Raw genomic sequence first — 144,179 nt, forward strand, 5'->3', positions numbered from 1 at the left:
TTCAAACATTCAGGGTCTCTTGAATTTTTCAAAGATGAGTGTTTTCCTGCAGAGATAAGAACAGAACCCTACCCCATTCTATATGCTTTTCTTACCACCTGTATGATTATCATCATTGTGGATGAGCTGTCATTTCTCCTTTCCAAGAGGTTTCTCCTCTTCAAATTGAACCTTTATTAATTTTGATGGTATCCACAATTTTTCTTCTCCTGTGGAAACAAGAGCAAAACCCCTTCCCCAACGTGGCACATCTCCTGGCTTCCATTGAAAGGTCAGAACAGCTTTGAAATAAACCGGTTGATTTAGTTCAGCAGACTTTTCCATTATCCAATGTCTTTCTGCTGCTGTTGTTTTCTTCTCATTAGTGTTAAGAAAATTCAAGGTTAATAAAGTGATATGCGATCTATTTCTGGGGGTATTTTCAGTCCCTCTCTGTTTGTTCAGCATATCCTTTATAGTATGATTTGATCTTTCTATAACTACCTGACCTGTAGGATTATTTGGCATACCTGTAATGTGTTTTATATTATAATAATCATAAAAGCATTTCATTTTCTTAGATATGTATGCTGGACCATTGTCTGTCTTTATTTGTGCAGGTATACCCATGGTGGCCATAACTTCCAATATATGTGTGATTACCGAATCAGCCTTTTCTGAACTCAGGGCAGTTTCTGATTGAAAACCTGAATACGTGTCTATGGTGTAGTGTACATATTTTAATTTACCAAATTCCATAAAGTGGAACACATCCATCTGCCAGATTTCATTACTTTGAGTACCCTTTGGGTTACTCCCTGCAGGCAACGGTGTTTGATTATAGAAAGAACAGGTAGGACATCTCTTTATAATGTCCTTAGCTTGTTGCCATGTAATGGAAAACTCTTTCTTTAAGCCTTTACTATTGACATGATTTTTTTTATGAAATTCTGAGACCTGCAACATGCTTCTAATCAATAATTGATCAATTTCAGTGTTACCTTGTACTAGAGGACCTGGCAGACCTGTATGGGACTGGATGTGTGTTATGTACATTGGACAAAGCCTATTCCTGATTGTGTCTTGTACCTGGATAAACAATTAAGACAACTCTGTGTCATCTTGTATAAATTCAGCAGTTTCAAAATGCAAGATAACTCTTTCTGCATATTGTGAATCTGTAACTATATTAAGAGGGTCCTTAAAATCCCTCAGCACCATAAGAATGGCATATAATTCTGCCTTTTGGACAGAATTATAAGGGCTTTGTTCCACCTTACTCAATTCATCTGATTTGTAACCTGCCTTCCCTGATTTATTAGCATCAGTATAAAATGTACGGTGTCCAGTTATAGTTGCATCACATACAATTTGAGGAAGAATCCAAGAAGTTCTCTTTATGAGGTTCAGTCTATCACTTTTGGGATAGTTGCTATTATTTTCTCCAAAAAAGATAGCACAGTGCTTTGCCATGGTTCATTGTCTTTCCATAATTTTTTTTATTTCCTCAGTAGTAAAAGGCACTACAATTTCTGCTGGGTCTATACCTGCTAGTTGATGAAGTCTCAGTTTACCTTTTATAATTAATTCAGAGACCTTTTCCACATAAATTTTTAATCTTTTACTTGGTCTATGAGGTAAAAATATCCACTCTAAAATAATATCTTCCCTCTGAATTAAAATCCCTGTAGGAGAAATTCTGGAACACAATATAACTAGGATGCAACTGAGATTTGGGTTTACCCTGTCCACATGTGCCTCCTGTAATTTTTCCTCAACCATTGTCAGTTCATTTTCTGCTTCAGCTGTTAGTTTTCTGGGGCTATTCAAATCTTTATCACCATCTAAGATTTTGTTTAAATGAATTATTAGATCAAGTGTTATTCCAACAGCTGGTCGTAGACTGGAAATGTCTCCTAACAATCTTTGCAAGTCATTAAGAGTCTGTAATTGGTCTCTCCTAATTTGTGCTTTTTGTTTCCTAATTTTCTATAAATCTATTCTGTATCCTAGATAATTAACATAATCTCCTCATTGAATCTTTTCAGAAGCAATTTGTAATCCCCATTTAGGCAAGACTTTCTTTACTTATTCAAACATCCTTTCTAAAGTATCTTTATTTGAATCAGATAACAAAATGTCATCGATGTAATGATAAATTATGGACTTGGGAAATTGCTTACAAATTATTTCCAATGGCTGACTTACACAATATTGGCACAATGTGAGACTATTGAGCATCCCCTGTGGAAGGAGAGTCCATTGATATCACCTAGTAGGCTGAGAATTATTATAAGTAGGCACTGTGAAGGCAAATTTTTCTCTATCCTTTTCTTGTAAAGGTATAGTGAAAAAACAATCTTTCAAGTCAATAACTATAAGAAGCCATCCTTTTGCTAATAGAGAAGGCAAAGGAATTTCAGATTGTAGCAGACCCATAGGTTGAATTACATTGTTGACAGCTCTTAGATCTATCACCATTCTCCATTTACCAGATTTCTTTTTTTTACAACAAACACAGAATAATTCCAAGGGCTGGTTGATTCTTCAATATGGTGAGCATCTAGTTGCTCTTGTACCAACTGTTTCAAAGCCTGTAATTTATCTTTAGCTAGAGGCTATTGCTTGATCCATATTGGCTTCTCAGTTAAGCATTTTAAAAGTAGGGCTGTTGGTACCTCTAAAGGTTTGCTAGTTGCTGTATGTTATTGTACAGCCTGAATGGCTGGTGACATTTTTCCATAATACCTCATTTTATCCTTCCCAGAATTATGAGTTCCTGGGACTACAGGAATATTAATCTGGGTATTCCATTCCTGTAGCAGGCCATGATCCCATCAATTTATTGCAATATTGGCTATATATAGCCTTAGTCTTCCTATTTGTCCTTCAGACCCTATGCATTCAACCCATCTTGTGTTTTGTTTTACACGAGATAGGGTTCCAATTCCCAGGAACTGAACATCTACCTCTTGAAGAAGCCAATTTGGATGCCACGATTCTGGAGCAATGATACTTACATCCGCACCTTTGTCTAATAAGCTTTCAATAAAAATTCCATTGATACAGACTCTAAGCTTTGGTCTTTGATCATTAATAGAAGTCTGCCAAAAAATACATTTACTCTGTCCTACTGGATTTTTTGACTTGTCCTCCACATGTAACTCATTATTTAGACCAGTATTACTTTTTACAGCAGACACTGGAGTTTCTAATTTTCTTGGAGAGACACATTCTCCACTGTAACTGGGAATGACTGGGCCACTTTTGGCTTGGAGGCCTGCGAGAGGCCCCTCAAGGGGTATCCCGATGGTATCAGGTTGTCTTGTCTGTCTGTTGTTGACCTACATTCGTTGGCCCAATGTCGGCCTTTACCACACATCCTACATATACCTGAAGGTCGAGGTCTCCTATTTTTCTCATTCCCAGAGGAGATATTATTCCTATAAATTTCTTTGCCTGCAATCCCTTTTCAGATGTCCTAATTTACCACAATTAAAACATCTGGCAGTTTGATATCTCCTCATTGCTTTGGAAATTGCTTCTCCTACCCAAGATTCATCATTACAGCTAAACCTTTCAACATTCATTGAATGCTGAATCCATTCATCCATAGGTGCTGATCTAGACATTAAAGGCCCAATTATCCTTTTGCATTCTAAATTTGCATTTTCTAAAGCCAGAGATTCAAGAATTATTCATCTAACTTCTGGGTCTGTTGCCCCTATATCCAGAGCCTTAATTAATCTTTCCAAAAAGTCAGTAAAAGGTTCTCTTTGTCTCTGCCTAACCCTGGTATATGATTCAACCCTTTTTCCTGGATTTTGTAATCCATTCCAAGCATTCAAGGCTGCTTTGTGACTTTGGGACAATACTTCTTTGTCATAAAAAGCTTGGATCTGTGGATCAGCTTATGCTCCTACACCAAGAATTTGATCTTGGGAAACCTCCACACCTTTCGCTCTTTCTTGCTGTTCCATATGTTTGGATTCTTCTCTGAAATAAATCCCAATCATCAAGGAAGGTCCATGATGTAAAACTGCAAACACTAAGTTAGAGAAATCATGGGAGTAGCTCTGACATTAGAAGCCCAAGTCCTTATCATTTCCTTAACAAATGCAGAGGGCAAGCCATAATTAATGGCAGCTTGCTTAATTTCTTTTAGATCATTCATTCCTATTAGTGTCCATCTAGCTTCTTTGACTCCCTTTGAGCCCTTAGAAGTGGATGCTTTGTCAGAATAAAGTACAGGGTATGTTGTAAAAACCCTGGGTAAGCCATTCTAACATCTGATGGTGGTATTGTATCCTGTCCTTGTGCCTTCTTACTTTGTTCACCAGCTCCAATAATTTCTTCAATCATTTCAAATCTTTTTAGCATTGTCTCTCTTAAATCCTGAATCTCTAGACCAGAACATGTTTCTAGTGATTTCACTAAGGTATCAATTTTTTGGTTCCCATTTTGCATCTGTGATTCCAAAGCTCTAAAATTTTCCTTCAAAGATAACATGTCCTCCTTAAACTTTTCATGGATATCATATAGATTCCCATTCTGGAGGTACATTCTGTCTGTTACCTTATCAAAACTTTGTGATAATGTCTGAAAGTCAAATTCAACAGCCTGAAACTTTTCAGGTAACTTCCTAGTACCCTTGTATATGAAGTCAATTTTGTCTCTCACAGTATCTACTTCTTCAGATAACCTCTGATTTTCAATAATTTTAATCCTTTCAGCTAGCCATTCATTATTAGTCTGTAAAGATTGTATCATTCTTAGGAGTGTCATATTCTTACTTAATGATCGATTATGAAAAAGAAAACCAAAACCTAGTAGCCAGTAAAGTAAGGTATCCTCATAGTCATATAAACCTCACATGATATAATCCATTGTATTAGAACAGAAAGCCGTAAAAGTTGCATTGGAAATAAAAACTACCATATTACCTATTATCTAGCAGGTGACACTGTTGCCGAGTCACAACTAGAACCACTAGTTTCCATCCAACAGGTGACGGAAACAGGTTCGTTTCAGTGTCCACCTTAGTATTTGTTAAAAACTGGGAAATATGAGTTGCTCAACAAAGTAAATGTAATTAAATCAATTCCATAAACGGAACCAGAAACCCAGAATCCAGGGGTAGAGAAGAGCATCCCAGAAGCTGCATATGCATCCATGTGACAGAGTCGACCTTAGGGGTTGCAGCTTTTGGCAACTGCTTGAGCTCTGATTCACGCCACTTAAGCACTACATTTGCAAGGGAGATCTAAAAAATGACTCAGAAAAGAGCAATCCAGACAGGCAGAGACTGTCTAAGCCTGTGGAGCCTGGGAGGCATGGAGTTTAAATCCACATGAGGAGGCAAACGATAGGGTGTGTGGGGACTTGAAGCCAATCAGAGGCATGTAAAGAGAAAAAATAAAGAATTGCAGCAAGAAAAGCCACTGCATGATAATTTATATTGAACTGTTGGCTCCAGGCACAGGGCACAGGCCATGGCTGAGGGAGGGCTCATGCGAAGCCAAGCTGGCACCAGACAGCCAAGCAGGGGGAAGGGGGAATTCTACAACCAAACGTTTGGGAGCCAGATGAATGTGCAAGTCATAAACAATCCCACACCAGTTTGGAATTATGATTAATAGAATGGTTATTTATTTAAAGGGGAAATACTTATTAAAGATCACCGTCCCAGACAACTGCCCTCTGCATAATCAGGAAAGGAATCTAGGAGCCGGAAGGGGAGCTGGAAGTCAGAGAGAGAATGGAGGACAGCCTCTGCTTTATTTAAAGAAAGAGAGACCACGCCCCCAATGAGCTGGTATCTCAGTGACTATTGGCTAAAGGAGCGGAAGGAGCTCCAGCAGCACTGCCTGACTACTGGTCAATCAGCACTGTATTAAACAAGTATAAGAGACAAATCTTCATAGGGTTTAAGATTATTGTTCCACAGAATTTTACCCTTTTTTTCAGAACAAGAACTCTGAATCTAATCTCCTTTCTTCAGCTTTCTTCTTGACCATTATCCATTGTAACCAACACTCTAAACAAAGAAAAGCATGCATAATCCATTTCTTGGGGAGTGTGGGGATAGTTTTCCAGGCTACTTTCTTCTGATTAGGTCTACTGATAATCTTATATGGACCTTCCTTGATTAAACCTGATTTTTCTTAGCCAGAATGAATCTACAGCTTCATGTTTCCTGTGAAAACAAAAGCAAAACCTCTTGTCCAAAGTAATATAACTTTTGACTTAAATTTTGAAGTCAATGAATTTTCAAAATATGTATGTTGGAATAATCCATCAGCATTTATAATCAAATGTCTTTTAGCAGCTGTTACTTCTTCCTTAGCAGTCATACAATTCAAAGATAATGAAATAATATACAGAATCCAGACTCTCTGTGTATTTTCCATCTTTTAAGTATAATTAGAGAGATTTTTAGTTAACTCATAGGTATGTGCACCACTGTTTACCCTTTTGGTTATCATGACATGCTGGACATTATTGTGGATTATAGCTTAAGAGGACTATTGGTTGTTCCTCTCCTTTGAAAGTTTGTATGGCTCCTTCTTGTTCTGTAAAACTTGTTCTCAGGGAGGAGGCATTCAATTCAGTTCCAACTCAGGGGCCACTGAACTCTGTATCTGAATTGCATTATGTCCTCATCAATAGGGCCTTACCTTGTGCCTCTGGGAGGGAAACCAAGAGAAATACCCTATACGTTTTAGAAAGTCTCTTAGATAATCATGCTGGTCTTCATATTTAATGTACCACAAGTGTAGTGATAAGGAGCGGTGGGCTAATTTCCCACCTGGATCCCAGCTAGCTTACCCCTGAAATAATTACGTGGAAACTGTATTCTTTTAAACACTGCCTGGCCCATTAGTTCTAGCCTCTTATTGGCTAACTTTCACATCTTGACTCAACCCATTTCTAATAATCTGTGTAGCACCATGAGGTCGTGGCTTACTGGGAAAGATTCAGTATGTCTGACTTGATGGCTGGTTCCATGGCGTCTGCCTCATTGCCTTCTCCCCAGCATTCTGTTCTGTCTACTCCACCCACCTATGTTCTGACGTATAGGGCTAAGCAGTTTCTTTATTAATTAACCAATGAAAGCAACACATAGAAAGAAGACCCACCTATATCACACAAGTCTCTGTATTTAGTTTCCATTTTAGACAATGCATATTTACATAGGTAGATTATTATTGAAAACTACACAGTTCTTATATGTTTGGGACATTTCCCTCATTTATGTTCATATTTATGGATATTGACCACAATTGTCATGAATAATGAGCTACATTCTCATCCTTACTCAGTATTTTGATCTTTTGCATTCCAATCTTTTTTGCCCTTCTTTGGCTCAATTGAATATTATTAGCACAACATTTTTTACCCTAACTTGGTATTCTTCACAATATTTATTTATAGGCTGGCTCAGAAAATCTTGCATCCAGACTGACAACCAGAGCTTTACCTCTGGATTTCACAAGGTATAACTGAAGAATTAACTCCTGAGGGTATTCTTCTGACCACTAAACTTTATTCAGTGTATTTATGTAGTCACATTAATAAAAATACACAAGCATACAAAAAAAGACAAATTTAAAAACTTTAAATATTCATTCATCAAACTAGGTTTTACAGTGTGTATTTGAAGTTAAGAAAAATGAGAAGTAAAGCCATATTTTGGTTCAGTATGATTATGAATGATTATTTCTTCATAACCACATGAAGTTACACAGTTATTAACAAAATCTAAGGAAATGGGTAAAAAAAAACCCCAAAGTTTCCCATTGTAGTATAATTAAATTACAGAGCACTCTGAACGTGGCAGGCAATGAAGGCTGACTGAGAAGCCAAGGACAATGGCATTGGGGTTTAATTCTGCTGCATGGTCTAACTTTGTGGGAGCCTGGTTTGTTTGGCTGTTCACCTTAAAGACCTGTATGAATGGGGGAGGACCTTGGTCTTCCCACGGGGCAGGGAACCCTGACTGCTCTTAAGACTAGAGAGGAAGGGGGCAGTAGGGAGTGGAAGGTGGGGAGGGAGAGGTGGAGAGGGGGAGGGAAAAGGGAGGCAGGGAAGAGGTGGGAATTTTTAATAAATAAATAAAAAATAATATTAAAAAAAAACAAAGGGGTTGCTTGCAATGCTTTTCCTAATTCTGACCACCATCATGTGTATGGAGATACTACAAGCTTGGGAAATCTGACAGAAAATGAAGTCCAATCTTTGATTCAAAGGCCACTACCAGATTTTCTTTGTGAAGTTCAGTGTTGGATAAAGACCCTGCTTGACTACCTCCAAATCTATGTTTACAGTTGAGCCATTAGAGCAGCATTAGAAAATAGAAAACATTTTTCTTTAATACCCACCCTCCAATAGTGTGTGTTAGACTGAGGGAGGAGTAAGAATTTACCTGCTGCACAGAAGACAAGAAGAGCAGAGGGTTTTTTTCAGAGTCAGTGCCAAGGCTTTCAGAAAATGATCTAGTACTAATAGAAAAATAAGCTCCAAAGATAGACCAGGATTAGAGCTATAGCTGCCTGTAGAAACATCTAATTGAGACCTATGCACTCATTGGACAACCTTGACTATCTGCCACATCACTGCCAATCATATTGTAGACTCATGGTACCTTGAAAAGAATGTGTATATTGTTGTGGTTATGAGACTCGACTACACATAAGCTTATCTTATTGGCCAAGGGAGTATCTCTATCACATACCCTCCATCCTTGAGTAACACAATGATGATCCAGCTATTAGTCTTATACAAAACCCTAAAAGTTGGACCAGGATTCCCCACTGCATTCTGTGAATATGACTTATTAGCATTGCTTAATAAAGGAGCTGCTTTTGGTCTATGGCAGTGAAGAACAGATCAGAGTTGGAATTCTAAGCAGATAGAGGAGAAAAAGAAGGTAGAGTCAGGGAGACACCAAGCAACTGCTGAAAGAGACAGACATTAGACAGAACTTTACCCAGTAAGCCAAAACCATGTGGCTAACAGAATATGGCATTTAAAATGTTTTAAGAACACAGGATTTTTCATGATAATGAGACTCATCTGCTCATGACAGTACCAATCTACTTGAAGAGGATGATGGGCTTTGAATAGGCTCCTTATGGATTTTGTTAGCTATTTGGGCAAGAAATTGCTCTTACCTGAACTGATTGACGATATGGTGCATAAAGTGGACATGCAGGACCCACAGAAAATCACCTGTCAAAGTTGCCTAATGAAGGTAAAATAGTCCTTCAGGGCTCCTGCTTCATGAAAGAGCCAAACAGACATTCTTCAGGATACAGAAGAAAGTGCCTGACAATAGAGGCTGAACTGTCTTTGAAGTTTCCTGCATCATGGAAAAGTCTGCCAGAATCTATGGCCCCATAGGTTAAAAATGAATGCCCCTATGTTACGAAGAACTTTGGGTGGGTGAAGGACCAGGCAGGAAAATGTCTCTGTCAATTCTAGAGTTTTATGTTGCTTAAAATGCACTTTTTGTTTACTTAGGTAATATTATATCTTTCTGTGGTCTTTGATGGAGTTGAAGAATAGATATTTATAGTTATAGTTAGTAAGAATTCTAACCTAATAGGCCAAGCAGTGTTTTTATTGATATAGTTTCTGTGTGAATATTTCATGTATAGGAAGCTGGGAAATGAATGAACAGCTTCTGCCTATATACCCTTATGCTTTGATCAATCCCAAGGTTCTGAAAATTCTTAAAGCTTTGGAACTCAGTACCTCCTAACATGTAATCAATCTAGGTGTCCAAAGAAACTGCTTTTACTAAAAGTATTAAAATCTTTGGCAATGTAGTGTGTAGTAAGCCCTAATTTACTGGAGTTAAGAATAAGCAGAACTCATGAAACTTTGAACTGAGTAGATAAAAGTCTATACTGGGAAGATCTATAATGTAGCCTAAAGGATTACATAAGTATATGGTTCCAATAGTAACTATTTGAACCAGTACTCAATTAAATCTGCTGGACTCACAAGTCTTTCTCAACACTTTAATCTCACATAGTGTGGGTTTCCATTCTATTTAAGGACAATGCTTATTGTGAGGGACTGTGAGTTCTTTGCGAAACTTTAGAATATATGAATCCCTACTTGACATTGTAAAAGACATACTATATAATGAATTTCTGATACTTACCTAAATAAAAAATCAATACTATTTTTTTAAAAAAATAAAAGAAGCTAGCAAGGGGGCAGTGGAAATAACAGGAGTTTGAGAATGGAGTGGAGTTTGGTAAAATTTTATCTACTGTCCATTAGGTGGCTATTAAAACTCAAAGCTGCAGCAACTATAAATACCTTCATAAGATCAAGCCAGGTAAAAGTTCTGGTCAGTGCCCAGTCACAGTTAATAGCATTGCAAACTGTTGCAGTCACTAGGGAAATCAATATGGAGAATTCTCAAAATCCTGAAAGAAAGAAAATGTATGGCTCAGTGAAAGTACTTCTTGGCACATTCCCATAGGACTTAACATCCTACTCCACAGATTTTCCCAGTCATGTGCATTGACACTCAATTCATAAGAGCTAGGAAACTGTAACAACCTAAATGTTCTTCAACTGAAGAATAGATAAGGCACAAGTGCAGAGTGTTTAACTAGTAAGAAATTGAAATCATGAAATTTGCAAGTAAATAAGTGAAAATAGACAGTAGAACATTATAAAATAGTACAGATCAGGAAAGTTAAATACTACATGTTATTTCTTATTTGTAGATCCTAACTCCAAATCTTTATTTCTGAGTTTATAACCTGAAAGAACCACAGAGGCAACATGTCCTAGTTTTCTTTTTATTGCTGTGATAAAATCCCTGCCCAAAAGTAGCAAGGGAGGGAAAGTTAGTATTTGGCTTACATATCCTATTCTAGTCTATTGAAGGAAGCCAAGGATTTGTAAGGGGGAGGCTGCTTGTTCTTCCCAGCTGTCCTGCTAGCTTAGACCTGAAATAATCACACAGAAACTGTATTCATTATATCACTGCTTGGTCCATTACCTCTAGCTTCTTATTGGCTAACTCTTACATCTTCATTTAATCCATCTCCATTAATCTGTGCGTCACCATGAGGTCATGGCTTGCCAGCAAAGTTTCAGCACATCTATCTCCAGCAGTGGATCTATGGTATCTCTCTGACTCTGCATTCTTTCTCTCGGCATTCTGTTTAGTTTTCCCCACTTACCTATGTTCTGTCCTATCAACATGCCAAGGCAGTTTCTTTATTCATTAACCAATAAAAGCAACACATAGACATAAGGACCTCCAACACTACAAAGGCAGGTACTTGTTGGCAGAGGCCTCATATTAGTTCCTAGCTGTCCACACCAGAAACAATCACTCAGAAACTATATTATTTATAACACTGCTTGGTCAATGACTGTAGTGTATTCCTAGCAAGCTCTTCACCCTAAACTACCCCATCTCCATTAATCTGTGAATCACCACAAGGTCATGGCCTATTGGCAAAGTTTCAGTGGGTTCCATCAGAGGCATCTGTCTCTGGGGGCAGCTGTATATCTTCTCACTGACTCTCCTTTCCTCTCCTCCTCTATATGATTTGAACTCCTGACATGTTCTAATCTGCTAAGTTACTGGGAAAAACAACTTTCTCCATTAACCAATAAAATCAAAATATAGACAGGACTTCCCACACCAGGGACTCAGGACAGGAAGCTCCAGTACAGACCTGGAAAATAAGGCATGAAGTTCTGCTTACTGGATAGCTCTCAATGGCTAGATCAGTTTATATTACCCAAGATCATCTGAGTGAAGGTGGCATGTCCATAGCAGTTTGGCCCTCCTAAATTAGTGATTAATCAAGAAACTTTCCCTCAGAGATGACTGTAGGCCAATTGACGGAATTAGTTCCTCATTTGGGAGAACTTTTTTCAACATATGTCTAGGTTTGTGTTGACCAATACTGATCCACAAACCAGAGTAGTATAAAGAAATCATATGATTATGGCAGAGAAAGGGGTCAAGACGTGTAGTGTAGAACACAAGTCCGATGAAGAGGAAGTGAAAAAATAGAAGAAGACTTAAGTGTGAATGGGGAAATTGTAGTACAAAGGGAAAGAGATAGAAAGACGATTTAAAAAACACTATGGAAATTTGAAAAGATCAAAGGGGTAAATATCACTTTATCATCATTCCTCAAAAGTATGTTTTAAATGATGTTCCACTATAAAGGATGTTATTGTTCCCATCACACAACCCAGACTATCTACCAAAAATCCCAGTTCTAGACATGTGATACCTCCCTTTGAAAAATTGGTCCTGGTGGTCTACAAGATTACCAAAATAATACTGGCTATTGATATTACACTTAGTTGCTCCCTGAAATATGAAGGTAAGACCCTATTGTAAAACTTCATATATTCCAGACATAGTACATGAAGGAATCAAGCTGGAGAAAAGTTATGAGAATTCAGAATGTCTGTAGGTACTCTGTGATTACAGGAGAAGAAAACTGAAAAGATGGTGCTGCTTTTCTTAGGTGGGATATCTATGGCACTGCCAATTCACAGCTTAAAACACACACACACATGTATGCACACACACACAGTGGATAGAGAGTCAGAGACAGACAGACAGAAACATACAGGCAGAAACAGAGATAGATGAAGACACAAATGGACAGAGACAGACAGATAGAGATTAAATATGATTGAGACAAAAGAGATATGATTAAAAGTAAAGCAAGAAATCAATAAACACAATAACAAATTGCCCTCTTCCTGACTACTGTCAATGTGTGCCTGTACATAGGTAAAATGAGAATTCAATCTGTCTGAGAAGCCATAGGCATGGTACAGTGATGACGTTTGTCAGGAGGCAGAAGAATATGAGAGAATATACAGGATAGTAATGGAAAATGAAAGTGTTTTATGTCTTTCTATAGTCTGCACACTGTTTGCATTTCCAAGAATTTTTGCTATCTCAGTGACAAACTAACTTTTCCTGCTATATTCAACCACTATGAATACGTCTTCTTATGTAGTGTCACTTTTGTGGAATGATTTTAATGCCACCATAGCTAACTTAATAATAGAAGGAAGCAAATTAAATGGGAGTACATATGTATTTGTGTTTTAAATTAACTGTATGATGGGGGTATGTTTCTATACATATGAAGAGGGATGTACAGGAGATCAGAAGTTTGGTAGGCCTTGACACAGCTGGAGAGAACTTCTCTCATCTCCCTTGTCCGATCTGACTAAAATGCATCAACATTCTGGTTGATGAAGAGGAATCTGTGATCTGTACACAGTGACCAGGACCCAGGAAATATTTGCAAAAACCTCTATACACCTCTATTTCTCAGCATCAAATCAAATGTTGTCATTCATTTTAAAGAGAAATTGAGAATTCAGATCATTTCTCAGAACTTAAATTTTAAGAATCACTATGTTGCAGGAGCAGAAGGCAAATGTCAGGGGATATAGGGAGTGTGTATAAGTCTCTGACTGATAGTCACATTCTACGTGCATATTAAGGATTTTTTTCAGGACACAACAAAACAAATGTTTCTCATAACTGTGTAATTGGTAAATTTAGAACATAGATCATGGAGAATGAAGGTTTTATTGAACCTGCGGTAAACATTGTGATCTCAGCAACATCATTGTATACTGAGCCTCACACTCTCTAATGCATATGTGCTCGAGGCTGTGGCTACAACCACAAACACCAAGCAAGCACTGAATTTATAGGGCATTGAATATAATAAAAGGGACATGAACAAAACCACATCCATGAATAGAAAGGCAAAGTGTGTTCACTGCAGTGACTAAAAAGACAAGGGGGTCCTGAGATAGGATAAGAGACCTTGAGGTTTTCTTTCAAGTCTTTAACCAGTCACAGTGTAGGACTAGAGGAACATGTGACTGATGCTTCAGACTGATGTTGTTCTCACTTCTAGTTAAGTATTCAACTTCTTTCCCCTTAGATTCACCTTCCAGGCAATTCCTCAGCCATGTGGATGAATTAGAAATTACCTTTTCTGAGGCAAGAAAAAGCTTGCACATGAAGTTGCCTACATGATTTGACTCTATTTGCGTTTCCTCCCCTCCTTTGATTGCAACCTCTTCCTTGATTTCAGAAATTTGCTGAAAAACCCCCATTTGAATTTGACTCACTTATTTCTTATTGATGTATACCCCTCCATGTGTAGTTGGCCAAGACACCTGGGTATTGGATCTTCAGGGCTAACAAAGTGACAGAGCCCCATGGATACCAGTTTATGGAACACACCCTTAACCCTTTCTCCGAAGCAGTAAAATGAATATATGAGCAGTTGTCTCCTACTAGATTCTGAGAAACATGCATTTAGTTTCCAATCCATTCATTTAAATGACTAACATTTAAAAGTTCACTAACCAGACTGAAACTCTGTGTCTTTTGAATACTGATCTTCTCACTAACAATCTTACTCAGCATATCAATAGGCTCATATTACATTTCCACTAATTTCCTTAATCAATTTTCATCTCCAATGTTTAAATTGGGAGTTCACCTTGGGAAAGCAAGAGGTTGGCCTATAATAAGACCTTAAACAAAAATCACTTAATAATTACCCCTGACATTTCCCTGCCTCACCTTCATAGAGCAGCTGCATTAATTCCTCACATTTGCTTTAAATACCTCGATAGTGGCAGATATACAGTTCATTACTGAGCACATTCATAAACTACGACCAGTTCTCAGTATCACCTTCTCCTGCAACTTCTTGCTTGGTAGACATCTAATGACCCAAACTAGCCACATCCCCAAACATGTAAACATGCTTTTCACATGGAACAAGAACTTTGCATTATGTAAACATGCTCTTCACATGTAACAAGAACCTTGCACTGAAGGAATCATGAGGAGTAATTTTTCTTGAGAAGTTATGAACTCTATGGAATATAGTCCCAAACCTTCAGGCAAGATCTGCCTTTTGGTGAAATAGTGGTATAACTGTTATGTGAGTAAAAAACTGCTCCCCGGTTGGATCTGAGGCCATTCCAAAACAGAGATCCATGCACAGTCTTATAAATGAGGGCAACAATACATGATGGAGGAGATCTTGTTCCCTAGGTGGAAACCTATTACTGTTTGTTAGCTCCTTTGACATAGTACCAAAACACCATCAAATACTGATGCTTTCCAACTCAGACAAATGCTATATGTTAATTATTTTCACACTTGACACTTTTGTAGGCAGTTCGTGTACCATTTCTAGTGGGAGACTACTTCTCCCACTTTCAACATTCCTTAATTGTCTGTGGTTTGTTGTGTAAGATCATGGCTTATTCCCATCTTATCTCCATCTAGTTTTGTATATTTATTTTTGCTGTCTTTGTTCAGTTTATGTTTTAACAATCAGGTTGGTGAGACTGTATGGGTGTAGATTTTGATATTATGCAGAGACACAATATCACACACTTCTAATAACTCTTGCTCTCAATAACTTTTTGCTACCCACCTCACCTGTTCTTCATTGATACCAAAGACTTAGGTGCATGGGTTGCCTTGCAGATGTATCTACTAGGACTGTCCTCCACAGCTGTATTTTGATTGCTTGTGGTTGTCTGTATTGGTTTCTATTTGTTGTAAAAACAAGTTTCTTTGATGAAGGGGAAGGAATGTGATTATCAGTAGTTACAAGAACAAAAATATAGATTGTATTTAATAGTTTTTTTGGTTTAGCAAAATGGTGGTTGTAGTTTCTCCTCCAATATTAACTACTTAAGTAGCCCTGGGTGGATGGCTAGATTTTCTATGCCAGTTATGATTTCCTTAATGAAATGACTTCATTTCAAGTATAATTAGAGAGTTATTAGTTATTACCATGGTGTGTGTACCACTATTTGCCCTTATGGTTATTATGGAATGCTGCATATGGTTGTGGTTTATATCTGAATATGACTATTGATTGTTCCTCTCCTTTGAAAGTTTGTATGGTTTCTTCTTTCTCTGTAGAACTTGTTCTCATGGAGGAGGTATTGAAGTTAGTTTCAACTCAGGGGCCTCTGGACTTTGTGTCTAAATTGTATTATGTCCTCAGAAATTATGTGGTCTTAACTTCCACATCTGGGAGGGAAACCAAGAGAAATAACCTATTTGTTTTAGGAGTCTCTTTGATAGTCCTGTTGGTATTTTTATCTAATGTACCACAGATTTCTAAATTAAGTTTCTATATTAAACAGTGAATATTTATATAGGTAGATTACAATTGAACAATACATAGCTCTTATGTGTTTGGGACATTTCACTCATTTATGTTTATATTTGTGGGTATTGTGCACAGATTCTCATGAAAAATAAACTATGTTCTCAAGCTTATTTAGTATTTCGATCTTTTGCACTCAAATCATTTTTGTTCTTCTTTTGCTCAAATGACTATGATTAGCACAATGTTTTTGCACTGGCATGATATTCTTAACAATATTTATTTATGGACTGGCTCAGGGCAGAAAATCTTGCATCCAGCCTGATGACCAGGTTTAACTGTGGATTTCACAAGGTATCACAAGGTATCATTAAGTCCTGAGGGTAATCTTTTGACCTCCAAGCTTTATCCATAGTATCTACATGGTTGAATTTTAAAAACACAAAAGCTTACACAAAATTTTTAAATTTAAGTATTCATTTATTTATCAACCTAGAGTTTTTTATGAATATTTGAGTTCATAAAAACGAGAAGTTAGGCAATCTTTTTGCTTTGCTCAGTATAATTCTGAGTGACCATTTTTTTATTGTCACATGAAGATGCACAGATATTAACAACATCTAAGGAAATGGTTAAGAAGCGAAGTTTCTCATTGTAATAGGATTAAAACGTAGATAACATTAATGTAGATGGAAAGGAAAGGGTCAGTTGTAATATTTCTTCTAACTCTGAACACCATGATTTGTACAGGAATACAAGCTTGGAGAAGTGACAGAAAATTAAGTCTAGTCTTTGATTCAAAGGCCACTGCTTTGTGAAGTTCAGCTTTGGATGGAATCACTGCTTGACTACCTCCAAATCTATGTTCACAGGAGTCACTAGAGCAGGACTAGCAAAAAAAAAACCCTTTCTTTAATACTCATCCTCCAATGGTTTGTGTCAGACTGAGGAAGGAGTAAGACTTTATCTGCTGTCCAGATGGCAAGAAGAACAGCAGAGAGTTTTGCTTAGAGCACAATGTCAAGCCTTTCAGAAAGTGAACTCACACTAGCAGAAGAGAAACTGTGAAGACAGATCGGGACTTGGGGGAGAGCAGCATAAAGAAGCATATAACTGTAAACTATGCACTTATTGGACAGAATTGAGTATCTTCCAATCATACTGTAGGCACATGATCCCTTGTAAAGAATTTGCATATTGCTGTGATTATGATGCTCAGTTACACATAAGCTTGTTAGTAGTCTTGGTGTCCAAGGAAGCATCTCCATCACTTACCCTCCATCTTTGAGTAACACAACAATGACCAGGCCAATGGTCATATACAAAACTATAAAAGTGTTTTCAACCAGCCTGAAAACTCTGATCCAGTGATACAGATCAATGTTTTGATGCTCATCATCAGCATGTTTCCTTCAAGCTTTGGAACAATCCCAATGTTCTGAAAATTCTTAAAGCTTTGGGACTCAGGGCCACTTTGCCTAGAATCTGTCTAGGAATCCAAGGGCACTGCCTTTCTTAATAGTACAGAAATCGTTGGCTACATAGTGTGTGGTAAGGCCTAATTATTGGTTTTAAGAAGCAGAGCTCTTTGTCCTGGAACATTGTGCTGAGTAGATAAATTTTTATACTGGGAAGATCTATACTATAGCCTAAAGGATTACATAAGGAGACAATTCGGGTAATAATAACTATTTTAACCAGTGCTTAGTGAAATTTGCTAAGGTCACAAGTCTGTATGTACAGTGTAACCTCACAAAGTATGTATTTCTATTCTATTTCAGGACTATGCATATTGTGATAGGCTGTGAGTTCACGTTCGGACAAGCTTGGTTTCACTCTAGGAAAGTCTATGCTCAGAAATTACTCTCATATCCATGACTATTGCCAAACTCTATGACTATAGAGCTGTTCAGGGCCACCTGTGTGAGACTACACTGGTACTACAAAGATGCTTGTTCTTCTGTGGGAAGCTGTAAAGCATACCAACACTTGCTTGACACTGTAAAAGACATGCTGAATATTGAATTTTTGACACATATCTAAATCAAAAAAGTCAAGACTATTTTTCATAAAAAATAAAAGTTACCTATTGGGGGCAGTGGAAAAAAATAAAAGAATTTGAGAGTGGAATGGAGTTTAGTAAAATGCTGACCATTGTCCATGGTGTGACCATTAAACAGTCACTATGAAAATCAATATGGAGAATTCTCAAAATCCTTAAAGTAAGAAATTGTATGGCTCAGCGAAACTACTCATTGGCACATTTGCACAGGACTTGACATCCTAGTCCACAGATATTTTCCCAGTCATTTGCATTGGCTCTCAAATCACAAGAGCTAGGAAATGGAAAAACCCTAAATATTCTTCAACTAAAAATAGATAAGGCACAGGAGGACAGTGTTCAATTAGTAAGAAATTGAAGTCACAAAATTTGCAAGTAAATGAGTGAAACTAGACAGTAGAACAGTATAAAATAGTACAAATCAGGAAAGTTAAACACCACGTGTTATTTTGTATTTATGGATCCTAATTCCAAATCTTTAGATTTGAGTATGTAACCTGAAAGAACCAAAGAAGCAACATGTCCTGTTTTGCTTTATTTGCTGTGATAAAGCCCATGTGCAAAAGTAACATGGGAAGGAAAGTGAGTATTTGGCTTACATATCCTGTGCCTAGTCTATTGTTGGAAGTCAAGGCAGGGACTCTGGGCAGCAAGCTTTAGTTCAGAACTGGAAAGGAAGGCATGAAAGAGTGCTACTTGCTGGCTAACTCTCTATGGTTTTCTCAGTTGGCTTTGTTATATAACCCAGGGCCATCTGTGTGGAGGTGGCAATGTCCATAGTAGTGGGGTCATCCTAAATTTGTGACTAATCAAGAAAATTATCTTACCCAAGAGATGTTACAAGCCAGATTGATAAAATTAATTATTCAATTGGGAGAACTTCTTTCAAGATATGTCTTGGTTTGTATTGACCAATACTGATTCACAAACCAGAGTAGTATAAAAAAAAACCACACCATTATGACAGAGAAGGGCGTTAAGATAGGTGGAGTGTAGAACACAGGTCCCATAAAGAGGAAGTGAAATAAATAGAAGACTTAAGTGTGGATAAAAAAGCAATTGTAGGGACAGTGGAGAGTGATAGAAAGAGGATAAAAAAAACCACTATGGATATTTGAAAAGGCCAAAAATATCACTTTATCATCATTCTTCTAAAGTATATTTAAATGGAGTTCTACTATATAACATGATATTGCTCCTGTCAAGAGCACCAGACTAGCTATCAAAAATCCTAGTTCCAGGCATGTGATACCTCTCTTTAAAAAACTGGCCCTGGTGGTCCTAGAGACTACCAAAATAATACAGGCTATTAACATTGCCATTAGTTGCTCCCAAAATCAGGATGTTAAGACCCTATTGGAAAACCTCATATATTTCAGACATAGGACATCAAGGAATCAACCTGGAACTGACTTTGAAGGCTTCTCCCTAATGACTAGATCTTATAGCAGTAGAAAGGGATGTGCAAATTTATAAAAGAGAAATTCAGCTAATACTCCAACCCAATTATGAAGCCTACAAGGCAGAATAAGATACAGCCATAGAAATGGTACAGTAATGGAATTATTATCTAATAGCTGTCTAACTGATTATAAATCTTCCTGACAGGAGGAACTCATGCATGCATTCTCAATTCCTGCTCTTGTATTTAGAGAAAATGTTCTTCACTTCTCATCGAAGATATGTCTCCTTTTGGAGGAGACTGAGCCTCCTATGAACATCTGCAACAAGTTAAAGTGCAATAAGTAACCATGAAGGTGATGTTGGACAAGCCCATGAATTTCATCTACAACACACCTTCAGGGAATATTATGTAAAATGTGCAGAAAGATTGGAAGATCTAGAGAAACAGGATAACTGCTACTAGATAGTGTCTTCCTGGCATGAAATGGAGGCTCCACCCATACAATGTCTACAATATGGTTGATTAATAAGAATTGTATAGCAACAACACCAGTAGACATGCCAATTTGGATTGGTGAAATGTCACAACGACTCACTCCTAGATGAAGAGCTCCAAGAAATCAATGGCTGCTGAAAGAGGGGGAATCATTCTTCTTCAGAGATGAGACCCCTGACACCTTATTCAGCCCAAAGTGGTCAGCCTTAAAGACATGTACTTTGGAACAGCACTAAATAAACTCAAAAGTATTTTAATTTGAAGGGGATTAAAGGGCACACAAGGAATTGTGGCAGATAATGAATGGAAATAAATAAATACAGTACTCATGTATGACATATTCAAATTTTTTTTAATTCCATCATGGAGCTAGAAGGGTTTCTCAATGAAGCAACTCTACCTGAGGCACTCTTCACAGTAGATGGTTGCTAGTGAGGGAGTCTGATTTGTCTTTGAGAGTATAGCCACTGACTGGTGGGTTTTCTGTAGCCAAGAATGACCCAAAAGCCATGAACATTTCATCAGAATTAACAGGACTCAGTGGGAGTCTCTTGCTACTGAGCCTGAACACTTGAGTTCAATTTCTGAGAATCACACAGTGTAAGGAGAAGAGTGACCTCCAAAATTTGTCTCTGATCTGTACAGGTATACTTTGGACATGTGCAGCATTCCCTCACCTATGCAAGAATGAAAATTATGAAAGAAACATCTGGACATCTGAAAGATGTAGAAAAGAAGGCAGAAAATCAAAATTGGTAGAAGGGAATATAAAATAAAATAAGTAATAAATATTAGAAAAAGTGAAGTAAAGATTCAAAAACAACAATTAACAAAACAAAGAAATGCTTCTTACAAAAAGAAACTAAATTGTAAACCTTCCTATTATATTAATTTAGAAGAATAGATATATGATTTGAATAAACGATATCATTGGTGAAAACCTTTAGCACTGATGTCAAGGCAATACAAAAGTTCTTTAGAAAATGTTGTGAGAGTATAGATACATAAAGGTTGGCAGGTCAATAGACATGAACGTACATAGAGATATAAACATTACCCCTCACCATGACACATTTGTGAAGACACAAAAACCGTGAGGATGAAGCTGTGACTTGGCAGCTAACAGCACACACTGTTCTTACGGGGGGGGGCGGTGACTTTTGTTCCAATATCCAAACCAGACTACCCACAACTATCTGTAAATACAGCTAGATGGATCAAATACTTCTGGTCTGTATTAGCACATGCTCTACCATCATCACCACCACCACTACACACACACAGGAAGATAGATAGATAGATAGAGAGAGAAAGAGAGAGAGAGAGAGAGAGAGAGAGAGAGAGAGAGAGAGAGAGAGAGAGAGACTTTAGGCTACATTGTTTGATGATGTTGTTAGGGAGTGTTGACCATGGGTAGAATTCACATGTTTGGGGTTGGGTGGCAGAATGTATCTTGATAACACAGTGTCCAGTGGGTGGCAGGGGTGTGGGCACATCCTGGAATCAGGTATCTCAGTTGTTTGCAGGCTGGTTAGAAATTTCTATCCCATTCTTTAATTGGATTATTTGATATTTTGTTGTTTGGCTTTCTGAATTCTTTATATATATTTAGAGATCTGCCCTCTGTGAGATGTGTGGTTAGTGAGAATATTTTTCCACTCTGTAGGATGCTGATTTGTCTTATTCACAGTGTAATTTGCTTTACAAAAGGTTTTCAGCTTCAGGAGGTCCCATTTATTAATTTTTGATCTCTATGTCTGTGCTACTGTTATTATATTCAGGAAATAGTCTCCTCCAACAATGCATTCAAGGCTACTTCTCTCTTTCTTTTATATCAGATTCACTGTAATTGAGTTTATGTTGAGGTCTTTGATCCACTTGGACTTGTGTCTTGTGCATGGTGACAGACATAGATCTCTTTGCATTCTTCTAAATATTGACATATAGTAATGCCTGCACCATTTGTTGAAGATGCTTTCTTTTCTCCACTGTACAGTTTTAGCTTCTTTAAAAAATTTTGGTGTTCTTCAGTTTGTGGATTAATGTCCAAGTCTTTGAATTCATTCCATGTATCTGTTTTTATGGCAATACCAAGCTGTTTTTATTACTACTGCTCTAAATTAAAGTTTGAAGTAAGGAATGGTGTTACATCTAGATATTCCTTTATTGTACAGGATTTCATTTGCTATCCTGGAGTTTTTTTCCATTCAAAGGTGAGTATCCTCTTTTGAGGTCTGTGCAGAATTGTGATGGGATATTGATGGGATTATATTGAATCTGTTGGTTTCTTTTGGTAAGATTGTTATTTTTACTATGTTGATACTACTCATGCAGGAGCATGGGAGATCTTTTCATTTTCTTATATCATCATCACTTTCTTTCTTCAGAGACTTAAAGAGCTTGTCATATAGGTCTTTTATTTGTTTAGTTAGTTACCCCAAGATATTTTATGTTATTTGTGGCTATTGTAAAAAGGGTGATGTTTCCCTGATTTTTTTAGCCCATTTATGATTTGTGTATAAGAGGGCTACTGGTTTGATTTTGAGTCAATATTGTATCCCTCAACGTTGAGGAAGGTTTTATTGACTGTAGGAATTCCCTGGGAGAATTTTGGGGTCACTTGCGTATACTGTCATATCATCCACAGGTAGCAAAAGTTTGACTTCTTTTCCAATTTGTCTCATAAGTTTGTACTAGAGAAATCTTTAATTTCTTTTTTATTTTTTACTTGACACAGTGATTATTCACTTGTGTGTTTCCATGAGATTGTAGTCTCTCTGCACATTGTGTTATTGTTGAATTCTATCTTTAAGCAATGGTGATCCAATAAAATACAGTGGATTATTCCAATTTTTGTATCCATTGAGATTTTCTTTGTGATTAAGTATGTGGTCAGTTTTAGAGAAGGTTTCACAACATGCTGCAAAGAAGGTGTATTGTTTTGTGTTTGGGTGAAATGTTCTATATTTGTCTATCAAGTCCATTTGAGTTATAAAGCTGTTATTTCCCTTATTTGTTTGCTAAGAATCTTTCTAACAGACCTATCTGATGGGAAGAATGGGGTATTGAAGCATTTCACTATCCTTGCATTTGGTTTGTTGTGTGCTTTAAACGTTAAGAATATTTCCTTTACAAATGTGGGTGCCCTTGTAGTTGGAAAATAAATTTTTAGAATTGATACCTCGTATTGATGGATTTTTCTGTGACAATTATGAATATAAATATGTAATGTCCTTCCCAATCTCTTTTGACTAATTTTAGTTTAATGTCCATTTTATTACATGTAATATGAGGGGGCCTGCTTGTTGGGGTATCTGTCCTGCCCGGTATCCCACAACTGACAAACCCCAAAGAAAATCACACAGAGGACTCCAGAAGATTATAAACTGATTGGCCCATTAGCTGATTAGCTCTAATAACTTATGTTAGCCCATTATTTCTATCTATGTTAGCCACATGACTCAGTAGCTCATGGCAAAGAGCTTGTTTTAATTTTTTGGGAGAAATTAATGGTAACTATTTCAAAAGTGATAGACTTAAGCTCATAAAGAGAACTTCTTGGATTCTTCCTCGAATTGTACATGATGCACCTATAACTGGAACTCATACATTTTATACTGATGTTAATAAATCAGAGAAGGCTGGATACAAATCAGATGAATTGAGTAAGATGGAACAAAGTCATTATAATTTTGTCCAGAAGGCTGAATTATATGCCATTCTTATGGTGCTGAGGGATTTTTAAAAACCTCTTAATATAGTTACAGAAAAAGTTATCCTGCATATTGAAACTGGTGAATTTATACAAGATGGCACAGAGCTGACCACATTGTTTATCCAGGTGCAAGACATACTCAGGAATAGAATTTGTCCAATGTCCATAACACACATCTGGTCCCATATGGGTCTGCCTGGTCCTCTAGCACAAGGTAGAACTGAAATTGATCAATTATTGATTGGAAGTGTGTTGTAGGACTCTGAATTTCATAAAAACATAACATCAGTAGTAAAGTCTTAAAGAAAGAGTTTTCCATTTCATGGCAACAAGCTTAGGACTTTATAAAGAGATGTCCTACTTGTTTTTTCTATAATCAAACACCATTGACTGCAGGGAGTAACCCAAAGGGTACTCAAAGAAATTAAATCTGGCATATGGAAGTGTTCCACTTTATGGAATTTGGTAAATAAAATATGTCCATTACACCATAGACATGTATTCAGGTTTTCAATGGGCAGTTGCCCGGAGCTCTGAAAAGGCTGATTTGGTAATCACAAATTTATTGGAAGTTAAAGCCATCATGAGTATACCTGCACAAATAAAGACAGACAATGGTCAAGCTTATGTATCTAAGAAAATGAAATGCTTTTTGATTATTATAATATAAAACACATTACAGGTATACCAAATAATCCTACAGGTCAGGTAGTTATAGAAAGATCAAATAGTACTATAAAGGATATGCTAAACAAACAGAGAGGGACTGAAAATACCCCCAGAAATAGATTGCATAATGCTTTATTAACCTTGAATTTTCTTAACGCTAATGAGAAAGGAACAACAACAGCAGAAAGACACTGGATAATGGAAAAGTCTGCTGAACTAAATCAACCGGTTTATTTCAAAGATGTGTTGACCTCTCAATGGAAGCCAGGAGATGTGCTACATTGGGGAAGGGGTTTTGCTCTTGTTTCCACAGGAGAAGAAAAATTGTGGATACCATCAAAATTAATAAAGGTTCAATTTGAAGAGGAGAAACCTCTTGGAAAGGAGAAATGACAGCTCATCCACAATGATGATAATCATACAGGTGGTAAGAAAAACATATGGGGGCAGGGTTCTGTTCTTATCTCCGCAGAAAAACACTCATCTTTAAAAAATTCAAGGGACCCTGGATGTTTGAATACTGACAGATGGAAAAATAACTACCCAATAGGTACTAACAAGAAAACTGAATAAGTTCTGTAAGTAAGATATACTAAATCATATTTCTAAATTTATAGAGCTGGTTTTGGAGTTGGACTCTGGCTCAGTCCCTTTCTAATTCCAAGTCTGTTGTTAAGAGAGTTTCTGGAGTTTCTGTCTCATTTCAAGAGCCATGATATGGGACAGAAAGAAATATGAGTTTAGAAAACATCTTTGTTTTTCTTCATATCTATCATATCTTTCATTGAATATGCCTATCATGCCTTTAATTGAATATATTTATGTCTGTATATGTCTATATGATTAATGTTTAAATTTTCTACAATGAACAATGAGTTTTTCCTGTAGTGATATTTTATGTTTCCAGGAAGAAGATGGGGGCCCCATAACAACGACTCTACTTGGTTGATATGATGTCATGATACTGACAGTGCTACTACAAGACCTGTTTTGAGTACCAGCTGCACAAGACGGTTCCAACTTGGTTAGCTGAAATGGGACACTTCTTTCCCAACATTCTGGCCAGACCTCCAAAAAATACTCAGAGCCGATTTGTAATTTTAAAAGACATTGATCATGAAATTTAACCATTATTTTACTTTCACATGACAGCTGGAAGTAATTCTAAGAGGACGATGTCTCCTCTCCCAGTAAAGTTTGTCCATGGGTTTAGTGACATCATTTATGGGTTCATTATAATTAGTATAGGGTTGAGGGTTGGGGGAGGAATTTTATAAGCTCAGGGATTTTTTTTCAAAAAAAAGAGGAATAATTGGATGATGGAATAATAGATTGGTACTTGTGAGTTATTATTTTTAGACAAATATATTGGTATTGATTCTTGTATATTGATACTAAGTTAAATTATATTGACTCTTGTATGCATGCATGCTTCTACCTCTGTTTAAAGCATTTTAATGTATTGATATATGCATAAATATATATTGTGTTGATATGTGTATATTTATCATATTTCATTGTATATTTCTACCTCTGAATAAGATACTTATATATTATTTATGTATTTATATATGTATTTACCATATTTCAATGTATATTTGTACATTATTTACATTTGGAGGTCATATTGTCCTCATTTATTGCACAGTTGTTTATTGTCTTAGTCTTTAAGTTAGATAGGTATTGAGAATTATATAGATCAATGGTCATCTATGTTTATAGTTTATAATTAGACTAATCAGGTTCTCTAAATACATAGAGATTATATTCAGTATAGATAGATAATCTTCAACCTCTTCAAAGAGCTGTAGAAAATGGCATTTAATCTAACTCAGAGTTCCATGGTAATGAGACACAATCGCTTTGGGTAACACTGATCTATTCATGAGAGAATGTTGAGCACCAAAGATGCTCCACCTGGAGCCTTTCTTCTTGGCAGAACTGACCTTTGGGTAAAGCAATGCCCATACCTCAACTACTGACAGAGATACAGGGTATCCGTAAATTGATAAAACAGGACTGTCATATCCTGCCAAGGCAGGGTAAGATACTTTTGAAAAGTTTCTTGCCTTTGAAAATGGTATGTCAGTTATGTTAGGCCATAGTCAAAGTTGGTTGTTTCAACCCTATTAACATGATTTTGGGTGGTTGCCCAGGTAGCCAGTTGTCTGTGATTTGTTGCATGTTTTGGAAGTTGTTTGATTGCACTTCCTAATTACTCAGGTAATATTATTTCCCTTCTCAGATCTTTGATGGGGTTGAAGTCTATATAAATGTAGTGACTTTCCTCTCATGACTTGGCCAAGTAATTTATTATACAAGACTTAAGCTAGTTGGAATAAGATATTAGTACTTATTGTATATAATTTCTAAAGAAAGAAAGGGGAAATGCTTTGGGATATTGCTCACATATACTAAAGGTTTGTCACTCATACTGGTTTAATAAAGCATTGAATGGCCAGTAGTCAGGCAGGAAGTATAGGCTGCACAAGACTAGGAGAATTCTGAGAAGATGAAAGACAGAGAGTCACTCACTAACAAGATGTAAAGGAAGCAAACTGAAAATGCCTTACTGAGATGATCATATGAAAAACAAAAAACCAAGGATAGCCAAAACAATCTTATATAATAAAGGAACTTCTGGAGGTATAACCATCCCTGATGTCAAACGCTATTACACAGCTACAGTATTGAAAACAGATTGGTACTGGCATAAGAACAGAGAAGTCGACCTATGGAATCGAATAGAAGACCCAGATATTAACCCACAAACCTATGAACACTTGATTTTCAACAAGGGGGCTAAAGGTGTGCAATGGAAGAAGGAAAGCATCTTTAACAAATGGTGCTGCCATAACTGGATGTCAACCTGTAGAAGAATGAAAGTAGATCCATATCTATCACCATGCACAAAAATCAACTCCTAATGGATTAAAGACCTCAACATTAATCTGACCACTTTGAACCAGATAGAAGAGAAAGTGGGAAGTAGTCTACAAGACATAGGCACAGGAGACCACGTCCTAGGTACAACCCCAGTAACACAGAGAATCAATGAATAAATGGGACCACCTGACACTGAGAAGCTTCTGTAAATCAAAGGATACCGTCAGTAAGACAAAAAGGCTACCTTCTGACTGGGAGAAGATCTTCACCAACCCCTCATCAGATAAAGGCCTGATCTCCAAAATATATAAAGAACTCAAGAAACTAGACACTAAAACTCTAATTAACCCAATTAAAAAATGGGGTGCTGATCTGAACAGAGAATTCTCAACAGAAGAACTTCAAATGGCCAAAAGACACTTAAGGTCATGCTCAGCATACTTAGCGATCAGGGAAATGCAAATCAAAACAACTATGAGATACCATTTTACACCAGTCAGATTAGCTAAAGTCAAAAACACCCTATGCTGGAGAGTATGTGGAGAGAGGGGAACTCTCATCCATTGTTGGTGGGAATGCAAACTTGTGCAGCCACTGTGGAAATCAGTGTGGCGGTTTCTCAGGAAACTGGGAGTCAACCTCCCTCAAGATCCAGCAATTGCACTCTTGGGAATATACACAAGAGATGCCCTATCATACCACAAAAGCATTTGTTCAACTATGTTCATAGCAGCACTATTTGTAATAGCCAGAACCTGGAAACAACCTATTTGCCCCTCAATAGAAGAATGGTTAAAGAAGGTGTGGAACATATATACATTAGAATTTTACTCAGCGGTAAAAAAACAATGACATCTTGAATTTTGCATGCAAATGGATGGACATAGAAAACGCTTTACTGAGTAAGGTAAGCCAGACCCTAAAAGAGGAACATGGTATGTATTCACTCATAAGTGGATTCCAACCATAATTAAAGGTCTTTGAGCCTATTTTTCGTGATCCTAGAGAAGCTAAATAAGAAGGTGAACCTGAAGAAAATCATGTAGTTATCCTCCTGGAGATTGGAAATAGACAAGAGTCCCAGGTAACCTCGGGTGCATGGGGGGGGGGTGGGAGGGTTGTTGGAAGGGGAGAGGGTTAGAGAGAAGGGAGTAGGGGAGGAATGGGGAAAGCTCGGGGAACTGGGATTGGGGGGAGGGAGGAAGAATGGATATGGGATCAAGGAAGAATATATCTCAACTAAGGGAGTCATTTTTGGGTTTACAAGAGACTTGATTATAAATGGGATCCCAGGTCCAAGGAGAGATCCCCAGATTGTTCTATGGACAGAGGAGAGGGTGCCTGAACCGCCTTGGCCCATAACCATACTGATGAATATTTTGCTTATCACCATAGATCCTTCATCTGGCGATGGATGGAGATAGAGAGAGAGACCCTCATTGTAACACTGGACTTAACTCCCTAGGTCAAAACGAGAAGCAGAAGGCAAGAGAATGTGAGCAAAGAAGGCAAGACCAGAGGGAACCTTCATCCGATGATGGATGGTGATACAGACAGAGACCCACATTGGAGCACCGGACTGAGCCTCCCAAGGTCCAAATGAGGAGCAGATGGAGGAAGAACATGAAAAAGGAAATCAGGACCGCGAGGGGTGCGATCACCCACTGATACAAGGGGACTGATCTAATGAGAGTTCACCAAGGCCAGTTCGACTGAGACTGAACGAGCACGTGATCCAACCAGATTCTCTGAATGTGGCCTGATTATCTGAATGTGGCTGGCCTGGAGTCTTTCTGAAAAGCCATTGACAATGACAGTGGGACTTGTTTCCTATGCATATACTGGATTTTTTGGGATCCAGTCTGTTTGGATACTCACCTTCCTGGACTTGGCGGGAAGAGGGAAGAACTTGAACTACCCACAGGGCAGGAAACCCTGACTGCTCTTAGGAATGGAGAGGGAGGAGGAGAGGGTGTGGGGGGAGTGGGAGGGTGTTGGGAGGGTGGCAGAAATGGAAACTTTTATAATTTAATAAACTGAAAAAAAGAAAAGAAAATGCCTTACTGAGAAAAGGTACTAAGCTATGTGGCTAAATATAAATATGAATTATGGGTTAATTTTAGTTGTAAGAGCTAAATAATAATAAGCCTGATCTTATAGACCAAACGGCTTATAAATAATATAAAACTCTGTGGTTCTTTGGAACCACAGAATCAGGCAAAACAGAAAGTTGCAAATCTACGTTTGTGGTCTCTTGGTGTATGAAAAACATCTCTACAGGACTTCTTGGATTTCAGAGACTCCATTGAGAAGCCAGGCATAATTCTGAAAGGTCTGCCTTTATGTGTTACCTGACCTTCTTCTTTTTCAGCTCTTAATATTCTTGCTTTATTCTTTTTTTCTTTATTTCATATGTTTAGTGTTTCAGTTAATATGTGTTGAGTGTTTTTGTTTTGGTTCAGAGTATTTGGTGTTATGCAAGTACTATGTTCCTTCATAGATATGCCTTTTTAGATTGGGAATATTTTCCTCTATGGTTTTGTTAAATATATTTTCTGTGACTTTGAGCTAGATAGAGGTCTGATTTTCCTGTTGCTCTTATTCTTAGGTTTGGTCTTTTCATGGTCTTCTAGATATTCTGGGTGTTTTGTATTAAGAATTTGTAAGATTTGGTGTTTTCTTACTGATAAATCTATCTCTTGTATTCTGTTGGTTAAACTTGCACCTGTGGTTATTGACCCTTTACCTCAATTTTCCATTTCCAGAATTTATTCAATTTGTGTTTACTTTATTGCTCCTATTTCAATTATGGAGTTTTGAACTGTTTCTTTCACCTGTTGGATTGTTATTTCTTGGCTTTCTTGACTTTCCTTAAGGGATTATTAATTTCTTCCATTTTTGTTTGTTATTTCCTCCATTTCTATAAGGGACTATTTCATTGTCTTTTAAAGTATCTCTATCATCTTTACAAAATATCCAGATTGGTAATTATAGGTACCTATGTTGATTCTTCCTACAATTGGTGTAGTTGAAGGCTGTGCCTCTGATGTCACTGGGGCTGATGGTGAGGTACACTGTCTATAGTAGTCTTGCCTGCTGTCAGACTGTTGGGGCTCTTTCTCCAATTGGTGTAGGTGGGGACTGTTCCTTCAGTGTCCTCTGTTGTGACTGAGGATAGGGGTGGAATAACCTCATCCTCTAATTGGTGCAGGTTATGTTTGTGATTCTCCATGGTGCTCTGATTATTCTACTTTTCCTCCAGTCAGTGTTGGTAGGGGGCTCTGGTTCCAGGGCCCTGTGATGCATCTTGAGATGATGGTAGAGTGACTTGGGCACAGGAGACTTTTCTGTTGATGAACTACTATTTTAAGTTGGGTGAGGGAGGGGCAGAGGAAGTGCCACCTGACCTAGGCACTCGACAGCTGAACTGTCCAGCCAGGAAGTGTGTCTGTCCAGACAGAAGAACAGCCACTTCGCTCTTCCTCCAGTCAGTGCAGATGGAGGCAAATGCTTCTGGGGCTCACTGATACAGCTGTATGTGGTGTGGGGGAGTGGCCTGGACTCAGGAGAATTGCCTGCTGACTCACTAATTATGATTGTGTATCAGAAGTCAATCATTTTACCCTGTGCAATATGCAAAGCTGAAAATAAAGAGAATCAAAATATTCTCTAAGTTGTATCATTCTGCTCCCTGTTTATCAAGAAACCAACCAAACAATCAGTGTAACTCAGTAACTCAAAAACCCAGTGAATAATTCCATCACTTAAAAAGTTATTCATATTAAAATAGATTTGGAAGATAAAGTGGGATTTTTGTAATTATAAAAATGTTTGTAGATAGTCCTGGAAAGATGGCTTAGTGGATAAAATATCCACTAAGTTTTAAGGGCCTGATTTAACATCCCCATTACAAACATTGATGCTGTTTTGTGATCTGCCTGCAATTTCAGCACGTGGGAGTACCTGGAAAAAGAGGAATAGCTAAACTAGTTTAAAATCTAGGTCTTGTTTCAACTGAAACTAACAGGGTGGGGAAATTTAAGTAATACACATGACCAGAGGATAGAGATAGGAGCCAGATCAACTGTCAAGAACAGTCTCGTGAAGAGCATGACTCAAAGGGGTAATGCTCACATGACACTTCAGATGCAAGATCCAAGTACAGGAAACCACAGGTCACTCTGTTCTATTTATCAGCCTTCCTCAAGCACCAATCTTATTGCGTTCTCCAGGCTACAGAAGTCTTTCGTGTAGATGGCTGACTAAGTGGACGCTTCACTTCAACACAGACCAGCTTGCCACCTCCCACATGAAAAATGGAAAATAGGTAAGAGGTTTTTTGAAACCTTTCTCCCAAAGATTTTTATCTCTTTTTCTTAGTCTGTGACCATATAACTACATCTTGAGGTGGAGAATCCAAAAAGCCTAGGTGTTTCTTAGGAATCAAGACTTACAAATGCTACTCTTTAGCATTGTGGGTTAGCAGACATGACTTCAGGAGATTGGAATCCTATGAGGTAAGGCAGTGCCCACTTCTTCTCTCATCTCAGCTATTCAAATATTCTGTTATTGTGGTAATTATGTCACATTCCTCTACTTGGCAAGCCATACACTTACAAGCACCTTCTATGTAAGCATAGTTCTCCCAGTAACTCGGCCACCTGTGTTTGCGGAAATGGGAAATTCCCTTTATTTTTTGTGGAAATGCAGCTCTGTAGAAAACAGATGGGCTAAAACTGAGTGACTAAAAATAACATAATTAAGTATAGTTTATCAACAATATACACATGTATGGAAAATTAAACATGATGTTAAACCCAACTCTAACGCAAGGATAATGCATGGAGTATGTAGATGTACCAACAGTAATAATCATCTGAACCAAGTGTTGGGTTCTACTGTGGATACAGGTGTAGTTATGCTAATTCAGATATATAACCAATTTACTACTTTTTTATCTGAAAATTTTATTTCTTTGCACAGTGCACTCTTACTACCCTCCCCTTCCCTCTCTTAACTCTATCTGATCCATTTTAACTTCCTTCTCCATCTCTACTAGACTCTTTCCCAGACTGACCAATTTGGTCATGTCCATAATATAGCAAAAGACAAGAGAAAAGACAAGAGAGGTATTAATGTTTAATACCTGGAAGAGAGAGCAGTTTGATTGGAAATTGATTGCTCTCAGGACATTAAATACAATTTTCCATGGCCTCCAAGTTTTAGATATTTTCACAGAAGTGTACCATTTTTATGACAGGTTTAATTTCTCAAGTAAAATAGCAGATGCCCATTCAGCTCTGCCCATCAACATTCTTCATGCGCCATCTGCCCTTGACACTTGTCACTACAGTTTGTTGTGTTTGGGTTCACTTCCTGTTGTGTTCATTTGGAACTCTTCCTCTATTTGAATGTCTGTAACCTTCCAGAGGTCAAGTAAAACCAGCATTCTAGTTCACAGAATTAGTTTTCTGTGTTTTCATCTGTTCTCAGACCTAGGCTTTGCATGAAGAATTCGTATGTTTGGTCAATAAAGTGAGTCTCACATTCCTTATAGTTTTCTTTTTTGTGCTTGTTTATCCTTTCCCACATTCTGGGAATTTCTGGACTCACTGTGTATTTCAGACTGTCCTAAAACTCATGGAATTCTTAATTTTTGTTCCTTGAATACTGATAATCCACAAATAAGGTAACATGGTTGGTAGAAGGCTTTCTATTACTCTCCACCTAGAGACCATCTTTGTCTCCAAACCCTGTAGAAGAACCTGTGTGTCACAATATCCTCTACTTAGCACAGTTTCCACTTCTTTCTTTCTCTCCCTTTCCCACATATTAAAATTTTAACTCATGAAGAATGGTAGAAATTTAGTTCATTTCATAATGCTCTGGTAATTCTTCAAGGTCAGAAGTTCTCCGCCTTCCTAATGATGCTGTAATTTAATACAGTTCCTCATGTTGGAGTGACCCTCCAAACATGAAATATTTTGTGTTGCTGCTTTATAATTGTAAACTTTTTCTACTATTATGAGCTGTAATGTAAACATATGACTTGGGGAATATATTTTCCAATTTATTTTTTGAAAAGCTATCTTTTCTCATTTTACATGCCAAACCCATTTCCCACTTCCACTCCTCCTCCTACCCTCTCCACCTTCTCCCATCCCCGTCACTCCTTAGAGAGAGTAAGGTTTACCCTTGGGGAGCAAACAATATCTAGGACATTTTTCTTGAGGCAAGAGCAAAGCCCACCCCATTAGTTATATCTAGGCTGAGCAAGGTATCCCTCTAGAGAGAATCAGTTACAAAAAGTCAGAACAAGAATCAGGAACAAACCCTGGTCTTACTTCCAGTGGTCCAACAGTGAGCCACATCCATACCAGTGTCAGGCACATTCAGAAGGCCTAGTTTGGTCCTATGCTGCTTCCCTTATTGTGTGACCAGAACTGGAAGGCTTCCATTCGCTCAGATGAGCTGTTTCAGTGGGTATTTCTGTCAGGATCTTGACCTCTTTGCTCATATTCTCACTTGAACCATTTTTTTGGACTGGACTATAGGAGCTCAACCCAATGATCAACTGTGTTTCTCTGCATCTGCTTCCATCACTTGCTAGATGTAGGTTCTATGATGACATTAAGATAGTCATCAATCTGACTACAGGGTACAGCTAGTTCAGGTACATTCTCTATTATCATTTAATATCTTAGTTGGGGTCATCCTTGTGGATTTATGGGAATTTCTCTAGTGCTAGGTTTTTTCCTAACCTCATAGTGGTTCCCTCAATCAAGATGGTTCTTTTCGTGTTTTCAGTCACTTGTCCTTCCTCCATCTTGACACTCCTCTTTCCTCTAGTTCTCTAGTTTCTCATCTCTTCTTACCCGTCTATCTTCCCTTCTCTCCCACCCCACCCTCTCAATTTTCTCAGGAAATATCATTTTTTACCCCTTCTAAGTGTGGATGCACTTTTGTTTCTCATAGGGTTATCCTTATTTCTTAGGTTTCTGGAGTGGTGACCTGCAGGCTACTTCTCCTTTGCTTTACAGTCAATATTTGTCTGAGAGTGGGTACATACCATACTCATCTTTCTGGGTCTGACTTACCTCACTTAGGATGGTTTCATCTAGTTGCTTTCATTTGCAATGCAAATTTCAAGATGCCATTTTTTTTATTGCTGAGTAGGACTCCATAATGATAATGTACCACATTTTCTTTGTTCATTCTTTGGTTGAGGGATACCTATGTTGTTTCCAGGTCTAGCTATTACAAATAATGCTATAGACATTGTTGAACAAATGTCCTTGTAATATTATTGATCATCCTTTAGGCATATGCTCAAGAGTAGTATTTCTCAGTCTTGCAGTATGTTGATTTACAATTTTTTAAAGAAAACTCTATATTGATTTTCATAGTGGTTGTACAAGTTTGGAATCTTATCAACAATGGAAAAGAGTTCCACTTACTCCACATTCTTTGCAGCATAAGAAATTATTCATGTTTTTGAGCATAGCCATACTATCAGGGGCAAGATTGTATCTCAGAGTTGTTTTGCTTTGCATTTACCGGATGGCTAAGATGTTGAACATATTCTTAAGGGTCTTTTAGCCATTTGAATTTCTTCTGTTGAGAAAATCTCTTCTCTGTGGCCCAGAAGGGCTGTTGCCAATATTAATAAATCCCTTCATCAGCAGATGGTTCAAAGAAATGTAGTAACAATCTGCATTTCATTGGTCACTGAACATGATAGTGATCATATGAAATCCATATTATATTTTACAAAATTTCATTTTTTAAAAAATTTTTCTCTCAGTGTCTGAAGGGTTAAATAGATACATTTTATAATCCATGTTCTTATTAATTTCAGTTTTAGATAATTTATGGAGCAATAGTCTTTCTTAGAAGAATTGCTTAATAAACAATTATACCTTCCCAAGATAAGTATTTTTGCATCTCTCTTCAACCAATGGAGTCTTAGTTCACTGAGTCTTTTTCCACAATCACTATTGGAAGATTGTTGTCAGGTTTTATAATGAGACCCATTAACATCTATGTACATCTGAAAGTGGACGAAGATTGGCCTCCAGTGGTTCTTTCGACAATCCTTGCTTACCATTCCTAGTCAAGTCTCTGTCTCTTCCCTCTCTTGGCTTCACAATGAGTCCCCTTCCTCAACTGCTTAATTCCACATGACAAATTTCCAATGTAGTCCTCTAGACTAAGCTCTCTTGACATCAAACTTGCCTCAATTTATGCCATTTCCAGGAGCCTGCAGCATTTATTATTTTAATTATATTTATTATGATCTAATTTTTACAAAATATTATTTCAATTCTAAATTTGAAGAATGTGATAATTTCCATCAAAGTAAAATTAAGAGAGCACAAAATGAACAGATTAAAGAAAACAAATCCACAGATTTTCTTACATTTGTGTGGCTACTTGATTCAGAATCCAGTCAAGAAAGGAAACACTCTCTTAGCACTCCTAATTTGCATATCCCCCACAGTTCAAACTTTTTGCTCCACAGGTCAGTGCAGTCAACATATCTGCACCAAGCAGAAACATTTAGAATGCAGGTTGAATTGTGTAATGTAATGCTAGATATGTATGTTCTTAAATAGTTCTTATAGTTGAACAAACTAACCTATACATGGTATCATGTCAGTTTTTATTGTTTTCTTCTTATGGCAAAATCTTCAACTAGAAAAACTCTTGCTTTCAATGTAGCAAAGTAATGTTATCATAATAAGATCCCACACTGTTTATTAGTGTTGTATTTTGAAAGGGAATGGCTACCATGACCTCATATATTTGATTCATTACCTGTAATTGCGGATCTGTTGGGCAGGAATAGGAGGAGAGGCCTTGTTAAAGGAGGTATGACACTAGGGCTTGTCTTTGAGGTGTCAAATGCACAGGTCATTCCCAGGGTAGTATTCCCAAGCCTGTGAATAAGATGTAAGATCTCTACTGCTGCACCAGTACCATGTCTGCTAGCTTGTTGCCATGTGCTCTACCATGGTGGCCATGCACTCTAACCCACTGTACTGTGATCTCCAAACTTGAATACTATGTTTTATGTTTTGTTTTGATCATGGTTTTTCATCATAGCAATAGAAATGTAACTAAAGCAGAAGATAGTTCCAGGATGTGTGCTATTACTGTAGCAGACCTAACCATGCTGCCCTTGTGAAGACTGCAGAAGACTATTGTAGTCTGACCTAAGGAAGTAGTTAAATGTTGTAAGTGGGACTTAGCAGTCAATCCTACTAGGAATTTGAACATCAATAATGCTGAGAATATTGTAGAATATTGGAAACACAGAACAAGAGTTTTCAGAGGGGAATAATGTTAACAAATGGGCTAGAAAAAAATCCTGTAATATTTTGCAAAGAATGTGGCCACTTTTTGTTCTTGTCCTAAGAATCTGCTTGAGGGTAAATTGAAGAGTTTGGGAATAATGTTGTTGGAAAAAATATTGACACTGCAATAAAAAATAATAGGCAGTGAAAAAAGAAAGAAAGAAAAAAGGAAGGAAGGAAGAAAGAAAGAAAACTGTAAAATTAAAGAGAATATGATAGTAAGAAATTTAATGTTTGAGTTAAGTCTTTTACTCAGAAAGATAGCAGTGTAAAGAGAGGCCTGGTATAAAATTAAAAAAAAATAATTCTGCTCTTAGGGGAAGAACTTTTCTATTTACTCTATCAATTCAAGAAAAAGAAATGCCTAAAAACTCTCCTAAATCAAAGGAAAACTTGTTTAACATATCAAAGCTTATAAAAATGCAGTTGAAAGAAGGGTGTACGTTTCTTACAAAGTAGGTAGCAAATCTTGGTAACATCAGTCGTGTTGTTCTGGACTTTGAAATAAGAAGGATGCAGGAATAAAGCAATTGTGGAATCCTCCACCTTGGTTAAAGAAAGTCATAGAGACCATCCATGTGGCAAGTGTGTCAATGAATATAGGCCTGGAGAGGTCACTGTGTAAAGCTGTGAAAGTGAAGCCTAGAAATCATGGAGATCCCGGGATGTTGGAGATGTCAGAACTGTGGTATACCCAGCATCAAGAGCTACTGAGCAGGAAAGGAACCTGTCAAAGGGAAAGAAGTATGTTGCATTCAGTAAAGCACAACAGCAAAGCTATGTCAGCATTTTGACTTCAAAACATGGAGCTGAAGAATTTGAATGTATCCCTGCTAAATTTTGCTTTTGCTTTGACTAAGTTTTTTTTTCCATTATTCCCCACATTTCTGTGTAGGCAGAATTTTTCTGTCCCGATCTTCTGCTCCAAAATAACTGATAGAAACATAATATTGTTTATAAATGTTGGACAATAGCTCAGGGACATTACCAGTTAACTCTTACATTTAAAATAATCCATATTTCACTCTGCACTATGCCAAAAGGCTCATGGTTTGTTAACTCATTTACTATTTGTTCTCCTTCATCAGCACTGGTTTGCATCTCCCTTGACTGCAACTTCTGCCATGTGTGTTCTGTTTCTGGCTATCCCATCTATTCATCCTGCAAGGCAACCAATGAGAGCAATACATATTCACAGTCTAGAGAAGGAATATTCCACAGCATATCCCTCTTTTTGTCTATTTTACAAAATAAAGGTTTAACTTTAGCATAGTAAAATTATATACAACAAAAACAGTTATCAATAAGAATTACAGTGACAATATCCAAAGACTATTTATATTGTCAAAATTTGAGAAAATATTCTGTTACCTATCTCATTTTGGTGAGTTTAAAGTTTTATATCGAATTTACTTTTTATCATAGCTAAAGATTAGTCCCTTAATTCAGAGACCGTGGATTCTGTGTGTTCACGACACGGTTTCTTTTTATATCCTGCCTTCTTCCAGTCTTCACATCTGTTTTTTCTCACCTTTTGTGAAGACTGTAACTGTTCTTAACCTCCAGCTAGGAAGCTTAAATGAATAAGTCCATTTCCTCCAGTCACACATGTGAGAACTGTCCACAGTTAAACTGATCATTCTTGATTTTGTGGTCCATTTTCACCTTTTATTTCTGCTTTGTGTTGTTATAAAATAGATTTTTGAATCACACACTATATTTTCATAGTTGTCTTTTATTAAAAATAGATTTTTCATAAAACAATTCTGATCATGGTTTCCCCAGTTCCTCTCAAATTCTTTCCACCTCCTCAACCAATTGAATCAATTCCTTTTCTCTCCCTTTTCAAAAAACAATGAGGAAACAGAAAAGACAAAGGAGACTAGGAAAAAAAACCTAAAGAAACAGAAAAAGGAGCCAAAGAAAGAGCACAAGAAATACCAACAAATACTGAGATTCATACACATTATCATACACACACACAAGCACACACACACTCACACAAGAACCTTTCTCTTCTATTAGAGTCACAGTGTTTGGTGCTATGGTGAGGTCTTTGATCCACTAGGTGTTAACTTTTATGCAGTAATGATCTTGAGATTGGGCATTGTGATACACCTACCTTCTTGAAGATATTTTATTATTTATTTATTCTGCATTTTTTAAATCTTTCTGGTTTTTTGATTGTGTTTGTCTTGAATGCATGCATTTGAACTTTAAAACTGTCCTTTCTTTTTCTGTAAAAACTGGTATTAAAAATTTGATGTAAATTTTATTAAATCAGAAGATTTCCTTTTGTAGGATGGGCATTTTTATAATGTTGGTCCATGAGAAAGGAAGATCATTCCATCTTTTGATATATTCTTCAATTGCTGTTTTTAATATCTTGAAGTTTTTTTACACAACCATTTTATTAGCTTGGTAAATGTCTTAGGGTTTCTATTTGTGTGAAGAGACACTATAACCATGGCAATTCTTATAAAGGTAAGCATATAATTGAATGGCATATAGTTCATAGGTTCAGTCCATTATCATAATGATGGAACTGGACAACTTGCAGGCAGACCAAATGGTAGAGAATGATCTGAGTGTTCTACATCTTGATATGTGGGAAAGAAGAATTGATCTGAGTCATTGTATGTGTCTTGAGCATACCTCAGACTTCAAAACCACTTTCAAACTGACTTGCTTCTTCCAACAAGATCATATCCATTCCAACAAAGACATGCCTCTCACTAGTGCAGCTCACCCTGGGGGACATTTTCTTTCAGATCTCTGCTGCAGGGGGCATGGGGAGCTTTTTTTCCTCCTAACCACCTGTTGAGTTTACATGTGAAATAATCACACAGAAACTGTAGTCATAAAGCCCATTAGCTCTAACATTTTATTGGCTAATTTTTACATCCTAATTTAACCCATTTTTATTAATCTGTGTATTGCCACATAACTGTGGCTTACCAGCAAGATCTTAACCAGTGTCTGTCCCAGCATTCAGTTCTGTCTACTCCGTCTACCTAAGTTTTACCCTATCAAAAGGCCAAGGCCGTTTCTTTATTCAACCACCGAAAGGAACACATAGATAGAAGGACCTCGCACACCATTTCCCCTTTACTGTTAAAACAAAGAAGAAAGGCTTTCATTTTAACATAGTAAAATTACATATAACAAAACAGTTATCAAGCAAAAATTAGTTACACTATTTAGATCTATTTTATCTTTTTATTATAACAATGAAAAACTACAACTATCTGTCTATTTTTAATTTCATCAAAGACTCCAGAAGTATATAATATTATCTAAGTAAACAGCAAGTACATTGAAAGCAACTTTCAAAACTCTAGAAATGACAGAGACAACTCATTGCTTAGACAGTCATCCAAAGTTCTTTTGTACCTTGGGCATCCATCTTGAGCCTACAGATCCATAGTGTCCAGCAGACATTTCCATGAAGCTGGAAATTTTAAAGACAATTCAGTCACTTTATTCTGTGTCCTGCAGAATGTCTCACAGACTCTTTCATGAAGAAGGAACCCTGACGAATCATCTCACATTTAGGCAAGTACAGTAGTCATCTCTATGCTTCATATCTAGTTTATGTATCAGTCTAAGCAAGAGCAGTTTTCCTCAAATGACTATCCAAATCCTTAAGGAGCATCTTCGATGCCCATCTTAATCTTGAAGTAGATTGGTGCTACCAGGAGTAGATGCATCTCAATGTCATGAAAAGCTCTAAGTTATTAAAACATTATAAATGCCATATTCTGTAGTCTTTGAAAGATCTGAAGAATGTCTATCTGAAATATATCTATATATCTAGAAAATCTAACAAGCATGACTATAGGTTTGACTATTATCGATGATTATCCATTAACAACCTATAGTTCCTAATTATACAATACATTTTTAAATGAACTAAACAATCACAATACCTTAATCAAGAGCAGAAATATACATACAACATGACTGACCTAAAATTTATATGAAAAAAGCAAATTCCATACCAATACCAATCTCAGAACGCCATTTAAATGTAAAAGAACATTTATAAACAATATTTGAGAATATGGGTGTAGTTTTTTTTTCTCTTTAAACTTCTTCCTGCTATATGGGGGCATTATTAATCAGGTCCTTTATGGTATATCCTGTGTGCTAGGTTTATCTCAGTAAGCATTGAGTGAAGTAATTTTTTGAGGGTGTTTACAGCAACTTTTCAGGAGGGCATGGTCTATCATACCATATTGATCAAGAAAAAAATCCACAAGGTCTCATCTTCAGTGAAAACAAAAGAAGAACCTCTTTTTCAAAGCAGCATATCCTTAGACCCAAATTCTGTAGTCATAATACTTTATTAAGTAATTTTATTAAATTATAAAAGTTTCCATTTACGCCCCTCTTCCCAACACCCTCCCACTCCCCCCTCCTCCTCCGTCTTTGTCCCTAAGGTCAGTCAGGGTTTCAAGCCCTGTGGGAATTTCAAGATCGTCCCCCCTCCCTCCAGGTCCAGGAAGGTGAGTATCCAAACAGACTGGATCCCAAAAATCCAGTAAATGCAGAGGAAACTAGTCCCAGTGACATTGTCAATGGCTTCTCAGAAAGACTCCGGGCCAGCCACATTCAGAAAATCCGGCGACATTCAGAGAATCTGGTTGGATCACGTGCTCGTTCAGTCACAGTCCAACTGCCCTTGGTAAACTCTCATTAGATCCGACCCCTTGTATCAGTGGGTGATAGCATCCCTCGCAGTCCTTCGTCATTTTCTTCGTCCTTCTGATCCTCATTTGGACCGTGGGGGGGGGGGGGTCAGTCCGGTGCTCCAATGTGGGTCTCCGTATGTATCGCCATCCACCGCCAGATGAAGGATCTATGGTGATAAGCAAAATATTCATCAGTATGGTTATGGGCCAAGGCAGGTTCAGGCACCCTCTCCTCTGTCCAGAGAACAATCTGGGGAATCTCTCCTTGGACCTGGGATCCCATATATAATCAAGTTTCCTATAAACCCTAAAATGACTCCCTTAGTTGAAATATATTCTTCCCTGATCCCATATTCATCCTTCCTCCGTTCCCCCCATCCCGGTCAACCGAGCTTTCTCCATTCCTCCCCTACTCCCTTCTCTCTAACCCTCTCCCCTTCCAACAACCCTCCAACCCCCTCCATGCACCCAAGGTTACCTGGGACTCTTGACTATTTCCTACCTCCTGGCGGATAGCTAAATAATCTTCATCAGGTTCGTCTTCTTATTTAGCTTCTCTAGGATCACGAATAATAGGCTCAAAGACCTTTAAATTATGGTTAGAATCCACTTATGAGTGAATACATACCATGTTACTCTTTTTGGGTCTGGCTTACCTCACTCAGTAAAGCGTTTTCTATGTCCATCCATTTGCATGCAAAATTCAAGATGTCATTATTTTTTACCGCTGAGTAAAACTCTAATGTGTATATGTTCCACACCTTTTTTAACCATTCTTCTATTGAGGGGCACCTAAGCTGTTTCCAGGTTCTGGCTATTACAAATAGTGCTGCTATGAACATAGTTGAACAAATGCTTTTGTAGTATGCTAGGGAATCTCTAGGGTATATTCCCAAGAGTGGAATTGCTGGGTCCTGAGGGAGATTGACTCCCAGTTTCCTGAGAAACCGCCACACTGATTTCCACAGTGGCTGCACAAGTTTGCATTCCCACTTACAATGAATGAGTATTCCCCTCATTCCACATCCTCTCTAGCATAGGCTATCATTGGTGTTTTTGACTTTAGCCACCCTGACAGGTATAAGATGGTATCTCAATATGGTTTTGATTTGCATTTCCCTGATCGCTAAGGAAGTTGAGCATGACCTTAACTATCTTCTGGCCATTCGAAGTTCATCTGTTGTGAATTCTCTGTTCAGATCAGTACCCCCATTTTTTAATTGGGTTAATTAGAGTTTTAGTGTCTAGTTTCTTGAGTTCTTTGTATATTTTGGAGATCAGACCTTTGTCTGATGAGGGGTTGGTGAAGATCTTCTCCCAGTAAGAAGGCAGAATTTTTGTCTTACTGACAGTGTCCTTTGCTTTACAGAAGCTTCTCAGTTTCAGCAGGTCCCATTTATTCATTGTTTCTCTTATTGTCTGTGCTACTGGGGTCCTTCTTAGGAAGTGGCCTCCTGTGCCTATATCTTGTAGACTACTTTCCACTTTCTCTTCTATCAGGTTCAAAGTGGACAGATTGATGTTGATATCTTTAATCCATTTGGACTTGAGTTTTGTGCATGGTGATAGATATGGATCTATTTTCATTCTTCTACAGGTTGACATCCAGTTATGCCAGTACCATTTGTTAAAGACGCTTTCCTTCTTCCATTGTGTACCTTTAGCTCCCTTGTCGAAAATTAGGTGTTCTTAGGTTTGAGGGTTAGTATCCGGGTCTTCTATTCAATTCCATATGTCGACTTCTCTGTTCTTATGCCAATACCAAGCTAATTTCATTACTGTAGCTCTGTAATAGAGTTTGAAGTCAGGGATAGTAATGCCTCCAGAAGTTCCTTTAATGTAAAAGATTGTTTTGGCTATCCTGGGTTTTTTTATTTTGCCATAAAAACTTGATTATTGTTCTCTCAAGGTCTGTGAAGAAGTTTGATGGGATTTTGATGGGGATTGCATTGAATCTATAGATTGCTTTTGGTAGAATTGCCATTTTTACTATGTTGATTCTCCCAATAAAAGAGCAGGGGAGGTCTTTCCATTTTCTAGTATCCTCTTTAATTTCTCTTTTCAAAGGCTTAACGTTCTTGTCAAATAGGTCTTTTACTTCCTTGGTTAGAGTAACCCCAAGATATTTTATGCTATTTGTAGCTATCGTGAAAGGTGATGTTTCTCTGATTTCCCTCTCTACTTCATTATCCTTTGTGTATAGGAGGGCCACTGATTTTTTGGAGTTGATCTTGTATCCTGCCACGTTACTAAAGGTGTTTATCAACTGTAGGAGTTCTTCGGTAGAGATTTTGGGGTCTCTTATGTACACTATCATATCGTCAGCAAATAACGAAAGTTTAACTTCATCCTTTCCAATTCGAATCCCCTTGATCTCCTTATGTTGTCTTATTGCTATTGCTAGAACTTCAAGAACTATATTGAAGAAGTATGGAGAGAGTGGACAACCTTGTCGTGTTCCTGATTTTAGTGGAAAGGCTTTGAGTTTCTCTACATTCAATTTGATGTTAGCTGTCGGCTTGCTGTATATTGCTTTTATTATATTTAGGTATGATACTTGTATGTATGATACTTGTATCCCCAGTCTCTCCAACACCTTTATCATAAATGGGTGTTGAATTTTGTCAAATGCTTTTTCACCATCCAATGAAATGATCATTTGGCTTTTTCTTTCAGTTTATTTATATGATGGATTGCCTTGATAGATTTGCGTATGTTGGACCAGCCCTGCATCTCTGGGATGAAGCCTACTTGATCATAATGAATAATTTTTCTAATGTGTTGTTGGATTCGGTTTGCCAGTATTTTATTGAGAATTTTCGCATCGATGCTCATGAGTGAGATTGGCCTGTAATTCTCTTTCTTGGTTGTGTCTTTGTGTGGTTTTGGTATTAGGGTGACTGTAGCTTCATAAAAGGAGTTTGGCAGTGACTCTTCTGTTTATATATTGTGGAATACATTAAGGAGTATAGGTATTAGCTCTTCCTGGAAGTTCTGGTAGAATTCTGCATTGAAACCATCTGGGCTTTTTTTGGTAGGGAGATTTTTGATAACAGCTTCTAATTCTTCATGACTAACAGGTCCATTTAGATTGTTCACCTGGTCTTGGTTCAACTTTGGTATATGGTACTTATCTAAAAAAATGTCCATTTCTATTACATTTTCCAACTTTGTGGCATATAAACTTTCGTAGTAAGATCTAATGATTCTCTGAATTTCCTCTGTGTCTGTGGTTATGTCGCCCTTTTCATTTCTGATCTTATTAATTTGCAAGTTCTCTCTCTGCCGTTTGATTAGTTTGGATAGGGGTTTGTCAATCTTGTTGATTTTCTCCAAGAACCAGCTTTTTGCTTCATTGATTCTTTGGATTGTTGTCTGTGTTTCTATTTTGTTGATTTCAGCCCTCAGTTTGATTATTTCCAGTCTTCTAGACCTCCTGGGTGAATCAGCTTCTTTTTTTCTAGATCTTTCAAGTGTGCTGTTAAGTCTCCAATGTGTGCTTTCTCCATTTTTTTTAATTGGGCACTTAGTGCTATGAACTTTCCTCTTAGCACTGCTTTCATAGTGTCCCATAGGTTTGAATACATTGTTTCTTTGTTTTCATTAAATTCAAGGAAGAGTTTAATTTCTTTCTTTATTTCTTCCTTGACCCAGGGGTGATTTAGTAGTTGACTGTTCAACTTCCATGAGTTTGTTGTCTTCCTGGGGGTAGCATTGTTGTTGAATTCTAATTTTAGTCCATGGTGATCTGACAAGACACAGGTAGTTACTAATATTTTTTTGTATCTGTGGAAGTTTTCTTTGTTACCAAGTATGTGGTCAATTTTCGAGAAGGTTCCATGAGCTACAGAGAAGGAGGTATATTCTTTATTATTTGGGTGGAGTGTTCTACAGATGTCTGTTAAGTCCATTTGATTCAGTACCTCCAATAACTCTCTTATTTCTCTGTTAGGTTTCTGTCTGATTTTTCTGTCCATTGGTGAGAGAGGAGTGTTGAAGTCTCCTACTATTAGTGTGTGTGGTTTGATGACTGCCTTGAGTTCTAGAAGAGTTTCTTTTACATATGTGGGTACCTTTATATTAGGGGCATAGATATTCAAGATTGAGACTTCTTCCTGATGAATTGTTCCTGTTATGAGTATGAAATGTCCATCTCCATCTCTTCTGATTGATTTTAGTTTGAAGTCGATTTTGTTAGATATTAGAATAGCCACACCCGCTTGTTTCTTAGGTCCATTAGTTTGGAAAACCTTTTCCCAACCCTTTACTCTGAGTAGGTGTCTGTCTTTGTGGTTGAGATATGTTTCTTGTAAAAAGCAGAATGTTGGATCCTGTTTTCGTTTCCAATCTCTAAGTCTGTGCCTCTTTATAGGTGAGTTGAGTCCATTGATATTAAGTGATATTAATGACCAGTGATTGATGACTTTGGTCATTTTTTTGGGTAGTAGAGTGTATGTGTTTTCCTTCTTTGAGTTGTGCTTGTGAAGGGTTGCTAGATGTCTGAGTTAATGTAGGCAGTGTTGGGAATGTTGTATTCCTTGGGTTGTGATTTTCCTTCTAATATTCTCTGTTAGGCTGGATTAGTAGCTACGTATTGTTTAAATTTGTTTTTATCCTGGAATATTTTGTTTTCTCCATTGAAAGTGAACAATAGCTTGGCTGGGTAAAGTAATCTGGGCTTGCATCCATGGTCTCTTAGTTTCTGCAGTACCTTTATCCAGGACCTTCTGGCTTTCATGGTTTCCATAGAGAAGTCTGGTGTAAGTCTGATAGGTTTACCTTTATAAGTTACTTGACCTTTTTCCTTTGCAGCTCTCAATATCTTTTCTTTAGTCTGAATGCTTTGTGTTTTGATTAGTATATGGTGAGGGGATGTTTTTTTCTGATCCAGTCTATTCGGTGTTCTGTATGCTTCTTGAACCTTCATAGGAATATCGTTCTTTAGGATGGGAAAGTTTTCTTCTATAATTTTGTTGAGTATATTTTCTGGACCTTTGAAATGCAATTCTTCTCCTTTTTCTACTCCTATTATTCTTAGATTTGGTTTTTTTTATTGTGTCCCACAGTTCCTGAATGTTTTGTGTGAGAATTTGTTGGATTTGCTGTTTTCTTTGGTCAGAGTGTTTAATTTCTCTATGGTGTCCTCAGAGTCTGAGATTCTTTCTTCTATCTCTTGTTTTCTGTTGGTTATGCTTGTTTCTGAAGTCTCTGTTCGTTTTCCTAGATTTTCCATAGCCAGCCGGCCTTTGGTTTGTGATTTCTTCATTGACCCCATTTCAGTTTTCAAATCTTGAACTGTTTCTATTACCTGTTTGATTGTTTTTTCTTTGTTTCCCAGAATTTCATTTACGGATTTATTCATTTCTTCAAACTTTTTGATACATTTCTCTTCCATTTCTTTACTCATTTCCTCAATCTTTTTGTTATACTTATCTTTCATTTCTTTACGGCAGATTTTCACCTCCTGTTTAAGTTCCTCTATTATTTTCATAAAGATCCGCTTAGAGTCGATTTCTTCTATTTCTTCTGGAGTAGGTTGTTCAATTCTTCTAGTTTCGAGCTCCCTGGATTCTGGAGATGTCATGTTGCCTTTCAGGTTATTGGAGGAATTCTTGCATTGGCGCCTGCCCATCTCCTCCACTCTGGATGAAACTCCTCAGCACTTTCTGGATAGAACTCCTCAACACTCTCTGGGTAGGACTTCTCATAACTTTCTGGATAGAGCTCCTCAGCACTCTCTGGGAAGAGCTCCTCAGCAGTGCAACAGGGCTAGCTAGTCTTCCCAGGACCCAGGAGACAAAGGGCCCGCAGCAGTGGGGGGAGGGAGGGGTCCCGTGGAACACCGAAGACCCTGCCACAGAAGCTGAGGGGGGAGGGGCTGTGCTCTCTTCCCAGACAGACAGGCTGTCCAGGCGAGCACCCACTCACCTCTCTGGGAAGAGCTCCTTAGTAGTGCAACAGGGCTAGCTGGTCTTCCCAGGATCCGGGAGCTAGGATTTTGTAGAAGATATTTAATATTCCATTGACCTAATTGTTTTTCTTCCTAATTTCTATTATTCTTAGTTTTGATGTTTTCATATTGTCCAAGGTTTTCTGCCTGAATTTTTCTTAGACTTAAATTTTTCTTTGACTTTTGTCTCCATGTGTTCTATTGTATCTTTGATGTCTGGGATTCTCTCTTCCTTGTCTTATAATCTGTTAGTGAGACTTACCTCAGAGGGTTTTCTTTGATTCCCTAAATTTTTCATTTACAGATTTTCTTCAGTTTGGGTTGTCTTTAGTGATTCTATTTCTACTTTTATATCTTCAATTATTTTTATAATGACATTTTGTTTGTGGTTTTAGACTTCATTAAGGTACTTATTCTTATCTCCTTTCACATCCTTGAATATATGCATGATGGCTATTTTGAAGGTTTTTTAAATACTTCTACTATATTGAATTTCTTAAACTCACTGTCATAGGATTGAAAGGTTTTGGTGAAGACATATTATCTTGGCTCTTAATGTTTGTGTGTTTGTGCTAATGACTCAGTGTCTATGTTTGGAATGGGAATAATTCATTGTGTAGATACTCTATTATGTCTTTGTTGAATGAGTATTCCATTCTTTAATTTCTTTTGCACTCTATGGATCTTAACAATGTGGTGACTGTGGGCTGCCTCTGAGTTCCAGGAACGTCTGGTAATTGGTGTCCTGGATAAAATTTATGTCTAGGCACTGAGAATAACATTGATGAATAAATATGGACACGTGTGGCATGAGAGGGTCCTAGAAAAGGAGAAAACTGGGTATATTCAGAGGTTCATCAGAGTCCCTAGAAAGTATTCTTTCTGCATTCAAATGTATTCAAAGATATTTTCAACAAAATCTTTTGTATATATAATCACTACCCTCAGAAGATAGAAGACATGAAAGAAAAATGGTAACTGACATCTTCCATACAGACTCTTTAGAACTATGTAGGGATGTCTAAGACAAACACAGATGTATGTATTACCTGAGAAAGTATAGTTACAAGGATTGATTGGATGAAGAGAAGTTAAAAAAATTCAAAATTGGCTCTAGTAACCATGTTTGTGGATACAGGTCACAAGAAAGGTAGTGTTTCATTCATAGGCACTACTCCAGGAATTTATCTCAGTGTGATTCATTGGTTTCTATAAACTTCAACCAGATATTTAATTCTCCTTATGTGGTGTCACTTCTGTGGAATGATTTCCTGCCTGGAAAATTTATAAATCCTAGAGAATTTATTGAAGTGAAGAAATGGGGTATGTAAGGATTTTGTTTAAAGGTTTATGCAGTGTGTTTTAAACAGAGAAATAAAGACTTAAACAGAAGGAAAGCTTGTTAGTAGTTAACACATGTAGGGAGATGTTTACATGTGACTCAGGAATGCATCAACTTTCTTGTTTTAGGTGAAAAGTATCTGTGTTCCAGGTACTGACTACAGGATTCAGTGGATAATTGCAAAACCCTTATCCACATGCTGCAAATATTGTACTGTATTCTAGTATCAAGAGAAGCTGAGTGAAGCACAATTAATAAAAACTCAGGGTCAGAAACTGGTGTTAAACCTTAAGATCTGAAAAAAAAGCCAGTTCCTGGCTTTAACTTCAACCTCAATCTGAAAATGGGAATCTTGCCTTCATGAATCTCAGAATGAGACTGTGTATTGAGAGTTGTTTTCTCCAATTTTATAATCCTCTCTGGGGCTTGGATTAAAGGTGTGCACAACCATCATTAAAGGCATGCACCACCCAGTTTCTATGGCATCTAGTGTGCCTACTTTGATCAAAGTTGTATTATATGGCTACTGAGATTAAAGGTATGTGTTCCCATAATCTGATCTGTGAGGCTGACCAGTGGGACTGTTTTACTCTCAGATATTCAGGCAGGCTTTATTTATTAAAATACAATTGAAATGCCACTACAGTTGAGCATTGAGATTATTTTACTGACATTAAATTCTAAAAGTTATGATGCTGCAGAAGTCACATATTGATGGCGAACTGCAAGTATCTACAAGCCTCTTGTTGACGGTCACTGTCTACATGCATAACAAGAATTTCCTAGAAATAACACTCAGCCATGTGGATAACCGACAGTTGTCTGTTCTGAATAAAGAAAGACATCATGCATCTAGTTGTCTGTATTACTTGCCTTTATTAATTTTTCCTTTTCTTGATTCCTTTCTGCTACTTGAATTTAGAATTTTGCTGCAACAAACCATTGATTAAGAGTTCATTTTGGATTTGACTTGGTCACTTTTACTGAGATTGCTACCTCCAAGTTTAGTTGGTCATGGACCATAGAAATTGATGGAGAGGACTATTGTAGGACAAAGACCCTAATACAGAGCCAAGAAAAAATGTTTGTGTCCTTGGAACACGTCTTAAACCCTTCTGTGCTTCCTTCTCAATCCAAGTTCCCACTCCATTCCCTTCTCTCATTCCATCCACACACCCTTTCATCCACCCCCATCTGATCCTCAGAGAAGGTAAGGCATGTTGCTTTGCCGAAGGCCCAGGGCCCTCCTTACTATATCTAGGCTGAGCATGGTGTACATCCAAAGGGAATAGGATCCCAAAAAGTCAGTACACACAGTAGGGATAAATCATGGTGCCACTAAAAGTGGTCCCCCAGTCTGCCCCAACCATGAAACTATCAACCACATTCAGAGGGACTAGTTTGTTACTATGCTTGTTCCTTCCCAGTCCGGCTGGAGTTGCTAAGCTCCTATTAGCTCAGGTAAACTGTTTCAGTGGGTAAACCCATCATGGTCCTGACCTCTGTGCTCATATTCTCATTCCTCCCACTCTTCAGCTGGACTTGGGAGCTCAGTCCAGTGCAATGATGTGGGTCTCAGCCTCTGTTTCCATCAGTTGCTGGGTTAAGGTTCTATGATGATATTTAAGATAATCATCAGTTCGATTACAGGGCAAGTCAAGATCAGACCCCCCATCCTCTATTACTTAGGGTCTTAGGCGGGGCCATCCTTGTGGATTCCTCGAAAATTCTCTAGAGCCAGGTTTCTGCTAACCCTTTAATGGGTCCCTCAATCAAGATAGCTCTCTCCTTACTCTCATCTCTGTCCTTCCTCCATCTCGACTATCCCATTCCCTCAGGTTCTCCTCAACCATCCCCTCTTTTCTCCTCTTTCCCTCCTACCTTCACTTCTTCCTCCCCTACACACATACATGCTTCCAATTTTGTCACGTGATCTTGTCTGTTTCCAATTTCCAGGTGGACCTTTATATGATTTTCTTTGGGTTTACCTTATTACTTAGCTTCTCTATGATCATGAACTATAGGCTCAATGTCATTTGTCTATAGCCTGTATCCATTTATGAGTGAGTACCTATAATATTTATCTTTTGAGGTCTAAGTTACCTCACTCAGGATAGTGTTTTCTAATTCCATCCATTTGCATGCAAAATTCAAGATGCCATTGTTTTTTTACTGCTGAGTAGTATTCTAATATGTAAATGTACCACATTTTCTTTATCCATTCTTGGGTTGAGGGACATCTAGGATGTTTCGATGTTTTGGCTATTACAAATAATGCTAGTAACATAGGTGAACAAATGTTTTTGCAGTATGATTGAGCAACTTTTGGGTATATGCCCAAGAGTGGCATTCCTGGATCCTGAGGTAACTTAGATTGTGCTTGAACTCATAGAACTCTCCATAGCCCTCCTCTATTGTCTGATATTTCTTGTTTTCCTTGTTCTACAAATTTCTTCTTTTCCTTAAGGGTCTAGGAAGATCAGTTAACCTCAAATCAATGCCTAAATTTGGACTGAAACACCTTACGGCCATAAATATCATTTTTTGCAAATTTCTGGGTTTGAGATCACAAATCTCATCATTAGTCATCTTGCAGCATAAGTCATTATTTCAAACACGCTAGAATTTTCCAATGACAGAAAGCTCAGGAATAAAATTTTCTTCCTTTTCTATATGTTTTTTAGTATTAACTTGCTCTAAAATTTATGTAAAACATTTACTCTCAATCTGAATCTACTCTTGATTCTATGATTAATTTATTCATTTGTTCAGTGTAAAGTCTCGATTCCCCACTGTGTCAATAGAGAGATGTATAATTGTGATATAGCAACCAACAACAGAAATATGCTTAATATCTTCAATGCCTTCCATGATTTCTAGTTTCTAATCTGAAATGGAGACTTATTAGCCTTTGTTTATAGGTTTGCTTCTTTTCATACTGGTCTTAGCAAGATTTGTCATTTCTTTCATGACTCTCTCTCATGATTTCCATATTTTTCCATTTGGCAGTCTTCCCGGCCTGGACTGAGACTAGCTGATGGTCATGCTTCTGGCTTCCAAGTTCCTGTACCAGAGAAGGACCAGTTTTAGAACAGAAAGAATCTGGGCTTCATGGTTCTGTTTCTTTCTCACATGGCCAGTTACCCCGAATGTCTCTACTGTATCACCATCTTCTCTTACATGAGTACAGGGCATAGGTTGTAGATAGCCCAAAAATACAAATTGGATTCAAATTAATGCTTCATAAATATTTCATTTGATAAGTTATTTAATCTACTCAATCCTGTTTCTTCTCCTCATGAACCAGCTCAGTCATTACCACAGAGCAGGGTAGTCCTGGGAATCAGAGAGTACACAGCATGTGCTCATGTCCTTTTATTTTCTGTTGCAGGAGCACCAGTGGAGATTTCCTAAGCATGGATGCCAACTTCTCAACCTGGGAGACTACCATCACAGCACCAAATGGAAGCATCTACTCTTATTATTCACATTGTGACATCATGGAGATTGTCATGCATTATCTTTCCCTCCTCTTTGCCCTGGTTGGGATAGCAGGAAATGCCATAGCGATGTGGATTCTGGGCTTCCAAATGCACAGGAATGCCTTCTCTGTGTATATCCTCAACCTGGCTGTGGCTGACTTTCTCTTCCTGAGTTTTCTATTTGTACATTGCCTTTTTGATGTCATTCCCATCTTCTCCTCCATTCCCTTCAGCATCTATTTATTTGATCTTTTTTTGCAAAAATTTGCTTATCTTTCTGGCCTGAGCATTCTCAGTGCCATTAGTGTTGAGCGCTGCCTGTCTGTTTTGTGGCCCATTTGGTATCGCTGCCGTCGCCCAAGGCTCACATCAGCTGTCACATGTGTCTTGCTTTGGGCTCTGTCCCTGCTCTTGAGTCTCCTATATGGGGAGGCATGTGGCTTCCTTTTTAACAGCATTTCATTTTTGACATGTAAGACATTAAATTATATCTCAGATTATTGGACAATTGTTTTATTTGTGGTTCTCTGTGGGTCCAGCCTCACCTTGCTGGTGAGGATATTTTGTGGCACACAGAGGATCCCTGTGACCAGGCTGTGTGTGATCATTGTACTCACAGTGCTATTCTTTCTGATCTTTGGTCTCCCCTTGGGCATCATCTTTCTTTTCTACCAATCGTTTAAACAAACGGATTATGTTAGCATGTGTGTTTTTCGTCTGATAGTACTTCTATCCTGTGTTAACAGCTGTGCCAACCCCATCATTTACTTCTGCATTGGCTCCATCAGGCACCGCAGGTCCCAGCGGAAGTCTCTGAAGCTGTTTCTTCAGAGAGCCTTCCAGGACACTCCTGAGGAGGAAGGTGGAGAGAGGGCCTGTTCAAGAGTTACTGAAGAACATGAAACACTGTAGTGCATCGGCTGAGAGATGCTCTGATGAGACAGAAGCAGTTTTGAGAGAGAAATATTTTCCCGTATGTGTGGTTATTTTCACAACCATGTTCAGTTTGTCACCTGACTTCAATCAGTTTTTAAAATGAACAACCTTTTGTGTGGAAGTTGAGTGACCCAAAACTTGTTGTGCAAGCACTGACTGCAGCATTTCTGAAGCTTTCTTACACAAGGCCTCAACAAGTTCATTTAAGGGGGCTCCCTATAAGTGCTCTGGGTGTATGGATTGCCTCCGCTGATGAAAAATCCCTGCTTCATCATAAGGCATAAAAAGTGCAGACATGGTTTACATTTCTTATGCAATGAAATTTATATCAGTTAAATAATTGCTATAGTTTATTAAACTTTTTTCACAGCATTTTTCATTGTTTCAGCAGTTAAACAGATATACCTTACAATGCCATTTCTTATTAATAGCTTCAGGTTTTGAAGAATCTATGTACCTGTAATCTTTCTTACACAAATTTTTAGTAAACAAGTATACATTTTCAAGAAAAGTCTGTCTTAAATCTCTTCTCAGCAAGTGTTTTCCTTGCCTTCAAATTCACTGTATCTGTCTTTTTCTCCATTGAAAGAGTCTTGAAAATGAATTCTAGACACAAAATACAGAGTTTAACACAACTTCTTGCTGTTTGTTGACTGCATGATTCAGCTCCTTTAAGAAAGGCTTTTAAAATTGGTGGTTCTGAAATGCTGGCTTTCTGGGTCTTGCTGCCACTGCAAACTCTGGCTCTTTCAGGTGACAGAGCATTTGAATGGAGTTTGTGAGCAATGTGGAGCAACTTGGTTGATAAAAATGTTGGCCAGCTTTGTGCCTGGAAGTGGGGCAGTGGACGCAGTTCAGAGTCACAAGTGGCTGTACCATACTGGACTGTGCAGAGTATAGGAAGTACCATATATATCATAGTAAGAGCATTCTTAAGTTTTAGATTGAGCTGTCAAAAAGTCAGTACCGGATATGCTATACTAAAGGCGCTGCTTAAGTTTTAAAATGTGCTTAGTTTTTAAAAAGTGTTCCTGGATATTAAAGAATTATGTAATAAGGACAAATACAGATAAGTCATAGTGGTGGATAAGTGTACATAAGCATGGAAGAGTATAGAGAGTCATAAAATAAGTTTATGTTTTAAAAACGGGTAAAGTCTTTAAAGAAACAGAGTACAGACAGTCATAGATTAAAATGAGTAAAGAAAAATAAGTCACATAAACATGGGAAATTCATAGAGTCTGAATTATGTATATGGTTGTGTTATCTTTGAATTTTTGCCCTTGAAGGAGCTAAGCACAGAGAGACATTTCACTCTATGAATTGCTTAGTTAAACCAATGTAAAGGTATCTTGATTCCAAAATTTGAGTCTAAGGATATGTTCCTTTGAAAAAGGGTTCTTCTTTTGGTTCCATAGGAGATGAGAACCTTTGGATTGCTTCGAGACCAATATGGTTTGTTGGAACAAGACCCCCTGAAAGGTTGCTGTAAACACCCCCATAAAGAAAATATTTTACCTAATAAACAGCAGGAAGCAGTTTGGAGAAACTATACCCATAATCCCAAATATTATCTATAAATGTTTGTTTACATTTAAAAGGGATATGTTATAGAGATTTGCATTGGTATGCATCTTGGTTTATTGATACAAATTTAAGGTCAATTTTGCTATATGTATATTTTTGTTCTTGATTAAAGTATAGTGTTTGTGAAGTTCTTTTAAAAATGTAAAGTATAGTTAAGAAATATAGGATAACAGATAATCATCTATAATAGTCAAAGTTGTAGTCATGTTAGTTAGATTTTCTAGATGTATAGAGATATATTTCAGTTAAATAGGTATTTTTTAAATCTTTCAGAGATCTTCAGAATATGGCATTTAAAATGTTTAAGAACTTAAGACTTTCCATGACAGTGAGGTACATCTTCTCCTGGCAGCACCAAGCTAATTCAAAAGGATGATGGGCATCAAAGAGTCTCCTTATGTAGTTTGCCAGCCATTTGGCAAGAAACTACTCTTGCCTGTACTGCTTAACTGGACATGCAGGACCCATAGAGAAATGACTGCTGAATTTGCTTAGAGGTGAGATGGTTCTCTGGGATTCCTGCTTCATGAAAGACTCTGTGAGACATTCTGCAGGATACAGAAAAAAAGTGACCAGCAAACTGCCAATATACACAGAACTGTCTTTCACATTTTCTGCTTTGTGGAAAAGTCTACTAGACACTTTGGGCCTGTAGACTGAAGATTGATGCCTCAACAGTACAGAAGAACTTTGGGTTACTGTCCAGACAGGAGATGTCTCTGACAATTCGAGAGTTTTTGAAGTTGCTTACAATGCACTTCCTGTTTACTTCAATATTACATCATTTTGGAGTATTTGCTGGAGTTGAAGAACAGATAGTTATAGTTTTCCTTAGCTATTTTAAAAGATAAAGTAGATATAAATATTGTAACTATAATTTATGCCTGATAACTGTTTTGTTATCTGTAATTTTACTATATTAAAGTTAAAGCCTTCCTTTTTATTTAAATGGCAAAAAGAGGTGATGTGAGAGTCCCTTCTGTGTGTTTTGGTTTTCATTAATGAATAAAGAAACTGCCTTGGCCTGTTAATAGGGCAGAACTTAGGTAGGCATGGAAGACAGAACTGAACGCTGGGAGGAAGAAGGCAGAGTCAGAGAGATGCCATGGAGCCGCCAGAGTCAGAATTGCCAAATATTTACCAGTAAGCCACAGTCATCTGACAATATACAGAGTAATAGAAATAGAAGAGTTAGCCAATAAGAAGCTAGCACTAATGGGCCAAGTAGTGTTTTAATTAATATAGTTTCTGTGTGGTTATTTTGTTTCTGGATGACTGGGACAAACAAGTGGTCTGCTGCTACAAATACAGTTTCCATGATTTTGTAGACTTTTGTAATTTGTAAACTTTAACTTTACACGGTGGTCTGATAAAATTCATGGGGTTATTTTTGTGTCTGTTGAGATTTGCTTTATGACTTAGTATGTTGTAAATATTAGAGAAGGTTCCATGAAGAGTTGAGAAGAAGGTATTTTTTATGTTTGTGTGAAATGATGTGTAGATATGTGCTAAGTCCATTTGAGTCGAAACATCTGTTATTTCCCTTTTTTCATTACTAAGTTTCTGTCTGGCAGACCTGTCCATTGGTGAGAATAGGGTGTTAAAGCTGGCAACTGTTAGTGTATGTTGTTTGATGTTTGATTTAAGCTATAGTAAAGTTATTTTTACAAATATCAGTGCCCTTATACCTCGGGAATAGTTGTTCAGAATTCAGACATCATCTTTATAGAATTTTACTGTGATGAATATAAAATGTCCGTCTCTATCTCTTCTGATTAATTTTTAGTTTGAATTCTATTTTGTTAGATATTTAGGATAACTACACCACTTTGCTCCTTAGGTGATTTTTTTTTCGAAAATCTTTTCATAACACAGTACTCTGATATAATATCTGTCTTTGAATCTGAGGTTTGTTTATTGTATGCAGCAGGAGGGAGGATCCTGCTTTCATATCCATTCTGCAAAGACAAGGACAGAACCCTGCCCTACCCCTATATGCTCTCCTTACCACCTATATAATTTTTACCATTGTGAATGAACTTGTTATTTCTCTTCAAGAGGTTTCTCCTTTTCAAGAGGTTTCTCCTTTTCAGACAAAATTTTTTATTAATTTTGATGGTATCCATAGTTTTTCTTCTCCTGTGGAAGCAGAGCAAAACTACTTCCCCAAAGTAGCACATCTCCTGGATTCCATTGTGAAGTCAACACATCCTTGACATAAACTGACTGATTTAATTCAGAAGACTTTTCTATTATCCAATGTCTCTCTGTTGCTTTCTCATTCACGCTAAGAAAATTTAAGGTTAATAAAGCATTATGTAATCAATTTATGAGGGTATTTTTCATTCCTTTCTGTTTGTTTACCATATCCTTCATAGTTTGATTTGATCTTTCTATAATTGCCTGACATGTAGGATTGTATGGTATCATACATATGCTTTTTATTATAATAAGCAAAAAAGTGTTTCATTTTCTTAGACCCATATGTTGGAGCACTATCTGTCTTTATTTGTGCATGTATACCCATGATGGCCATAACTTCTAATAAATGTGTGATTATTGAATCAGTCTGTTCTGAGCTTAAAGCAGTTGACCACTGAAAATCTGAATAAGTGTCAAAGGTGTGGTGTACATATCTTAATTTTCCAAATTCTGCCAGATTTTATTTCTTTGAGTACCCTTTGGGTTAGTCCCTGCAGGTAGCATTGTTGGGTTATAGAAAGAGCAAGTAAAACATTACTTTATAATCTCTGTAGCTTGTTGTCATGTAATAGAAAATTCTTTCATTAAACCTTTGCTATTGACGTGATATTTTTTTATGAAATTCTGAAGCCTACAACATACCTCCAATCAATAATTGATCAATTTCTGCATTACCTTGTGTTAGAGGACCTGGTAGACCCATATGGGATCAGATGTGTGTTTTGTATCTAGGACAAAGCCTATTCCTAATTATCTCTTGCACATGAATAAATAATGATTTCAATTCTGTATCATTTGGTATAAATTCAGTGGATTTAATATGCAAGACAACTCTTTCTGCATATTGTGAATCAGTAACTATATAATGAGGTTCTTGAAAATCCCATAGCACCATGAGAATAGCATTTAATTCTGCCTTCTGGACAGAATTATAAGGCTTTGTTCCACATTACTTAATTCTTTGATTTGTAACCTGCCTTCCCTGATATTTGCATCAGAATAAAATGTATGGGCTCCAGTTATTGTAGCATGACATACAATTCAGAGAAGAATTCAAAAAGCTCTTTTCATAAAGTTAAGTCTTTCTTTTTTGGGATAATTTCAATTTGTGCCTCAAAAGAAATTGCACAAACTCTTTGCCATGGTTCATTGTCTTAGCATAACTTTTTTATTTCATCAGTAGTAAAAGGTACTAACTGAATCCAGTCATGTGATATTACTTTGATGCTAACAGCCCAGGTCTTTATCATTTCCCTAACAAATGCAGAATGCAAGCCATAAACAACAGCTTGCTTAATTTCTTTTAGATCGTTCATTACTGTAAGTTTCCATCTACCTTCTTTGGATCCTTTTGGGCCTTTAGAAGTTGATGCTTTGTCAGGGTAGATTATAGGGTAGGAAGCTAAAACCCTGGGTAAATCATCTCTGATAGCTATTGGTGATGCTGAATCCTGTCCTCTGGTCTTCTTTCCCTGTTAATCAGCTTCAATAATTTCCTCAATTATTTAAAATCTTTTTAGTATTGTCTTTTGTAAAGCCTGAATTTTCTGGCCTGTATATATTACTAGTGATTTCACTGAGGCACCTAGCCTTTGGTCCTCATTCTGAAAATGTGAGTCCAAGGTCTGAAGTTTCTCCTTTAAAAATAACACCACATCCTTTAATATTACTTGGATAGCATACAGATTTCCATCCTGGAGAGATACTCTATCTGATAACTTATCATAACTTTTTAACAAATTTTGATTGTCAAATTCAACAGTATGGATTTTTTAAATAATTTCTTAGTACATTTAGATATGGATTCAATTTTGTCTGTCAAATTAATGTTACCTTTTTAAAAGTATTAAATTTTTCAGGAAGTTTTTGATTTTCAACTTGTAGTTCCTTATTAATCTGTAAAGACTCTATCATTACTAAAATGTCACATTCTTTCTTAATGCTATAATATGAAGAAAGCAACTGAGTACTGATACCCAATAAATTGAAGGATCACCATAAACATATAAACCTCACATAATACAATCCATAGTATTAACAAAGAAGTTACTAAAAGATTCAATATTAATGTAGTCTGCCATATCGATCTATTAATTACCTGTTATGTGATCCTATAAACTGTATTCTTTATGGTCCAGCAAATGTGGTGTTTGCAGAGTCACAGTGGGGACATGAATAGTCCTGAACAGCTTTAGTTTTCTACCTTAGTACTTGTTAAATACTGAGAAATATGATTTGCGTGACAAATTATAAACAATTAAATCAATTCCATATATGAAGCAAGAAACCCAGAACTCATGGGCAGGGAGCAGAAATCAGAAACTTCACAAGTTGCCATGCGGCAAGGAACCATACCAAAAGACACAGCAGTCATGCATGCACTTGGGAAATTTTAAAGTTGCCACACACGGCAATGTTGGGGAAAGGGTTCTACAAAAAACACGTAGGTAAAAACAAGCCAAGCAGGCAGGGCAGGGAGAATTTCTGGGTTGTTGACCACCTAGTAGGTGTGGAGTCCGAATCCACATGGGTGCCAGATGAAGATCGACACTTAAAAGAAAGCCCATACTAGGTCAGAATTGAGAATAATACAAGGTTATTTATTTAGGGGTAGACTCAATATCAGAACAGAAAACAGAAACCAAATCCCACAGTTGAAAAAGAGGCCAGATGCATGCTTTACATCAGCATAAGTAGTATAAGAGGGCACAACCCAGTGGGAGGGTAACTACTGACTATAGGATTTCCTACAGCATGGAGAAATTTGGGGAAGTTTCCAGGTGATGATATACTCTATTCTATTTTCACAATAAAGTTTAAGATGTGACTACATCTGAAGTGCTTTTATAGAATATGTGACATCTTTCATATAGATGAGTTTTGTAGATTTACTGCCAAAAAAATCAAGCTCATGATAAGGTTGTAGTGGACTACCTGGTATGGTCTCTGATCCAAAGACAGGACAAAAGTCACCAGGCTACTAACCACATCCTATCCCGACCTTCAGTGTGGATAACTCATTATTCTTTTCTCACTTTAAAAAGAAAATCCTGTGTATTTAATATTCCTGGATTTTCTGGTGCTGAGCTGTGAGTAAAAGAACCTTTGCATCTCCACAAAAGGTATGGGGGAGCATTCATTCACTACAATAATTGTAGTTCATCATAGTACAAGCATACACTGAGCAGAAAATTTGGTGCATTATTTTTTGCTTCACTGTGATCAAATATTTTAATGAATAACTAAAGAGTAATGGTTTATTTCTATTTATTTTCATGAGGATTTGTTCCATGCATCTGAGCTGGAAATGAGAGCGCAAATCAGAAGATGGAGGATTACACTGTGGAAAATAGGATGTGATGAGAAAATTTGTCATCCCTCCCAGTGACTTACTTCTTTAGTATATTCTGGCTTCCAAAATTCTTGCAATCTCCCCAGGTAGACCCAGGATCTGGAGAGGAGCATATAAAGCATTCATACATATAGAATATTTTCCACACTCAAACCTTTACATTCTGCTCTTGAGGGTAGAAGTTTATGTACATTTCAGAATGCCAAATGCACTTAGTAACATAATGATCAAAGCAGGGCCCAGACATCCTCCTCTCAAACCCTGATTTGATTCCTTTGGCAATGTTTAGACCCAAGTGGCTGTGTGACTTCTCGGGGGATATATAAATATTTTCTTACCCAGGAGACCCATGAAGAACAAAGTTCAGCGTGGTGTACTAATAAGGTTATTGGAATATCTTACAGGCCTCTGAGTGAGGGATTAGAAATAGTGGAGTGTGGATGAGGGTTTACTTACAGGAGCATGGATGACACAGGGATAGTCACACACACGCAGAGGGTTTAGATTGGTCCCATGCACTCCCAAGAACTCAATTCAGTTGTCTTGGGGGGGTTCCCCTGATCATGACCTTGATATTCTGCTTCTACAATCTCTCCCCTCCATTTATTCAGGATGACTAAGTTATTTCTGTCTTGGTTTTTAACTCTATGTCATCACCTCAACTGTGGCAGACCTTCTAGTTGATTCTCTATCGGCCTTTTTAGGACACTCCTAAGGAGGGTGAATGTGAAACTGGGAACTGTGTTCCCAGAAAAGTGGAGAAGTATTGGAGCAGTGATAACATTTCAGCTTTGGGTAAACAGATATTATTTGAGAGACAATGCCCTTAGCAAATGGAGAATTTTCTTAATCTCTCTCCTCCTTGGTTCCTGATCTCATTATAGTTAAGATAACAAACATTATGTTATGTTTGTTAACATAAACAAGACATTAAACAAGACAAAGCCTATCAAACCAATGTGACTCTAGTGTCCCTTGAGTGACCATATGAAGATTTCACCGTATCTCTGTATGAGCTTCACTGACTCTTGGATTTAAAACACCAATCTCTTCTGCAGAATCCTGAAAGCAGCATACAGAGGACTCCATTTCCTTAGATCACAGCTCTTAATAGACACAGAATGATCATCCCAGTTGTAACAAGTTTCCTTTAATTTACTACAAATTTTGTCTCATTAAAGTGAAAGAATTTATTTCCATTGGTTCCCTCTAAGAGGAGTCTTCTGGAGGATCAGTAGACCTTATACTACATTGCAGTTAATACATATTAATTGGATGAGTGAATTAAATGATTTAAAAAACACTGCTAAATTTCTTGTAACTTAAATTTGACTTATGTGTGTACAAAGCTATCAATTCCCTCAGCATCAAAAATCTAAAAGATCATTTCCTATGATTCTTATCAAGTTACTCTAGGAGCTTTTCATCTTTACACTTGGGGGCAGATATCTCCTTAAGTGCCATTGCTTTCAAGTACCTATAAGATTTTACATAAGTCTTACCCATTCAAAGTTTTATATGTTATAGAACATACACTCACATTTTCTTTCAGGTTCCAATAATAAAAATCAGGATAATGTAACAGCACAACCAAAGTCATTATGGTGTTCACATAGTTCTGAGAGGGAGAGATCACACAGCAGCTGTACATATAAAATTCTACTAAAGTGTCACATGGGTATAGAAGACATTTAAAATATTTAGATATAGTATATGTAGTACTTGAACTTAAATTTTCTCTTAGTATTGATTCTTGAACTGTATTTTCTGTTAACATTTTATTTATTTCTATATTAATTATTCATTTTTCTTCAAAAGTGTTTTTCATTTTACAGAACAACCAAAGTTCTCTGTCCCTCCCCTACTCTTATTATCCCCCCATCTTACCCCACCCCACTGCCCCATCCCCTCTTCAGAATGGGTGAGATTTACAATGGGGAGTAACCAAAGTCTGGCATATGAAGTTGAGGCAGGACCAAGACCCACCCCCTTTATTGATGCTGAACAAGTTATCCCTCCATAGAGAATGGGCTCCAAAAAGCAAGTTATTGCACTAGGAATTAAATTCTGGTGCCATTTCCAGTGGCCCCAAAGAGTGCCCAAGCCACAGAACTGTCACCCACATTAGAGAGCCTAGTCTTGTCCTATGCAGCTTCCACAGCTGTCAGTCCAGGGTCAGTGAGCTCCAACCAGCCTGGATCAGCTCTCTCTCTGGGTTTCCCCATCATGATCTTAACCCCTTTGCTCCTGTAATACCTCCTCTTTCTCTTTGACTGGATCTGGGAGCTTGACACAGTGTTTATCTGAGGGTCTCTGCATCTGCTTCCATCAGTTACTGGAAGAAGGTTCTATGATTACAATCAGGGTGGTCTTCAATCTCATTACTGGGAAAGGCCAGTCCAGGCACCCTCTCTACTATTATTGGAATCTTAGCTGAGTTCATTTTTGTGGATTCCTGAGTATTTCACTAGCACCAGGTGTCCTCCTAAGCCCATAACAGCTCCCTCTATCAAGGTAATCCTTTCCTTCCTCTTCCTTTCTGTTACTCCCTCAACTATCCCATTACCACTCCCTAATGTTCTCTTCTTCCAGATCACCCATCCTGCCCCTAAGTACTCCCAATTTACTCAAAAGATATTATCTATTTCTCCTTCCCAAGGGCATCCAAGCAAGTCTCTCAAGTCTCTTTTTACCTTACTTCTCAGGTTTGTAGATGGTAGTTATCTTTGCATGTGTAATATCCGTTTATGAGTGAGTACACACCATGTTTGTCTTTCTGGATCTGGTTACCATAGTCAACACAGTATTTTCTACTACTATCCATTTGCCTGCAAATTTTATAATTTGTCAATTTTTTTTACTGCTGAATAATACTATAATACTCCATTTTGAAAATGTATCACATTTTCTTTATCCATTTAGGGTTATCTAGGTGGTTTCCAGGTTCTGACGTTTAAGAATGATGCTTCTATGAACTTATTTGAGCAAATGTTTTGTGAAATGAATGTGCATTATTTGGGTATATGCCCAAAAGTGGTAATCTGCGTCTTGAGGTAGATTGACTCCCAATTTTCTGGGAAGCCACTATACTGATTTCGAAAATTTGCACTCTGACAACAATGGATGAGTGTTCCTCTTACTCCAAATTCTCTCCAACATAAGCTATTATCAATATTTTGCTTTTAGTAATTCTAACAGGTGTAAAAAGCTATCTCAGAGTCATTTTGATTTGCGTTTCCCTGATGACTAAGAATGCTGAACAATTGCTTAAGTGTATTTTAGCCATTTGAGATCCTTCTGTTGAGAGTTCTCTGTTTAGGTGTGTACACCATTTTTTAAATTGGATTGTTTGGTGTTTTTTGTTTGTTTGTTTGTTTGTTTGCTAGGAATGACTAGTTTATATTGAGTGCCAAGGTCTGTCTTTCTTTCTTTCTTTCTTTCTTTCTTTCTTTCTTTCTTTCTTTCTTTCTTTCTTTCTTTCTTTCTCCCTCCCTTCCTTTCTTTCTTTTATTATTTTTCCATTCAAAAAGATTTGCACCTCCTCCCCTCTTCCCATTCTTCTCCTGCTCCCTAACTCACCTTCCTCCCTCCCCCTCTCTCCTTAAGAGAGGGCAGGATACCCTGCCCTGTGGTAAGTCCAAGGCCCTCCCCCCTCCATCTAGGCCTAGGAATGTGTGCATCCAAATAGACTAGGGTCCCAAACAGCCAGTACATGCAGTAGAAACAGGTCCCAGTGCCATTATCAATGGCTTCTCAATCTGCCCCTATTGGTAGCCACATTCAGAGAGTCCGGTTTAATCACATGTGGGTTCAATCTCTGTCCAGCTGATTTTGGTGAGCTCCCATTAGATCAGGCACACCGTCTCAGTGGGTGGACCAAACCCCTTACGGTCCTGACTTCCTTACTCATCTTCTCCGTCCTTCTGCTCTTCAATTGGACCTTAGGGGCTCAGCCCTTTGCTCTAATAAGGGTCTCTGTCTCTATCTCCTTCTGTCACCGGGCGAAGATTTTGAGGTGATATTGGAGATAATCATCACTGTGACAGTGGGGCAAGGCCAGTTCAGGCACCCTCTCCTCTGCTGTCCAGGCCCTAGCTGGGGACATCTACATGGACGCCTGAGATCCCCTCTGAAGCCAAGTCTCTTGCCAACCCCAAAATGGCTCCCTTAATATCTTCTTCCCTGCTCCTATATTGGTCCTTCTTCCATCTCCACCTTCCCATTCCCCCAAGCTCTCCCCAGTCTTTCCCTTCTCCATTCTCTCTCACCCTCTCCTCTACTCCCATTCTTACCTTCACCCCTACCAAAACACCCATACTCACAACTTTTTCCTGAAGATCTTGTTTGCTTCCAGTTTCCAGGAAGATCTATATATGTTTTTCTTTGGGTTCACCTTGTTATTTGGCTTCTCTAGGATTCTGAACAATAGGCTCACTGTCCTTTGTTTATGACTAGAGTCAACTAATGAGTGAGTACATGCCACATCATCTTTTTGGGTCTGGGTTAGATGCTGAAAAAGCATTTGACAAAATTCAACACCCCTTTATGTTAAAGATCTTGGAGAGGTTAGGGATAAGAAGATCATATCTAAAAATATTAAAAGCAATATACAGCAAACCAATAACTAGTATCAAATTAAATGGAGAGAAACTCAAAGCCATTCTACTAAAATCAGGAACAATACAAGACTGTCCACTCTCACCATATCTCTTCAACATAGTGCTTGAAGTTCTAGCAATAGCAATAACACAGCATAAGGAGATCAAGGGGATTCGAATTGGAAAGGAAGAAGTGAAACTTTCGTTATTTGCAGATGATATGATAGTGTACATCAATGACCCCAAAAACTCTACCAAAGAACTCCTACAGCTTATAAACACTTTCAGTGATGTGGCAGGATGCAAGATCAACTAAAAAAATCAGTAGCCTTCCTATACACAAAGGATAGAAAAGCAGAGAGCGAAATCGGAGAAACATCACCTTTCATGATAGCCACAAAAGCATAAAGTATCTTGGGGTAACACTAACCAAGAAAGTGAAAGATCTATTTGTTTGGTGTTTTGATTGTCTAGTTTCTTGAGTTCTTTATATATTTTGAAAATCAGTCATCTGTCAGATGTGGGATTGGTGAAGATATTTTCCCATTCTGTAGTCTACCATTTTATCTTATTTACCATGTCCTTTGTCTAACAAAAGCTTCTCAGTTTCAGGAGGCCCCATTTATTAATCTTTGTACTCAGTGTCTGTGATACTAGTGTGGTACTTAGGAGGTAGACTTTTGTACTATTACTGTCAAGGCTACTTCCAACTCTTTCTTCTACCAGGATCATTGTACCTGGATTGATGTTGAGGTCTTTGATCCACTTGGACTTGTGTTTTGTGCATGGTGACAGGCATGGAGCTCTTTGCATTCTTCTACATGTTGACATACAATAATGCCAGCACCATTTGTTGAAGATGTTTTCTTTTCTTCATTAAACAGTTTTAGCTTCTTTGAAAAATTTCTGCTGTTCATCAGTTTGTGGATTAATGTCCAGGTCTTTGAATTGATTCCATGCATCTGCTTTTATGCCAATACCAAGCTGCTTTTATTACTACTGCTCTAAATTGAAGCTTGAAGTAAGGAATGGTGTTGCATCTAGATATTTCTTTATTGTACAGGATTCCTTTTTCCATCCTGGAGGTTTTTTTTCCATTCAAAGTTGAGTATCCTTGTTTTGAGGTCTGTGAAGAATTGTGATGAGATATTGATGTGATTTTATTGAATCTGTTGATTACTTTTGGTAAGATTGTCATTTTTACTATGTTGATCTTACTCATGTAGGAGCATGGATATCTTTTCATTTTCTTATATCTTCATCACTTTCTTCAGAAACTTAAAGATCTTGTCATATAGGTCTTTCAGTTGTTTAGTTAGTTGCCCCAAGACATTTTATGTTATTTGTGGCTATTGTAAGAAGGGTGATGTTTTCCTGATTTTATATAGCCCATTTAAGAATTGTTTATAGGAGGGCTACTGGTTATGAGTCAATATTGTATCCCTCAATATCGATTAAGGTTTTTATTGGCTGTAGGAGTTCCCTGAAAGAATTTTGGGGTAACTTGTATATACTATCATATTATCCACAGACAACAAAAGTTCAACATCTTTTCCAATTTTTCTCCCCTTGACCTTCTTTTGTTTTGTTATTGTTTTAGTTATACCTTCAAGTACTATATTCAATAGATATGGAGACAGTGGACAGTCTTGGCTTTTTTTTTCTGATTTTAGTGTAACTGCTTTGACTTTCTCTCCTATTATATAGCTTGATGTTGGATTTCAGTTTGGTGTATATTACCTTTATTATGTGTATGTTCCTGTTTCTTTTAGCTCTCCAAGACCTTTATCCTGTAAAAGTAGTGGATTTTTTAAAGTTTTTTTAGCATGTTTTTAGATGATCATGTGGATTTTTCTTTTGGTTTCCTTATTTTGTGGATTACGTTGACAGATTTTCATATGTTGAACCGTCTCTGTTTCTGTGGAATGAAGCACATTTGATCATGTTGGTTGATTTTTTGATGTGTTCTTTGATTTGCATTGACAATATTGTATTGACTATCTTGCATCAATGTTCATGAGGCAAATTGTTTTTTAATTCTCTTTCTATGTTAATTTTTGTATGGTTTGCTTATCAGGAAACTGGGAGTCAACCTCCCTCAGGACCCAGCAATTCCACTCTTGGGAATATACCCAAGAGATGCCCTAACATACTACAAAAGCATTTGTTTAATTATGTTCATAGCAGTACTATTTGTAATAGCCAGATCCTGGAAACAACCTAGGTGCCCCTCAATAGAAAAATGGTTAAAGAAGGTGTGGAACATATATACATTAGAGTTTTACTGAGCGGTAAAAAACAATGACATCTTGAATTTTGCTTGCAAATAAACGGAAATAGAAAACGTTTTACTGAGTGAGGTAACCCAGACCCAAAAAGGTGAATATGGTATGTACTCACCCATAAGTGGATCCTAGCCATAGTTAAAGGTCTTTGAGCCTGTAATTCGTGATCCTAGAGAAGCTAAATAAGAAGGTGAACCTGAAGAAAATCATTTAGTTATCCTTTTGGATATTGGAAGTTGACAAGATTGCCAGGCAGACTTGGGTGCACGGGAGGGTGGGGGGTGGAAGTAAGGGGAGAGGGTTAGAGAGAAGGGAGGAGGGGAGGATGGGGGATAGCTTGGAGAAATGGGATGGGGAGAGGGAGAAAGGATGGATATGGGAGCAGGGAAGTTTATATCTCAACTAAGGGAGCCATTTTAGGGTTTGCAAGAGACTTGATTCTAGAGGGATTCCCAGGTCCAAAAAGGTCCCAGATTGTTTCCTGGGCAGCAGAGGAGAGGGTGCCTGAAATGGCCTTGGCCCATAACCATACTGATGAATAATTTGCATATCACCATAGAACCTTCATCTGGCGATGGCTGGGAACAGAGACAGAGACCCAAATTAGAACACAGGACTTAACTATCTAGGTCCAAATGAGAAGCAGAAGGAGGGAGAACGTGAGCAAGGAAGTCAGGATCAGAGGGAACCTTCATAAAACGAGAGATGGAGATTGAGACAGAGACCCACATTGAAGCACTGGACTGAGCCCTCAAGGTACAAATGAGGAGCAGAAGGAAGGAGAACATGAACAAGGAGGCCAGGATCCCGAGGAGGGCAATCACCCACTGATACAAGGGGACTGATCTTATGAGAGCTCACCAAGGCCAGCTGTACTGGGACTGAACGAGCATGTGATCAAACCGGATTCTCTGAATGTGGCTGACATGGTGACTGTCTGAGAAGCCATTGATAATGGCACTGGGATGCTTTTGTCTGCACGTACTGACTTTTTAGGATCCTAGTCTGATTGAATGCTCACCTTCCTAGACCTGGAGGGAGGGCGGAGGAACTTGAACTTCCCACAGGGCATTAAAACCTGACTGCTTTTAGGACTGGAGAGGGAGGAGGAGAGGGAGTGGGGGGAGTGGGAGAATATTGGGAGGAGGGGAGGAAGTGGAAATTTTTATAAATTATTAATAAAAAAAAGAATTTTGGGGTTTGACATTTTCTTTGACTGCCAAATATATTTCATCTATCATATCTTCAATATTTGATATTCTATCTTCTATATTTTGTATTCTGTTGGTTGTGCTTGCATATGTGGTTCCTGTTCTTTTATTGCTCTTAAATACTGTAAAGATTTGTCACTCATAGTGGTTTATTCAAGTGCTGATTGGTCAGTAGCCAGGCATCAAGTATAGGCTAGGTGACTATACTAGGATAATTCTGAAAAAAGAAAGGCAGAGAGTTAGTCACCAGCCAGATGAAAAGGAAGCAAGATGAGAATGCCTTACCTAGAAAAGGTACCAAGGCATGTGACTAGACATAGATAAGTTAATTTAAGTTGTATGATCTAGTTAGTAATAAGCCAGAGCTAATAGACCAAATAGTTTATAATTAATATAAGCCTCTGTTTATTTCTTTGGAACTATACTGTTGCAAGACTGAGAAGGTCAAAATTTTCCACCTACAAATGGTTCACAATGTTCATCAGTTGCATTCACATAAAATCTGAGAGAGCTTTAAAAGGCATATTAGACACAAAAAGCTCAGTTTAGCACACTTTATTCTCAGGTGGGTTTAGTTTGATAGAGTCATGCAAAAGTGTGGCTCCTTTAAGAGAGGGTTCCTGACACAGGGTTAGCAGAAAAAACCCTTTGGTTCTTTTAAGAGGCCCTGTTACTAAGCAATTAAATGGTGTTTATGAGCTTCTGGCGGAATGCTTCTTGGTGGTATCATGGATCTAGAAAACCTCAGAGTTGTGACAATAAAGGTGGCTCCTGCCAGTACATTGCCGTGAAGACAGACTTTCAGGATGTTGAAGAACAGAGCGTATCCAGCAGGCAAAGCTGCCGCTTTGATTTTAGTCTTACTGTTTAGCAGATTAAAGACTAGTGGTCAAAAAATAGAGTTACAATAAAGACAGATCGAGAAAAAACCTCTAAACAGTTAACATTGTGTTTAAAAATATGCGTAGCCTTGGGAGATTAAAAAAAAAGGATACAGAAAGGCCTTAAAAAGAAATAGATTAAGGAAGAAAGTCACATAAAGATCAAAGATATACAGAGTCTGGATACTGCATGTTATTGCATTTTATTTGAACTGTTTGATGGCTGAAGAAGGAGCAACAGCTGATAAAAGATGTTTGATTATAAATACTGCTGGATTAAACCAATTTATATATTTTAAAAATACCTTGAATTCAAAATTTAAGTCAAAACCTATGTTACTTTGGAAAACAGGTTCTGCATTTTTATTTGCAGGAAATAAGATGCTCTGTATTCATTCTGGATTAAGAAACATCAGGTTTGATCTAGGAAGACCTGCTGAATAATCTCCAGTAGGTGCAGATGGCCAAGATGACTCAGCATCTATATTTCCTTCAAGTTCTACATCCAGAACAGCTTCAAGGTTCCTAGTTGAGTTGATCCTCAGAGAATACTCCAGTCAGAATTTGACCACAATCTTAAATTTTCCCAGGGTTCTCCAACGATTTCTAGCATCTTTAATAAGCAGGAAGAAGTCAAGAAAACTATGCACACATTCCAAAATAGATTATGTATGTTTGTTTTTGTTCAGCTAATTGGTTATATGTTGCTATGGATAATGGTCAGAAGAAAAGTTAAACAAATGAGATTAGATTCAGATTTCTTGTTTTCTAAAGAAAGAAAGGGGAAATGCTGTGGGATATTGCTCACATATACTAAAGATTTGTCACTCATACTGGTTTAATAAAGCACTAAAAGACCAGTAGTCAGGCAGGAAGTATAGGTAGCACAAGAAGACTAGGAGAATTCTGAGAAGATGAAAGACAGAAAGTCTGTCACTAACAAGATGTAAAGGAAGCAAATTGAAAATACCTACTGAGAAAATGTACCAAGCCATGTGACTAAATATAGATATGAATTATGGGTGAATTTAAGTTGTAAGAGCTAAATAATAAGTCTGATCTTATAGGCCTAAAAGTTTATAAATAATGTAAAACTCTGTGGTTCTTTGGAACCACAGAATCAGGCAAAACAGAAAGTTGCATCTACATTTGTGGTCTCAGTGTATGAAAAACATCTCTATAGGACTTCTTGGACTTCAGAGTCTCCATTTAGAAACCAGGCATAATTCTGATAGGTCTGCCTTTATATGTTACCTGACCTTCTTCTTTTTCGGCTCTTAATATTCTTGCTTTATTTATTTTTTATTTCATATGTTTAGTGTTTCAGTTAATATATGTTGAGGGTATTTGTTTTGGTTCAGAGTATTTGGTGTTATGCAAGTACTATATTCCTTCATAGATATGCCTTTTTAGGTTGGGAATGAATGTCATCCTCGATGGTTTTGTTGAATATATTTTCTGTAACTTTGAGCTAGATAGAGGTCTGATTTTCCTGTTCCTTTTATTCTTAGTTTTGGTCTTTTCATGGTCTTCTAGATATTCTTGGTGTTTTATATTATGAATTTGTAAGGTTTGATATTTTCTTATTGATAAATCTATCTCTTGTATTCTGTTGGTTAAGCTTGCACCTGTGGTTCCTGACCCTTTAGCTCAATTTTCCATTTTCAGAATTCCCTCAGCTTGCGTTTCCTTTATTGCTCCTATTTCAATTATAGAGTATTTAACTGTTTCTTTAACTTGTTGAATTGTTTTTTCTTAGCTTTCCTGACTTTCTTTAATGGATTATTAATTTCTTCCATTATTGTTTGTTATTTCTTCCATTTCTATAAGGAAATTTTTCATTTTCTTTTCTTTCTTTATTTATTTATTTAAAAAAATTTCTACTTCCTCCCCTCCTCCCAATACCCTCCCACGCCCCCACTCTGTCTCCTCCTCCCTCTTCAGTCCTAAGAGCAGTCAGGGTTTCCTGCTCTGTGGGAAGTCCAAGATCTTCCTTGCTCCATGCAGGTCTTGGAAGGTGAGCATCCAAACAGATGAGGCTTCCACAAGGCCAGTCCATGGAGTACAATCAAAACTCAGTGCCATTGTCCTTGACTTTTCAGTTCATTTTCTTTTAAAGTGTCTCTATCATCTTTAAAGAGTATCCAGATTGGTAATTATACATACCTATGTTGATTCTACCTACAATTGGTGTAGTTGATGGCTGTGCCTCTGGGTGTCCTCTGATGCCACTGGGGCTTGTGGTGAGGTAGACTATCTATAGAAGTTTTGTCTGCTGTCAGGCTGTTGGGGCCCTTCCTCCAATTGATGTAGGTGGGGGCTGTTCCTTCAGAGTCCTCTGGTGTGACTAAGGATAGGGGTGTAATAACCTCATCCTCTAATTGGTGCAGGTTGTGTTTGTGACTCTCCATGGTGCTGTGATTCTATTTTCCTCCAGTCAGTGTAGGTGGGGGGCTCTGATTCCAGGGCCCTGTGATGCAGCGTGAGATGGTGGTAGAGTGACTTGGGCACAGGAGACTTTTCTGTTGATCAGCTACTATTTTAAGTAGGGTGTGGGAGGGACAGAGGAAGTGCCACATGACCTAGGCACTAGAGAGCTGGACTGTCCAGCAAGGAGAGTATGTCTGTCCAACCAGAAGAACAGCCAATTCCTTCTTCCTCCAGTCTGTGCAGATGGGGGCTGTGCTTCTGGGACTCTCTTATGCAGCTGTAAGTTGTAGGGAAGTGGCCTGGACTCAGGAGAATTGCCTGATGACTCACTACTTATGATTGTATCAGAAGTCAATCACTTTACCCTGTGCAATATGCAAAGCTGAAAATGCAGAGAACCAAAATATTCTATAAGTTGTAACATCCTCCTCCCTGTTTATCAAGAAACCAACCAAACAATCAGTGTAACACACTAACTCAAAAACCCAGTGAATAATCCCATCACTTAAGAAGTCATTCATATTAAAATGGATTGGGAAGATAAAGTGGGATTTTGTAATTATAAAAATGTTTCTAGATAGTCCTGGAAAAATGGCTTAAGGAGTAAAGAATTTGTCCTGAATTTGTAAGGGCCTGATTTCAAATCCCCATTACCAACATTGATGCTGTTCTGTGGTCTGCCTGCAATTTCAGCACGTGGGAGTACCTGGAAAAAGAGGAATAGCTAAACTAGTTTAAAAGGTAGGGCTTGTTTCAACTGAAACTAACAGGGTGGGGAAATCTAAGAATAGGTGTGACCAGAGGATTAGAGATAAGAGCAAGGTCAACTTTCAAGAACAGTCTCCTGAAGAGTTTGACTCAAAGGGGTAATGCTCACATGACACTTCAGATGCAAGATCCAAGTACAGGAAACCACAGGTCTCTCTGCTCTATTTATCAGCCTTTCTCAAGCACCAATCTCATTGCATTTTCCAGGCTACAGAAGTCTTTCACGTCGATGGCTGACTAATTGGACACTTCACCTCATCACAGACCAGCTTGCCACCTCCCATATGAAAATTGGAAAATAGGTAAGAGGTTTTTTGAAACCTTTCTCCCAAAGATTTTATCTCTTTTTCTTAGTCTATGACCATATAACTACACCTTGAAGTGGAGAATCCAAAAAGCCTAGGTGTTTCTTAAGAATCAGAGTTACAAATGCAACTCTTCTTCATTGTGGATTAGCAGACATGACTTCAGACATGAATCCTATGAGGTAAGGCAGTGCCCACTTCCTTAATTTCTCCTCATTCTTCTCTCATCTCAACTATTCAAATATTCTGTTATTTTGAGAATTAGGCCACATTACTCTACTTGGCAAGCCATATACTTACAGGCACCCTCTATATAAGCTGAGTTCTCTCAGTAACCCAGCGACCTGTGTTTCCAGAAATGGGAAATTTCTTTTTGTGTGTGTGGAAATGCAGCTCTGTAGGAAACAGATGGTCTAAAACTTAGTGACTGAAAAGAACAAAATTAGTATAGATTAATGATAATATACAGATTTATGGAAAATTAAACATGATATTAAACCCAACTCCAACTCAAGAAGAACACATGAAGTATGTAGATGTACCAACAGTAATAATCATCTGAACCAAGTGTTAGGTTCTACTGTGTATGCAGGTATAGTTGTGCTAATTCAGATATATGACTTTAAAGAGCTGAGTAGTGCCGGGCCTTAAAGATGGCGCCAGCTTCAGCCTTCCTCCTCCCTTCCCCCCATAGGTGAGTGCTCTCTAATCATAAACAACTTTATTTATGGCCAAGACTTGTGATCAGGCTTGCTTCCGCATAGGGGGCCTCTCCACATTTCCCACATGGCTTGCTGGAGTTGACTACCCAGAGGCTATTTAAACTGTGGGCTGGCTTTCCCTGGGGACAGAAGATTGTTCAAGGTTCCTGAATAAACTTCTGAAAGAAGAGTCAAGTGTTGTGTCTTCCTTGCTGGTCAAGGAGGTTGCAACATATAACTAATTTACTAATTTTCTAACTGAAAATTTGATTTCTGTGTACAATGTACTCTTACTACACTCCCTCCTTTCTCTTACCTCCATGTGATCCATTTTAACTTCCTTCTCCATCCCTTCTATACCCTTTCTCAGATGATCACTTTTGGTCATGTCTATAATATAGGAAAAGACAAGAGATATGTACTTAATATTTCATACCTGGAAGGGTGAACAGTTTGATTGGCAATTGATTGCTTTCAGGACATTAAATACAACTTCCCTTGGTCTCCTAGTTTTAGATATTTTCACACAAGTGTGCTATTTCTATGACAGGTTTAATTTCTCAAGTAAAAATGGCTCATGTCCATTCAGCTCTGCCCATCAGCATTCTTCATGTACCATCTGCCCTTGTCACTTGTCACTATAGTTTGTTGTATATGGACTCACTTCTTGTCCTGTTCATTTGGAACTCTTCCTCTTTTTGAATTTGTGTAACCTTCCAGAGGTCAAGTAAAACCAGCATTCTAGTTCACAGAATTAGTTTTTCTGTGCTTTAGTCTGTTTCTCAGACCTAGGCTTTGCACGAAGAATTCGTATGTTTGGTCTATAAAGTAAGTCTCACATTCCTTATAGTTTTCTTTTTTGTGCTTGTTTATCCTTTCCCACATTCTGGGCATTTCTGTACTCACTATGTATCACAGACTGTTCTTAAACTCATGAAATTCTTTCATTTTTTTCCTAGAATACTGGTATTCCACAAATAAGGTAACATGGTTGGTAGAAGGATTTCTATTACCCTCCACACTAGAGACCATCTTTTTCTCCAAACCCTGTAGAAGAACCTATGTGTCACAACACCCTCTACTTAACACAGTTTCCACTTCTTTCTCTTTCTTTCCCACATATTAAAATTTTAACTCATGAAGAATGGTAGAAATTCTGTTAATTTCATAATGCTCTGCCTAATTCTTCAAGGCCAGAAGTTCTCAGCCTTCCTAATAATGCTACACTTTAATACAGTTCCTCATGTTGGAGTGACCCTCCAAACATGAAATGTTTTGTGTTGCTGCTTTATAACTGTAAACTTTTTCTACTGTTATGAGCTGTAATGTAAACATATGATTTGGGGAATATATTTTCCAATTTATTTTTTGAAAAGCTATCTTTTCTAATTTTAAATGCCAAACCCATTTCCCACTAGTACTTCTCCTGCCCTTTCCATCGTTTCCCATCCCCATCCACTCCTTAGAGAGTAAGGCTTACCCTTGGGGAGCAAACAATATCTAGGACATTTTTTTTGAGGCAGGAGCAAAGCCCACCCCATTATATCTAGGCTGAGCAAGGTGTCCCTCTAGAAAGAATCAGTTACAAAAAGTCACAACAAGAATCAGGAATAAAGCCTGGTCTCACGTCCAGTGGTTCAACAGTGGGCCACAGCCATACCAGTGTCTGACACATTCAAAAGGCCTAGTTTGGTCCTATGTTGCTTCCCTTATTGTGAGGCCAGAGCTGGAAGGCTTCCATTAGCTCAGGCAAGTTGTTTCAGTGGGTATTCCTGTCAGGATCTTGACCTCTTTGTTCATATTCTCATTTGAACCATTTTTTTTAGTGGACTTTGGGAGCTCAGCCCAATGATCCACTGTGGTTCTCTGTATCTGCTTCCATCACTTGCTAGATGTAGGCTATTAAGATAGTCATCAATCTGACTACAGGTTACAGCTAATTCAGGTACCCTCTCCACTATCATTTAATATCTTAGCTGGGGTCATCCTTGTGGATTTCTGGGAATTTCTCTAGTGCTAAGTTTTTTTCCTAGCTTCATAATGATTCCCTCAATCAAAATGTCTCTTTCCTTGTTTCCAATCACTTGTCCTTCCTCCATCTTGACACTCCTCTTTCCTCTAGTTCTGTAGTTTCTCCTCTCTGGTTTCCCTTCTATCTTCCCTTCTCTCCCATCCCCACTCTCTCAATTTACTCAGGAGATATTGTTTATTTCCCCTCCTAAGTGAAGATCTATGAATGTTTCTCTTAGGGTTATTCTTGTTTCTTAGGTTTCTGATGTGGTGGCCTGTAGGCTACTTCTCCTTTTCTTTACAGTCAGTATTTGCCTGAGAGTGGGTACATACCATCCTCATCTTTCTGGGTCTGGCTTACCTCACTCCGGATGTTTTTTCTTGTTCCATTCATTTGCAATGCAAATTTCAAGATGCCATTTACTTTTTTTAAATTGCTGAGTAGGATCCCATCATGTAATAGTACATTTTCTTTATTCATTCTTTGGTTGAGGGACACCTAGGTTGTTTCCAGGCTCTATCTATTACAAATAATGCTCCTATAAACATAGTTGAACAAATGTCCTTGTAATATTGTTGACCATCCTTTGGAAATATGCACAAGAGTAGTATTTTTCAGTCTTGCAGTATATTGATTTACAACTTTTGAAGAAAACTCTTTACTTATTTTCAAAGTGGCTGTACAGGTTTGTATTCCCACCAGCAATGGAGAAGAGTTTCACTTAGTCCACATTCTTTCCAGCATAAGAAATTATTCATGTTTGTGATCATAGCCATACTGGTAGGGGCAAGATGGTTCTTCTGTTGAGATGAACTGTTCTCTGTGGCCCAAAAGGTTTGTTGACCGCTATTGATAAATCCCTTCATCAGCAGATGGGTCAAAGAAATGTAGTAACAATCTGCATTTCATTGGTCACTGAACATGATAGTGACCTTATGAAATCCATATTATATTTTATAAAATTTAATTTTTAAATTTTTTTCTCTCAGTGTTTGAAGGGTTAAATACGTACATTTTATAATCCATGTTCTTATTAATTTCATTTAGACAATTTATGGACCAATAGTATTTCTTAGAAGAATTGCTTAATAAACAATTATACCTTCCCAAGATAAGTATTTTTGCCTCTCTCTTCATCCAATGGAGTCTTAGTTCACTGGGTCTTTTTCCACAATAACTATTGGAAGGTTCTTGTCAGGTTTTATAATGAGACCCATTAACACCTATGCACATCTGAAAGTGGACAAAAATTGGCCTCCATTGATTCTTTCAACAATCCTTGCTTATCATTTCATAATCAAGTCTCTGTCTCTTTCCTCTCTTGGCTTCACAATAATTGTCCTCTCTCAACTGCTTAATCCCACATGACAAATTTCCAATGTAGTCCTCTAGACTAAGCTCTCTTGACATCAAACTTGCCTCAATTTATGCCATTTCCAGGAGCCTGCAGCATTTATTATTTTAATTATATATATTATGGTCCAATTTTTACAAGATATTATTTCAATTCTAAAATTGAAGGACGTGATAATTTCTATCAAAGTAAAAGTAAGAGAGCACAAAATGAACAGATCAAAGGAAACAAATGCACAGATTTTCTTACATTTGTGTGGCTGCTTGATTCAGAATCCAGTCAAAATAGGAAATACTATCTTACCACTCCTAATTTGCATATTCCCTCCAGTCAAAACTTTTTGTTCCACAGGTCAGTGCAGTCAATATATCTGCACCAAACTAAAAAATTTAGAATTCAGGTTGAAATTGTGTAATATAACCTTAGATATGTATGTTCTTAAATGGTTCTTACAGTTGAACAAACTAGCCTATACATTGTCTCATGTCAATTTTCATTTTTTCTTCTTGTGGCAAAAACTTCAACTTAGAAAAACTCTTGCTTTCAATGTAGCAAAGTCATGTTATCATAATAAGATCCCACACTATTTATTAGTGTTGTATTTTGAAAGAGAATGGCTACCATGACCTCATATATTTGAATCATTACCTTTAATTGTGTATCTGTTGGGCAGGAATAGGAGGAGAGGCCTTGTTGGAGGAGGTATGACACGAGGACTTGTCTTTGAAGTGTCAAATGCACAGGTCATTCCCAGGTAGCATTCCCAAGCCCGTGAATAAGATGTAAGACATCTACTAATGCACCAGTACCATTTCTGCTTACTTGTTGCCATGTGCTTTACTATGGTGGCCTTGCATTCTAACCTACTGTACTTGTGATCTCCAAAATTAAATGCTATGTTTTATGTATTGTCTTGATCATGCTTTCTATTCACAGCAATAGAAATGTAACAAAAGCAGAAGTTAGTTCTAGAGAATGTGCTATTACTGTAACAGACCTAACCAAGCTGCTTTTGTGAAGACTGCAGGAGACTATTGTAGTTTGAACTAGGGAAGTAGTTAAATGTTGTAAGTGGGACTTAACAGTTGATCCTACTAAGAAATTGAATGCCAATAATGCTGAGAGTATTGTAGACTATTGGAGACACAGATCAAGATTTTCAGAGGGGAATAATGTTAACAAATGGGCTAGAAAAAAATCCTGTGATATTTTGCAAAGAATGTGACTGCTTTTTGCTCTTGTCCTAAGAATCTGCTTGAGGGTAAATTGTAGAGTTTGAAAATAATTTTTGTTGGAAAACATATTGACTCTGCAATAAAAAAAAGAATGAGCAGGGAAAGAAGAAAGAAAGAAAAATGTAAAACTGAAGAGAATATGACACTAAGAAATTTAATGTTTGAGCTAAGTCTTTTACTCAAAAAGACAGCAGTGTAAAGAGAGGCCTAGTATTAAATCAAATAAAAAGAGTGCTGTTAATAGGGGAAGATCTTTTCTATTTACTCTATCAGCTCAAGAAAAAGAAATGCCTAAAGACACTCCTAAATCAAAGGAAAACTTGTTTAACATATCAAAGCATATGAAAATGCACTTGAAAGAAGGGTGTACATGTCATACAAAGTAGGTAGCAAATCTTGGTAACATCAGTCATGTGTTTCTGGACTTTGAAACAAGAAGGATGCAGGAATAAAGCAATTGTGGAATCCTCCCCCTTGGTGAAAGAAAGTCACAGAGGCCATCCATGTGGCAAGTGTGTCAATGAATATAGGCTTGGAAAGGTCACTGTGTGAAGCTGTGAAAGTGAAGCCTAGAATTCATGGAGGTCCCGGGATGTTGGATATGTCAGACTGTGTCATACCCAGCATTGAGAGTTACTGAGCAGGAAAGGAGCCTGTCAAGGGGATGACAGAAATGTGTTGCAGTGAGCAAAGCTCAATAGCAAAGCTATGTCAGCATTTTGACTTCAAAACGTGGAGCTGAAGAATTTGGATGTAGCCCTTCTAGACTTTGCTTTTGCTTTGACTAAGTTTTTTTTTTTTTTACTATTCCCCACATTTCTCTGTAGGCAGAATTTTTATGCTCTAATCATCTACTCCAAAATAACTGATAGAATCATAACATTATTTATAAAATATTGGACAATAGCTCAGGAATATTACCAGCTAACTCTTACATTTGAAATAACCCATATTTCAATCTGCACTATGCCAAAAAGCTCAAGGTTTGTTAACTCATTTACTATTTGTCCTCTTTCATCAGCACTGGTTTGTATCTCCTTTGACTTTACCTTCTGCCTTGTGTGTTCTGTTTCTGGCTGTTCTACCTATTCATCCTACAAGGCAACCAATGAGGGAAAAACATATTCACAGTCTAGAGAAGGAATATTCCACAGCATGTCCCTCTTTTGTCTATTTTAACAAATAAAGATTTAACTTTAGCATAGTAAAAGTATAAACAATAAAAGCAGTTATCAATAAGAATTACAGTTACAATATCCAGAGTCTATTTATATTTGTCAAAATTAGAGAAAATATTCTGTTACCTATCTTATCTTGGTGAGTTTAAAGTTTTATATCTAATTTACTTCTTGTCATAGCTAAAGATTAGTCTCTTAATTCAGACACCGTAGATGCTTTGAGTTCACGATATGGTTTCTTTTTATATCCTGCCTTCCTCCAGTCTTCACATCTGTCTTTTCTCACCTTTTGAGAAGACTGTGACTGTTCTTAACCTCCAGCTAGGAATCTTAAATGAATTACTCCATTTCCCCAAGCCACACATGTGACAGCTTTCCAGCGTTAAACTGATCATTCCTGGTTTTCTGTTCCATTTTCACTTTTTGTTTCTGCTTGGTGTTATCAAATAGTTTTTTAATCATACACTATTTTTTTCATAGTTTTCTTTTATTGAAATAGATTTCTCATAAAATATTCTGATCATGGTTCCCCAGCTCCTCTCAAATTCTTTCCACCTTCTCAATCATTTGAATCAATTCCTTTTCTCTCACTTATCAGAAAACAAAGAGGAAACAAAGAAAAGACAAAGGAGAATAAGAAAAAATCTAAAGAAACACAAAAAAGAGCAAAAGAAAGAGCACAAGAAATACCAACAAATACTGAGATACTTACACATTATCTCTCTCTCTCACACACACACACACGAATCCCAATCAAAACTGCAATTCTCACAAGAAATATAGAAAAAAGGTGCCCAGACAAACCATTACAAAACAAAAAACTCCCAACTCTACCATATTGAGCTAGTTTTGTTTTGATCATCTTCTAATGAGTATGAGGCATGCCCTTAAGTGTGATTTGTGTACACAGCAAGATTTTATTGAAGAAAACAACTATCTTTGTAGCTATCAGTTAATAATTAGAGATAACTTCTTGGTTAGGAATGAAAGCTAATGTCCACTTCTTTTAGTGCTGGGATGCCGTCTGTCTAATAATTGTACAGGCACTGTTCATGTTGCCACAGTCTCTATGAGTTGATATGTGCATCTGTCCTGTTATGTTAAGAAACCTTATTTCTCTGGTGTCTTCCACCCTCACTGACTTCTACATTCTTTCCATCTATACTTCCTCAACATTTCAGGGGATAGAAATCATGGAAATTTTTCTTTAAGGACCTAGTATTCCAAGGTCTCTCATTTTCATCACATTATCCAGTTTGGATCTCTATATTTATTCCCATGAACTCCAGGAAGAAGATTCAATACTGATTTCTGACCAAAATACCCACCAAGAAATGAGTCAGAATGTTGATAAGAGACATTTTATTGCTAAATTTGTAGCAGAGTATGAGTATTTGTTTCCCCTTAGTTCATGGCCTACCCAGTCCCAGGGAAATTACATTTCATGGAATAGCCTTCATTGCAATAAGATATTGGTTGATTACTCCTAAAACATTTGAGACCTTATTGCATTAGTGTATTATGCATGACAAGTCACTCTAGTAGAGCAAAGTATTTATATCTATATTGGTGTTCACCTTTCTCCTCAAGTAGAATACAGATTATCCTCCAGTAACATGAACACAAGTCAGTAAGGGTGAAGGCTCTAGGATGGCATCAGCTCACTACTTCATGTTCAATGAGTTATATTGGTGTTTTCTTCCGAAATAGGACCTTATCATCAGTTTGTGAAGAGCAATAAAAAGTTTAGAAAAAGTCCATTTATTTGAGAGTCTCCAATGTGTTTCCTTTGGCCAACAATTCAATTAAGCTTCACCCATTCTTGGCACTGAAGGTTTAATTTGATTGTAAGAGATATCTAGTAGTGTCTTTGTCTTCCATATTATTTGCTGATTCCATTTAGATTTCTAAAATATATGTATATATTTTAAAAAGTTTCTACTATAGCAGGTTTCCATTTGAGCCTTCAAATGATACAGTTTGAGCTGTCTCTCCTCATATTTCCTCCCTTACCTCTCATTTTAATGATCTATTTCCACCTCATGCATATGAATCCATTAGTTTGCCTTCTATTTTTCCCTCTAGGGGTATTATTTCCCTCCTCTCTTAACCCATACTCTATACCTAGCCTCTGTGGTTATACAGATTATATCTCATTTTTCAAATACTTAGCATCTAACATCCCCATATAAGAAGACTCAAATGATGTTGGTGGTTTTGGCTCTGATTGCCTCACTTGGAATAATTTTCTCCAGCACTGTTCATTTTCCTGTGATTTTCATGATTTTATTTTACAGCTGAGTGATATTCCATTGTAAAATGTTCCACGTAATCTTTATTCACTCATCCATTGATGGACTTCTATGATATTTCCAGTTTTAGGCTATATTGAATAAAGAAGCAATGAACAAGTGATCCAGTGTCTCTGTAGTAGGATTTAGAGTTCCGTGGGTATATGCCTGAGAATGGCATAGCTGAAGGTTAAGTGCTTCTATTCCCAAATTCCAGCTATACAGAAGTTTTTCAATTTTATGCAGTCCCTTTATTAATTGTTGTCCTTAGTTCCTGTGCTATCAGTGTCCTTTTCAGAAATTCTTTTTCAGTGCTAGTGAGTTCAGGATCATTATACCCTTTCTCTTCTATCAGATTCAGTGTGTTTGGTATTATGTTGAGGTCTTTGATCCATTAGGTGTTGAGTTTTATGCAGTAAATGATCTTGATATTGGGCATTGTGATACACCTACCCTTGCAGATTTTTTTTATTACTTCATTATTTATTTACACTGAATTTTTTTAATCTATCTGGTTTTTTGATTGTGTTTGTCTGGAATGCTTGCATTTGAACCTTAAAACTGTTCTTTCTAAATCTGAGAAAACTTGTATTGAAAATTTGATGTAAATTGTATTAAATCTGCAGATTGCTTTTTGTGAGGTAGGCATTTTTATAATGTTGGTCCATGAGAAAGGAAGATCTTTCCATCTTTTGATATATTCTTCAATTTCTATTTTTAGTATCTTGAAGTTTTTATTATACAAGTGTTTCATTAGCCTGGTAAATCTATTAGGGTTTCTATTTCTATGAAGATACAATATAACCATGGCAAGTCTTATAAAGGAAAGCATATAATTGAATGGCATACATTTCATACGTTCACTCTATTATCATAATGATGGAACGTGACAACTTGCAGGCAGACCAAGTGGTAGAGAATGATCTGAGTATTCTACATCTTGATATGTGGGAAAGAAGAAATGATCTGAGACATTGTATGTGTCTTGAGCATACCTAAGGCTTCAAAACACACCTTCAAACTGACTTGCTTCTTCCAACAAGATCATATCCTTTGTAACAAAGACATGTCTCTCAATAGTGCGACTCACATTGGGAGACATTTTTTTTCAGACCTATGTTGTAAGGAACACAGGAACCTTTGTTCCCTCCTGACCACCTGGATAACTTACACACAAAATTATCACACAGAAAGTGTATTCATAGAGCACATTAGCTCTAACTATATAATGGCTAATTTTTACATCTTAATTTAACTTATTTTTATTAATCTGTGTATTGCCATATAACTGTAGCTTACCAGCAAGATTTTAACCAGGGTCCATCCCAACATTCAGTTCTGTTTATTCTGCCTACCTAAGTTTTGCCCTATCAAAAGGCCAAGGAAGTTTCTTTATTCAACCATTGAAAGCCACACATAGACAGAAGGAACTCCTGCAACATTTCCCCTTTTTTGTTTAAACAAAAAAGAATAGCTTTCACTTTAACATAGTAAAATTACATATAACAAAATAGTTATCAAGCAAGAATTACAGTTACATTATTTAGATCTATTTTATCTTTTATCATAACAGTGGAAAACTATAACTATCTATCTATTCTTTAATTTCTTCAAAGACTCCAGAAGGATAAAATATTATCTAAGTAAACAGAAAGTACATTGCAAGCAACTTTCAAAACTCTAGAAGTGACAGAGACATCTCGCTGCCTGTACAGTCACCCAAAGATCTTTTGTACTGTTAGGGCATCCATCTTTAGCCTGCAGGCCCATAGTATCCAGCATACATTGACACGACACTGAAATTTTAAAGACATTCAGTCACTTTTTCTGTGTCCTGCAGAATGTCTCACAGACTTTTTTATGAAGCAGGAACCCTGAAGGATCATCTTACTTTTAGGCAAGTACAGCACTCCTCTCTCTGTGGGTTCTTTATGTCTAGTTTATGTGTCAGTCTAGCTAAGAGCAGTTTTTTTGTCCAAATGGCTAACAGAATCCATAAGCAGCCTCTTTGATGCCCATCTTCCTTTTGATGTAGACTGGTGCTGCCAGGAGTAGACACAGTTCATTGTCATGAAAAGCTCTAAGTTATTAAAACATTTTAAATGCCATATTCTGTAGTCTTTGAAAGATATGAAGGATGCCTATCTGAAATATATAAATACACATCTAGAAAATCTAACTAACATGACTCCAAACTTGACTATTATAGATGATTATCTATTAACCTAAATTTCTTAATTCTACATTACATATTTAAATGAACTACACAATCACAATACCTCAATCAAGAGCAGAAATACAAGATTGACCTTAAATTTATATCAATAAAGCAAAATACATACCAATGCAAATTATTCAAATCTATATCATATCCCCCTTTAAATATAAAAGAACATTTATAAACAATATTTGGGAATATGGGCATAGTTTTTTTTCTCTTTAAACTACTTCCTGAAATATGGGAACACTGTAAACCAGGTCCTTTATTGTATATCCTGTTTGCTAGGTCTATCTCAATCAGCAGTTGAGTGAAGTAAGTTTTTGAGGGTGTTTATAGCAACCTTTCAGGAGGGCATGGTCTATCATACCATATTGGTCTAGAAGCAATCCACAGGGTCTCATCTTCAATGAAAACAAAAGAAGAACCTCTTTTTCAAAGCACCATATCCTTAGACCCAAATTCTGAAGTCATAATACTTTTATATTATACATGGTGGTTTAGCTCTAAGCAACACAATGAAAGGTCTATTAGTACTTAGCTCCTTCACGGTAAAAAAAAATTCAAAGAAAACACAATAATATACAGAATCCAGACTCCCTGTGGATTTTCCATTTTTATGTGGCTTATCTTTCTTTACTTTTATAAATCTATGACTATTTGTGTTTTGTCTCTTTAAAGACTTTACCCTTTATAAAATATTACCTTTATTTTATGACTCTGTATTTTTTATTTTGTCTCCCAAACCTAAGTACATTTATTTAACACTGTGAACCATTTAGAGGTCGCTTATGTCTGAATCTGTCTTATTGTGAATCTGCAATTCTTTATTGTACAGGAACACTTTTTTTAAAGGCTAAGCTTTTCTTAAAAACTTAAGGTGTGCCATGTAGGGGTCATACAGTACTGCCTCTTTTCTGCCCAGTCTAAGCCTTAACTGAGCTGGTATTATGATAAATATGAGAGTTCCTGCCTGAGATCAGCACAGTTAAGCATTCTGGAGCCTCTCATGCCTCTGAGTCACTTGTGCCTCTGAGTCACAGGCAGTACCCCCCTTCCAGGCACACAGCAAGTCCAGTTGCCATCTGTAGCACTCTACTCACAAACCCCATCCAAATGCTCCATCTCCTAAAAGAGTTAGAAGTCGTGCTTGTTGCACAGCCCAGAAAGCTGGTATTTTAAAACCACTGCAGCTTTTTTACTGTTATGGCTGAATTAGGAAAGTCTCTCTAGGAGCTGTGGCAAGCAGCCAGCAAACAGAAAGAAGTTGTGTTAAACTCTGTATTTGTGTCTAGAATTAATTTTAAAGTCCTCTCAGATTTTATGTGGAGTCAGTTTACCACATTGGAGTGCCAATCTGTTGTAGGAAGTGTGGGTCCTTTGTTCCCTCCCAATCACCTGGCTAGCTTACACCCAAAATAATCACACAGGAACTGTATTCATTTAAACACTGCCTGGCCCAAGAACTCTAACTTTTTCTTGGCTAATTTTTAGAACTTAATTTGACCCATTTTCATTAATCTGTGTCTTGCTGCATAACTGTGGTTTACCGGCAAGATTTTAGCCAGTGTCCATCCCAGGCAGGAGAGCTATGGTGTTCTCCCTATCTCATGTTCCCATCATTCATTTCTGTTTACTCTGCCTACCTAGGTTTTGCCCTATCAAAAGGCCAAGTCAGTTCCTTTATTCAACCAATGAAAGCGACACATAAAAAGAAGCACCTTCTACACCAGACCTCCACAGTCAGAATTACCCCAAGATATTTTATTTTTGAGGAATATGTGAAAGATTTTGTATCCCTGATTTCTTTCTTGGTCCAATTGCCATTAATATATATATATATATATATATATATATATATATATATATATATATATATATATATATGAGCTACTGATAATCATGAGTTAATTTTATATTGAGCTATATTGCAGAACTTGCCAGCATAAAAAGTTTTCAGGTAGAATTTTTAGAGTAATGGAGACGTTTTTGAAAAGAATGACCCACTAGGCTCGGATATTTGAATTCTAGGTTGTCAGGGATTGTCACTACTTAAGCAGGATTAGAAGGCTTGGCTTTGTTGGAGGAAGTTTGTCAGTGAGGGTAGACTATGAAATTTCAAAAACTCTACTTAGGCCAACATTTTGCTCTTCCTATTGCCTGTGGATCAAAATGTAAAACTCTGAGTTGTTTTTCCAGCATCATGTCTACTTGTATGCTGCTATTTTATAGCCATGATAAAAATGGACTAACTGTAAGCAAACTGTAAGCAAACCCCAATTAAATGGTTTCCTTTGGTCATTGTCTCTTCAAAGTAATAGAAATCTGAGAAAAGCAGTCATTTAAAAATACAATTCTCTCATTCAAAAATACAGACATTTTGCTGTTTCTTTCAAATTTGTTTTTTCTTCAAGCACTTCTGTTGTCTTATTTCTCCAGCTGAAATTTGAAATACTATACTGAATATATATAAAAAGAGTGCATAATATAGACTTATTTCTTAATTTTGTGGAAATGTTTTGAGTTTCTCTCTGTTCTAGTGCATATTTAGTGTGAGCTTTCTTACTGTAAGTTGTATTATTTTGAGGAATGACTCTTGTGTCCCTAATCTCCATAGTAGATATTATGAAGGGTGCTGGATTTTTAAAAAGATTTTTATGCCTCTAGGGAGATGGTCATGTGATTTATTCCTCTCTATTTTGCTTATATGGTAGATGCATTTTTTATTTTTATATATTGAACTATTCTTTTATCTCTGGAATGAAGACTACTTGATCACCATCAATTTTATATTTGATTTATTCTTTTTATTTATTCTTAAATGTAACATCTGAGCATTTTGTTGAATATTTCTGCATCTTTGTTCACAAATAAAATTGGTCTGTAATTCTCATTCTTTTAGGATCTTTGTGTGCTTTGGATATCATTGTCAGTGTATCCTCATACAAAGAATTAGATAATGTTCATTCTGTTTCTGCTGAGGCATAGTGGCATTATTTCCTGAAAATCTCATACAATTTTTTTTACTGTATCTATCATGTCATTAGTTTTCTTTTAGTTTGGAAACAGTTATTTACTTCTTATATTGCAGGAGCTATTGTTCTCTTTAAGTAGCTTCTCTGATCATAATTTACCTATGGTATGGGTATATAGAGAGATAATTTCTATTTCTTTTTGTTTTCCATTTTGGTAGAGTATGCATATTTTTAAGGATGTCCTTATGATTGTGTGTATTTCCTGATGTTTGTAGTGATTCTCCCATTTTGTGCTTAATTTTGTGAATTTGAATTTTCTGTCTTTGCTGTTTAGTTAATTTGACTAATGGTTTATCAATTTCATTGACTTTCTCCAAGTATCAAGTCTCCATTTCATTGGATCTGCTATTGTTTTATTTTATATTTTATATTTCAGCTTAAAGCTTGATTATTTGCCATCCATTAGTTACCTGCTTTACTTCTTACCTTTTTTTAGAACTTTCACTTAAGGTTCTGATATGTGATCCCTCTAATTTTAATGTAGGTATTTACTTCAATGAAGTTGTCCCTTAGAAGAACCTCCATCATCCCTCATAAGTTTGGAATGTTGAGTCTACAGTTTCATTCAGTTCTAGAAAGTTCTTATTTCTTAATTTCTCTCTTGAATCACTTCTCATTCAATAGTGCTTTGTCCAGTTTCTATGAGTTTGTAAACTTTCTGTTGTTCATATTCAGAGTTAATCCATACTTGTCAGAGAGAATGCATGGTATTATTTCAATTCTCTTGTATCTGTTGAGGCTTGCTTTATGTCCACATATGTAGCCAATTTTGTTTCTCTTACGTACTTGTATATTCTTGTGTTTGATGGATAACTGTATAGAATTGCCTTAGCCTACTGGTGGCTTTCTACTTTAACAAGTATGTAGCATCCTTTCTTATAGTTTCTGCTTCATTTTGGTTTCAAGACTATTTTGCCAGATAATAAACTGTCTACACCTGCTTGTTCCTTGGGTCCATTGGATTAGAATATCTTCTTCCAATTTTTACCCTAAACTGATGTATATCTTTGATAATATTGTATGTTTCTTGGATGCAGTAGCAGGACTGTTTCTGTTTTTGAATTTAACCTGTTAGTCTAAGTTTTGAAAATTGAGAACATTGATGTTGAGAGCTATTAATGAGCAACGTTATTTATTCTTACTATTTTGTTGCTATGGTGTGGGTCCTCGTCCATTTGTATTTAATTATCTGGGTCTTTTTGTATGCATTGTTGTGGTTAACATCTTCAGATTGTAGTTTTCCTTCTACCATCTTCTGTAGAGCTGAATTTGTAGGTAGATACTGATGAAGTTTGGTTTAATCATGGGATTCTTTTTCTCAATCAATTATGGCTGCAATTTTTCACAGTATAGTAGTCTGTACTGACATCTGTGGTCTCTTAAGAGTTTGAAAAATATTCATCCAGGACTCTTAAGAGTTTGAAAAATATTCATCCAGGCTTTTAGTATCTCCTTTGAAGAATCAGGTGTTTTTCTAATGTTTCTGCTCTTAAACAATGTTTGCTTGTTTGCTGTTATTGTTCCCTACTAAATTTTTAATATTCTTTCTTTATTCTATTAACTTAGTGTTGTGAATATTAGGTGTTGTGGGTTATTTCTTTTCTGGTACACTCTATCTGTTGCTTTTTATACTGCTTGTTTCTTGACAGACCCTTCCCATTTTAGGTTATGGAAATTTTCTACTAGGATTTTGGAGGAGATATTTAATGTTCCATTGACCCAATTGTTTTCTTTCCTAATTCCTATTATTCTTAGTTTTTGTGTTTTTAGTGTCCATGTTTTTCTGGAGCTTTTCTGCCTGAATTTTTCTTAGACTTAAATTTTCCTTTGACTTTTGTCTCCATGTGTTCTATTGTATCTTTGATGTCTGGGATTCTCTCTTCCTTGTCTTATAATCTGTTAGTGAGGCTTACCTCAGAGGGTTTTCTTTGATTCCCTAAATTTTTCATTTACAGATTTACTTCAGTTTGGGTTGTCTTTAGTGATTCTATTTCTACTTTCATATCTTCAATTATTTTTATAATGACATTTTGTATGTGGTTTTAGACTTCATTAAGGTATTTATTCTTATCTCCTTTCACATCCTTGAATATATGCATGATGGCTATTTTGAAGGTTTTTTAAAATACTTCTACTATATTGAATTTCTTAAACTCACTGTCATAGGATTGAAAGATTTTGGTGAAGACATATTATCTTGGCTCTTAATGTTTGTGTGTTTGTGCTAGTGACTTGGTGTCTATGTTTGGGATGGGAGTAATTCATTGTGTGGATACTCTATTTTGTCTTTGTTGAATGAGTATTCCATTCTTTAATTTCTTTCGCACTCTATGGGTCTTAACAATGTGGTGACTGTGGGCTGCCTCTGAGTTCCAGGAACATCTGGTAATTGGTGTCCTGGATAAAATTTATGTCTAGGCATTGAGACTAACATTGATGAATAAATATAGGACACGTGTGGCATGAGAGGGTACTAGAAAAGTGGAAAAACAGGTATGTTCAGAGGTTCATTAGAGTCCCTAGAAAGTATTTTTTCTGCATTCAAATGTATTCAAAGTTATTTTCAACCAAATCTTTTGTATATATAATCACTCCCCTCAGAAAACAGAAGACATGAAAGAAAATGGTAACTGACATCTTCCATACAGACTCTTTAGAACTATGTAGCTATGTCTAAGATAAACACATAAGTATGTATTACCTGAGAAAGTATTGTTACAAGGATTGATTGGATGAATAGAAGTTAAAAAAATTCAAAATTGTCTCTAGCAACCATGTTTGTGGATACAGCCCACAGGAAAGGTAGTGTTCCATTCTTGGGCACTACTCTAGGGATTTATCTCAGTGTGATTCATTGGTTTCTGTGAACTTGTACCAGGTATTTAATTCTCCTTATGTGGTGTCACTTCTGTGGAATGATTTTACTGCCTTGAAAATTTAGAAATCCTAGAGAATTAATTGAAGTGAAGAAATGGGTGTATGTAGGGATTTTGTTTTAAAAGTTTATGGGGTGTGTTCTATACATAGGCATAGAGACTTAAACAGAAGGAAAGCTTGTTAGTAGTTAACACATGTAGGGAGATGTTTACATGTGACTCAGGAGTGCATCAACTTTCTTGTTTCAGGGGGAAAGAATCTGTGTTTCAGGTACTGACTACAGGATCCAGTGGATAATTGCAAAACCCTTATCCACATGCTGCAAATATTGTACTGCCATCTAGTATCAAGAGAAGCTGAGTTAAGCACAATTAATATAAGCTCAGGGTCAGAATTTGGCATAAAACATGAATATCTGGAAAAAAAAGCAGCCAGTCCCTGGCTCTAACCCCGACCTCAATCCTAAAATGGGTATCTTGCCTTCATGAATCTCAGAATGAGACTGTGTATTGAAAGTTGTTTTCTCCAAATTTATAATCTTCTCTGGGGCTTGGATTAAAGGTGTGCAAGCCATCATTAAAGGCATGCACCACACAGTTTCTGTGGCAGCTAGTGTGTTATGGCAAAGGTGTGTTAGATGGCTACTGAGATTACAGGTATGTGTTACCATAATCTGATCTATAAGGCTTAGCAGAGGGACTGTTTTAGTCTCAGATCTTCAGGCAGGCTTTATTTATTAAAGTACACCTGAAATGCAATTGAGTTAATTTTACTGACATTAAATTCTAAAAGTTATGATGCTGCAGAAGTCACATATTGATGGCGAACTGCAAGTATCTATAAGCCTCTTGTTGACAGTCACAGTCTACATGCATGTCAAGAATTTCCTAGAAACAGCACACAGGTCACATTTTTCATAGCTGTGTAATGGGTAACTTTAAAGGAAGAATGCAGGGGACTCAAGCTGTGATTGAGCTGATGCTGGACCTTGTGACATCATCAACATCTTTGTACACTAAGCCTTAGGTTCTCTGATGCATGTGCGCTGGAGGCTGCGTTTACAACCACAAACACCAGACGAGTCAGGACCTTATAAGGCACTGATTTAACTAAAGGGACATGAAGAAGTCATGTTCACAAATAGAGATACAAACTTTATTCACCACAGAAAATGAAAGAAAGAGTGACCTGAGAGAGGAAAGTTAACATTGTAGTTTTCCTTCCACTCATTATCCAGCGATGATGAAGGACTGCAGAGCATGTGGCTGATGCTTCCACCTGACTTTAATCTCTGATAGAGAATGCAACTTTGAAGGCGTAAGTCACAGACAATCCCACACCAGTTTGGAATTATGATTAATATAATGGTTATTTATTCAAAGGGGAAAAAACTTACAGATTACCGTCCCAGACAACAGCCCCTCCGCGCGAACAGGAAAGGAGTCCAGGGGCCGGAAACGGAGCCGGAAGACAAAGAGAGAGTGGAGGACAGCCGCTGCTTTTTTTAAAGGGAGAGACCACGCCCCAATGGGCTGGTAACTCAGCGGCGATTGGCTGAAGGAGCTGAAGGAACTCCCACAGCATCTCCCCCTTTTGTTTATGTAAGAGAGTTCTAAGCCTACTACGCAATTATATACAATAAGTACAAACCTACGAAATTATATACAATAAATACAAATATCCTATTCTAACTAGCTTAAGTCTTGTATAACAAATAACTTGGCCAAGTGATGAAAGGAAAGTAACTACATTTATATAATCTTCAATCCCATCGAAGATCTGAGAAGGGAAATAATGTTATCTGAGTAATTAGGAAGTGCAATCAAACAACTTCCAGAACATGTAACAAATCGCAGAGACAACTGGCTACCTGGACAAACACCCAAAGTCACATTTGCAGCGTTGAAGCAACCAACTTTGGCTAAGGCCTGATGTGACTGACATACCATTTTCAAAGGCAAGAAACTTCAAAACTATCTTACCCTGTCTTGGCAGGATATGACAGTCTTGTTTTATCCATTTACGGATATTCTGTAACTCTGTCAGTAGTTGAGGTATGAGCATTTCTTTACCCAAAGGCCAGTTCTGCCAAGAAGAAAGGCTCCAGGTGGAGTGTCTTTGGTGCTCAACATTCTCTCGGGCATAGATCAGTGTTGCCAGGAGTGATTGTGTCTCCCTACCATAGAACTCTGAATTAGATTAAAGGCCATTTTCTACAGCTCTTTGAAGAGGTTGAAGATTATCTATCTATACTGAATATAATCTCTATATATCTAAAGAACCTGATTAGTCTAATTATAAATGACAAACTTAGATGACTGTTGATCTATATAATTCTCAATATCTATCTAAATTAAAGACTGAGATAATAAACAAGTGTGCAATAATTGAGGACAATGAGACCTCCAAATATAAACAATGTGCAAGTATACATTGCAATATGGTAAATATATATCAATACATAAACAATATATAAGTATCTTAATCAGAGGTAGAAGTGTACAATGCAATATGGTAAATATACATATATCAATACAATATATATATACAAATACATAAAAATGTTTTAAACAGAGGTAGAAGCATGAAGCATGCATGCATAAAATAGTCAACATAATTTAACTTTGTATCAATATATAAGAATTGATACCAATATGTTTGTCTAAAAGCAATAACTCACAAGTACAAATCTGTTTATCCCATAATCCAATTATCCCTCCTTTTTTTTTTTTTGGATTCCTGTGCTTATAAAATTCCTCCCCCAACCCTCAACCATATACTAATTATAACCAACCCCTAAATGATGTCCCTAAACCCAAGGACAAACTTTATTGGGAGAGGGGACGTCGTTCTCTAGAATTACTTCCAGCTGTCATGGGGGCGACGTTCTTTCTGGGGGATCCTGTGAAAGTAAAATGATGGTTAAATTTCAAGATCAATGTCTTTTAAAATTGCAAATAGTCTCTGAGTATTTTGTGGAGGTCTGGCCAGAATGTTGTACAAGATGTGCACCATTTCAGCACGTTGGAACCGTCTTGTGCAGCTGGTACCCAAAACAGGTCTTGTAGTAGCGCTATCAGTATCATGACGTCATATCAACCAGGTGGAGTTGTTGTTATGGGGCCCCATCTTCTTCCTGGAAACTTCAAATGTCACTGTAGGAAAAACTCATTGTTCATTGTGGAAAACTTAAACATTAATTATATAGACATATACATGAATACCTATATTCAATGAGAGACATGATAGATATATTTAATGAAGGTATGATAGATATGAAGAAAAGTAAAGATGTTTTCTAAACTCATATTTCTTTCTGTCCCATATCATGGCTCTTGACATGAGACAGAAACTCCAGAAACTCTGGGTTTTTCTTTAAACAACAGGCTTGGAATTAGAGAGGGACTGAGCCAGAGTCCAACTCTAAAACCAGCTCTATAAATTTAGAAATATGATTTAGTATATGGTACTTACAGAACCTATTCAGTTTTCTTGATAGTCCCTATTGGGCCGTTATTTTCCATCTGTCAGTATTCAAATATCCAGGGTCCCTTGAACTTTTCAAAGATCAGTGTTTTCCTGTGGAGATAAGAACAGAACCCTGCCCCCATTCTATATGCTTTTCTTACCACCTGTATGGTTATCATCATTGTAGATGCTGTCATTTCTCCTTTCCAAGAGGTTTCTCCTCTTCAAATCGAACCTTTATTAATTTTGATGGTATCCACAATTTTTCTTCTCCTGTGGAAACAAGAGCAAAACCCCTTCCCCAACGTAGCACATCTCCTGGCTTCCATTGAGAGGTCAGCACGTCTTTGAAATAAACAGGTTGGTTTAGTTCAGAAGTTTTTTCCATTATCCAATGCCTCTCTGCTGCTGTTGTTCCTTTCTCATTAGCATTAAGAAAATTCAAGGTTAATAAAGCATTATGCAATCTATTTCTGGGGGTATCTTTCGTCCCTTTCTGTTTGTTTAGCATATCCTTTATAGTACGATTTGATCTTTCTATAACTGCCTGACCTGTAGGATTATTTGGTATACCTGTAACGTGTTTTATATTATAATAAGCAAAGAAGCGTTTCATTTTCTTAGATACATATGCTGGACCATTGTCTGTCTTTATTTGTGCAGGTATACCCATGATGGCCATAACTTCCAATAAATGTGTGATTACCGAATCAGCCTTTTCTGAGCTCAGGGCAGTTGCCCATTGAAAACCTGAATACGTGTCTATGGTGTGGTGTACATATTTTAATTTACCAAATTCCATAAAGTGGAACACATCCATCTGCCAGATTTCATTCCTTTGAGTACCCTTTGGGTTACTCCCTGCAGGCAACGGTGTTTGATTATAGAAAGAACAAGTAGGACATCTCTTTATAATGCCCTTAGCTTGTTGCCATGTAATGGAAAACTCTTTCTTTAAGCCTTTACTATTGACATGATGTTTTTTATGAAATTCTGAGGCCTGCAGAACGCTTCCAATCAATAATTGGTCAATTTCAGCGTTACCTTGTGCTAGAGGCCCAGGCAGACCGGTATGGGACCGGATGTGTGTTATGTACATTGGACAAAGCCTATTCCTAATTATGTCCTGTACCTCGATAAACAATGAAGTCAACTCTGTGTCATCTGGTATGAATTCAGCGGTTTCAATATGCAAGATAACTCTTTCTGCATATTGTGAATCTGTAACTATATTAAGAGGTTCTTTAAAATCCCTTAGCACCATAAGAATGGCATATAATTCTGCCTTCTGGACAGAATTATAAGGGCTTTGTTCCACCTTACTCAATTCTTCCGATTTATAACCTGTTTTCCCTGATTTATTTGCATCGGTATAAAATGTCCGAGCTCCAGTTATTGGAGCATCACGTACAATTCTAGGAAGAATCCAAGAAGTTCTCTTTATGAGGTTAAGTCTATCACTTTTGGGATAGTTGCTGCTAATTTCTCCCAAAAAATTAGCACAAGCTCTTTGCCATGGTTCATTATCTTCCCATAACTTTCTTATTTCCTCAGTAGTAAAAGGCACTATAATTTCTGCTGGGTCTATACCTGCTAGTTGACGAAGTCTCAGTTTACCTTTTATAATTAATTCTGAAACCTTTTCTACATAAGTTTTTAATTTTTTACTTGGTTTATGAGGTATAAATATCCACTCTAAAATAATATCTTCCCTCTGCATTAAAATCCCTGTAGGAGAAATTCTGGAAGGCAGTATGACTAGGATGGAACTAAGATTCGGGTTGACCCTATCCACATGTGCCTCCTGTAATTTTTCCTCAATCATTGTCAGTTCCTTTTCTGCTTCAACTGTCAATTTTCTGGGACTATTCAAATCCTTATCACCATCTAAGGTTTTGTTTAAATGAACTATTAGATCAGGTGTTATCCCAACAGCTGGTCGTAGACTGGAAATATCTCCTAACAATCTTTGGAAGTCATTAAGAGTCCGTAACCGGTCTCTCCTAATTTGTGCCTTTTGTGTTCGAATTTTCTCTAACCCTATTCTGTAGCCTAGGTAATTAATAGAATCTCCTCTTTGAATCTTTTCAGGGGCAATTTGTAATCCCCACCTAGGCAAAACTTTCTTTACTTCTTCAAACATACTTTCCAAAGTATCTTTATTTGAATCAGATAATAAAATGTCATCCATGTAATGATAAATTATGGACTTGGGAAATTGCTTACGAATTATTTCCAGTGGCTTATTAACAAAATATTGACACAATGTGGGACTATTGAGCATCCCCTGTGGGAGGACAGTCCATTGATATCTCCTAGTAGGCTGAGAATTATTATAAGTAGGCACTGTGAAGGCAAATTTTTCTCTATCCTTTTTTTGCAAAGGTATAGTGAAAAAACAATCTTTCAAATCAATAACTATAAGAGGCCATCCTCTTGGTAATAGAGAAGGCAAAGGAATTCCAGATTGTAGCGGACCCATAGGCTGAATTACCTTGTTGACAGCTCTTAGATCTGTCACCATTCTCCATTTACCAGATTTCTTTTTTACAACAAACACAGGAGAATTCCAAGGGCTGGTTGATTCTTCAATATGGTTAGCATCTAGTTGCTCTTGTACCAGCTGTTCCAAAGCCTGTAACTTATCTTCAGCTAGAGGCCACTGCTTGATCCATATTGGCTTCTCAGTTAGCCATTTTAAAGGTAGGGCTGTTGGTACCTCTAAAGGTTTGCTATTGGCTGTGTGTTCTTGTACAGCCTGAATGGCTGGTGACCTTTTTCCATAATACCTCATTATATCCTTCCCAGAATTGTGAGTTCCTGGAACTATAGGAATGTTAATCTGGGTATTCCATTGCTGTAGCAGGTCACGGCCCCATAAATTTATTGCAATATTTGCTATATATGGCCTTAATCTTCCTATTTGCCCTTCAGGCCCTATGCATTCCACCCATCTTGTGCTTTGTTTTACACGAGATAGGGTTCCAATTCCCAGGAACTGAACATCTACCTCATGAAGAGGCCAATTCGGATGCCAGGATTCTGGAGTAATTATACTTACATCCGCACCTGTGTCTAATAAGCCTTCAATAAAAATGCCATTTATACAGACTCTTAGCTTTGGTCTTTGATCGTTAATATACGTTTGCCAAAATATACGTTTACTCTGTCCTCCTGAATTTTTTGACTCATTCTCCACATGTAATTCATCATTTAGACCAGTATTACTTTTTACGGCAGACATTGGAGTTTTTAATTTTCTTGGTGAGACACATTTTCGACTGTAACTGGGAATGACTGGGCCACTTTTGGCTTGGGGGCCTGCGAGAGGCCCCTCAAGGTGTTTCCCGATGGTATCGGGTTGCCTTGTCTGTCTGTTGTTGACCTGCATTCGTTGGACCAATGTCGGCCTTTACCACATCTTCTGCATATACCTGAAGGCTGAGATCTCCTACTTTTGTCATTCCCAGAGGAGATATTATTCCTAGGATTTCTTTGCCTGCAATCCCTTTTCAGATGTCCTAATTTACCACAATTAAAACACCTGGTAGTTTGATGTCTCCTCATAGCTTTGGAAATCGCTTCTCCTACCCAGGATTCATCGTTATAGCTAAACATCTCAACATTCATTGTATGCTGTATCCATTCTTCCATTGGTGCTGATCTAGATCTTAAAGGCCCAATTATCTTTTTACATTCAGTATTTGCATTTTCAAAAGCTAGAGATTCAAGAAGTATTCGTCTAGCTTCTGGGTCTGTTACCCCTATGTCCAGAGCCTTAATTAATCTTTGCACAAAGTCAGTAAAGGGTTCTCTCTGTCCCTGCCTAACCCTGGTATATGATTCGACCCTTTTTGCTGGATCTTGTATTCTATTCAAAGCATTCAAGGCTGCTTTGTGACATAAGGACAGCACTTCTTCATCATAAAGAGCTTGGACCTGTGGATCAGCATATGCTCCTACACCAAGAATTTGATCTTGGGAAACCTCCACACCTTTTGCTCTTCCTTGCTGTTCCATATGTTTGGATTCTTCTCTGAAATAAATTCCAAACATCAAGGAAGGCCCATCATCTAAAACTGCAGACACTAGCTGAGAGAAATCATGGGGGGTAGCTCTGACATTAGAAGCCCAAGTCCTTATCATTTCCTTAACAAATGCAGAGTGCAAGCCAAAGTTAACGACAGCTTGCTTAATTTCTTTTAAATCATTCATTGCTATTGGTGTCCATCTAGCTTCTTTAACTCCCTTTGAGCCTTTGGAAGTTAACCCTTTGTCAGAATAAATTACAGGGTATGTTGTTAGGACCCTGGGTAAGCCAGTTCTAACAGCTGGTGGTGGCATTGTATCCTGTCCTTGTGCCTTCTTACTCTGTTCACCAGCTCCAATAGTTTCTTCAATCATTTCTAATCTTTTTATCATTGTATCCCTTAAATCCTGAATCTCCTGACCTACCCGTGTTTCTAGTAATTTCACTAAGGTATCAGTTTTTTGGTTCCCATTCTGGAGGTTCATTCTATCTGTTACCTTATCAAAACTTTGTGGTAACATCTGAACGTCAAATTCAACAGCCTGTACCCTTTCAGGTAACTTCCTAGTACCCTTGGACATGGAGTCAATTTTGTCTATCATAGTATCCACTTGTTCAGATAACCCCTGATTTTCAATAATTTTAATCCTTTCAACTAGTTGTTCAATATTAGTCCGTAAAAGTCGTATCTTTCTTAATGATAAAATATTGAAAAGAAAACTGAAACCTAGTAACAAGTAAATTAATATATTCCCATAGTCATATAAACCTTGCATGACATAATCCATTGTATTAATAAAGAAAACAGTAAAATTGGCGTTGGAAACAAAAACTGCCATATTACCTCTTGTCTAGTTGGTGGCGCTGTTGCCAAGTTGCGACTAGAACCACTGCAAAGGTGACTTAAACAGGTCCTGTTTCAGTGTCTGCCTTAGTATTTGTTAAAAACTAGGAAATATAAGTTGCTCAAGAAAGAAAGTTTAATTAAATCAATTCCATACACGGAACCAGAAACCCAGAATCCAGGGGTAGAAAAGAGCAACCCGGAAGCCGCGTATGCCTCCACGTGACCGAGTCGTTCTGATTCACGCCACTAAAGCGCCGCACTTACAAGGGAAATTTGAAAACAACTCAGAAAAGAGCAAACCAGGCAGGCAGAGACTGTCCCGAGCCTGTGGAGCTTGGGAGGCGTGGGGTTTAACTGAACTGCTGGCTCCACACACAGGGCACAGGCCGCAGCTGAGGGAGGTCTCGTGACTAGCCGAGCTGGTAGCAAGCAGTTGAGTGGGGGGGAAGGGGGGGTTCTACAACCAAACGTGGGGCGCCAGATGAAGGCGTAAGTCACAGACAATCCCACACCAGTTTGGAATTATGATTAATATAATGGTTATTTATTCAAAGGGGAAAAAACTTACAGATTACCGTCCCAGACAACAGCCCCTCCGCGCGAACAGGAAAGGAGTCCAGGGGCCGGAAACGGAGCCGGAAGACAAAGAGAGAGTGGAGGACAGCCGCTGCTTTTTTTAAAGGGAGAGACCACGCCCCAATGGGCTGGTAACTCAGCGGCGATTGGCTGAAGGAGCTGAAGGAACTCCCACAGCACAACTTCTTTCCACTCATATTCTTACAGGTTAGGGAGCTTTCAGCCATGTGGATAACTGACAGTTGTCTGTTCTGAATAAAGAAAGACATCATGCATCTAGTTGTCTGTATTACTTGCCTTTATTAATTTTTCCACATTCAGTGGGACTAGTTTGGTCCTATGCTTGTTCCTTCCCAGTCTGGCTGGAGTTGCTAAGCTCCTATTAGCTCAGGTAGACTGTTTCAGTGGGTAAACCCATCATGGTCCTGACCTCTGTGCTCATATTCTCATTCCTCCCACTCTTCAGCTGGAATTGGGAGCTCAGTCCAGTGCTAAGATGGTTCCCCTGTTTCCATCAGTTGCTGGCTTAAGGTTCTATGATGATATTTAAGATAATCATCAGTCTGACTAGAGGGCAAGTCAAGATCAGACCAGCCCCCCCCCCAATCCTCTATTACTTAGGGTCTTAGGCGGGGTCATCCTAGTGGATTCCTAGGAAATTCTCTAGAGCCAGGTTTCTGCTAACCCTATATTGGCTCCCTCAATCTATATAGCTCTCTCCTTGCTCTCATCTCTGTCCTTCCTCCATCTCGACTATCCCATTCCCTCAGGTTCTCCTCAACCCTCCCCTCTTTTCTCCTCTTTCCCTCCTACCTTCACTTCTTCCTCCCCAACAAACATACATTATCCCAATTTTGTCAGGTGATCTTGTTTGTTTCCAATTTCCAGGTGGGGCTTTATATGTTTTTCTTTGAGTTTACCTTATTACGTAGCTTCTCTAGGATCGTGAATTATAGGCTCAATGTCATTTGTTTATGGCCTGTATCCTTTTATGAGTGAGTACATATAATATTCATCATTTTATTTATAAAAGTTTATTAATTTATAAAAGTTTCCATTTCTGCCCGTTCTACCAACACCCTTCCACTCCCCCCACACCCTCTCCTCCTCCCTCTCCTTCCCTAAGAACAGTCAGGATTTCCTGCCCTGTGGGAAGTTCAAGTTCCTCCCCCCTCCCTCCAGGTCCAGGTAGGTGAGCATCCAAACAGACTGGATCCCAAAAATCCAGTATATGCAGAGGAAACAAGTCCCAATGTCATTGTCAATGGTTTTTCAGAAAGACCCTGTGCCATCCACATTCAGAGAAATCGGCCACATTCAGGGAATCTGGATGGATCACGTGCTTGTTCAGTCCCAGTCCAACTGGCCTTGGTGAACTCTCATTAGATCAGTCCCCTTGTATCAGTGGGTGAACGCAGTCCTCACAGTGCTGCCTTTCTTGTTCATGTTCTCCCTCCTTCTGCTCCTCAGTTAGACCTTGAGGGCTCAGTCCAGTGCTCCAGTGTGGGTCTCTGTCTCAATCTCCATCCATCAACGGGTGAAGGTTCCCTCTGGTCTTGACTTCTTTGCTCACGTTCTCTTTCCTTCTGCTTCTCGTTTGGACCTAGGGAGTTAAGTCCAGTGTTCCAATGTGGGTCTCTGTCTCTATCTCCATCCATCGCCAGATGAAGGTTCTATGGTGATATGCAAAATATTCATCGGTATGGTTATGGGCCAAGGCCGGTTCAGGCACCCTCTCCTCTGTCCAGAGAACAATCTGGGGATCTCTCCTTGGACCTGGGATCCCCTTTATAATCAAATCTCTTGTAAACTTTAAAATGACTCCCTTAGTTGAGATATATACTTCCTGATCCCATATCCATCCTTTCTCCCTCCCCCCCAATCTCAATCCCCGGAGCATTCCCAATTCTTCCCCTACATCCTTCTCTCTAACACTCTCCCCTTCCAACAACCACCCTACCCCCCCATGCACCCGAGGTTGCCTGTCACTCTTGTCTAATTCCAATCTTCAGGAGGATAACTACATGATTTTCTTCAGGTTCAGCTTCTTATTTAGCATCTCTAGGATCACAAATAATAGGCTCAAAGACCTGTAATTATGGCTAGAATCCAGTTATGAGTGAATACATACAATATTCCTCTTTTGGGTCTGGGTTACCTCACTCAGTAAAGCGTTTTCTATGTCCATCCATTTGCATGCAAAATTCAAGATGTCATTGTTTTTTACCACTGAGTAAATCTCTAATGTGTGTATGTTCCACACCTTTTTTAACCATTCTTCTATTGAGGGGCACCTAGGTTGTTTCCCTGTTCTGGCTATTACAAATAGTGCTGCTATGAACATAGTTGAACAAATACTTTTGTGGTTTGATAGGGCATCTCTTGGGTATATTCCCAAGAGTGGACTTGCTGTATCTTGAGGGAGGTTGATTCCCAGGTTCCTAAGAAACCGCCACACTGATTTCCACAGTGGCTGCAAAAGTTTGCATTCCCACCAACAATGGATGAGTGTTCCCCTCATTCCACATCCTCTCCAGCATAGGCTATCATTGGTGTTTTTGACTTTAGCTAATCTGACCGGTGTAAAATGGTATCTCAAAGTTGTCTTGATTTGCATTTCCCTGATCACTAAGGATGTTGAGCATGACCTTAAGTGTCTTTTGGCCATTCGAAGTTCTTCTGTTGAGAATTCTCTGTTCAGATCAGCACCCCATTTTTCAATTGGGTTAATTAGAGTTTTAGTGTCTAGTTTCTTGAGTTCTTTATATATTTTGGAGATCAGGCCTTTGTTTGATGAGGGGTTGGTGAAGATCTTCTCCCAGTCCGAAGGTAGCCTTTTTGTCTTACTGACGGTGTCCTTTGCTTTACAGAAGCTTCTCAGTTTCAGGAGGTCCCATTTATTCATTGATTCTCTTATTGTCTGTGCTACTGGGGTTCTACCTAGGAAGTGGTCTCCTGTGCCTATGTCTTGTAGACTACTTCCGACTTTCTCTTCTATCTGGTTCATAGTGGTCAGGTTAATGTTGAGGTCTTTAATCAATTTGGACTTGATTTTTGTGCATGGTGATAGATATGGATCTACTTTCATTCTTCTACAGGATGACATCCAGTTATGCCAGCACCATTTGTTAAAAATGCTTTCCTTCTTTCATTGCATACCTTTAGATCCCTTGTTGAAAATCAAGTGTTCATAGGTTTGTGGGTTAATATCTGGGTCTTCTATTCGATTCCATAGGTCATCTTCTCTGTTCTTATGCCAATACCAAGCTGTTTTCAATACTGTAGCTGTGTAATAGAGTTTAAAGTCAGGGATGGTTATACCTCCAGCAGTTCCTCTATTGTATAAGATTGTTTGAGTATCTTGGGTTTTTTGTTTTTCCATATAAAATTGATTATTATTCTCTCAAGGTCTGTGAAGAAGTTTGATGGGATTTTGATGGGGATTGCATTGAATCTATAGATTTCTTTAGGTAGAATTGCCATTTTTACTATGTTGATCCTCCCAATCCAAGAATAGGGGAGATCTTTCCATTTAATGGTATCCTCCTCAATTTCTTTCTTCAAAGACTTAAAGTTCTTGTCTAATAGTTCTTTTACTTCCTTGGTCAGAGTTATCCCAAGATATTTTATGCTATTTGTGGCTATCGTGAAAGGTGATGTTTCCCTGATTTCCCTTCCGTCTTCTTTATCCTTTGTGTATAGGAGGGCAACTGATTTTTTGGAGTTGATCTTGTATCCTGTCACATTACTAAAGGTGTTTATCAGCTGTAGGAGTTCTTTGGTAGAGTTTTTGGGGTCGCTCATGTATACTATCATATCGTCTGCAAATAGTAAGAGTTTAACTTCTTCTTTTCCAATTCAAATCCCCTTGATCCCCTTATGTTGTTGAGTTGCTATTGCTAGAACTTCAAGCACTATATTGAGGAGGTGTTGGGAGAGTGGACAGCCTTGTCATGTTCCTGATTTCAATGGAATGTCTTTGAGTTTCTCTCCATTCAATTTGATGTTAGCTCTCGGCTTGCCATATATTGCTTTTACTATATTTAGGTATGATCCTTGTATCCCCAGTCTCTTCAACACCTTTATCATAAAGGGATGTTGAATTTTGTCAAATGCTTTTTCTGCATCTAATGAAATGATCATATGTTTTTTTTTTCTTTCAGTTTGTTTATATGATGGATTACATTGATAGATTTGCATATGTTGAGCCAGCCCTGCATCTCTGGGATGAAGCCTACTTGATCATAAAGGATAATTTTTCTAATGTGTTCTTTGATTCGGTTTGCCAGGATTTTGTTGAGAATTTTTGCGTCGATGTTCATTAGTGAGATTGGCCTGTAATTCTCTTTCTTGGCTGTGTCTTTATGTGGTTTTTGTATCAGGGAAACTGTAGCTTCATAAAAAGAGTTTGGCAATGACTCTTCTGTTTCTATATTGTTAAATACCTTAAGGAATATAGGTATCAGCTCTTCTTGGAAGTTCTGGTAGAATTCTGCATTGAAACCATCTGGCCCTGGGCTTTTTTTGGTCGGGAGGTTTTTGATAACAGCTTCTAATTCTTCACGACTAACAGGTCTCTTATGATTGTTCACCTGGTCTTGATTTAACTTTGGTAAATAGTATTTATCTAAAAACCAATCCATTTCTTGTACATTTTCCAACTTTGTGGCATATAAACTTTTGTAGTAAGATCTAATGATTCTCTGAATTTCCTCTGTGTCTGTTGTTATGTCCCCCTTTTCATTTCTGATCTTCTTAATTTGAGTGTTCTCTCTCTGCGGTTTGATTACTTTGGATAGGAGTTTGTCAATCTTGTTGATTTTCTCCAAGAACCAACTTTTTGTTTCATTGATTCTTTGGATTGTTTTCTGTTTCTATTTTGTTGACTTCAGCCCTCAGTTTGATTATTTCCAGTCTTCTACTCCTCCTGGGTGAGTCTGCTTCTTTTTTTTCCATAGCTTTCAGTTGTGGTGTTAAGTCTCCAATGTGTGCTTTCTCCATTTTCTTTAATTGGGCACATTGTGCTATGAACTTTCCTCTTAGCACTGCTTTCATTGTGTCCCATAGGTTTGAGTATGTTGTGTCTTTATTTTTTTAAAATTCAAGGAAGACTTTAATTTCTTTCTTTTTCGTCCTATACCCAGGGGTGATTCAGTAGTTTACTGTTCAGCTTCCACGCGTTTGTAGGCTTTCTGGTGTTTGAATTTTGTTGAATTCTAACTTTATTCCATGGCGATCCAGCATAACACAGGTGGTTTCTAATATTTTTTTGTTTCTGTGAAAGTTTGCTTTGTTACGGAGTATGTAGTTAATTTTCGAGAAGGTTCCATGAGCTGCAGAGGAAGAGGTATATTCTTTTCTTTTTGGGTGGAATGTTCTATAGATATCTGTTAAGTCCATTTGATTCATTATCTCTAGTAATTCTCTTATTTCTCTGTTGAGTTTCTGTCTCATTGACCTGTCCATTGGTAAGAGAGGTGTATTGAAGTTTCCTACTATTAGTGTGTGTGGTTTGATGACTGCCTTGAGTTCTAATAGTTTTTCTTTTACATAAGTGGGTGCTTTTATATTAGGGGCATAGATATTCAGGATTGATACTTCCTCCTGATGAATTGTTCCTGTTATGAGTATGAAATGTCCATCTCCATCTCTTCTAATTGATTTTAGTTTGAAGTCAATTTTGTTGGAAATTAGAATGGCCACACCCGCTTGTTTCTTAGGTCCCTTTGCTTGGAAAACTTTTTCCCAACCCTTTACTCTGAGTAGATGTCTGGTTTGCAATTTCCTTCTAATACTTTCTGTTAGGCTGGATTTGTGGCTACGAATTGTTTAAATTTGTTTTTATCCTGGAATATTTTGTTTTCTCCATTGATAGTGAACGATAGCTTGGCTGTGTATAGTAGTCTGGGTTTACATCCATGATTCCATAGATTCTGCAGTATCTCTATCCAGGACCTTCTGGCTTTCATGATTTCCATAGAGAAGCCTGATAGGTTTACCTTTATAAGTTACTTGACCTTTTTCCTTTGCAGCTCTTAATATTCTTTCTTTAATCTGTATGTTTTATGTCTTGATTATTATATGGTGAGGGGATTTTTTTTTGATCCAGTCTATTCGGTGTTCTGTATGCTTCTTGAACCTTCATAGAAATATCATTTTTTAGATTGGGAAAGTTTTCTTCTATAATTTTGTTGAATATTTTTCTGGGTCTTTGATCTGCAATTCTTCTCCTTCTTCTATCCCTATTATTCTTAGATTTGGTTTTTTTATTGTGTTCCAGATTTCTTGAATGTTTTGTGAAGAGAATTTGTTGGATTTGCCGTTTTCTTTGACCAGAGCGTTTATTTTCTATATGGTATCTTCAGAATCTGAGATTCGTTCTTCTATCTCTTGTATTCTCTTGGTTATGCTTGATTCTGTAGTCTCTGTTTGTTTACCTAGGTTTTCCATATCCAGCCAGTTCTCAGTTTGTGTTTTTTTTATTCCCTCCATTTCAGTTTTCAATTCTTGAACTGTTTCCTTTACCTGTTTGATTGTTTTTTCTTGGTTTCCCAGTGTATCATTCACAGATTTACTCATTTCTTCAAACTTTTTATTATACTTCTCATCCATTTCTTTATTCATTTCTTCAAACCTTTTGTTATACTTCTCATCCAATTCTTAAGGGAGTTATTCAAATCCTGTTTAAGGGACTGTATTGCTTTCATAATGGCATTTTTTTCAGCTTCTTCTGGATTAAGGTGTTCAAGTCCTTCTATTGCAGGGTCATTGGGATCTGGTGTTTTCATGTTGTTTCTCAGATTGTTGGAGGAGGTCTTGCCTTGACGTCTGCCCATCTCTTCCTTCAAATGCTCTCTATTGGATCTTCTGGTACCGGGTCAGATTCCCTTTTTGGGCAGGGACTTCACCAACAGAAGGCCTACCTTTACTCAGGCAGGCTATTGAAACACAAGCACTCCCTCCTTTTGGCTTGCACCTACAGCCCAGGCCCAGTGCACAAGGCAGCTGAGCTGGGGAAATTTTATGGCCCCAGGGAGAAGGGACAAATACAGGAAGGTGTACCTGGATGGAAGCTGGCATGGCAGGCGGGAGAGCTTAGCAGGTTGGAGCCACCACTACAGGGTGACCTGGGAATCTAGGGGGTCGGGGAAAGTCTGAACTCTTCCTCACAGGGCTCATGTCGCCGGCCAGAAGCAAACGCACCCCTCCGATGGCTGTCTGCTTGAAGTCAGTGCCCCTTGCTGGTCAGGAATTTCGCTGAGCTGACACAGGGCCCACCTGTCCTCAGGCAGGCTTTTAAAACACAGGAACTGCCTCCTCCTGGGATGCACCTACAGCCCAGGCCCAGTGCAGAAGGCAGCTGAGCTGGGGAAATTTTATGGCCCCAGGGGGAAGGGAGAAATATAGGAAGGTGTACCTGGATGGAAGCTGGGATGGCAGACGGGAGAGCTTAGCAGGGTGGAGCCACCACTGCAGGGTGACCTGGGAGTCTAGGGGGTTGGGGAAAGTCTGAACTCTTCCTCGCTGGGCTCCTACCGTGGGCCAGAAGCAAACTCACCCATCCGATGGCTGTCTGCTAGCAGTCAGTGCCCCTTGCTGGTCTAATATTCTTCTTTTAAGGTCTAAGTTACCTCACTCAGGATAGTGTTTTCTAATTCCATCTATTTGCATGCAAAATTCAAGATGCCATTGTTTTATTACTGCTGTGTAGTATTCTAATGTGTAAATTTGTCACATTTTCTTTATCCATTCTTCGGTTGAGGGGCATCTAGGATATTTCAATGTTCTGGCTATTACAAATAATACTAGTAACATAGCTGAACAAATGTTTCTGTAGTATGATTGAATATCTTTTGGGTATATGCCCAAGAGTGGCATTGCTGGATCCTGAGGTAACTTAGATTGTGCTTGAACTCATAGAACTCTCCATAGCCCTCCTCTATTGTCTGATATTTCTTGATTTTCTCTTTCTACGAATTTCATTTTTTCATTAAGGGAGTGGGAAGATCAGTTAACCTCAAATCAATGCCTAAATTTGGGCTGAAACACCTTAAGGCCATAAATATCATCATTTTTTGTACATTCCTGGGTTTGAGATCACGAAGTTCATCATTAGTCATCTTGCAGCATAAGTCATTATTTCAAACACACTAGACTTTTCCAATGACAGAAAGCTCAGCAATAAAATTTTCTTCCTTTTGTATATTTTTTTTTAGTATTAACTTGCTCTAAAATTTATGTAAAACATTTACTCTCAATCTGAATCTACTCTTTGGTATATGATTAACTTATTCATTTGTTCAGTGTAAAGTCTTGATTCCCCACTGTGTCTCATTAGAGAGATGTATAATTGTGATATAGCAACCAACAACAGAAATATGCTTAATATCTTCAATGACTTCCATGATTTCTAGTTTCAAATCTGAAATGGAGACTTATTAGCCTTGGTCTGTACATTTGCTTCTTTTCATACTGGTCTTAGCAAGATTTGTCATTTCCTTCATGACTTTCTCTCATGATTTCCATATTTTCCCATTTGGCAACCTTCCCTGCCAGGACTGAGACTAGCTGATGGTCATGCTTCGGGCTTCCAAGTTCCTGTACCAGAAAGGAACCAGTTTTAGGACAGAAAGAATTTGGACTTCATGGCTCTGTTTCTTTCTCACATGGACAGTTACCCTGAATGTCTCTACTGGACCACCGTCTACTCTTACATGAGTATAGGGCATGGGTTGTAGATAGCCCAAAAATACAGATTGGATTCAAATTAATGCTTCATACATATTTCATTTGATAAATTATTTAATCTACCCAATCCTGTTTCTATTCCTCATGAACCAGCTCAGTCATTATCACAGAGCAGGGTAGTCCTGGGAATCAAAGAGTGCACAGCATGTGCTCATGTCCTTTATTTTTTGTTGCAGGAGCACTAGTGGAGATTTCCTAAGCATGGATTCCAACATCTCAACCTGGGAGACTACCATCACAGCACCAAATGGAAGCATCCACTCTGCTTCTTCACATTGTGAAATCATGTTCCAAGCCATAAATTATCTTTCCCTCATCTTTTCCCTGGTTGGGATAGCAGGAAATGCCATTGTGTTGTGGATTCTGGGCTTCCAAATGTGCAGGAATGCCTTCTCTGTGTATATCCTCAACCTGGCTGTGGCTGACTTTCTCTTCCTGAGTTTTCAAATTGTACATTGCCTTTATTATGTCTTTCACATCTTCTTCATTTCCATCAACATCTATGTATTTCTCACTGTTGTGAAAAAATTTGCTTATCTTTCTGGCCTGAGCATTCTCAGTGCCATTAACGTTGAGCGCTGCCTGTCTGTTTTGTGGCCCATCTGGTATCGCTGTCGACGCCCAAGGCTCACATCAGCTGTCACATGTGCCTTGCTTTGGATTCTGTCCCTGCTCTTGAGTCTCCTATATGGGGAGGCATGTGGCTTCCTTCTTAACAGTAATTCATTTTTGTCATGTGATGCATTAATTTATATCTCAAATTATTGGACAATTGTTTTATTTGTGGTTCTCTGTGGGTCCAGCCTCACCTTGCTGGTGAGGATAATCTGTGGCACACAGAGGATCCCTGTGACCAGGCTGTGTGTGATCATTGTACTCACAGTGCTCTTCTTCTTGATCTTTGGTCTCCCCTTGGGCATCTACTTTCTCCTCTACCAATGGTTTGAACAAATGGATTATGTTAAAATGTGTGATCTTCATGTGACAGTACTTCTATCCTGTGTTAACAGCTGTGCCAACCCCATCATTTACTTCTTCATTGGCTCCATCAGGCACCGCAGGTCCCAGCGGAAGTCTCTGAAGCTGTTTCTTCAGAAAGCCTTGCAGGACACTCCTGAGGAGGAAGGTGGAGAGAGGGCCTGTTCAAGAGAGACTGAAGAACAGCTGTAGTGCAGTGGCTGAGAAATGCTTTCATGAGACAGAAGCAGTTTTGAGAGAGAAATTTTTTTCCCATATGTGTGGATTATTTTCACAACCTTGTTCAGTTTTTCACCTGACTTCAACCAGTTTTTAAAAAGAACAACCGTTTGTGTGGAAGTGGAGTGACCCAAAACTTTTTATGCAAGCACTGACTGCAGCATTTCTGAAGTTTTCTTACACAGGGCCCCATCAAGTCCATTTAAAGGGGCTCTCTTTAAGTGCTCTGGGTATATGGATTGCTCCCACTGATGAGAAATCCCTACTTCATCATAAGGCATAAAAAGTGCAGAAATGATTTACATTTCTTATGCACTTAAATTTATAGCAGTTAAATAATTGCTATAGTTTACTAAACTTTTTTCACAGCATTTTTCCTTGTTTCAAGAGTTAAACAGATATACCTTACAATGCCAGTTCTTATTAATGTCTATAGGTTTTCAAGAATCTATGTAGCTATGATCTTTCTTACAAAAATTGTTTAGTAAACAAATATACATTTTCAAGAGAACTCTATCTTAAATCTCTTCTCACTAAGTGGTTTCCTTGCCTTCAAATTCACTGTTCTGTCTTTTTCCACATTGAAAGAGTCTGGTCAGGTATTGTAATGAGATCTGTCAATCTCCTTGCATATCTGAAGGGAGAGGGAGAATGTCATCTGAGGTTCCCTTCACAAGGCCTTGCTTAGCATTCCTTGGTCAATTCATTTCTCTTCCTCTCTTCTTTGCCATGATCTCCCTCTCCCTGAATGCCTAATTCTTTAAGACTAATTTCCAAAGAAGTTCTTTAGGACAGGTTCCCTTGAAATCAACCATGCTTCAAATTTATGTGGTCCATTAGCAGAGCCCACAGCTTTTATTTCTTGAATTATGCTTATTTTAGTAACATTTTTCTATAAAATGCTGTTCCAATTTTAAAGCTGAAGTATGTGATAATTTCAATGGAAGCATAATTAAGAGAGCATAGTATGGATATATAAAAGAGGAAAACCCAAGAAATTTCCTTAAGCAATTGTGAGTAGAGGACTGAGAATCAATAAAGGCCCACAAGGTCTCTTACTCTGCTTATTCCATGTCCTATTCAGTCATAACTCTTTGGATCAGAGGTCAGTACTCTACAAATTTCTATCCTGAACTAAAATTTAGATTGCAAATTGGAGGACAGTAACATGACTATTGGTAAGCATGTTGTGGAATGATCGTTAACATTTGAACAAACTAATGTATACATTATCTCCTGTAAATATTTTTTTTCTCCTTGTGAAAAAGCTTCATTTTTAGCAAAAGACTGTGTGCAATACACTGCTATTGCATAGAGATCTCACGCTGTTTATTACTGTGGTAGTTTGAATGACAATGGCCCCTGTAGTGAAGTGTATTTGAATTCTTGGTCCCCACTTTGTGGAGCTGTTTGGAAATGATGAGGAGGTGGGACCTCATTGTGGGGGAAGTGTCACTGGGCTGTATTTTAAGGTTTCAAAAACCCACTTTATTTCTATTTCCTCTCTTTCTTTCCTACATTCTCTCTTTTTCTTTCTCTCCCTTTGTATTAAGCTAGTGGACACACTCAACTATTTCCTCAGTACCATGCCTGCCTACTTCTTTTTCCGCCACCACGCTTTTTGATACAACTAAAGCCTATGGATGCCAGTGAGTGAATTGTTCTGGTTTGAATAGAATGAGCCAAATAAGCTTTGATTGATTGGTGCAATATTGGTGGAATGTTTTGGGAAAGATCATGAGTGAAGGGCTTGTTGGAGGAGATATGTCACTTCGGGTAGGTTTTGAGGTTTTAAAAGCCTGTGCCCTTCCCAGTTGGTTGTCTCTTCATCTCTACCCCTCAAGTTTGTGGGTCACAAGTAAGTGTAGACATAGCTTTTACTCTAATTCCATGCTTGCAGAAATGCCTGCGGCTATGCTCTCTGACATGACGGTCATGGACTGTACTATGAGTCCCCAAATAAATATGTTCTTTTGAAAGTTGCCTTCTTCATGGTGTCTCCTCACAGTAACCAAAAATGAAGTAAGACAATGAATTTTGCTTCATCTTACACTTATATTACTCAATATTTTTCCTATGTTTTTCCTTTTCGGTACCTTATTCACTAAAAGACTTAACTGTTATCATATTGCCATTCTCTATATATTGACTCTTTAAAATAAAGTCCACTTGTAAATGAGATTATGTGATATTTTGCCTCACTTTCATCCTATACAGCATAGGACAATATACATTAAATCACCCATACTATAGCAAATGTCCAGGACTTCTTGCTCTTAGCAGTTGAGGAGTCATGTTCTGTACATGACTGCTACATTTTCATGATCAATAACTCATTATTCCTTCTTTGGTTTAGTGTTCTGCCTTGAGTGTTGTGAAGAATTATTCAATAAACATGCAAATGATACATTTGTTTATATCATATTTATTTGTCCATCACTTAATATTAAGCTGAAGTGGCTTTGTTTTCAAATAGGCATCCGGTGACAACATTTCTGTTCTTCATATTCATGTTATAGTTTTCTTTTATATTTTGAGATTATCATAATTTCCAATCCTTTTTCTCCCTCCAAATCATTTTATCCTCCCTCCCTGCTTTGTGTCACCTTAAGGGACACTTTCATCAGTAAAAGCTTTTATATACATACATACACCTATATTTCTATAAATAATGTGCCGGTCTATATGTTACTTGCTTTCATACTTGACACTTTTATAGGCAGTTGGTGTGTTCTTTCTAGGGGAAGACTATTTCTCCCACTTTCAGCATTCCTTAATTGTCTGTAGTTTTCTCTGTAGGAACCAGGCCTTCTAGTTTTCCAATCTAGTTTGTCTTTGTTCAGTTCATGCTTAGTAAATCACATTGGTGAGACTGTATGGGTGTAACTTTGATATTACCCAAAGACACCATCTCACAGCAAACTTCTAGATCGTCTTTCTCTAAATAACTTTCTTCCACCCACCTAACATTTTATTTAATGATACCAAAGCCTTTGGTGCATAAATTGAATTTTAGACGTATGTACAAGGTCTGGCCTCCACAAGTGTATTTTGATTGTTTGTGGTTTTCTGTATCAGTCTCTGTTACAAAAAGAAGTGTCTTTGGTAAGGGGTGGGGACTATACTTCTTAGTGGATATGAGTGCAAAAATCTAGGTTGTAGCTTATAGTTTTTCTGCTTCAGTCAAATGGTGGTTTTATGTTCTCCTCCAAGATCAATGACTTAGGTAGCCCTGTGTCAATGGCTAGGTTTTCAGCACCAGACAAGATTTCATTCAGGTAATGAGCTCATTTTAAGTGTAATTAGAAAGCTGTTAGTCATTTCCTATATAAGAGTAACACTATTCATCCTTATGGTTATCATGACATGCTGAACATTACTGTGGTTTGTACCTGAATTTAAAAATTGGCTGATCCTTGACTTTTAAAGTTTTTATATTTCCTTTTTGTTCTGTAAAAATAGTTCTCAGAAAGGAGGCATTCGAGTCAGTTCCAACTCTGGAGCTTCTGGATTCTGTGTCTATTTTGCTTTATGTCCTCAGGAATAGGGTCTAAACTTCTGCCTCTTGGAAGGAAGCAAAGAGGGATGCCCTGTATGTGTTAGGAACCTCTTAGATAACCCCGTTGTTCTTTCTGTTTAATGTACTACAAGTTTCTATATTTACTTTCCATATTAGACAATGCATATTTATAAAACGGTACGTTATTATTGAAATAAACACTGCTCTTATGTGTTTTGTACATTTCACTCATTTATATTCATACTTGTGGGTATCGAGCACAAGGTCTCATGAACAATGAGCTATATTTTTGCCCTTACTCAGTATTATGATCTTTTTCATTTCAATCTTTCTTGCTCTTCTTTGTCTCAATTGAATATTATTAGCACTATATATTTTGCCCTGGCATTATATTCTTCACAATATCTATTTATGGGCTGGCTCAGGGCAGAAACTCTTGCATCCAGACTGATGACCAGAGCTTTACCTCTGGATTTCATAAGGTATCACTAGAGAATTAGCTCTTCTGACCTCCAACTTTATTCTGTGTATCTACATAGATGCATTAATAAAAATACACAAGCATACAGAAAATAAAAGTTTACAATTTTAAATATTCATTTATTTGTCATCTACAGTTTACAATGCCTTTTTGAAATTAATAAAAATGAGAAGTAAAACAGTATTTTGGCTCAGTATTATTCTGAGTGATTATTTCTTTATAGTCACATGAAGATACACAGCTATTAATCACAGCTAAGGAAATAGGTAAAAAAAATAAATTTTCTCATTGTAGTATAATTTATTTACATGGAACATCAATGTAGGTAAAAAGGAAAGGGCTAATTGCAATACTTCTCCTAGCTCTGACCACCATGAATATGTACTGGAATACTATAAGCTTGGGGAACCGACAGAAAAAGAAATCTAGGCTTTGATACAAATGGTGTGGTAGGTCCTTATGTCTATGTGTTGCATTTATTGGTTAATGAATAAACTGGCTTGACCTATAGCATGGGAGAAGAAAGGGAGAGTTAAAGAGAAGCCATGGAGCCACCAGAGACAGATACTGGGAACTTTACCTGGTCAGCCACAGTCAGGTGGGGATAGACAGATTAATAAAAGTAGGCTAAATTAATATAAGAGTTAGACCATAAGAAGATAAAACTACTGGACCAAACAGTGATTTAAATAATACAGTTTCTATGTGAATATTTTGGATCTAAGTTAGCTGGGCAACTGGGAATCAACAAGCGGTCCTCCTCCATCAAATTGGCACCCAATGTGGTCGACTAAATCCATGTAAATCTTGAAAGGTCTTGAAAAGAAATTCTAGGCACTAAAAAACAAAGTTTAACCGCATTTTTTTTTTCAAATGGGCTTTGTTTTAATTGGCATACTGTAGATCCTTTAAGAGAAGTCTTACTAATTCAGTGGTAGCAGGAATGCAATTTCAAAACGACAGCTTCCTGGCCATGGACCATGAACTCAGACTCCTCAGAATGGGGATTGTGAGCAGCATGCTGCGGCTGGCTTGGTGGCAACATGGACTGGTTGTGTGCCTGGAAGTGGGGTGGTGTGTGTGGCTTAGAGGTGCAAGCAGCTCTGCTAAGCTGGACAGAGCAGGGCAAGCAGAAAGTACCATTATACTCTAGTAATGACGCAGCTTAAGTTTTAAGAAGTGCTTAACATTTTAAAAGCACTCCTGGACAGTAAAGAATTACAGATATGCAATAAAGACAAATCCATATGGAAAAGAAATCTAAATGACTCACAGTGTTAGATAAATATATGTAGGCTTGGGAGAGAGAAGAAAATGAGTATAGAGAGTCATAAAAGGAAGTTTATGGGTTTTTTAAAAAAGGTAAAGTCTTTAAAGAGACAGAGTACAGATAGTCATAGATTTAAAAAAGTAAAAAAAAAGAATAAGCCACATAAACGTGGAATATACTCAGAGTCTGGATTATGTATACTATTGTATTTTCATTAAATTTTTTGACGTGAACAACTGAGTACAGAGAGACATTTCATTATATGGACTGCTAGCTAAACCAACATGTATATTATAAAGGTATCATGATTTCCAAATTTAGATCTAAGGATATGTTGCTATGGAAAAGAGGTTCTTCTTTTGTTTACACAGAGGATGAGTCTTGTGGATTGCTTCCAGACTAATATGGTTTGATGGACCAAGAGTCCCTGAAAGGTTACTGTGAACACCTCAGAAAGAAAATACTTTGCCCAATAAACAGCAGGAAACATTTTGGAGAAACTACACCTATATCTCCAAATATTGTTTATAAATATTTATTTATATTTAAGGTTAGATATGCTATAGATATTTGCATTGGTATAGATCTCAGTTTACTGATAAAAATTTAAGGTCTATCTTATTATATGTATATTTCTGCTCTTGAATAAGGTACTGTGATTCTGTAGTTCATTTTTAAAATGTAGTGTATAAATAATAAATATGAGATAATAGCCATCTATAATAGTCAAGGTTGTAATGATTTTAGTTAGATTTTCTAGATGTATAAACATATTTTTCAGTTAGATATGTATTCTTCAAATCTTTCCGAGACCTTCAGAATATAGCATTTAAAATGTTTAAAAACTTAAGACTTTTGATGTCAATGGGAAACATCTGATTCTGGCACCATCAATTACTTTGAAAAAGAGATGGAATAGAGACAGAGCTGTGTGCAGAAGCATCTACTTGAGATCTATGCACTTATTGGACAACCTTGAACATCGAACCATATCACTACCAATCATATTGGCAAAGAATGTGTCTATTGTTCTGGTTATGAGTCACAGCTACACATAAGCTTGTTAGTAGTCTTGGTGGCCAAGGGGATATCTCTATCACTTACCCTCCATCCTTGAGTAACACAACTATGACCAAGCTAATGGTCATGTACAAAACTCTAAAAGTATATTGAACCAAGCAGAAAACTCTGCTCCAGTGATACAAATCAATGTTTTGATGCATATTATCAACAAGTTTCCTTTATGATGTGGGTTTCCTCTCTGAATGCTGTAAATATATTTTATTACCATTGGTTAATAAAAATGCTGTTTTGGGGATATGGCAGTGCAGAATAGAGAAGAGTAGGAATTCCAAGCAGATATTGGAGAAAAAGAAAGCAGAGCCAGGGAGACAGCAATTTGACCCTGAAAGAGACAGTTGCTAGACAGAACTTTACCCAGTAAGTCACAAACTTGTGATGGTACACAGAATAATATAAGTGGGTCAATTAATAAGGTTAGTTAATAAGAAGCCTAAGATAATAGTCCAAGCAGTGTTTTAATTAATGTAATTTCTTTGTGATTATTTCAGTCTGGGTGGCCTGACTTCAGTCTACAAAATGCTGTGCCCAAATGAGCCAACTATATCCACAAAAACTCATAGAGAGCTTAGGAAGAAATTCTAGACACAAAAGAAAAGAGTTAAGCGTGACTTTTTGGTAGTAACATTTTCTCTGATAGGCTCTATTTGTTAGAATCAAGCAGAAGTGTGATTCTTTCAAGAGAAGACTTCCTGACTGAGCAGTAGAAGCAAAAACTCTATGGCTCCTTTGAGAAGGCTTTCCGGTTCATACTAGCTGCTATAACAGCTCCAGCTGTTTCAGAACAAGCACTTGAATGGTATTTTTGGGCAGCATGCTGCAGGTGACCAGGCAACAGCATGGACAAACTGCTTACCAGTGTTGAGGTACTGAGCACAGCTTAGAGCTGGTGCTACACATATCTCTGCCATATTAAAAGACTGAAAGAGGAAGAGTCAGCATACAGGGCTGCTGTGACCAAGTTGTTTACATTTTCAAAGCATTCCTCATCAGAAAATGACTACAAATATACAATAAAAACAGATTCAGACAGAAATAAACCTCTGAAAGGGTCACAGTGTATTTAAAAATGTATGCTGGCTTAGGAGACAAAAGAAAAAAAAGTTTAGACATTTATAAAAAATAATTTTAAGAAATAAAACAAAATCTTTACAGAGCCACAGTACACAGAGTCATAGATTAAATGACTAAGTATTAAAATAAATATTAAAAAGTAATAGAGTGAAAATAATAAGCCATGTAAAGATAAAAACATAGGAAGTCTGGACTATATATATTATTGTGTTTTCTTTTAATGTTTTGACTGTGAATGAACTAAGTACAGAGGGACATTTCCATGTACAGTCTGCTAAGCTAAACGAACATGTATATATTAAAGGTATCTTGACTTCAAAATTTGGGTCTAAGGATATGTTGCTTTGGAAAAGAAGTTCTACTTTTGTTTCTACAAAGGATAGAAAGCTGTGAATGCCCTACAGGCTAATACAGTTTGATTAAACAAGAACCCTTGAGGCAATGGCCCTAATGGTCCAACATTCTTGACAACTTCAGGACTGCTAGCTAAGATGGTTCTACCACACAGAATACCCCATGAAAGACCTGATTATAAGAGCCCATAATCATCAGGAAGTACTCTAGAGAGCAATGCCCAAATTCATTAAGTGATTGTTTATAAATATTTGTTTATATTTAAAGAAGGATACATTATGGAGTTGAATACTTATCATTGATATGGATCTTGGTTTATTGAGGCAAATTTAATGGCAATTTTGTTACATACATTTCTGCTCTTGTTTAAAGTATCGTGTTTGTGCAGCTCATTAAATATGTAACATATAATTAAAATTATAGATTAATAAATAGTCATTTATATTGCAGTCATGTTAGTCAGGTTTTGTATATGTACAAATATATATTTTAGATGGATTGGTATTCTTAAAAACCTTTCAAAGACTAACAGAATATGCCATTAAAAATGTTTTAAGAAATTATGATTTTTTCATGTTAATGAGACTCATGTTCTTCTGGCAGCACCAAACTTCTTCACAAGGATAATGGGCATACAAAAGAATTCTTATGGATTTTGTTAGCTATTTGGGCAAGAAATTTCTCTTGCCAATACTGTTTGATGGTATGCTGTAGAAAATGAACATTCAAGACACACAGAAAAATGACTGCTGAAGTTTACTAAATAAGATGAGATAGTCCTTCAAGGTTTCTGCTTCATGAAAGAGTCTGCCAGATATTCTGCAAGATACAGAAGAAAGTCACTGACAAATTGCCAATAGAGGCTGAACTGTCTTTGAAATGTCCTGCTTCCTGTAAAAGTCTTCAAGAATTTATGGGCTTATAGGCTGAAGATGGATACTCCAATGTTACAAAAAACTTTGAATGGCTGTCCAGGCAGCAAGAGTTCTCTGTCAATTCTAGAGTTTTGGAAGTTACTTACAATGCAATTTCTGTTTACATAGGTAATATTTTATGTTTCTGGTGTCTTTGATAAAGTTCAAAAATAGATAGTTATAACTACAGTTTTCCTTAGTCATGATAATAGATAGATATATAACATTAGACTCACAAAGATAGGATAGATGATAAAATATTTTCTTTAAATTGCAAAATGTAAATAAACTACAATTCTTGCTTGAGAATTGTTTTGTTGTATGTAATCTTGTTATGTTAAAATTAAAAATCTTCCTTTTTGTTTAGACAGAAAGAGGGAGGAATATGGGAATCCCCTTTGTATGCTGTGTATTGTATAAGTAGGGTTGCAAACTGGTACAGTTGGAAATCAGTATAGAGAATTCTCAAAAACCTGAAAGTAATCAGTTCTATGATTTAGCTAAACTACTCCTTGGCACATTTCCATAGGACTTGACATCCTACTTCACAGATACATTCTTCGTCATGTTCATTGACACTTAATTCACAAGATCTAGACAATGGTAACAACCTAAAAGCTTTTCAACTGATGAATGGATAAAGCACAGATAGAGAAGTGTTCAACTGATAAAAAAATGAAGTGATGAAATTTTCAAAGAAATGGGTGGAAATAGTAAGTAAAACAACATGAAATAATACTGATCAGGAAAGTTAAACACTACAAGTTATTTCTTATTTGTGGATCCTAACTCCAAATCTTTATATTTAAGTATATAACATGAAATAATCAAAGAAGCAACATGTCCTAGTTCATTTTTTATTGTTGTGATAAAGCCCTTGTCCAAAAGTAACACAGGAAGCAAAGTAAGTATTTGTCTTACATATCCTGTCTAGACTATTGAGGGAAACCATGGAAAGGACGCGTTGGAGGTCTCTCATTCATGTCCAGACCCAAAATAATGACTCAGAAACTATATTATTTACAACACTGCTTGACCAGTGACTCTAATGTATTCATAGAAAGCTCTTACATGCCAAAGTAACCCATCTCCACTAATCTGTGCAACACCACATGATCGGGGCCTACTAGCAAAATTTCAGAGGACGCCAGAGAAGGCATCTGTCTCTGGTTGAAAGTAGATGGCTTCTCACTGACTCTGCCTACTCTCTCCTTATCTATCTGCTTGGAACTCCTGCCTTGCACTATTCTGCTAAGCCACTGGCTAAAAAATCTTTCTTCATCAACCAATAATAGCAAAATATAGGCAGAAGGACTTCTCACACCAGGGACTCAGATGACAAGCTACACTTCAGACACAGAACAGAAGGCATGAAGTAATTCTGCTTACTGGCTAGCTCGCTATGGCTTGTTCAGTTTATTTTACTATATTACTCCAGGTCACCTGGGTGGAGGTGGCAATGTCCATAGCAGTTGGGCCATCCTAAATTAATTATTAATCAAGAAAATTCCCCCACACAAGCCTACAGGCAAGTTTTATGAAATTAATTCCTTATTTTAGAGAACTTCTTTCAACATATGCCTAGGTTTGTGTTAAACAATACTGATTCACAAACCAGAGTAGTATAAAGATATCTTACAATTATGGAAGGCAAAGGGGTCAATACCGTTAGAGTGTAGACCACAGGTCCTATGAAGAGAAAATGAAAAAAAATAGTAGACATTAACTGTGGATGAGAAAGATTGTAGTGAAAGAGGAGAGGGATTGAGAGAAATAAGAAACACTATCAAAATTTGAAAAGACCAAAGGGATAAATAGCATGTTATCATCATTCTTCAATAGGCTATTTCATTTTTTATTTCATTTTTAATTCAAATATTTTTTTGCTTTATAAATAATACCATTCAAAATTTCCACCTCCTCCCCTCCTCCCATTTCCTTCCCACTCCTCCATTCATCCTCACCCCTCTTCCTCCAGTCCTAAGAGAGGGCAGGGTGCCCTGACCTATGGGAAGTCCAAGGCACCCACCCAGGTACATCAAAGCCTAGAAAGGTGTGCATCCAAGCAGACTAGGATCCTAAAAAGCCAGTACATGCAGTAGAATCAAATCCCAGTGCCATTATTAATTGCTTCTCAGTCAGCCCCCATTGTCAGCCACATTCAGGGAGTCCAGTTTGATCACATGCTCGTTCAGTTCCAGTCCAGCTGACCTTGGTGAGCTCCCATTAGATCAGTCACACCATCTCAGTGGGTGGACGAACCCCTCGCTGTCCTGACTTCCTTGCTCATCTTCTCCCTCTTTCTGCTCTTCAACTGGACCTTTGGAGCTCAGTCGAGTGCTGCGATGAGGGTCTCTGTCTCGATCTCCATCCATCGCCAGAGGAAGGCTCTATGGTGATATTCAAGATATTTATCAGTGTGGCTATGGGACAAGGTCAGTTCAGACACTCTTTCCTCTACTGCCCAAGGACCTAGCTGGGGACATCCCCTTGGACACCTGGGAAACCCTTTAGAGCCAAGTCTCTTGCCAACCCTAAAATGACTCCCTTAATTAAGATATCTTCTCCCCTGCTCCCATATCTGCTTTCCTCCATCTCAACCACCCCAGTCTCCCAAGCTCTCCCCAATCCTTCTTTTCTCCCTTTCTCCCTGCCTCTTCCCTTCTCCCCACCCCACCCACACCCCAATGCTTCCAACTGTTGCCCAGCGATTTTCCCTGCTTACAACTTCCAGGAGGATTCACCCATCCACTGCTGGTGGGAATACAAACTTGTACAACCACTTTGGAAATCAGTGTTGCAGTTTCTCAGGAAACTGAGAGTCAACCTACCTCAGGATCCAGCAATTCCACTCTGGGGAATATACCCAAGAAACGCCCAAGGATTTAGAGAGAAGTAGTTCGGTAGGCCTTGACCCATAAGGAGGGAACTTCTCTCATCTCCCTGGTCCTACCTGACTCTGAAATGCATCAGAATTCTGTTTAAGGAAGAGGAATCTGTAATCCTCACACAGTAATCAGGACCCAGGGAATATTTGGAAAAACGTCTATCTACCTCTATTCTCAACATCAAGACAAATGTAGTCATCCAGTGTAAAGAAAGACTGAGAACTGGAATCATTTTTCAGAACTAAGCTTTAAAAATTACTATGCTGTAAGAACAGAAGTCAGATGTCAATGGGAAATAGGGAGTGTGTATAAATCTCTGCCTGACAGTCACATTCTACATGCATATTAATGTTTTTCTTAGGATCACAACACAGGAAATGTCTGTCAATGATATGAAATGTGTAAATTTAGAATATATATACTAGAGATTGAAGCTTTTATTGAACCTGCACTAGACCTTGTGATCTCAGCAACAGCTCCATGCGAGTCTCACACTCTGTAATATGCATGTGCTTGAAGCTGTGATTAAAGCCACAAGCACCAGACAAGTGTAGAATTTATAGTGTATTGAATTTAATAAAAGGGACATGAACAAAACCACATTCATAAATAGAGATGCAAAGTGTGCTGACTGCAGGGAATAAAAAGACAAGGGGGTCCTGAGAGAGGACAAGGAACCTCGTGGTTTTCTTTCAAGTCTTTAAACAGTCAGGGTGCAGAACTAGAGGAACATGTGACTGATGCTTCAGACCAACACTGTTCTCATTTCTAGTGTAGTATTAAGCTTCTCTCCACTTAGTTTATGCATGCCAAGTAATTCCCTAGCCATGTGGATGAATAAAAAGTGTCTATTCTGAGGCAAGACAAAGCTCATGCATTGAGATGCCTGCATTATTTGCCTCTATTTTAATTTTCTCCACCCATTTGAATGCATCCTCTTCCTTGATTTCAAAAATTTGCTGAAAAACTCACTTTTTGAACATGACTCACTCATTTCTTCTTGATGTCTTCCCCTCCATATGTAGTTGGATAAGACACCTGGAATTGGATCTGCAGGCTAATAAAGTGTCGGAGCTTCTTGAACAAAAGTATATGGAACACATATTTAATCCTTTCTACTAAGCAGTAAAATAAAAATATGAGCAGTTGTCTCCCCCTGGGTTCTGGGTATCATACATTTAGTTTCCAATACAAACACATAAGTGACTATTACACTAAGCATGTTGAAACTCTGTGTCTTTTGAATACTGATCTTGTCTCTAACGATCTTACTCAGCATGCCAATAACCTCATTTTACATTTCCATTAATTCCCAGGACCAATTTTCATTTCCAATGTTTAAATTGAGAGTTCACCCTGGGGAATTAATAGGCTGGCTTATAAAATAAACCTTATAGAAAATCACTTAATAATTACCCCTGACATTTCCCTGCCTCACTTTCATAGATTAGCTGCATTACCTTACCGACATTAGCTTCAACCACCTCGATAATGGCAGAAAAAGAATTCATTACTGAACACATTACTCAGTGTGTTCAGAAATGAACTCTAATGACTAATTCTCAGTATCACCATCTACTGCTTCTCCCTGATTAGTAGACATGGTATTGTTCCCGGGGGTTAGGGGCCTCTTTTTGGTTCCCAACCACTTACCCCAGCAAAGTTTCTTCAGGTCTGTCTCCAGAGGCAGTTCCATGGTTTCTCTCTGACTCTGCCTCCTTTCTCCCAGCACCCTGTTTAGTTTTTCCCACATAGCTCTGTTCCCCTATGGCTCTGATATAGGTCCAAAGCAGTTCCTTTATTTAACAATGGTAATAGCATCAATAGAGAGAAATCCCACATCACTTCTCCATTTCTTTTTAAGTAGAAAGGAATAATTTAACTTTAACATAGTAAAATTACATATAGCAAAACAGATATCAAGCAAGAATTATAGCTACAATATTTATACTTACTTTATCTCTAATTATAACTAAGGAAAACTATATTATTACTATCTACTCTTCAACTTCATCAAAGACTCCAGAAGGATATAATATTACCTGAGTAAACAGGAATTGCATTGTAATCAGCTTCCAAACTCTAGAATTGACAAATACATCTCACTACTAGGACAGTCACCCAAAGTTCTTCTGTACCATTGGAATATCCATCTTCAGCTTAAAGGCTCATAGTATCCAGCAGACTTTTTATAAAGCAGAAAATTTCAAAGACTGGTTCACCTATATTAGGAGTTTGTCAGTCACTTTCTTCTGTGTCCTGCAGACTGTCTGGCAGATGCTTTCATGAAGCAGGAACCTTGAAGGACGATCCTACCTTTAGGAAAGTTCAGTAGTCATTTCTCTGTGGGTTCTGCATGTCCAGTTCATCAAGCAGTATAGGCAAGAGAAGTTTCTTGCCCAAACGGCCAACCAAGTTCATAAGGAGCCTGCTCGATGCTCATCTCCCTCTTGAAGTAATTGATGGTGCCAGAATCAGATATTGTCATGAAAAGTCCTAAGTTCTTGATCATTTAAAATGCCATATTCTGTAGTCTTTAAAAGGTCTGAAAAACAGCTATCCATTTGAAATACATCTCTGTATATCTAGGAAACCTAACTAACATGACTACAAACTTGACTATTATCGATAACTACATAGTACATTGCATTTTTAATTGAGCTACACAAAAAACAATACTTTAATCAAGAACAAAAATATATATGCACAGTATGACCTTAAATTTGTATCAATAAACCAAGATCCATATCCATGTAAATCTCTATAGCATATCCCCATTTAAATGTAAAGGAACATTTATAGACAATATTTGAGAATATGGGCATATATCTGTCCAAACTTCTTCCTGCTGTTTATTGGTCAAAGTAATTTTTGAGAGGTCTTCAGGGAAACCTTTCGGGGGTATTGGTACATCAAACCACACTAGTCTGGAAGAATTCCACAGGCTCTCATCCTCTGTGAAACAAAAGAAGAACCTCTTTTCCAAAGCAGCATATACTTAGACTCAAATTTTAAACTCAATATACCTTTGAAATATATATGTTTGATGAGATTAGCAGTCCCCAGAATCCAATATCTCCATACAGTCAAAAAAATCAAAGATTACACAAAAATATACATAATCAAGACTCCCTGTTAATTTTCCATCTTTACGTGAGTTATTTTTACTCTATAATTTTTCTACAAGTTTAATATTTATTTTATCTTTACTCTTTTAATTTATTACTGTCTTACTCTGTCTCTTTAAAGACTGTGTGTTTACTTTAATTTTTTTGTTTTTTAGTATTCTTCTTTAATTGTAAATTCTTTACAATTTCAATTTTTATATTTCAATTTTTTGTTACTTTATAAATAATATCAATCAAAATTCCCACTTCTTCCCCTCATCTCACATACTCTCATTCCCCCACATCCTCTTCCCTCCTCCTCAATTCTGAAGAGAGCATGAGGCACCTTGCCCTGTGGAAAGTTCAAGGCCCTCCCCTCTACATCCAGGCTTACAAAGGTATGCATCCAAAGAGGATAGGATACCAAAAAGCCAGTTCATGCAGTAGAGACAAATCCCAGTGTCATTATCATTGGCCCCTTAGGCTGCCCTGATTGGCAATCACATTCAGATGTTCCAGTTTGATCCCATTCTAATTCATTCCCAGTCCAGTTGGAGTTGGTGAGCTCCCATTAGATCAGGCACACTGTCTCAGAGGGTGAAGCAAAACCTTGTGGTCCTGACTTCCTTGCTCATATTCTCCCTTCTTCCACTCCTCAGTTCTGTGCTCTGATATGAGTCTCTGTTTCTGTCTCCATCTGTCACTGGACTATGGTGATATTCATAATAGTCATCAGTCTGACTACAGGACAAGACCAGTTAGTTCAGGCACCTTCTCCTCCACTCCCCAGGGTCTCAGCTGGGGTGATCCCCATGGATTCCTGGGAGCCCCTCCAGAACCAAGCCTCTTGCCAACCTAAAAATGGCTTCCTCAATTAAGATATCCCCTTCCCTACTCCCATATGCATTCTTCCTCCATCTCAACCATCCCAATACCGCAAACTTTCCCAACCCTCCCCTTCTTCCCTTCTCTTTATCCCTTACCCTCATGCTCCCATCTTTCACCTGGTGATCTTTTCTGCTTCCAATTTCCAGGATGATCTCTATTTGTTTTTCTTTGGGTTCACCTTAATACTTAGCTGCTTTAGGATCATAACATATAAGCTCAATGTCCTTTGTTTATGGATAGAATCCACTAATGAGTGAGTACATACCATATTCTTATTTTTGGCTCTGGGTTATCTCACTCAGTATATTTTCATCCATTTACATGCAAAATTCAAGATGCCATTGTGTTTTACCACTGAGTAGAGTCCTTATGTGTATATGAGCCACACTTTCTTTATTCATTCTTCCATTGAGGGGCACCTAGGTTGTTTCCAGATTCTGGCAATTAAAAATAATACTGCTATGCACATAGTTGAACAAACATTTTTGAAGTACGATTGGGCATTTTGGGGGCATATTCCTAAGAGTGGTATTGCTGGATCCTGAGGTAGGTTGACTGTCAATGTACTGAGAAACCAATACACTGATTGCCAAAATGGGTGCACAAGTTTTCATTCCCACTAGCAAAGGATAAGTGTTCCCCTTATTCCACATCCTCTCTAGCATTAGCTATCATTGGTGTTTTTGATTTTAGCCATTCTGACAAATGTAAGATGGAATCTCAAAGTTGGTTTAATTGGCATTTCCCTGATAGCTAAGGAAGTTGAATATGTCCTTAAGTATCTTTTGGTTGCTTGAAATTCTTCTGTTGAAAATTCTCTGTTTAGGTCAGTACCCCCATTTTTTAATTGGATTATTTAGAATTTTAATGTCTAGTTTCTTGAATTCTGTATATATTTTAAAGATCAGAGCTTTGTCTGATGTATTGTTGGTGAAGATCTTCTCCCTTTCAGTAGGTTGCCTTGTTATCTTAATGACTGTGTCCTTTGATTTACAGAAGCTTCTCAGTTTCAAGAGGTTCTACTTATTCATTGTTGCTCTTATTGTCTGTGCTGCTGGGATTATATGTAGGAAGTGGTTTCCTGTGCCCATGCATTGCAGGCTACTTCCCACTTTCTCATCTATCAGGTTCAGTGTGGTCAGATTTATACTGAGGTCTTTAATCCATTTGGACTTGAGTTTTGAGCATGGTGATAGATATGGATCTATTTTTATTCTTCTACAGGTAGGCATCCTGTTATGCCAGCACCATTTGTTAAAGATGATTTTTTTCTTCCATTCTATAATTTTAGCTTCTCTGTCAAAAATCAGGTGTTCATAGGTATGTGAATTAATACCTGGGTCTTCACTTAGATTCTATTATTTAATGTCTCTGTTTTTATGCCATTACCAAACAGTTTTTATTACAGTAGCTCTGTAATAAAGCTTGATGTCGGGGATGGTAATGTCTTCAGAAGTTCCTTTATTGTGTAGGATTGTTTTGGCTATCCGGGGTTTTTTTGTTTTTCCAAATAAACTTGATTATTATTCTCTCTAGGTCTGTGAAGAATTTTGTTTGGATTTTGATAGGGATTGCATTGAATCTATTGAATGCCTTTGGAAGAATTCCCATTTTTACTTTGCTGATTCTGCCAGTCTAAAAGCATGGGAGATCTTTCCATTTTCCGGTATCCTCTTCAATTTCTTTCTTCAAAGACTTAAAGATCTTGTCAAATAGATCTCTCACTTCCTTCGTTAGTGTTGCTCCAAGATACTTTATGCTATTTGTGGTTATTATTAATGGTGATTTTTTTCTCTGATTTTCCTCTAAGTTTCTTTATCCATTGTATATAGGAGGTTTCCAGAATTTTTTTAATTGATCTTGTAACCTACCACATCACTGAAGGTATTTATCAGATGTAGAGGTTTTCTGGTAGAGTTTTTGGGGTCACTTATGTCCAATATCATATCATTTGCAAATAATAAAAGTTTGACTTCTACCTTTCCAATTTGAATCCACTTGATCTCCTTATGTTGTCTTATTGCTATTGCTAAAACATCAAGCACTATGTTGAAGAGATATGGAGAGAGTGTACAGCTTTGTCTTGTTCCTAATTTTAGTGGAATAGCTTTAAGTTTCTCTTCATTTAATTTGATGTTAGTTGTTGGCTTGCTTTATATTGCTTTTATTATATTTATATATGATCCTTGTATCCCTAATCCCTCCAATGCCTTTATCATAAAAGGGTGTTGAATTATGTCAAATGGTTTTATTGACAATGAAATGATCATTTTTTTCTTTCAGTTCTTTATATGATGGATTGATAGATGTTCATATGTTGAACCAGCCCTGCATCTCTGGGATGATGCCTACTTCATCATAATGGATAGTTTTTTATTATACTTGGATTCAGTTTGCCAGCATTTTATTGAGAATTATGCATCCATGTTCATGAGTGAGATTAGTCTGTAATTCTCTTTTTTAGTTGAGTATTTGTGCAGTTTTCATATCAAGGTAAGTATAGATTCTCAAAAAGAGTTTGTCAATGACCCTTCTGTTTGTATTATATGGAACACTGTGAGGAGTATAAGTATTAGCTCTTCTTGGAAATTCTGGTAGAATTCTACACTAAAACCATCTGGCCCTGGGTTTTTTTTTGGTTGGGAGGTTCTTTATGACATCTTTTATTCCCTCATGACTTATAGGTCTATTTAAATTGCTCACCTGGTCTTGATTTAACTTTGATAGATGGTATCTATCTAAAAAATTGTCCATTTCTTTTACATTTTCCAATTTTGTGGAGTGCAGGTTTTTGTAGTAAGACCTAATGATTCTCTGTATTTCCTCAGTGTCTGTTGTTATGTCCCCACTCTTCATTTCTAATTTTGTTAATTTGAGTGTTTTCTCCTGCCTCATGATTAATTTGGATAGGGGTTCATCAATCTTGTTGATTTTCTCAAAGAATAAGGTCTTGTTTCATTGATTCTTTGAATTGTTTTCTGTGTTTCTATTTGTTGATTTCAGCCCTCAGTTTGATTATTTCCAGTCTTCTACTCCTCCTGGGTGAGTCTGCTTCTTTTTTTCTAAAGCTTTCAGGTGTGTTTTTAGTATCTAATGTGAGCTTTCTCAGTTGTCTTTATATGGGCACTTAGTGCAATGGACTTTCGCTTAACACTGCTGTATTCCATAGGTTTGGGTATGTTGTGTCTTAAGAGACAAAGTACAGATAGTCATAGATTAAAAAAATAAAGAAAAATAAGCCATGTAAAACGGAAAATTCACAGAGAGTCTGGTTTCTGCATATTTTTGTGTTTTCTTTAAATGTTTGACTGTAAAGAAGCTAAGTACAGAGCTAGCCCTGTTGCCCTGCTGAGCAGTTCTTCCCAGAGAGGTGAGTGGGTGCTAGCCTGGGCAGCCTGCCTGCCTGTCTGGGAAGGGAGCACAGCCCTCCCCCCCTCAGCCTCTGCGGCAGGGTCTTCAGTGTTCCAAGGGACCCCTCTCCTCCCCCCACTGCTGCGGGCCCTTTGTCTCCTGAGGCCTGGGAAGACCAGCTAGCCCTGTTGCCCTGCTGAGCAGTTCTTCCCAGAGAGGTGAGTGGGTGCTAGCCTGGGCAGCCTGCCTGCCTGTCTGGGAAGGGAGCACAGCCCTCCCCCCCTCAGCTTCTGCGGCAGGGTCTTCGGTGTTCCAAGGGACCCCTCCCCTCCCCCCACTGCTGCGGGCCCTTTGTCTCCTGAGTCCTGGGTAGACCAGCTAGCCCTGTTGCCCTGCTGAGCAGTTCTTCCCAGAGAGGTGAGTGGGTGCTAGCCTGGGCAGCCTGCCTGCCTGTCTGGGAAGGGAGCACAGCCCTCCCCCCCTCAGCTTCTGCGGCAGGGTCTTCAGAGTTCCAAGGGACCCCTCCCCTCCCCCCACTGCTGCGGGCCCTTTGTCTCCTGAGTCCTGGGAAGACCAGCTAGCCCTGTTGCCCTGCTGAGCAGTTCTTCCCAGAGAGGTGAGTGGGTGCTCACCACTGCCCAGTAAGAGAGCACAGCCCCCCCCCCAGCATCTGCAGCAGGGTCTTTGGTGTTCCAAGGAACCCCTCCCCTCCCCCCACTGCTGCGGGCCCTTTGTCTCCTGAGTCCTGGGAAGACCAGCTAGCCCTGTTGCCCTGCTGAGCAGTTCTTCCCAGAGAGGTGAGTGGGTGCTCACAACTGCCCAGGAAGAGAGCACAGCCCCCCCAGCATCTGCAGCAGGGTCTTTGGTGTTCCAAGGGACCCCTCCCCTCCCCCCACTGCTGCGGGCCCTTTGTCTCCTGAGTCCTGGGAAGACCAGCTAGCCCTGTTGCCCTGCTGAGCAGTTCTTCACAGAGAGGGCTGAGGAGCTCTATCCAGAGAGTGCTGTGAAGTCCTACCCAGAGAGTGCTGAGGAGTTCTATCCAGAAAGTGCTGAGGAGTTTCATCCAGAGTGGAAGAGATGGGCAGGCGCCAATGCAAGAATTCCTCCAACAACCTGAAAGGCAACATGACATCGCCAGAATCCAGGGAGCTCGAAAATAGAAGAATTGAACACCCTACGCCAGAAGAAATGGAAGAAATTGACTCTAAGCGCTTCTTTATGAAAATAATAGAGGAACTTAAACAGGAGGTGAAAATCTGCCGTAAAGAAATGGAAGATAAGTATAACAAAAAAATTGAGGAAATGAGTAAAGAAATGGAAGAGAAATATACAAAAAGTTTGAAGAAATGAGTAAATCCGTAAATGAAATTCTGGGAAACCAAGAAAAAACAATCAAACAGGTAATAGAAACAGTTCAAGATTTGAAAACTGAAATGGAGTCAATGAAGAAATCACAACCCGAGGACTGGCTGGCTATGGAAAATCTGGGTAAACGAACAGAGACTTCAGAAACAAGCTTAACCAATAGAATACAAGAGATAGAAGAAAGAATCTCAGACTCTGAGGACACCATAGAGAAATTAAACACTCTGTCCAAAGAAAACAGCAAATCCAACAAATTCTCATCACAAAACATTCAGGAACTGTGGGACACAATAAAAAAACCAAATCTAAGAATAATAGGAGTAGAAGAAGGAGAAGAATTCCATTTCAAAGGTCCAGAAAATATACTCAACAAAATTATAGAAGAAAACTTTCCCATCCTAAAGAACGATATTCCTATGAAGGTTCAAGAAGCATACAGAACACCGAATAGACTGGATCAGAAAAAAACATCCCCTCGTCATATAGTAATCAAAACACAAAGCATTCAGACTAAAGAAAGGATATTGAAAGCTGCAAAGGAAAAAGGTCAAGTAACTTATAAAGGTAAACCTATCAGACTTACACCAGACTTCTCTATGGAAACCATGAAAGCCAGAAGGTCCTGGATAGAGGTACTGCAGAAACTAAGAGACAATGGATGCAAACCCAGACTACTTTACCCAGCCAAGCTATTGTTCACTATCAACGGAGAAAACAAAATATTCCAGGATAAAAACAAATTTAAACAATACGTAGCTACTAATCCAGCCTTACAGAGAATACTAGAAGGAAAATCACAACCCAAGGAATCCAACATTCCCAACACTGCCTACATTAACTCAGACATTTAGAGACCCTCCACAAGCACAACTCAAAGAAGGAAAACACATACACGCTACTACCCAAAAAAAATGACCGGAGTCATCGATCACTGGTCATTAATATCACTTAATATCAATGGTCTCAACTCACCTATAAAGAGGCACAGACTTAGAGATTGGATACGAAAACAGGATCCAACATTCTGCTGTCTACAAGAAACACACCTCAACCACAAAGACAGACACCTACTCAGAGTAAAGGGTTGGGAAAAGGTTTTCCAAGCTAATGGTCCTAAGAAACAAGCGGGTGTGGCCATTCTAATATCTAACAAAATCGACTTCAAACTAAAATCAATCAGAAGAGATGGAGATGGACATTTCATACTCATAACAGGAACAATTCATCAGGAAGAAGTCTCAATCTTGAATATCTATGCCCCTAAAATAAAGGCACCCACATATGTAAAAGAAACTCTTCTAGAACTCAAGGCAGTCATCAAACCACACACACTAATAGTAGGAGACTTCAACACTCCTCTCTCACCAATGGACAGGTCAATCAGACAGAAACCTAACAGAGAAATAAGAGATTTACTGGAGGTACTGAATCAAATGGACTTAACAGACATCTATAGAACACTCCACCCAAATAGGAAAGAGTATACCTTCTTCTCTGCAGCTAATGGAACCTTCTCGAAAATTGACCACATACTTGGTAACAAAGCAAACTTCCACAGATACAAAAAAATATTAGTGACCACCTGTGTCTTGTCAGATCACCATGGATTAAAATTAGAATTCAACAACAATGGTACCCCCAGGAAGCCAACAAACTCATGGAAGTTGAACAGTCAACTACTAAATCACCCCTGGGTCAAGGAAGAAATAAAGAAAGAAATTAAAGTCTTCCTTGAATATAATGAAAACAAAGACACAACGTATTCAAACCTATGGGACACAATGAAAGCAGTGCTAAGAGGAAAGTTCATAGCACTAAGTGCCCACCTAAAGAAAACAGAGAAAGCACACATTGAAGACTTAACAACACACTTGAAAGCTCTAGAATAAAAAGAAGCTGATTTACCCAGGAGGAGTAGAAGACTGGGAATAATCAAACTGAGGGCTGAAATCAACAAAATAGAAACACAGAAAACAATTCAAAGAATCAATGAAGCAAAAAGCTGGTTCTTGGAGAAAATTAACAAGATTGACAAACCCCTATCCAAACTAATCAAACGGCAGAGAGAGAACTTGCAAATTAATAGGATCAGAAATGAAAAGGGGGACATAACCACAGACACAGAGGAAATACAGAGAATCATTAGATCTTACTACGAAAGTTTATATGCCACAAAGTTGGAAAATGTAAAAGAAATGGACATTTTTTTAGATAAGTACCATATACCAAAGTTGAACCAAGACCAGGTGAACAATCTAAATAGACCTGTTAGTCGTGAAGAACTAGAAGCTGTTATCAAAAATCTCCCTACCAAAAAAAAGCCCAGGACCAGATGGTTTCAATGCAGAATTCTACCAGAACTTCCAGGAAGAGCTAATACCTATACTCCTTAATGTATTCCACAATATAGAAAGAGAAAAGTCACTGCCAAACTCCTTTTATGAAGCTACAGTCACCCTAATACCAAAACCACACAAAGACACAACCAAGAAAGAGAATTACAGGCCAATCTCACTCATGAACATCGATGCGAAAATTCTCAATAAAATACTGGCAAACCAAATCCAAGAACACATTAGAAAAATCATCCATTATGATCAAGTAGGCTTCATCCCAGAGATGCAGGGATGGTTCAACATACGCAAATCTATCAATGTAATCCATCATATAAATAAACGGAAAGAAAAAAATCATATGAACATTTCATTGGATGCTGAAAAAGCGTTTGACAAAATTCAACACCCTTTTATGATAAAGGTGTTGGAGAGACTGGGGATACAAGGATCATACCTAAATATAATAAAAGCAATATACAGCAAGCCGACAGCTAACATCAAATTGAATGGAGAGAAACTCAAAGCCTTTCCACTAAAATCAGGAACACGACAAGGCTGTCCACTCTCTCCATACCTCTTCAATATAGTGCTTGAAGTTCTAGCAATAGCAATAAGACAACATAAGGGGATCAAGGGGATTCGAATTGGAAAGGATGAAGTGAAACTTTCGTTATTTGCAGACGATATGATAGTGTACATAAGCGACCCCAAAAACTCTACCAAAGAAATCCTACAGCTGATAAACACCTTTAGTAATGTGGCAGGATACAAGATCAACTCCAAAAAATCAGTGGCACTCCTATACACAAAGGATAAAGAAATGGAGAGGGAAATCAGAGAAACATCACCTTTCACGATAGCCACAAACACCATAAAATATCTTGGGGTTACTCTAACCAAGGATGTGAAAGACCTATTTGACAAGAACTTTAAGCCTTTGAAAAGAGAAATTGCGGAGGATACCAGAAAATGGAAAGACCTCCACTGCTCTTGGATTGGGAGAATCAACATAGTAAAAATGGCAATTCTACCAAAAGCAATCTACAGATTCAATGCAATCCCCATCAAAATCCCATCAAACTTCTTCACAGACCTTGAGAGAACAATAATTAAGTTTATATGGAAAAACAAAAAACCCAGGATAGCCAAAACAATCTTATACAATAAAGGAACTTCTGGAGGCATTACTATCCCTGACTTCAAACTTTATTACAGAGCTACAGTATTGAAAACAGCTTGGTATTGGCATAAGAACAGAGAAGTCGACCTATGGAATCGAATAGAAGACCCAGATACTAACCCTCAAACCTACGAACACCTAATTTTTGACAAGGGAGCTAAAGGTATACAATGGAAGAAGGAAAGCATCTTTAACAAATGGTGCTGGCATAACTGGATGTCAACCTGTAGAAGAATGAAAATAGATCCATATCTATCACCATGCACAAAACTCAAGTCCAAATGGATTAAAGACATCAACATCAATCTGTCCACTTTGAACCTGATAGAAGAGAAAGTGGGAAGTAGTCTACAAGATATAGGCACAGGAGGCCACTTCCTAAGTAGGACCCCAGCAGCACAGACAATAAGAGAAACAATGAATAAATGGGACCTGCTGAAACTGAGAAGCTTCTGTAAAGCAAAGGACACTGTCAGTAAGACAAAAAGGCTGCCTTCTGACTGGGAGAAGATCTTCACCAACCCCTCATCAGACAAAGGTCTGATCTCCAGAATATACAAAGAACTCAAGAAACTAGACACTAAAACTCTAATTAACCCAATTAAAAAATGGGGTACTGATCTGAACAGAGAATTCACAACAGATGAACTTCAAATGGCCAGAAGACACTTAAGGTCATGCTCAACCTCCTTAGCGATCAGGGAAATGCAAATCAAAACCACTTTGAGATACCATCTTACACCTGTCAGAATAGCTAAAGTTAAAAACACCAATGATGACCTATGCTGGAGGGGATGTGGAATGAGGGGAACACTCATCCATTGTTGGTGGGAATGCAAACTTGTACAGCCACGTTGGAAATCAGTGTGGAGGTTTCTCAGGAAACTGGGAGTCAACCTCCCTCAGGACCCAGCAATTCCTCTCTTGGGAATATACCCTAGAGATGCCCAAACATACTACAAAAGTGTTTGTTCAACTATGTTCATAGCAGCACTATTTGTAATAGCCAGAACCTGGAAACAGCCTAGGTGCCCCTCAATAGAAGAATGGTTAAAAAAGGTGTGGAACATATACACATTAGAGTTTTACTCAGCGGTAAAAAATAATGACATCTTGAATTTTGCATGCAAATGGATGGACATAGAAAACGCTTTACTGAGTGAGGTAAGCCAGACCCAAAAAGAGGAACACGGTATGTATTCACTCATAAGTGGATTCTAACCATAATTAAAGGTCTTTGAGCCTATTATTCGTGATCCTAGAGAAGCTAAATAAGAAGACGAACCTGATGAAGATTATTTACCTATCCGCCAGGAGGTAGGAAATAGTCAAGAGTCCCAGGTAACCTTGGGTGCATGGGGGGGGGTGGGAGGGTTGATGGAAGGGGAGAGGGTTAGAGAGAAGGGAGTAGGGGAGGAATGGAGAAAGCTCGGTTGACCGGGATGGGGGGAAGGGAGGAAGGATGAATGTGGGATCAGGGAAGAATATATTTCAACTAAGGGAGTCATATTAGAGTTTACAGGAAACTTGATTATATATGGGATCCCAGGTCCAAGGAGAGATCCCCAGATTGTTCTCTGGACAGAGGAGGGGGTGCCTGAACCGGCCTTGGCCCGTGACCATACTGATGAATATTTTGCTTATCACCATAGATCCCTCATCTGGCGTTGGATGACGATACAGATGGAGGCCCGCGTTGGAGCACCGAACTGAGCCCCCCAAGATCCAAACGAGGAGCAAAAGGAGGAAGAAAATGACGAAGGACTGCGAGGGATACTATCACCCACTGATACAAGGGGTCGGATCTAATGAGAGTTTACCAAGGCCAGATGGACCGTGACTGAACGAGCATGTGATCCAACCAGATTCTCTGAATGTGGCCGGATTTTCTGAATGTGGCTGGCCTGCAGTCTTTCCGAGAAGCCATTGACAATGACACTGGGACTGGTTTCCTCTGCATATACTGGATTTTTGGGATCCAGTCTGTTTGGATGCTCACCTTCCTGGACCTGGAGTGAGGGGGGAGGAACTTGAACTTCCCACAGGGCAGGAGACCCTGACTTCCCTAGGGGACAAAGAGGGAGGAGGAGAGGGAGGGGGGGAGTGGGAGGGCGTTGGGAGGAGGGGCGTAAATGGAAACTTTTTATAATTTAATAAAATTACAAAAAAATAAAAAGAACCTAAGCTCACAAGAGAAAAAAAAAAAAGAAGCTAAGTACAGAGGGAGATTTCATTTTATGGGCTGTTAAGCTAAACCAGCATGTATATTATAAAGATATCTTTACTTAAAAATTTGGATCTAAGGATATGGTGTTTTGGAAAAGAGGTTCTTATTTTGTTTTCACAGAAGATGAGAACCTGTGGATTGCTTCTAGACCAGTATGGTATGATAGACCATGCCTCCTTAAAAGGTTGCTGTGAACACCCTCAAAAAACTACTTTGCTCAACTGCTGATGAGATGAACCTAGCACACAGGATACACCATGAATGACCTGATTAACAGCACCCCATAGAGCAGGAAGCAATTTGAAGAGAAACAACTGCACCCATATTCCCAAATATGGTTTATAAATGTTTGTTTACATTTAAATTGGGATATGAATGATTTATTTTTGTATAAATCTTGATTTAACGATATAAATTTAAGGTCAGTTTTGTTATATGTATTTCTAATCTTGATTAAGGTTTTTGTGATTGTGTAGTTCATTTAAAAATGTAATATATAATTAAAATATAGGTTAATAGATAATTATCTATAATAGTCAAGTTTGTAATCATGTTAGATTTTCTACATATGCATAGATACATTTCAGAAAGGTATTCTTCATATCTTTTGAAGATTACAGAATATGGCATTTAAAATGTTTTAATAACTTAGGACTTTTCAAGACAATGAGACATGTCTGCTCCTGGCAGCACCAAGCTACTTCCTGAGGAAGATGGGCAAAAAACTGCTCTTGCTGGGACTGCTTCACTGGACATGCATGACATTCAGAGAAACGATAGCTGAACTTGCCTAAAGGTGAGTTGATCCTTCAGGGTTCCTGATTCATGAGTCTGCAAGACATTCTGCAGGACACAGAAAAAAAAAGTGACTGAACTGTCTTTGAAATTTCCAGTTTCATGGAAAAGTCTGCTGGAGACTATGGGCCTGTAGGCTGAAGATGGATGACATAACAGTACAAAAGAACTTTGGGTGACTGTCCAGGCAACAAGATGACAACAAGAAGATGTCAATTCTAGAGTTTTGGAAGTGGCTTACAATGTACTTTCTGTATATTTAGGTAATGTTATATCCGTCTGGAGTCTTTGATGGTGTTGAAGAATGGATCGATAGTTATAGTTTTCCTTAGTTATGATAAAGGATAAAATAGATATAAATATCATAACTGTAGTTTTTCCTTGATACCTGTTTTGTTATATGTAATTTTACTATGTTAAAGTTAAATCCTTCCTGTACTTTTTAAACAGAAAAGGCGGAATAGTGTAGGAGATCCTTCTGATTGTGTGCTGTTTTCATTGATTAATCAATAAAGAAACTGCTTGGCCTCATAGGGCAGAACTTAGGTAGGTGGAGAAGACAGAACTGAATGCTGGGAAGAAAGGCAGAGTAGCAGACACCATGGATCTCTTGCCTGAGATGGACACTGGTTAGAATCCTGCCGGTAAGCCACAGTCATGTGGCTATACACTAATTAATAGAAATGGGTTAAATTAAGATGTAAGAGTTAGCCAATAAGATGTTAGAGCTAATGGTCAAGCAGTGTTTTAATGAATACAGTTTCTGTGCGATTATTTTGGATGTAAGCTAGCTGGGTGGCCAGGATGTCAAGCAGCCCACTCCTCCTGTTACAGGCACCCACATTTGTAAAAGAAACATTACTAAAGCTTAAATCAAATGTCAAACCACATGCACTAAGAGTGGAAATCATCAACACCCCACACTCACAAATGGACAGGTCTGCCAGACAGAAACTTTGCAAAGAAACAAAGGAAAGAACAAGTGTTTCGACTCAAATTGACTTAATAGATATCTACAGAACATTTTACCCAAACATAAAAAAAATTACCTTCTAAGGACTTCATGGAGGAATCTTCTCTAAAATTTACAACATACTCACTCATAAAGCAAATCTCAACAGACACAATAAAACACCTTGAATTTTATCAGACCACCATGGGCTAAAATTAGAGTTCAAAAACAACACAAGCTTAAAAGAGCCTACAAAATCATGGAACTGAACAATTCTCATCTGAACTACCTCTGGGTCAAGGGAGAAATAAAAATAGAAATTAAAGAGCTCCAAGAATTCAATGAAAATGAAGGCACAACATACCCAATGTTATAGGACACTATGAAAGCAATGCTAGGAGAAAAGTTCATAGCACTAAGAGCCTACATAAAGAATTTGAGAAATCTTACACTAGCTACTTCACAGCACACCAAAAAGCTCTAGAACAAAAAGCAGGAAATTCTCAAGGAGGAGTAGACAGGAGGAAATAATCAAACTCCGGGCAGGAATCAATAAAATTGAAACAAAAAGAACAATACAAGGAACGAGTAAAACAAAGGCGTAGTTTTTTGAGAAAATCAACAATATAGACAAACCCTTATATAAACTACCTAAAAGACACAGAGAGAATTTTCAAATTAACAAAACCAGAAGCAGAAAGGGAGACATAACAACAGACTTTGAGGAAATACAAAGAATCATTATCCTTCAAAAACCTGTACTCTACAAAATTTGAAAATGTTAAGAAAAGAACAACTTTTTTGATAGGTTTCATATACTGAAATTAAATTAAGACTGGGTAACAATTTAAACAGACATTAACCCCTTAGGAAAAAGAAACAGTCATTACAAGTCTCCCAACGAAAACAAGACCAGACCCAGAAAGTTACACAGCAAAACTCTATGAGAAATTCAAAGAGACCTAATACTAATGCTCCTCAAATTGTTTCAAACAACAGAAACAGAAGGAGCATTGTCAAATTCTTTTTATGAGGCCACACTTACTGTAATACTCAAATCAAACAAAGATACAACAAAGAAAGAGAATTACAGATCCATTTGCCTCATGAGCACTGACTAAAAAATATTCAATAAAATACTGGCAAACTGAAACCAAAAACACATTTAAAAATTATCCACCAGGATCAAGTAGGCTTCATCCCAGTGATGCAGGAATGGTTCAACATATGGAAATCTGTCAATGTAACCACCATATAAACAAACTGAAAAAAACGCCACATGATCATCTCATTAGTTGCTGAAAAAGCCTTTGACAAAATCCACACCCCTTCATGATAAAGGTCCTGGAAACAACAAGGATACAAGGGACATACCTAAACATAATAAAGGCTGCATACAGCAAGCTGACAGCCAACATCAAATTAAACAAGGAGAAACTCAATGCAACTCCACTGAAATAAAGAACAAGGTAAATCTGTAAACTCTCCATTTCTATTCAATATAATACTCAAGGTTTAAACTAGAGTGAAGACAACAAAAGGAGATCAAGGGGATAAAAATTGGAAAGGAAGAAGTCCAAATTTTACTATTTTCAGATGATATAACACAATACATAAGTGACTCAAAAATTCTACCAGGGAACTCCTACAGCTGATAAACAACTTCAGTAATGTGGCAGGATACAAGATTAACTCAAAAAACAAGTATCCCTCTTATATGCAAATGATATATGGGCTGAGAAAGAAATCATAGAAACAACCCCCTTTACAATAGCCAAAAATAATATATGATATCTAGGAATAATTCTAGGTAAACAAGTGAAATAACTATATAACAAGAATTTTAAGTCTTTCATAGAAGAAACTGATGAAGATATCAGAAAATAGAAACATCTCCCATGCTCGTGCATTGGTAGGATTAGCATAGTAAAAACGTCACTATTACTAAAAGCAATCTGCATATTCAATGCAATCCCCATCAAAATCTCAAAGCCATTCTTTATAGAGCTCAAAAGAACAATATTCAACTTCATATGGAAAAACATAATACCCAGGACAACTAAAACAATAATGTACAATAAAAGAACTTCTGGTGCCGGGCGGTGGTGGCGCATGCCTTTAATCCCAGCACTCGGGAGGCAGAGGCGGGCAGATCTTTGTGAGTTCGAGGCCAGCCTGGTCTACACCAGGACAGGCACCAAAGCTACAGAGAAACCCTGTCTCGAAAAACCAAAAAAAAAAAAAAAAAAAAAGAACTTCTGGAGGTATCACCATTCCTGACTTGAAATTCTTCTGTGGAGAATTCTCTGTTTAGTTCAGAGCTCCATTTTTTAATTGGATTATTTAGAAATATAAAGTCAAGCTTCTTGAGTTATTTATAAATTTTAGAGAACAGACCTTTGTCTGATGTGTGATTGGTGAAAATCTTCTCCCATTCAGTAGGTTGCCTTGTATTCTTAATGACTGTGTTCTTTGCTTTATAGAAGCATCTCAGTTTCAGGAGGTCCCATTTATTCATTGTTGCTCCTATTGTCTGTGCTACTGGGGGTTTACGTAGGAAGTCTCAAGTCCTTTTGCATTCCCCTGTTGTTCTAAAATTTTAACCTCTTCTCTGAAATAGCATTTAAATATCAGTTGAGGCCCATCATTCAGCACTGCTGAAACTAACTGAAGCCAGTCATGTGTAGAAGCTTTAATGCTGGAAGCCCATATCTTTATCATCTCCCTAAAAAATGTGGAATACAAGCCATAAGTTACAATTGCTTGCTTAACTTCTTTTAGATCCTTCATTGCTATAGAAATCCATCTACCTTCTTGGGATTCTTTCAGGCCTTTAGAATTTGATGCTCCATCAGAGTGGCGATGTTGAATCCTATCCTTGTACTTTCTTTCCCTGCTCATCAGTTTCAATAATTTCCACAAACATTTCAAACCTTTTTACTACTCTCTTGTGTAAAGCCTGAATCTCCTGGCCTGTATATATTTCTAGTGATTTCAATGAGGCACCTAGCCTCTAGTCCTCATTCTGCACTTATGATTCCAAGGTATAAAGTTTTTCTTCTAAAGATAACACCTCCTCCTTGGACATTATTTGGATAGCATGCAGATTGCCATCCTAGAAAGATACTCTATCTTTTAAACTATCATAACTTTTTAAACAAATTTTTATTGTCAAATTCAACAGTATAAATTCTTTCATATGATTTCTCATTATCTTTTGATATGGATTTGTTTTGCTCAAATCCATAGGTTCCCACAAAAGTCAACAAAGGAGATGGAGTCCCATATGTAAAAGCAAAGAGCCTTTATTTTAAACCAATTTGCAAACTCGGTCTCCCCACATGTCCAACATATTGGAATATCCAGAGAGCCCCGAGCTCAAATAGAATTGGGTTTTTATAGTAGTAAAGGTGGGGGTGAGGGGTCTCTGAGGTTCCGGACCCTTGATTGACTGACATTTGTCTAGGAGTGTCCTGGTGAAGTGCTGGCAGGTATTTTTTTTTACAGTGCTTCAAATGCCAGGCATTTCCTTTGAATGGTCTGCTCTTGGGTGGGGGTCAGGTAATCTCGGCCTGTCAGGCATTGTCTCAGGGTAAACTATTGAGACTCCAGACTCCATTTAAATTTATCAATTGTCAGAGACCCAGATGATTATATTTGGAGAAAGTAAAACACTTCCTTTCCTCTCAGACTTAGATTGTCTGGGCTGGCCCTCACAGATTCAATTTAGTCTGTCAACTCAATGTTACCCTTTTCAATAGTATTAATTTTTTCAGGTAACTTTTGATTTTCAATGATATTAATTCTGTCAGCTAGCTGTACATTATTAGTCTGTAAAGACTGTATCATTTCTAAAAGTGCCTTATTCATGGCTCCGTTATCAAACCATTTTCTTAAGAATATAATATGAAGAAAAAAACTGAGTTCCAATATCCAATAAATGGATGTATCACCATAGCCATATAAGCCTTGCAGAATATAATCCATAGTATTAGGGGAAAAGTTACTAAAAGATTCAATGGTAATGTTTTCTGCCATTATATAACTTTGAAGTTTATTGATTTATTGATTACCTTTTATGAAATCCAGTAAATTGTTTTAGGTGTAATATTCTTTATTGTCTAGTTTGTGTAATGGTTGCAGAGTCACAACTAGAGACACAACCTGGTGCCACGAACAGCCCTGAGTGGCTTTTGTTTCCTCTGTCTTGGTGCTGGTTAAATACTGAGAAATATGTTTTGCTTGACAAATTAAAAGCAATTGAATCAATTTCATACACAGAGAAAGGAGCTCAGAACTCAGGAGCTGGGAGTAGAAATCAAAAGCTGCCTAAGTTGCCATGTGGCAGGAAATATGGCAGTAAGGGTGGGGGTAGAGTTAGTGTTTGAAAAATTTCTAACTCACTGCATGCAGTTAGCTCCACTGTGGCAGTTATTTTACAAAAAATTACTTAATAGGTAAAAACAAGATAAGCAGGTATGGTTAGAAGACTTTCTGGGCTTTGAACCATTTAGGCCTTTAAACCAATCCACACAGTAGGTGATGAGTTCACATCCATGTGTGGCGCCAGAAGAAGAAGGATGCTCAAAATAAATCCAACTCTAGCTAAGAATTGAGTATAATAGAGGATTATTTATTGAGGGTAGACTTACAGATCACAATCCTCTGCTGGAGTGGGGAGAAACAACCAAATCCCACAGCCAGAAGAGAAACCAGATGTGTGCTTTACATTCGACTTATATAGTATAAGAGGCCACATCAAGTGAGCAGGTAACTTAAAGGGTATTGGCGGTAGGAATTACTACAACCTAACATTTTTTGTTCTTGCAGGATATTCTTCACAATATTTATTTATGGGATGGCTGAGGGCAGATAATCTTGCATCCATCCTGATGAACAAAATTTTACCTCTGGATTTTACAAGGTGTCACTGGTGAATTAGGTCCTGAGGCTAATCTTTTGACCTCCAAACTTTACATAGTTAATTGAAAAAAATAAAAAAGCATACACAGATAAAAATTTAAAATGTTAAGTATATATTAATCAACCTAGAGTTTTCAATAAGTATTTGAAGTTAATAAAATGAGTTGAGCAGTAATTTTTCTATGCTCAGTATGATTCTGAGTGACTGTTTCTTCATTGTCACATGAAGATACACAGTTATTAACAAGAGCTAAGGAAATGGGCAAAAATCTAAGTTTCTCATCATATTATTGTTAAAATGTAGGGCACCTTAATGAAGATGGAAAGAAAACGGTAGCTTACAATACTTCTCCTAACTCTGACCAACATGATTTGTACAGGAATACAAGTTTGGGGAGCTGACAGAAAATTAAGTCTAGGCTTTGATTCAAAGGCCACTACCAGATGTGCTTTGTGAAGTTCAATGTTGAATGGAGTCCCTGCTTGACTACCTCCAAATCCATGTTCACAGGAGAGTCAATGGAGCAGCTCTAGCAAAAAAAATCTCTCTTTAATACTCATTCTCCAATGGTGTGTCTCAGAATAAGGAAGGACTAAGAATTTACCTGCTGTGCAGATGGCAAGGAGAACAGCAGAGAGTTTTGCTTAGAGATCTGTGTCAAGTTTTTCAGAAAATGATCTCACATTAGTAGAAGAGAAACTGGGAAGACAGATCAGTTGCATAAGGAAGCATCTAACTGAGACCTATGCACACAGTGGACAGGATTGAGTATCTGCCTACATCACTGCCAATCACATTGTAGGCACATTGTACCTTGTAAAGAATTTGCATATTGCTATTATTATGATGCTCAGCTACACATAAGCTTGTTAGTAGTCTTGGGGTCCAAGGGAGCATCTCCATCACTTACCCTCCATCTTTGAGTAACCCAACAATCACCAAGGCAATTGTCATATACAAAACTCTAAAATTATTTTGGACCAGGCTGAAAACTCTGCTCCAGTGATACAGATCAATGTTTTGATGCTCATCAGCAGCAGGTTTGCTTTAAGCTTTGGAACAATCCTAAGGTTCTGAAAATCCTTAAAGCTTTGGTATTCAGTGCCACTTTGCCTAAAATCAGTCTAGAAATCCAAGGACACTTCCTTTACCAATAGGACAGAAATCTTTCACAACATAGTATGTGGTAAGGCCTAATTTATTGGTGTTATGAAGCAGAACATTTGTCTTCGAACTTTGTACTGAGTAGATAAATCCTTATTCTGGGAAGATCTGCACTGTAGTCTAGAGGATTTCATAAGGACACAGTTCAGATAACTATTTGAACCAGGCCTTGCTGAAATATGCTGGGGTCACAAGTCTGTCCCAACAGCGTAACCTCAAACAGTATGCATTTCCATTCTATTTCAGGACTATGCATATTGTGATTGGCTGTGAGTTCACAGTCAGACAAGCTTGGGCTCACTCTCAGACTTCTGTCTAATATGGGAACCTAGACCAGTCTATGCTCAGAGATTATTCGCATGTCCAGGAATATTTCCAACCTCTTTGACTATAGAGTTGTACAGAACCACCTGTGTGAGACTACCTTGGTACTAGAAAGATGCTTGTCCTTCTGTGGGAAACTCTAACACATGCAAACACCTACTTGACATTTTAAATGTCATACTAAATAGTGAGTTTCAGATATATATCTAAAGAAAAAAATCAAGAATAATTATTCTTAAAAAGATAAAAGTTATCTATTGAGGCAGTGGAAAAAATAAACGAATTTGAGAATGGAATGGAGTTTAGTAAAATGCTGCCCACTGTCCTTGATGTGACCATTAAGCAGTCAATATGGAAATCAGTATGGAGAATTCTCAAAATCCTGAATGTAAACAATTGTATGGCTCAGTGAAACTACCCATTGGCACATGCGCACAGGACTTGACATCATACTCCACAGATATTTTCCCAGTCATTTGGCTCTCAATTCACAAGAGCTAGGAGATGAAAAAACCCTAAATGTTCTTCAACTAAAGAATAGAAAAGGTGCAAGTGGAGAGTGTTTAACTAGTAAGAAATTGAAGTCATGAAATTTGCAAGTAAATGAGTAAGACTAGACAGTAGAACACTATAAAATAGTACAGATCAGAAAAACTAAACAGTACATGTTATTTCGTATTTGTGCATCCTAACTCCAAATCTTTATATCTGAATATATAACCTGAAAGAACCACAGAAGCAACATGTCCTAGCTTGCTTTTTATTGTTGTGATAAAGCCTATGTCCAAAAGTGACATGGGAAGGAAAGTGAGTATTTGGCTTACATATCTTGTGCCTAGTCTATTGTTGGAAGCCAAGGCAGGGACTTGGGGCAGGAAGCTTTAGTTCAGAACTGGAACAGAAGGCATGAAGGAGTGTTACTTTCTGGCTAACTCTCTGTGGCTTTCTCAGTTGGCTTTGTTATATTACCCAGGGCCATCTGAGTAGAGGTGGCAATGTCCATAGTAGTGGGCCATCCTAAATTAGTGATTAATCAAGAAAATTTCCCCACAGATGTGGCAAGCCAGATTGATAGAATTAATCCTCGTTTGCGAGAACTTCTCTCAAAGTATGATTAGGATAATGTTGACCAATACTGACCCACAAACCAAAGTAGTATATAGAAACCATACCATTATGTCAGAGAAGGGAGTTAAGACAGGTGGAGTTTAGAACACAGGTCCCATAAAGAGGAACTGAAAAAAACAGAAGACTTAAGTGTGGATGAAAGAAACAACTGTAGGGAAAATGGAGAGTGATGGAGAGAGGATAACAAAACACTATGGATATATGAAAAGACAAAAAAAAATAAATATCACTTTATCATCATTATTCAAAAGGCTTTTTAAATGGAGTTCCAGTATATAGAATGTTAAGAGCATCAGACTATCTATCAAAAATCCTAGTTC

The 144,179-nt window shown here is 37.7% G+C and overlaps 2 protein-coding genes across 3 annotated transcripts; both read left to right on the forward strand.

Moving 5' to 3' along the window:
* Positions 1–31,630: 31,630 nt before the first annotated feature.
* LOC148118200 (mas-related G protein-coupled receptor member B2-like) lies at positions 31,631–111,062 on the forward strand. 2 transcript variants are annotated; one of them, XM_087901383.1, is made up of 2 exons: positions 31,631–31,719; positions 107,517–111,062. In XM_087901383.1, exons 1-2 carry the CDS (start codon positions 31,709–31,711, stop codon positions 108,508–108,510), a joined length of 1,005 nt encoding a protein of 334 aa, XP_087757509.1. In that variant the 5' UTR covers positions 31,631–31,708; the 3' UTR covers positions 108,511–111,062. The 2 variants fall into 2 exon arrangements, with proteins under 2 accessions (XP_087757509.1, XP_087757510.1); XM_087901384.1 differs by lacking the exon at positions 31,631–31,719 and adding an exon at positions 72,584–72,768.
* LOC148118201 (mas-related G protein-coupled receptor member B2-like) lies at positions 52,131–57,730 on the forward strand. The gene has a single exon (XM_087901346.1). The coding sequence runs from the start codon at positions 52,151–52,153 to the stop codon at positions 53,126–53,128; it is 978 nt and encodes a 325-aa protein (XP_087757472.1). The 5' UTR covers positions 52,131–52,150; the 3' UTR covers positions 53,129–57,730.
* Positions 111,063–144,179: the final 33,117 nt, after the last annotated feature.

Source organism: Myodes glareolus, chromosome 24, assembly GCF_982192425.1.
Source record: "Myodes glareolus chromosome 24, mMyoGla1.1, whole genome shotgun sequence".
In the NCBI taxonomy this organism is placed as follows: domain Eukaryota; kingdom Metazoa; phylum Chordata; class Mammalia; order Rodentia; family Cricetidae; genus Myodes; species Myodes glareolus.

Coding starts and splice junctions, on each gene's coding strand:
- LOC148118201 (XM_087901346.1), top strand. CDS start 52,151: ATGGATGCCAACTTCTCAACCTGGGAGACTACCATCACAGCACCAAAT.